Genomic DNA, 141,789 nt, shown 5'->3' with positions numbered 1-141,789 from the left:
TGGATACGTATAGTACCAGCTTTTGTTCACATCAAATCTGCTGACTGATCTTGGGAAGATTTTTTTTCTTTTTTTCCGAGTGCTTTCAGGACTTCCCTTCTTCTTTTACTGTTTGGAAACTGATGATCCAGTTCATGTGACATGATCAGAATCTTCAGACCTTGTCATGAGGAGATTTTACAACCACCGCCAGGAATGAGCCTCAGCTGAATATTAAAGTAGTCAAGCCTGCAGCAAGTCAAAGTCCCCATGAAATCATATTTTTAAATGCCTTAACCTGTATGTTGCCTATATATCAGCATGTGACTCAACAAAGACAAAAAAAAAATAAAAAATGTTGAATGGTTTCTGTTGTTTTGTCACTTCCCTGTTTCCAAGAAAGCATTTTAAAAATGTTGATGGCTCATCCTGCACTAGGGGGGTGGGCAATAATTTTTCATCGCCGTCTTAAATTTTCATGTCCCTCTCTCCTCTTTTTGGTTCAAACATGTATGAGTCTGGAGCTGACCGTTCACAGCAGATCAGGGTTTTCGTTTGCAGACTCAAACCGCACCTTGCTAGCAAACTTATAGGGGCATGGCCTTCATCTTGAGAAGTCTCATGGTATAACTCCCATTCAGTCAGTCACGACACAAGCGTTCTCCGATTCACAGGCATTTATTTCCGAGGAAAATGTCGTAAGAACTCATTGGCCTTCTTAACTAAACGAAGTTAAGGAAAATTATTCTTTCATACCGTTCTCGTTAATGATCGCCGATCTATCTCAAGCATGGTGAAGGCAAGGTACATCTATCTCAAGCATGGTGAAGGCAAGGTACATCAAAAAAAAAAAAACAACCTGCCACAACTAAAACTGGAGAACATTGGTTCCGCTATGTAGACAATACACAGTTCTTTTTTTAAACAGAAATTATTTGTGTTTTTAAACTTAGAATAATTAATAATTAATCTAAATGAACTTAAATAGTATAACTGACTCTGATGACAGCTACACATGGATTGACAATTTAGCTTCTCTGACACAGTTGTGCTAATGTTCTCAGTGTGACATACAGCTAAGTTTTCTGTTGGAACTATTGCATTTAGAGTGATATTTGATATTTATTCAGATGAAAAGATTGACACCTGTCGGAAATACAAAAAATGTAGTTGTTAGCCAGTTAGCTTAGGCTTAACCTAGCATCAAGTTGGTCATCCACCACAGATTTCCATCATTTGTCTTTGATATTTTGATGGATAAAATAATAAAAATGTCATGTAATGTCATGTTATTTAATGAGATTACTGTGAAGCTTTTCTTCTTCTCTTTTTGAGCCTTTTCTTGGGCTAAGCTAACCGACTAACAACTTAGTTTCATATGTATGGTTTTTCATATTATGTAGACCCAAAGGCTGTGCCCACGTCTCAACAAGAAAACCAATAAAACTGTTTCACTATTTCATGTAGTTATTTCAAAGTATTACAGAAATTTAACTTTCTACCATGAGCTTACTGCTAAGCTAAGCTAGCTAGCGGCTGCTACTCCATATTTACTGTAAAGAAATGAGAGTGGTGTCAACCTTTCTGCCTCACTCTTAGCGAGACAGTAAATAACTGAGAATAGCATTCTCCAAAAGGTCAAACTCGTATTTTAAATACAACATTTCATTCGTTTATTTATGAAAACCTCCGTATGTCACAGTGGAAAGATGAGCACAACTGTGGCAAAGCTACAATGACTAAATATACAACTGCCTCTTATTTCCCCCTAGAAACCAAAACCTGTACATAATCTGCTTTCTTTGGGGCTGCTGAAAATTATCTGTCAACAAACACCGGGAGACAAAGTTAATGGAGGATGACACTGACAGATAACGAGAGAAAAACAATCAGGGGAAAGACATCGCCCAAAGAGTTCTCACATAATTCTGCGTACATTTGTATATGTGTCATTGTCTGTCTGAGCTCCTTGTCTGCTAACAAGACCAAAAGAAAGAGCTCCGAGTCCCCACGAGCACTGCTGAAACAAGACATGAAATAGTGCAGGAGGGGCATTTTGCTTCATTGATTGGAGAAGTAATGATACATGATTATGTTCAGACAGGGAGCTGGCTGTTAGCTGGTGCTTGAGGGCACGGGCACTGCTGGGCTTTTCACAAACTGCTGTCAGCATGTTCTGTGCACCGCTGATTGATTATGAATCGGTGTTGGTTTCGGGGAGCTTGTCGTGTTTGTCTCGCTGAAACTGCTCCGGAATCGACTCAGCTCATGAAGCTGTCACTGGCAGCTGCAGCTCCAGGTTACCGCGCAGAGCTCCATCAAACGCCACTCGCACTTCCTCTGACTCACAAACTTCCCAAGCTAATGAGTGGAAAGCTGTCAGTTATTTTGTTCGACTTTCAAAATGGAGGATTTCAGCTCAAGTTTTTAGGATTCCAGGTAATCTAAAGTGCAAATGCTTGTGAATTAATGAGTGCTCGCACAGGGAGTGAAGCAATACACGTGAAAACTAATTAAGAACAATTTCATTTTAGTGAGCACAGACATTTTTTCAGCAGCAAGTCTTTTTCTCCTCCAGAATTATTCACAGGAGGCGTTATTGATGATTCGCCACATTCGGCAATTTTCCCACCATTCTCCTCCTCCATTATTCATCCACCTCTACTTTTTAATCTCCTGTGAGCTGACTCAGAACTCCACTTCCATTTGCAGACTGTTCCTCCTCTATGCTCATGTCTGTAGCATTGATTAAATGGACCCCAGTGGGCTGGGGATTACATTGGGGTCTATTTGAAATGGCATTTCTACAATGTTTTTCCATTACTGAGCATACTATTGGAATTTAGATAAACTGGGTCTGGGTAGACTTTGTTGATTCCTGAGTTTATTTGCCTGGGTCACATGGGGTCCATTTGCTGCAATTTAACAATTACCGGCTTTGGCGTGTTTGCTAATTTTCTGTGTTCACATCCCACACCAGCCTAGAGCGCAGCCAACCGGGCTCCCACAGGATGGCAGACGAGAGGACGAGGGAATAGTGGAGGCAGAAAATGAATACAGACAATTGTTTTTCATCAGATGAGATGGAGCCGGGACACGATCAAACAGGACTGACACAAATAAGGTATCAGAGCATGGAGACTGACAGACAGCTCTGTCGCGAAAACATATTTAGGGTTTTAACTATGAGCTGGTTGATAATGAGAGCTCACGCCCCATTATGGCTTTACGCTGAAAAACTGCTTTCATTCTCTACAGCCACAGCAGGTCAGAGCTAAGGTCCCTGTGTGAGCTTCTGGTCATTAAATATGTGTCAGTTCACTGTGTTTACTCACTAAATGCAAATGTGTTAACGCAAACTCTACCATCGGGCAATTAACTTTCTGGTCATGCTGCATTTCTGAGTCTCATGCATACAGATTTGGAGAAGTGTGACATCCAGAGCTTTTTCTACATCTATTATTAACACCCACTAACGTTCTGTAGCTGGAAAACCTGGGGGCTTTTGGCCTCTTCCTCGTACATAATTTTCCTTGACAAGTGTCCAGGTAAGCGGTGCCTGTGCCGCTATCCAGCAGCCTCTCCGCTACCCCCCCACCCACAAGTGGAGTAATTGGTGTCAGACAGTTTTGCTTCTTACGCTTCCCATTTGGAGTAAAAACTGTCTGATGCTCCGTGTGTGTGTGTGTGTGTGTGCATGTCCCAGTCTGGTTTGGCAGTCGTTCCAGCTGAAGGTCCTCGCTTTAACAGAGCATCTCCTCACCCTGCACGGGCAGCAAAATGATTTTAGTCAGCAGCATCCTCCTCTTCAGGTTCTACTCAGGCACAAAACTTATCAGACAGGCTGAGCAGATTGCTGCTTTCTGCAGCAGGTTCCCCCCAAGGCTACATTCAACCAGTAAAAGAAGTCCTGTGCTCTTTTCTAAGAGAACACTGTACACCTGATGAACAGGTCAATCACCAAAATCCCTGAACATATTTTGTATTTCAGTTTCTTTAAGCCCATAGTTTTTGTATTTATCCTTGACAGCACTTATTCTCTGAATAGAATTGAATAAAGCCAGCAATGTTACGGTGTTAAAAAACAAGTAAAGTTCTTGAAAGACGCAGTGGAAGAGGTTGCCAGTAGCACTCAGCCTACTTGAATATACTTCATAGAGACTTTCATGTTTTATTTGCTGTTCTGCTTCACTCCACCTCAAATAACCACAGTACAAAACTTGCTAACAGCAGATAAACGCAGAGCCTACAGCTGGTGACCATGGTGGAGGATTTACCACCTGAGAAGCCTGATATTTCCTTCAAGCGTCAGCATAGACTAAAAACAGAGGTAAAAGCAAACACTATGGCATTCACATAAGATTTCAAACCATGATGGCGTTGTTCTGGTTATTCAAATATGACCAGATTATTAGCTTAGTAACATGTTAACGCGGTGACTGGTCAAAGTTAAGAAGATTCTAAAGCCACACTAATCCATTTTTTTTTTACTTTAAAACAAGAAGATATATACAACTATAAAACAATGTTGATTTTATGTGAAAGTAATCTGTGATAGTTCAGAACCTGCAGAACTGTCAACAACTCTGCAGCTCTACTCAGCTTTTTAGCCTCTTTTAGCTACTAGATTCGATTTTCTGGCACATTGACTGTAGTTCAGTCTCCTCCTGAAGAAACAGTGAGCTGTTTAAATCTGCGCCTCGCGTGGTGGTCAGACGCAGTTAGCAACTAGCTTAGCAAGAGGCTGGTACTTTCCTCGGGAGTTGGTGGAGACCAGAACAAAGCTATGAGAAGACTGAATAATAGACTTGCATTAATTAATGGCTCTACGTATGGCTCCAACGGTTATGCTATGTTCACTTTGTAATTGTTGCTTGTATAAATAGCAGCCGTTTGCTAACAAGTCAGCTAAAAGTACTTTACAAGGTGATAATGGTTGCTCCGTTGAACCAAACAGTAAAACATCCTGCTACTGCTGCTGTAAATACAGCCATTTAGAGCCTGTTGGTTAGTTTAATGTTTTACTGTGTAACACTTTAAAATGCTGAAATACTGTACATGAAATAAAAGCTTAGAACTGAAAGACTCAAATAGAGTACCCATAAACGGTTCTTCAGTCTGTATACTTTCCAACATTGGTCACTTTGTTATGTGATCTAATGCCAGATGTAGTTCTTGTGGCCCGTGTGGCTGATTTAGGGAAACCTTTAAATGAGACTATAAAAAACAAACCAAACGTCTTTTTTTTTTTCTGTTGTTCTCTCAGTTCCCTTTCATAAACACAGACTAGACAGAATAGCCCATTCTGCTTTCCATAAACTTGTATTAGTTTGGGGTTTTCCGCCACATAATATGGCTTCTTAGTTCCTCCACCAACGGTAGGAGCTGTGCATCAAAAAGACATTCATTTCCTCCAGGGACCCACAGAGTGTGACCTCATGAGCCTCAGCTTGGAGAAGAAAAGCCGAGGAGCCAACCTGCAGGTCGAAGGCTCTGTGAAACCTTTTCATAATGAGGTCAGGGTGATGCCGTGTGCCCTGCGTGAGTGTATGAGTCAAACCAAATGCCCCTGGACAGGTTTAGTTCATGTTTGAGCGACATAGCCGAGACCCCTGGGGACTGCAGGCCGCTGCAACCCGCATGGGGCACAAATGACTCTACAGCCAAAATTAAAGGAGGCGATGCTAATGACGAGCACTTGTGTCCGTCTGCTCCCTCCAAGCACCTCCGCTCCTCCTCATCCCTGCGACGGGTGGCGACACAGAGCGAGGAGAGGGGAAAGCCTTAGCGTTAATTAAATTTGGGTTGGGTAATTTGAGGACTAGGGCACGAGGATGCAGAAAATATTAGCCCATGATGCAACCTGCTGTATGCTTCACTAGGTATTTTCCTTGAGTCTCCAGGGGACGATCATTCACTTATGGAGCGTGAGCGCAACCCAGTGTCAGAAAAGGGAAGTGCAATGAGCAAACGGCTTAAATTTATTCTGAGCAGGTTTTCAGAATGAGAGCCGTTCATGCTGTGGACATGACCGATGGATGACAGGCAGCTAAGAGTTTGGATTCTATATCCACTTTAGTTTTTAGATGTGTTGTTATTACACACTGTTGTTCTGAAGTGCAATGCTCACAGCAGACTTAAACAAAAAGGGACCATACAGCAGCAAAATGTTACCATAACTTAATTTGTTTGAAAGATTTAGTTGGTTGTCACCTTTCAAGTTTGCAGTTTCATTTTGTTTTCATCCACCAACATCAGGATATAATTTATCAGCGACTTATTTGCATACAAATATCATTTATCATTCCAAACAGACCTGAAGTTGCCACGCTCAGCGCCAGCTGGGAAAGCTCCAGTCCCCTGACGCGCTACAGTTTAGGCAAATATAAATATGTTGTGTGGCTGAATAAACAATCCCCACCCAGACTTGAACAACGCCACCACCATCTCTCACTGTGGGTTTGATGCACTGCAGTATCATCTGTTTATCTCTTCACATATGCTTCCTGTTACTGCCATAAATCCCACTCCAGGATTAATCAGTAAATATGACCTTTATCCAAACATCCAGTGTGAAATGTTGCAGTGTCTTAGTCCACTTCAAGTGTTTACCCTCGCTCCTCTCTCTGAGAAGTGGCTTACAGACACACACTCGTCCCGTGAGACTCCACCAGGCGGCTTGACTTTTGATCGTGCATTCTTTATTTACCCTTATCTGCTCTAAAGTTGCCTTTCTATATCTCTCAGAGAACAAAGCGTGATGTATTGATCTTCTGATGATATGGCCACTTCAAGTCTGCCTGATCGTGCTTTTGATACAAATCATCCAGTTTCCACCGAGCACGGCCCCTTTAGAAACCTAGCTATGCACGGTTTGATGCCGAGCAATCTCCCCTTTGCTTAGAATAACAGTCTCACTTCTCACACTTCCACTTAGTTGTGGCGACATGTCCCCCACGTTTGTTTAAATATTTAGTCGGGTAGCTGTTTAAATGGAAGGATACAGCCAAAGCAAGGCGTTTTTGGAAAATAAAGTTAACATAATCAGTTTTAAATGGCTAAAAAAATATGCTCCACTTTGACTGCAGGTCTAGAATTAGTGCATCTTCTTTATTCCGCATTTCTTCCTCGATGTTAAAACAGATTATTTAGAGGTTCCCCCTGGATAAATAAAGTAGCTATCTATCTTAAATGAAAACATAACAGATTTTTAATGTGCTCTCTTATGTTGCGTATGAGAAGAAGCTATTTGCATCCTAGCAAGACTTCTGTGAAATTTGTCCGTGCTTAAAAAACCTGCAGTTCACACAATACAAAGCAAATAAGGTTGTTGTTTGACTAATGTTCATTACTGCGACAATAAAACACTAAAGCCTGTTTGTTCACTGTGTGTCAGCCTCAAAACCACCGCAGGGTCCAAATTAGACCGACACCATTCTATGTGGACTCGGGCCCAGCGTTGGTCTCTCACTGGAGGCAAAAAAAAAAAGGACTCACATGGGATGGGGTTGACAATCACATCCATCTAACAATGAAAAGACCAGATGGGAGCTAAAATGTGGGATTTTGTGTCTCTTTCATGAAGTCAAGCACTGGCTCAAAATAAAGCTTCCAGCGCTGTGTCCCACGAGAAATGGGCTCGTAAACAAAGCTGTCGTGTTATTGTTGCGCCTGTGCTCGGAGGCTACTGAACCCAGTGTTGGAAGGAGAATTAATTAATGTAAAAGCAGGACTTTCGTAAAACACGATGGTGCATATAAGCCACCAGTTAACTCCTTATATTGTCAATGTGAGACGGCTACCTTGCACGTCCCTGATGCTTCACATGCATGTCCACTTCTTCTCTGCTTATATACCTACTTACCGGGACTTCTTGGCAGTGTGTTTATGTGCAATGCTGTCTGGGTGTACAGTAGTTTGTCACGCTGCTTAACACTTTTGGGACCTTGCTTTTAAACAGACGGGAGCCGCAGAACCACACCATCTAGATAAACCATTCATCCCTGGCAGAACTTTCTGAAGAATTGCCCCATGAATCTTCTGAGTGTTTGAAGTGAGACAAGTTCACTGGAACCCTCGCTATGAGCTTCCCTGTAAACCGCGGTGGAACCTAAAAAAAGCCCACTCCCAAGTTTGGAAAAGCGGTAGCACGACGGAGTGTCACTGCTGCCGCTTTCCATAAAGCCAGTGTAGCAACCTCTGCAAAAGGAACGGATAAACATAATTATGGATTACACGTTTTTGTTTGAGCCGTCGAAGCAGACGGATGTGTGAGCTGCCCCAGCAGTGTGCCACCCTGAGTAATTTATCTCCAGCACACATCCTGAGCTTAGGTTCAGGTTAGGTTTCTTCTGTTTGTTTTTTTTTCCTTCCAGTAATGATGACGCAGCCTCTACTGGAATCTTTCTCCTCAGTGGTGCATATGTAAATGTGTTCAACTACAGCACTGTTGTGTAGTTTGATAATGGAGGTTCTACTAGCATCATGCAGATGTATGTAATTTAAAATCTAATGTGCATGTTGTTATAGTCAAGATGAGATTTTTTTTGGTTTTAAAATGTTTATCAAAGCACAAGGGTATACCAGAAGACACTGATCCTTCATGAAAAGGGTGAAGTATAGAGGTCTGTAAAATTACCACTACTGACGGACTCATAATATAATATATTATAAAAGGTTTTGGCTTAACGCCTGGAGGATTTCATCGATTGCTGTTACTATTTTTGCTTGGAGGCACATTTGTACTCTTACTTTCTGTAAGTCAAGAGAACAAGTATTACATCACCGCCTTGCTGACGCTTTTCCGAGATGTGGTTTTTCGGTTTTTGGGTAACACATGCTGAAAATGATTAAAAGACTTGAACTGACTGTTTCTGAACAAGCCCTGCGCCGACTTTACACGGGAAGTTCACATTCACATGACAGGGCGAGTTAGTCAGTGCAGTGAAAACAGCTGGATGACGTCTACTGTAGCTCTGGAGGAGCTTTCCGGAGTCTGAGAAAAAAACAAAAAAACTCTCATATTGTCACAGTGATGTCATTTGGCTTGAGCTTAACATTTTAATAGAAAGTCTGCTTCCTGTGTTAGATGTACTTTATTTATGTATTTTATCAAATAGACTAATAATTAATTAAATATGCCATCATTGTGCATTATGGGAAGTGTAGTATGTCAATGTCAGTTTATTTATATAGCACATTTATTAACCACTATGTTTGATCAGAGCGCTGTGCAAACAGAGTAGTCAAAGCATACCAAAAGAACTTCAAAACGTAAACACACAGGAAAAGACTACTAACTTAAAGCACACGCAGATCTCAAACTGAATAAATGAAGAATGAAAGTGAGTTTTGGGCCAGCCTAATTTGCAAAGGCAAACTGCTCCAAGGTTTGGGGGCCGCTGCAGCTGCAAAAGCACAGTCTTCCTCGTGCTTCAACCTTGTTGGAGGGTCAATCAGAAGCAAGAGGTCAGCAGGGAGCTGTCAACAGGCTACCATTCAATGATTTGTTTGCAATCACTAAAATCCTGAAATACTTCCTAACACATAGCGGGAGACAGTGAAGTGAGGCCGGTACAGAGTAAACGTGCTCTAGTAAGCCTCACCAACTTTAAATCTGAGGGGTTTTTTTCTAATAAAAAAACCAACAAAAAAAACGAATCTCTTATTAATCCAGCAGCTTTGAATCTGCTGTAATGACTCCCAGAAGGCAGATAGGTGTAATGTCAAGACCCACGCACTATTCATCCAGCTCCTTAGTAACATCTTAACAATCTGATCAGGACACATATTTTTGAATGTCCTTCTTTTCAGAAAGCTCACTTCAAAGAGAGAGACAGAAATGGACAGGATGTACCACGTTTTTTCCCCATTAGCCATGGACTGATGTCATCCTCTGTGCTCAGACCAATTACATGTTCCTCTTTCTGTATTCAAGAACTGATCCCAGTAGTTACTGCGTCCTTGATATCTTTCACACCTCAGCTCTCAGGTACCCTGCGTACTTTTTGTGTGTGCTTTTATCTTTGATTAGCCCTGTGTTGTACGAAGAACAACGCTGGCTAATTAGTGTTGACATAATCAGTTAATGAGCCCTCCCGCTGTCTGAGATCCAAGACGTTTCAGACCGTTCCTGATTCGCGCCCCAAAGATACGTAAGTCCCTTATTTTGTCTTGTGTTTGATTTGTACTATTATCTATCTAAAAGTTCCATCCAGTTGTCTTCTTCAGGGCGAAATGTTAAGTGTTTAGCTTTTATTAGGGACATCTGTGGTTGGTGTCCACCTAAAACTAATAGTTTTCTTGTTAGTATTGTTGTTTGTTACCTCTTGTGATGACACATTGTATCTTAATGTCTGCTTCAGCCCCTTGTAACTTAAAGGGCACAATATGAATATAGTGTCATTATTATTGATATAATTATTGTCTGATGACCATCAATCCAAACCAACCTAGAATATATTGTTTAAAACAAAGAAAGACAACGTTTCCTCAGAATGTAAAAGCAAGACCAGAGATGTTCAGTTCTACATTCATGCTAAATCAATGTGAAACAGCCTTGGGGGAAAAAATGTAAAAAAAAAAAACTGTAAAAATCAAAAAGCCCTTTCACTGTGTGGATAATTCTCCACGGCTCGCCCAGCAGCTGCACCTCAGAGGAGCCACTACTCTCAGTGTGAGACAGGACACACTCCAGCAGCCTCTCCAACTGTGTCTCCATCCGCGGACGCTGTGATGGAGGCGGGCTGCTGGGACTGGACCGGCTCGCAGGGGGGACGTAAAAGGCAGAGAGCATCTCCGCTGTCCTTTTTTAATAGACTGAACCGTTGAACAGCACACACGTATGCATGCTTGTGCTTGCAAATGCATGCTGAAGATGCAATTAGTAACACACTGAGAGAGTGCTTTTAAATGTCAGACTTGTTTAAAGGTAGCTGCATTTGCCGCTATAGGTTTTGTCTAATCATCCATCAGTGTATAAATAAAGACCTTAGACTGAAAGTTGTCAGTTGCTAAATAAAGATGCTATTATTATTAATATCCCTTCTTTAAAAGAGAATGTGACTTGTTAAAAGTTTCCACTGTAGAGGTTTTAAAGCATACATGGATATGCTTTACTGGGTTCACTGGTTTCAATGTGAAAGGATGCAATTAAGCTATCGCTGTGAAATTGCACACATTTATTCATTCCTTTGTGGCTGAACATTAACAAGAACAGCTCACACTGTTATTTCTAGAGTGAGTTCACAGTTTTACGACTGCACATACAGTTAAATTTGCAACTCCACTTACGTGGGAGTACGTTTCTAATACACTATGAACATGAACTGGCCCCATGAGCTGTGTACAATAAAAAGAAGTCATCATGACAAAAACTAAACTCCTCGAGTTCATTCTCATATGATGCTGCAGACAAATTCGGCGGAGGCATGGAGGAAACGCCACACTGTGTGCTGCCGTCAGACGCTGTGGGATCCTGCACGACCCTGTCACCTCACATATGACAGTTTGCTTTGAGACTTCACAGAGTAGTGGGTTGCTGTGTGGGACCCTTCATGGCGCTGCCGCACAGCACAGGCACCCAAACAAGCATAGAATCAAGAAGCTGTTTTGTTCCACCTTGTTTGCCGTGCTTCAGCCACATGTTTGTTTCTCAGCACAGCAGTGGAAGGTGCTCGACAGAATTTAAAATGAGCAGGAAATCCTTCTCCAAAATGTTTGTGTGTGTGTGTGTTTTGGTTTTCTTTCCTGGACAGCAAAAACAACCCTGCATGTCTGTGATGTAGATGAGAATCCGTGGCTGGACTGGAGAGTGAGCGGGCTGAGGAGAAAACAAAAATGTCAGTGTATCTCTCTAAGTGCCCTGCTTCAACAGAAACAAATCCCCTGTAAACGACACTAAAAATTTAAAAAGCAAGCGAGAGACCAAAGATACGACTGATAGCAAATTAGTAATTAATAAAAGGATGACAATTCCCAAAGACTCTTTTCTGACTACTGTCTATCATCATTTAACTCGTGTTTCCGTTTTGAGGATGTCCTTCAGCCATTGAGACGTGCTCATTTGGCTCAATGGGACATTGGTTATACCTGCACATACGGTCAGGTTCAGATATGATTGGACAGAGACCCATTTTCCGTTCATGTAGGTCCACAGTAGCAGTGTCCAAATGCAACTGCCCCACTTGGAAACAACTCCAGATCTTTTACCCATTTAACTGATTTCCAGTAATAATAATTTCTACACTTTTCTTCCAATGTAAATGTGAAGAACCTCAAATTAAAGTAAAGAGTCAGCATTTTAAGTACATATTTATTATATATAGTGCAGCTTATAAGTATTTGCGTCCCTTAGAATTTTCTCCATTTGAGTCCAAACATCTCTGGATTTTCACACGTCTTAGACAGTAGTGACAGCCCAGTTAAACAAATGAAACAGAAATCTCATACTTTTGTATTTGTCTATTTAAGAAGATTAATCATTTATACATACGTATCTGTGCAAAAGTAAGTGAACCATTGTTTTCAGTATCTGCTGCGACCCCCTTGTGCAGCAATAACAGCAACTAAACGTTTCCATTAACTGCTGATCAGTCGTCTACGGCGGAACCTCTGTACAGAACCATTTAAGTTCAGAGATGCTGGTACATTTCCTCATGTTAGGATGGCCTGATAACGGTTGGAATGAAAACAGGATGCTTGAGTCTCAGATGAGGTGCAGACCAACCAAGTGTTTATTTCACCCTGATAATTCATCACAAACAGCCTTACAAGACATAACAAAAAGAAAATCATGCCCTTTTGTGGCCTGAGGTCTGGGTCACAGCCCTGCCAAGCACTCACACCCTGTCTGTGTGCACGGGCTCCCTTTTATAGGCTGCTACCAATTACCCCTCGAGCCCTACCACTGAACAGGTGAGCTCCCTCCCCAGATCCACCATACAATATTCGGTTAAATAATATAAATAAACAAATACATATACTCTAAATACCTCTACTCTTATCAACTTCATAAAACCCTTACCTAGCTAACATTCAGTGATAGCAATCCTTTATGGTCTTCAAACATTTGCTATCCCACCTCTCCAATTATCACAATGGTCTCTCCTGGGACCTTTAAGAAGGTGTTCAGACCTCCGGTGGCCTCTTTTAGGCTGAACACCTAAGGAGACAGCAAAGGTAAGAAACATTATTCAACACCACATTTCCAAACATACAGATTGTTCCACTAAAACACAACCCTTACAACCAATGTGTTTCTCTTCCCAGGACAGGCCCTCATCAGTAGCAGCTGAGAGGCCCCATCAAGAGAAACACACAATAAAATACATTCAGTATTTCAGCTTTGTGTCTGGGAGTAATTTATTTCATCTTATCTTATCGAATTGAAGTGAGTGCTGTTATGGTAATCGGTTCCAGTGATGAAGAGGACACCTCGTATGAACTGAACTTCGGGACTTTGGCTTGGCCATTCCAAAACATTTTAATTTTTAACAATATTTTTTGCTGCGATGGACTGGCGACCTGTCTAGGGTGTACCCCTGCCTCTCGCCCGATGACAGCTGGGATAGGCTCCAGCAGACCCCCGTGACCCTTAACAGGACTAAACGGGTATAGAAGATGAATGAATGAACAATATTTTTTGTTGAATGACTTGTGTGCTTGGGCTTGTCATCTTGCTTCAAGGCCTCAATTTATCTTAAGATTCAGCTCCTGGACAGATTTTTTTTTTTTTTTTTTTTTTCAGAATTTGACACAGATATGTAACATTGGCTCATTTTCCTGAATATACTAATACAAAAGTATATCTCTGTTTCATTTGTTTGACTGGGTTGCCTTTGTCTACTGTCTAAAATCCGCAGATGTTTTGAGTCATTTTTATGCAGAAATGTGGAAAATAAAATGTAGAGAGGCGCATAAAACATTTAAGTGGTACTATAACTTTAATTTAACCATAGTTTGTGAAGAGCTAAAAGAACAGAAGTTAAGCCAGTGGGCAAACAAAGTATATGGACCTAATTGTAATTCAGTCACTTCAATCAGGAGAGACTTCCTTCTGAGTGAACTGTGAACATTTTGTTTAACAATGTGCCCAATAAAATGTCAGTCTTTGGCAGTCAGTCCTCGGTGCGACGTCATCGCAATTGCAGGGGAGACGTTAAGGCTGTTATTAGCTCTGGATGGAATGAGGAGAGGACCCTGATGAGCTCAACCTGGACTGGGGATGTGAAAGCTGGAGGAGGATCGCACCAGTTTCAGGCTGGAATGGCTGCTGACAGCAGCGGAGAAGAATCTATTTAAAGGCTGACAACAATGATTGGCGTGTTGACATTGTGGCAAACTGTGACTGGCTAGGCTGGAAACTCCCATAGGGACCTGATTAAAGGAGCGGAGAGACAGAAAGACAGAGTTGTGGATGAGGATAAATAGAATCGCTCTGACTGAATTTACACCTGTTAGTCTGGTGTTTGTAAAAGTCATACAGCGCATGCAATACACTAATAAGCAGTGTTCTTATTAGTGTATTTTTGAAAAATTCAGACAAAATCGGTTTCACCACTCATTATTTACTCATTTGCTGGCTTGACCATGAGTCAAGACAACGACACCTGTGAGGTTCTGAATCGGGCTGCACATGTGTGACGTTTGCACAGTAACAAGAGTAATGTTCCCTCTCCTGACTGCATCATTTTAATGACCCGGGTCCTGAAGAGGTAAACCTAATGAGACGGAGAAAAAAGATTTGGGATGAGTCAAGAGAATAATTTAGTGTTGCAGAACTATTCTTAGCCATGTTAGCAGCGTGGCTCTGACACTGGCTGTGTTGCCTGGTTTGGTCCATTCATTCATTATTCATTCATTACTTGTTACCCCTTATCTCCTATAGCCTATCCCGGGTGTCACTGGGAACCCTAACCCAAGCAGGGTACACCCTGGACAGGTCACCAGTCCATCACAGGGCTAACACAGAGATACAAACAACCATTCTCATTCACGTGCACTCAAACACCCAGTTTAACATCACCAGTTATAACCTAAAATAGATGACAGGCACATGGGGAAGAAGTTCCAGAGAACTTCAAGTGAAAAAGGTTTACAGTGAGGTCTGTGGATTATCCAAAGCAACACAATTACTGGAAAGACAAATACACACACAATTATCTGCATGGACAGACACAAATATGATTTTAAATATGGGTGATGCGTCTCTTTAGTGCAAGAGATCCTGTTGTGACTATTGGTTTAGAGCATATATTTCTATCTTTTAAAGGCACCTGGTGTTGTACGCTCTCTGAAACATTTTTGGGGAAAACTGCAATAATCACACGCTCCAATGAACAAATAAACTCTCACTGTGAGCCCAAATAAAAAAAAAGAAAAAGTGTAGTGACCCAGCGGGATGTTAAGGGATTCTGGTCAGAGTCAAAGCTTTTTGTCTCACTCAGTTTGACACGGTAGGCTAATTAATGCTTGACTAAATGGACCCAGCAATGAGAACATGTCACTTCCCTGCCTGGGGAAGTATTGGAGCCCCTGCATTGGGGTTAAAAGCGGTGATTAAATTAGACACTGTTGCAGAGGGAGGCACAGCTATTGGGAAGCGGTGGGGGCACAAGAGCGCTTGTAGCTGACCCAAACTGAGAATTCTCTACCCTGCGACAGAAGCTCCGGCGATGATTAATTACTCACAGAGTTCCCTGTTCCTGACCTTGCTTGTCTGTGAATGAATTGTGTAGGATGTTTTTCAGTGGCCTCATGTATCAGCTGAACAAACTAAATATTTAATCTCTTCCCTGTATATGTGAAGAAGTATTCCAAGTGTTGTTCCTAGTAATAAGGCTTTGACTTGGCGGTAGAGCGAGTACTCTTAAGGACTTATATATTCAACTTGTACTGCTGTATGTTAATTGCATCAAAAGAAAGCGGCGAATAATATGAGCCTCTGTTCACACATCGAGTTCACACATGTTTTTATGCTGATTTCAGTTCTGTGGTGGCGAGCAACTGCAAATATGATGAAATAAGATGTAACGAGACTGCACTGATCGGGGAGTGCAACATAGATTGGGTCGTATTTAATTATGTTACAGCACTACAAGTTAAATAACAGAGTAGTTATTTACTACTAATAGTAGCACCTCTCATTTCCACCGGTTTGTTGCAATGCATCGCAAAATAATCCCGACTGCTCATCTAACGTCATTTTTCTTTGTCCCATTCTCACTTGCTTGAGGTTCACCATTGTGCTTGCATGTTACTAAAATATATAGTGCTCAATAACTCAATTCCTTTCAGAATTTCAGAACTTGAGTCTGGTAACACCCCATTTGGGTTTCATCATGGGGCGTGTTTTAACCAATGTGGAGTAAAAAAAAAAAAAAAAGTCGCCACCTGGATTTAACTAAGCAAATAGGTACAAGCCTCCTATTGGATGATTACAGCATGGTTGATTATCTTTCAGCTGGCGACAAGTTATTTAACCCCAACTGATGCAATGAGTAGCTTCTCATTTCTTAAACAACCATGTCGAAAGACACATCCTGTGGTTGTGGAAAAGATGTTAGTCTGTTTGAGAAGGGTCAAATTATTGGCATGCATCAAGCAGAGAAAACATCTAAGGAGATTGTAGAAACTACTAAAATTGGGTTAAGAACTGTCCAACGCATTATTAAAAACTGGAAGGATAGTGGGGAACCATCGTCTTCGAGGATGAAATGTGTTAGAAAAAAATCCTGATCAATAGGGAAGCCTCAGCCTCCTGCAGCTGGGGGCTTTTCGCAGCAGGCTGAGGCTTCCCTCATCCCCCAAAGCGCAGACCTCTTTATCGGCGATCATTTAAATGTTTGGTGAAATCAAAGCAAAGAAAAACAACAGTAGAAGTCAGGGCTATGTTTAGTAGTGAAAATAAGAGCATTTCAACACGTACAATGTGAAGGTAACTCAAGGGATTGGGACTGAACAGCTGTGTAGCCTTAAGAAAACCACTAAGCAGGCTAACCGGAAAAAAAGGCTTCAGTTTGCTATGGAGCATAAAAATTGGACTCTGGAGCAATGGAAGAAGGTCATGTGGTCTGATGAGTCCAGATTTACCCTGTTCCAGAGTGATAGGGGCATCAGGGTAAGAAGAGAGGCAGACGAAGTGATGTACCCATCATGCCTAGTGCCTACTGTACAAACCTGTGGGGGCAGTGCTATGATCTGGGGTTGCTGCAGTTGCTCAGGTCTAGGTTCAGCAACATTATGTGCCCAAAGAATGAGGTCGTCTGACTACCTGAATATACTGAAAGACCAGGTTATTCCATCAATGGATTTTTTCTTCCATGATGGCACGGGCATATTCCAAGATGGCAATGCCAGGATTCATGGGGCTCAAATTGTGAAAGAGTGGTTCAGGAAACATGAGACATCATTTTCACACATGGATGTTTTTGTTTTTTTTGGCCAGGCAGTGTATCTCTGCATGCAGTTTGATAGTCCTTTAACCAATCAGAGCAGCAATTATGCATCATGTTTCTCCACAAATGCTTCAATCGCTATTAACTGTTGAATCTTTGGTTATTTTGCAGTCAATATTTTTTAAAACAGACACGATAGCAGATCCTGTTTCTCCAAAGGCAGACATTTTGTTGTAGGCAAAATCAGCTCAACGCCGCTCAGATTATGTGTAGGACTACGTTGCTGTTGCTGCTGTGTGAGACTGCTTCAAGTCTGCTCAAATGATGTGATTGTCAAGGAGATCTTCGCTAAGCAAAGTAAATCCCAAATGGAGCAACTCTAGCCCGAAGTACGCCCACTAGGATTTTGTGGACAGGGAAACTTAGGGCTGCCTCCCAACAAACATATGGCACACAAACAAAAGCCAGAACCATTAACCAGTAACAAGACTGAAGGTTTACAGCAATGTTCACTACACTGTGAGATTAACCATAGTTTCTAGTTAAGTAGTAACAGTAGCATAGCAATTCATTTCTACTGCTAACATGCTGGTGCTAGAATGTTTTCTAAAGCCAAACTACAGCTGAGGGGAGCATCGTCAACATTGCAGGTTTTGGTTGCACATAATTATTGACATTTTAACCTGACGGAATGGAATCATTAGCAAAGCTATTTTAATTAAGGGCGGCACAGTGACGAGGTGGTTAGCACTGATGCCTCACAGCGAGAAGGTCACCGGTTCGAATCCATGGGCCGGCTGGGCCTTTCTGTGTGGAGTTTGCATGTTCTCCATCCAAAAGACATGCTCATTAGGTTAATTGGTGATTCTAAATTGGCCGTAGGTGTGAGTGAGAGTGTGAATGGTTGTCTGTCTCTCTGTTAGCCCTGCGATGGACTGGCGACCTGTCCAGGGTGTACCCCCGCCTCTCGCCCGATGACAGCTGGGATAGGCTCCAGCAGACCCCCGCGACCCTAAACAGGACTAAGCGGGTATAGAAGATGAATGAATGAATGAATTTTAATTAATCCCAAGAGGGACATTTTAGTTTACTTACTAAAGGGATTTGACATTTTCCTAATTATCACACCCATGCTAAAGAGTCAGGGGATCAGCAGAATCATTCCGATTCATCTTCTGGACACCATGAATGTCTGAAAAGAATCTATTGCAATGCATTCTCTATTTGACATTAAACATAGATATATATTTTTAAATGTCCGTTGGCTGGTTGAGCTAAAGAAAGAGGCAAAAGCACACAGAAGAGGGTGTCATAAGAATTCATCATCTGGGGACCAAGAATGTCCTTGAATTAAGTTTTAAACAAAAATACAAAGCAAAGGAGAATGTAGTGCATGCCAAAACAAAACAAGCTGTGGTCCAAACTTTATGTTCATATTTAATTCATACTTTACATGTAAGTTGTTTTATTGCATCAACGGCTAAACACAGCCAAATGTGTGGCCAGATATCTACACCGACATACAAGTGTGTGTTTTATATACAGCATACATACACCGCTTTACACATTCCAGCCACAGGTTATGGGGTCAAAGCAATCTCAACCTTCATTTTCTCGCCGGAGCGATACGTGGTTGTTCAAAGGTAAAAGTAATAGAATGGAGGATGACAAAGTACAGAGTGTGTGGGTTAAGATAATGAAAATCATGTGTGTGTACGTGCGAGTGTGTTTGGGTGCGCCTGTGTGTGTGTGTTTGTGTGTGAGTGTGAGAGAGAGTGAGAGAGAAAAAGAAAAAGGCGAAAATAAGCAGAATTGTGAGAGAGAGATGAAAAACAGCTAATGGTGGAGGTTGCGAACAAGATGCTGGGGTGGTGAGGAATGGAGAGAGAGAGAGAGAGAGAGAGAGAGAGAGAGAGAGAGAGAGAAGTGGGATGAACAGCAGCCGCCAAATACGGGAAGTCGTTCGGCTGTGACGCCCTAGAACACAAAGCAGTCAGGATAAAGTGTCAGAAAAAAAGTCCGGGATGCGGGGAAATATGATGATTTCACATTTAATAATTCCAGTCTGTTTCATCTCGTAAATAAGAGGTAGGTTTTTTTTTCATCTTTTGCTTCATGACATGAAGTTATCTTAGTGGCTTTGCTGCATGTTGAATGGATATACAAATCCACCGTAGGAATCCAAACAACAGGGCTCTCTGAAGTCTGGGCTCTGCTCAACGTACATTCCTAACAGGACAACACTATGACAGCACTGTTATTCGTAGACTATTTGCATGCAAAACTTGTTTAAGCTGATTAGAAAGCGTATTTAGTTACACGTCCACAGTTAAGAGGACATAACAAATGAAGCTGAACATTGTCATTTATTTATTTATTAATTAAACTGATTGGTCTGTTTTTTGTCAGCTTGTTTTATGTGCACTGGTTAGTTAGATATTAAGACGGCATGTATTGTAGGTACACAAATTAGGGTTTTTGATTTTAAAAACATAGTACAGCTATGCAATCATTCAACTGCAACCAAATTTTCACTAATAAGACTGCAATAGAGTTAGAAGCAAATGAACCTCTTAATTCCAGTCCGGCAAACTGGAAATAATAATACAGTTTATTGACCGATTGCTTTTCAAGGTAGTTAAAGCTCGCTCTGGCTCTAAATTTTCCTTATCAAAGCAACCATTTTGCAGAGAGGGTAAAAAGGTGGCAGCAAAATCTATCTGTACTTTTTGTAGCTTAAAGAGGTATACCACTAACACTTGAATGTTTGCAAAGTGGAGACACAGTTAAAATTGCTGCAACAAAAAGCAGGATGTCTCTATAGTTTTAGTCTATATGTCTGCTGCGCCTTAATGCCCTAACCCTAACCCTCCGTGCCTGACAAGTGCATATGCGCCATTTCCAATCATTCAATATTTTACTCAGGCTTATTGTTGAAAATTCCAACTCTGTTTCACAGCCCATGTCAAAAGATGGCATCTCTATGGTGTCATCAGGGTTACTTCTTCCATCTTTCAAAAGACTGAATGGTGCACTTTCTGACAAGTATACTGAACGTGACAAATCGGAGGAATTACCCTTTAAAATTCACCCTTTTCTCTCTCTCTTTTAGGTTTAATATTAGCCTAATATAACAATCCAGGATGTCGGTGCTGAACTGCTCTCTTGCGGCTCTTTTCACCACTAGTGCCTCAGGTTTCAGTGACGTCGGCTGCACCGAGGGTGCTGTGTTGTGTGGGATGAATCTCTCTTGGGTGTTGGCAAATGCTACTGATCAAGATCTGGATGACATATGCCTGAGTGAGAGGGAGTACCTGGTCAGGTACCTGGGGCCTCCGAGGTCCCCCGTGTTTGTTCCCGTCTGCATCACCTACATCATCATCTTCTTGGTGGGCGTTCTGGGCAACTCCCTGACCTGTGCCGTCATCCTCCGCTACCGGGTGATGCAGACGCCCACCAACTACTACCTGCTGAGCCTGGCCGTGTCCGACCTGCTGGTGCTGCTGCTGGGCATGCCGTTAGAGCTCTACGAGATGTGGCAGAACTACCCCTTCCTGCTCGGGAAGGGGGGCTGCTTCTTCAAAACCTTTCTGTTTGAGACCGTCTGCTTTGCCTCCATCCTCAACGTCACGGCACTCAGCGTGGAGCGCTACGTGGCGGTGGTGCATCCCCTCAAGGTCAAACACATGGCCACGCGCGCTCACGTCAAGAGGGTCATCTTCCTGCTGTGGGGGCTGTCCATGCTGTGTGCTGTGCCAAACACCAGTCTGCATGGGATTTATGTGCTGCCTCCAAGATTTGGCCGACAGTTTCCACAATCTGCTATCTGCTGTACGTATAGAGTTTAGATTTTATTCTTGCTGCTTTCTACAGTCTCCAGCCATGTTAATACCTCATTCAGGGATTTTCCTTCTCAAGATAGTTACACCGTAAAGATAGTTACGCCATTTTTTGCAGGTATTTGGTCAAAAACTAAAGTACAAATTGACATACTGACTTGATAATCGAGCTAGAGCTAGATTTATATTTCGAGGGAGACATCTGTAACAATGACCGTTCTTGTTGGTGAGATGTTTCACTCAAGTCATGGGAAAATCATAAGAAAATGCTGTTGTATCATGAATGTCAGTACCAAACAATCACCTGAGATGTTTTCGTAGACAGTTTTGTCCTGCTGGGGTTGTTAGTCAAGGGGTCACCAAAGTCTTTGGGGTTTGTCATCTGGGAGAGTTATGTCAGGGGTCAAAATGTTTTGCAAAATGCTCACAAAGGTGCCAAAGACAAAGTCAGTACGAGTCACTGTGACAAGCGGTGGATTCTCCTTTAACCCTACACTTCCATTGCTTGCCAAGCTTAAGGTGTGGCAAAAAAAGCAGTGGAGAGTTTTTTCAATGGTATATGAAGCTGCTTCACACACGGCACACTTGAGAATGAGAGCTTAGTGACAACTCTTATCTCCATCCTCAGATATGGTCATGCCCAAGTGGATGTACAACCTCATCATCCTGATCTCCACGCTGGCGTTCTTCCTTCTCCCCATGCTGATCATTAGCATTCTCTACCTGCTCATTGGCTTGAGGCTGCACAGGGAGAGGGTGATTACTATGGTGGATCCCAATCACAGTTTTGGACCTGAAAGTGTTTCAAGATTCCACCAGCAGAAGATGAGCAAACGCAACCTGCAAGTCACCAAAATGCTGTGTACGTATTATCTTTTTTAAGTTGCAGAAACTTTAAATTGCCTGTGTGTGTATGTGTGTGTGTGTGTGTACGCGTGTTGTTCATGTTGTGGGGACATAAGGCTGCTTACACAGAGACAGTGGGGACCTTTTGGGGACTAACAATGTTAGAGTGCAAATAATGTGGTGGATGCCTTCAGTTAAGGTTAATGTAAGGGAAATAAATGTAATGTCCTTTGAAGGGCTGGAAACATGACTGCATGTGTGTGTGCGTCCTTTGTTCTCGTATGCCTTTGTTACTTCCAGTCTACTTACTATTTTTTTATCTCTGATGCCCATCTGTCCGCTCTGTCTTGTCATCTGTTACGGGTAATCGAACTGCAGCAGACGCTTGTCTAACATGGCTCCGTCCTCCTAGTTGACTATGTCTCCTGTCTTTTACACCATCTGGTTCAGGTGTGCTGGTGGTTGTGTTTGGCCTTTGCTGGGCTCCCTTCCACGTCGACCGCCTAGTGTGGAGCTACATCGACATCTCGTCTGACCTGCACCTCGAGGTCTTCGAGCGCGTCCACATCGTCTCTGGAGTGTGCTTCTACCTGAGCTCCGCCATCAACCCCATCCTCTACAACCTCATGTCCACCAGGTTCAGAGAAATGTTCAGCCACGTCACGTGCTACTCTAAAGGCTGGGCAGCGCGCTCCAGCTTACAGATGACCCAGCGCAGCACTCTGAGCGAGAACTTCAGTGGAAATGGACTTAGATCCCATTCTAGAGCCCCATCCACATCTTAAAAGACTAAATATATGTTGACTTTTCCTTTACCACCCATCTATATGTATATAAGCAGCCCAGAAACAGCAGATGAGAAGGCCATAACTTCAGAGGGAAGGATTTTACTCTAAGAGGTAATGGGCAATGTCAGACAATGACGATCAGACTTTACAAAGGATCAGCCAAACCACGTGACCAGAGGCGACGTGACGGGCTTTGACAGACACGCTTGAGTAAACTAGCAAGCATATTTGCTTGCTACGCACACTCCAACTATATCTGAAAGTGCTCCAGACTCCAGAAAACAACAATAACTCAAATTACATTTTGACTAAGGACCAATCTGGACAACGTACTGAGTGAAGAAAAAAAAGAAAAAAAAAGATAAAGAAAAAGCGAGTGAGGTCAGGGTTTGAATGAACAATGAAATTATCATATAAATGATTTGACAGCATTTTCATGCATATGAAATGTAACTCATCAACTGTCTTGAATGTAAATCATGTCTAATTGTGAAGTAGGTGAATGTACTATAAACTGTATTTACTATATAATGAGAAAAACTGTAATTTCCAGTTACTCAACACTGAATGTGTACACTTGTAAAGCAAAGAATGAAAGGCTCCTGTTTAAAGGCATGAACATTTATCTGGAAATTAATCTGGAAAAAACAGAAAGTCGAGAAAGTGAAGCAGGGAAATGTGCAAAGATTATTACCATGATGCAGGATTAGTCGCATGCCTTGTCAGTGTTTAAGGGAGCAGTAGCGAAGATCTTTTATTTAAAATATCAGTTTAGTCACCATCTATCAGCAAATGGGGTAAGAAAACGCTGATTCAACAAATGATATGTGAAATCACAATCCACGCACAGTTAGTTACGCTCCATTTGTCCGGCAGTTATCCTTCTGCTCCAGATGGGAGGCAGAGCTAATGTTTAACTGACTGATGACCTCTAACTGGTGACACTTGCGGTGTTTACATGGACTCTCGTATTCGGATAATAATCGTAATGATAGCCAATCAGATCAAAAATGCCTCATGGAACCATCTCAGTCAGAACAGACAGGCTCTACCGGAAGAAATTTACATTTTGATAGAGGGGAGTGGTGCAAACGGACAATCCATTCAACAGGAAGCTACTCGCACCTAATAACCATGTGAACGCTGGACTCAGTCTTTTATCTCTGAGTGGAATCAATACATTCTTTCTAAATGTGTTTGGTCCAAGTGAGGTGATATGACAAGTTTCCCTCATGGTCTGCCTTGCTCGGCTTCTTCCATTAAATGAATTCACTGTTGTCAGTAATGTTGGGGCAGATTCAACGCTGTGAAGAACCACTTTGCTTGTGCCAAAAAAGTTCTGATCGATTGACATATCATATCATTTTACTTAGAATCCATGTAAACACTTGGAATTTGTGATCAGAATGAGTTTAGTTGTGTTGAAGACATATCAGTGTAAAAGCAGGTGCTGCTTGGATGTTTAAAAACACACCTGTATCGCCACAGGTGTCGCCAAAGAGTACAAGACTTATGCTGGAGCATAATCAGTTCCCAACGGAGAGACTACAGACCAAAGGGTCCGCCACAAAAAAAATAATAATAAAAAAATGGTCGGCGGGGAAGTTTCAAGGCTAACTTTAAATTACATTCTGAAAATACATGAGGCTTGATGATATTATATTCCAACTCCCATGTTCCCACACATACTTGTATATGTATTATGTATTTACTAATAAATCTTGTTTAGACCTTGGTTTAAATGATCACATGCATGTATTGCTTTCCAGAGATGGGTGGCGTTGTCTTTTCATGTATGGAATTTCATATTTTTAAACTGTGTGTATAAAGGATGTGTGAATACATTCCATCATTTTTAATGATGCAGAGGGTCCAATGCGGTATGCTTTACTGCTTGATGAAAACATGTAATTGCACTTGAAATATTCCTCATGGTTACATGACCTGCTTTTGAACATAAGTGCTGCCGGTAAAATGAGGTAGCAACGTAGCACGCCTATTGTGCTTATTATTGGTATAACACAGAAATACATTACCATAATGAGCCCTTTGTCTTGTTTCATGTTCAGATTCCTCCAGAGCAACTAGCTCATGGACAACAAATGTGTTCTGTGCAAACATCACGGTCAAAGTGCTGTTACAAGTAACGAGGCGTGTCAACAGCCACGGGAACCTTTCTGCTGGGATGTCTTACGTCAACTTCGGGTGGCACAGAGTGCAGAGGAAAAACTTATTATCTCCACATGGTGATCATGATGATGAGGGGTAGAAGCTGAGGGGAAAGATGATATCAGCGAGACAATAATACGGAACGAGGCGATGAAGCAGGATGGAACAAGAAAGGACATAAATGAGCCAGCTGCTGAATGCTGACAAATGACTTTTTAATGATACAGGGTTATTGTGTGTCACACCGGCTCTAAGGAAGAGCAATCTACCCACAACCCCCGCCACTGTAACAGAACACACTGCTATGGTGCAAACAGACCCATTTATAAAGCTGCACATACGTATCGCTTAAAGGCATTCACGGAAAATCACAAGTGGTACTCAGTGTCAGTCCGATTTAATTTAATTATGTGAGCAGAATGACAGCACTTTGAAATTAAAGGAGAAATCAGCCCAGATGAGAGGCATTGTGTGTTTCTTAGGAATATGGAAATGTCAACACGATGAAAGTGAAGGAAATTGGAAGTAATGTTTATGTGAAGTTCGAGTGAAGCTCAGTAGCAGCTGTTGGAGGAAAGAATCTCCACCTTTTGGGTCTCACATACAGTAAATGGATTTTATAAAACTCAGCCATCGTGGAAATTTAAGCAATTTACACGCATCATCCCGACATGTTTTGACTCACGACATAATGAAAAAGTGGAGAACGGCATTTTTTTAATGCTGAAACTCGAGTGGTGTTTAGTGCATGGGTAAACTTACAGACTACTTCTATTAACGCAACAGAGATTCAAGACATGGAAACTATAAGTTACAGCACTCATACAATACTCTCATGACAGCAAAGTGATAATTGGAGACGAGTACTTGTACAAGAGATAATGCAAAAGCACAAAAGCGTATCAAGAAGAGTAAGCAGGAAGAGATGTGATTTCCTGCCAAAAGGATGATGTGAAGTGTTTAATAATGAGATGGGTTAGGTTGAGGTTTCACTGAAGCTCGGAAGTCCTTCTTATATTTTTAGCTGCTGAAAAGAAAAGTAGAGGTCAGAGCATATGACTGGCGCAGAGGTCACTGTGATTTAAATTCAGTTCAAGCAGCAACAAAGCAGCCCATGAAAGGAGGCCTGATCTCTCAACTCCCAAATGCCAGCAGTGGAGTGAAGAACAGCTGAATGTAGAAATTTGATTCCATGCATGACCACACGGTGCACTGTCCAACTTCACTCTTGCGTATGTCCGAAAGATACCAACAACTATACAGAATTTTTGCTACAACAGTCATAGGTCTGAAGTTATGCCTCACTAGAAACACCACCGTGACATTTGTTGTACTGAGTGGAAAGTCATGACATCAGTTAAATTTGGATACACACAACCTCAGGCACAATAAATCGTATGTTATTGTAAATACTTCAGGGAAGCCCTTAAAGGGGAATTACCGTTGTTTTTACAACCTGGACCTTATTTCTGGCATAAAATACAATCGTTTACTCACCCATATAACTTTGGTGTCATTCGGAGTCATTCGGGCGATATTTAGATCCGCGTATATCCATGCAGTGGGAGTGACTGGGGCACCGAAATGCAGCCTCTAAATAACGCATTATATGCTGCGAAACTCGTTCATTTCACCAATATTTTGTTATGATACACTAGTGCTATTCCCCGTTGAGTCCGGAGTTACCTGTTATCTATTCGCGGACGTGCAGCGGTTTGTTGTTCTTTGGCCAGCTGTTCCTCTCTCTGCCTCCGTATCCTCCTTTCAGCGAGCTCCTCATCCGTATACTCTGGCTCAAAACGGTAAGGACGTCCATCATAAACAAAGTCGTTGTCCACAACCTCAGAATCGGAAGAATATTCAGCCATGTTTCAAAAAACTAGCAGTAGGATATTACAGTTAAACAAGCCGCGCTGCGCTCAGAGATGATATCATCCAGGTCAGAGGTTAGTAGGTCAATCTACAGAAATGTTTTTCAGTTTCGCGGCAGATAATGCGTTACTTAGAGGCTGCATTTCGGTGCCCCAGTCACTCCCACTATATGGATATACGCGGATCTAAATATCGTCCAAACGACTCCAAATGACACCAAAGTTATATGGGTGAGTAAACGATCGTATTTTATGCCAGAAATAAGGTCCAGGTTGTAAAAAAAATGGTAATACCCATTTAAGGTTTTTTACCATCAGGTCAAAGGTTAGCAAATTAACACGTTAAAATAAAAATGGTGAACATAGTAAACGTCGCAGCTAAACACATCAATTTAGCTTAGGTCAAGTTGACCATGTTCATCAGAAGAGTCCATATGTTATGACATGTTTGATGTGGCGGATAAAATGGATAGGAATTTAGATTTAAGGAGTTGCTCTTTTTTTGTTACCCACTAATTAGCTTGCTAAAATGTTAGCCTAGTTGTCTTCTAGATACCAACAGTTGCTCAGCAGCGAAGCCCTCACAAGTTATGGTTGATGTTACCATTTGAACATCAAGTATTTTGTGCACAACTTCCATTTGAAGGCAGCAATTGTGAGCATGCTGCCATGCTATTGTTGCCATTTAGGTAGCTAAATGGCAACACTCTCACTCAACATTGCTGCATAATCTTTGTTGGGTTGAACAGTTGCTTTAAATGGATTCAATTGTTGTGTGTTTGATGAAAGTGACGCTCACCTTTGGGGTTTTGTTCAGCTCGAACATTTTAGTGTCTTTTAGGTCATTGTTTCGGTTTCACACCATATTTGGTTCATGCACTCCTCTCTTGTTTATTTTATTTGTGATTCTCAGCAAATACACCTGATAAACCCAGCACCAAACAGCATCAAGCTATCCAAACAAAATGGTTCAGATAATGGCAAAGCTCTACTGTTACCTTGAGCAAGGTAAGTGGGTGTTGCGAATGAACGACTGGATAGAATGTTATTGTGGGAAAAAATGAACGAATGAATGTGAGTAAACAGAGTCCAGGGCAAATGTCAACGAATGAACATCTTTTCAAAGAAACCCTGCCAGTGAATATAAATGTAAGAAACATGATTTGAAGGTATTTCCTCTCCAACCCTCCGGCAAAGGGTCTGTGCTAATCAGTAGGAAGATTCAAGGTTGTGCCCCAACTCTTAGATGCAACAAGCTCACAGAAAAGCTTGCAGAAAAATGTACATACAACACTACAGCAACTCTCAGTGTAAGCAATAAAGTCATTTGGAGATTGTAAATAGTGGCAGATTACAGAGAAATGACGCGCTGATTGAACTCTGCCACCACCTCAGTTTTCACTTTCTCATTGTTATCCAGGGGAGATTTGTTCTGTATTTGCAAGCTATTTCACAAAAAGCAGGCAAATGCAAAGACACAAGAATACTGCTATAACTGCAATCTCCCTTGGTGACGCTCTTGTTCTAGAATGATTCATGCACCTTTAAAGTCAAGAGGGAGAATGTCCCCGGGACGACAGCTAGACGTCAAAGTCAAGCATCTATTCTTCATTTGTTTTTTCCAATCTGTAAGCAAGGCTGTAGCGACAGAGCGCATTAACCTCATATGGGCTGATATACTTTAACAGCTATTAGACTAATTAGAGATCACATGATCTTTTTTTTTTTTTTTAAAGAAAGGTTACACAACCAGTGACTGTAATGACATTTGGTCTGCGATTCTGCCTTTTTCCTTCCAGCGTCATCATTATCATCCTCATCTTAGCATGCTGGCAACTTTTTAAAGGCGAACACAGGAAAGACTATACCTGCTAACCAACAGAATAAAGGTAACACTAATCTAAAAGCTCAAAGTCAGCATTGATGTAGGCTTGTTAAAACGCTATTTGTGATCATGCTAAAGCTCAGGGAGTGCACAAGTCATGTGGTATGGAAAATAAATCAAGAAAATCTATTTTATTGTTATAGTCATCTGCATATATTTCCATTTAATTATAAACCACTAGATCTGCTAAATGACTTAGCCCTTACTCTCAGTATGACGCATGCACAGTCCTGTTCTCTTTCTACCAAACAGTGTTTCAAGATTTACCTTTCACTCGTAACAGCTCGCATAAGCAAATAGTCAGAACTCTGTTAAGCCTTATAAACCAGTAAATTACAGTGGAATATACCACACTGTAAACTTCTTTCTCCCTATAACAATGAAATAATTAGCACCCGAAAGCAGAATCAGAGGAGATGTGTCCCTTTCCCCTAAAATGAACTGAGAAGAGCCTGTAGCATGAACGCGGTTTCATATTATCATTTGTGAACTGCTGTTAAGCGTACCTATAGGGATTGTTTTTATCTACTGTTGAGAGTGCAGTTAATTAGGTGGGATAGAAGTGGGTTTTGTTTCTGTTTAATTACATCCGCGCTCAGTAAAGGCACATTTGGAATCGTAATGAAACGCAGCCCCTGCAGATGTGAGCACATAATACTGTACACGCTTTTCTTTCTTGTTTATTTTGGATTAAGGAGCCAACGAGTTTCTTTAGTATGAATTAATTTCTGTCATCTCTTCTTTGACAGTTTATCCTGAGTGTATTTAAATAAGAGAACAGCATCTCTGTGCTGACTTGACTAGATTATGTTGTTGAAACCCTTGTCGAAGCTTTACTTAAAACTGTGGCTGTAGAAATTCGATTTAAATATAATCAGCCTTTGCTCATCATGGGGTGGGGTGGGGGGGCACTTTTAATTAAGCAAAGAACACTTCATTTCGTCAAATGATTGTTCGCCGCACTTCAGACCTTAGAGATAAGGTACAGTGGGTCAACTGTAAATAAATGAAACAGAAAGTGAACAGAAAATGGTATCTAACCGTTTAATGGATTGGTATTATTTGAACCATAAACAACAAATGTCATTTATGAGGTAATGTCATATAAACAATAGCAGTAAAACATTAAGTAATAGAAAAAATAAGTAAAAAAGCAACAGGAAACATCATGTAAAACGTTAACAGCTCAATGCAAAGTACTACAAGAGCTTACAGCTGTGAGAGGCATGAATATGAACATTAAATTAAGGCTGTCAATAGATTTTTAATCTCACTGAAATTCTTCGATTAACGCATCGCTGACATAAAATAACTGCACTTCTTAAAATCGTTTTTTTTTTTTTTTGCAATTTATCCAGTTGCTTAATGCAGTGGTAACTGTTCAAAAGCCCAGTCTCCTCTTCTTCTTCTTGTTTTGGCATTACAGGCCACGTTAGTGCTTGAATGTGTTCATTTTGACAGCCCTAGTTTAAATATTCAGTTCAAAGTAACATTAAAACCAGTAACTGCACTGTAAATGTTTCGCACAAAACAAGAGTAGAATAATTCACATCTAGAAAGAGTGTAAAAACGATCCCTGAGGCAACATTGCAGGTGCAGACTATCAAGGATTTCATATACAGTACGCGTTTCAAAGGTTTTTGGGACAGTACTTTTTCTCAAACTGTGCAACGTTGAACTTTCGAAGGCACCCTTTGTAGTTCATGTAGCGGATTTTCCCGAAGATGGGTCTCTCTCTCCAGCCTTGGTCATGGATGCCACAAATAGACCACATACAGCCTATACAAGATGGAAGCAGAGTGGCGAGTGCATGAGTATGCGAGAAGACTAAATCAGTTGAAAAATAAGTAGAATCTGATCTACGTGCTTACCGACGAAGCCGTTCGGGTCCTGACCATCCAGCTCGTAGCGATCGTTAAGGTACAGAGCAACGGACAGCGCCTCCTCTGGTGAAGAAGTCCACTCCAGAATTTTTTTAGCCCAGTACATCCTCAAGAAACCATGCATCTTCCCCTCAACAACCATCTGGTACTAACGAAGAGATGTAATAAACAGCAGTAAGAAACTACACTGCGCATGGACTGAATACATACGGTTAAATCACACGTTTAGAATGAGAGGCACACTGAGGGTTTTAGACTAAAGCTTATACCTGAGCTGCGTTCCACAGCTTGTCCTGTGTCTTAGCTTTCTCCAGCTGCTCACGTGTGTATAGATGAGGCCTCTCGTCTTTAGCATGATCTTTCAAGGTCTTCTGAGCCCACTCATACGAACCTAAGAACAGCACAACAACATTTTAAATTTAAGGTGAATCACATCTACTTTTTCTGTTCACTCAAATTAATTACGACTAATTGTTTGAGCTTGTGAGCTGGTGACTCATCTGGACAGTGTCAGCAATGGGACAGCGTGAACAAGGTGCACTTTTAATGAGATCTGCACTGACCTTCAATGCTGTCGTATTTCTTGTTGTAGAAGCAGAAGTTGTCAGTCAGCTCCCTGCGCACCACCAGCTCCTCGATGAAGGCGGTGGTGGAGTGACCCGCGCTCTTCCCACTGTGCTGAACCTGCAGAGCCACACGCTGGGCTGAGATGTGGCCTGATCAGAGGAAGAAGAAGACACGGGCAATTAGGAGACACGGCAATTAAAACATTTTCCCCAGTTCAGTTGGTATGAGCATCTTTTAAGGCTCAACTATTCTGTGATCTCGTGTCTCGGTCGTTCGCTCAAACTCAGATTTGGTGATATCTGGGCAGCTGTGGAAGCGGTGGAGGCAAGGCATTAAAAATGAGAACACAGCCACACACATGTTCTTCTGGATGTCACCCTGACATTTTCATACAAGTCAGAGTGGGTTAATGGCGGAGGCAGCAGCGCGAGCATTTGGGATATCTCGGTAATTAAAACTAGACAACGTAAGGGATTGTATAATTTATTTATTTGCTTCAAAGGGAGGAAAAACCTCTGCTCTGGTTTAGACTTCTGCGTTAAGTTGATGCAGAGGCAACAACGCACACAACACAGACCCCTACGCAGACCCTAGCGCCGTAACTGACGTACACCTCCCCATATGTGTAACCATGCACTGCGGCAACGGAGGGCGCAAGAGCTGTGATTGGTCAGCTTGGTAGCAGCGTGTTTCCGGATCAATGAAGATGGAACACATCAGGGAAAGGTTAACTGAGGAGGTACGGAGATGCAAACGTTCGTATGACTCGTCTTTGGCAACATTTCGGCGAAAGTTTCATTTGCCATTGTTGAAAGTGAAGCAGGAAGTAGAAACAAAAATGAAACCAACTGGCAAAAAAGACACAGCGCTCACTGGCTTTTGGCTGGTGTTTTTACATAGCGAGCCAAACTGACGAGCGCTCAAGATAAATGGCTCGCAATGGTGCAGGCTACGTGCAGAGGTTACAGCGCCCGTGTCCCGCAGAGGTACAAACTCCGCTTAAGAATCCTGGTGTTCATTAAAAATGTGTGCACAGTATTTTGCACAGAATATATTTTTGTTTAGAACTAGCCTAAAATTAATAATTCATATGTCAAGTACAACCTGTAACATATGATCGTTGCTGCACAATATGGTATTGTCATATAAATAAATGCATATACATAAATAGACATTGCGTTATTTTAATTGGAAAGTAAACCAAACGTTATCTCTCATGTATATAGAGCAGGGGCATTAATACAGATTCTTGTGGCTTTATCGGCTTTATCATTTGGGGACTTAAGTTAGAGGATTTAAATCGATCTTGCAACTACAATTTGCTTTTATCATTTTCCTCTACAAGCAGCAGAAGGACTTGTGTTTCAAGGATTTTAGACACATGAGAAAGCTCAGATCCAGTTCATGATGATACTTATTTAGGTGGCTGCTGTGGGAGGTAATGGGTGATAAAAGAACTTTTAATACTAATGCACCAGGTTTTGACAGTTTTGTATTGCATGTTTTTTAAAATTGTGCTTTTCATGACATTACTGACCGAAACGGATCCACGGGGAAAGCTGGCTGAGGGCGGCAGCATTTGGGTCATTGCGCTTTGTGTCAAACAGCTTCAGGCGTTCATCAATGAAGGACTCCAGCATGTCCAACCCTGCTTTGGTGCCTGGCTTAGCCCACTCCGGCTCTCCCACTGTCCTGTCAACGTTCAGGGAGGCTAGGGTTTCATCCCAGTCGATTGGCTGTGAGGTGAAGGAGGGAGACAAGAGAAAGACTCAGCAGAGGTCACAGCTGACAGTGGTGATATGAGATATGCGCCGTGGTGATAAGAGAGACCTGTCAGCTTCAAAAGCAGCTAAGAAAGAAAGTTCTGAACCTTTCACCCAGCTTCCAATATCATGAGGCTCAAACCAGTGAATGGCATATAAATGACTGCAGCAAAAGCACACACCCCTACAGCTTTAATAACCGCCGCGAGGACGTGAGTTTTCAACTTTTGGACACTTATAAAAGTTTGCTGTTCCTATTCAGTCATCAATAAATAATGTGCAGTGAAGAGGAGACTGCTGAAGGTTAAAAGGTAAGCATTTGCTTGGAGCAGCCTGACTCTCAAACTCCCACCAATGGGCTCACTAAGAGACTACTTTCAGATGAATTGATGCTTTTTAGAAATCAAATCCAAAGCAATGAATATTTCCAGGTGAAGATCGAACATAACTGCGTCGTCTTAGAGTCCAAGTTCCACCATTACGGCAGCACTTACTTTGGTGGTTCTTGTAGCAGTGACCGGATGCTTCTCTACTGAAGGAAATCCAGTGAGGAAGTCTGGCAAAAGCTTGGTAATTTTTCCTCTAATCGTCCTGGCAGCGTACTCAAGCTTAGGTGATGCTACCCAGCAAGGAACCACATTATGGGCATCAACCTGTAAAAGGAAAAATAGGTGTTTCATATTAACATGATGAAGAAGTAAGGAATGGAGGAATAGGCTGAAGATGAGAAGAGCTGCTTAGGTTTTCAATGCTAAAACATCCAACAGACAAAAACAACAATACAGACAATCCTACTAGCAACCATCCTAATAAATGACATCACTGATGCGAAGCCTCTTTTACCTGTATGATGGAAATGTCCTTGGGAAGTCTCTTTTTGACGTCCTCCAGCCACTGTAGGGGCTCTCTGAGTGGGGAGAAGTCCGTCACCACTGCCCCCAGGCTGCGGTCAGACACAAAGCCGGGGAGAACGTCCCCTGGTGCACCATGCAGCAAGTGGAACTGGATGTTTAGGTTTTTACATTCCTGTTTGGAAAGAACAGAGGACAAAGTTAAGACTTACACACTAAGGTGTGGGTTCATCCTCTTTAATCACAGTGCAGTGAAGAGGATTTGATAATAACGGTGGTATAGTGGGAATGCGTCTTCAAATAACTCCAGTCTGTTGTTCTTCCCATGTGATTATAATTAATTTAGTGTTTAGCACATTACACAATGGTCACAAAACACTAATCAGAATGGCCCAGAATCCTGCATTTCCAAAGTGCATGTTTTATTTAAGAATATTTATAGTACATTTTACGTTCAATAGCATCAGTCTGGCGTAAACTGACTCAATTCTTATCAGAATATATGTCAACTCAACTCAACTCAACTCAACTTTATTTATAAAGCACTTTAAAAACAACCACAGCTGAAACAAAGTGCTGTATATTGGTGAGGCAAACTATTAAAAAACAATAAAATAGTAAAAACACTAAGACACTAAAAACAATAAAACACCAAAAACGGAGTGTCTGGTAACACTCCATTTGGATTTGGGTGTTTCCACAAATACAGAGAAAACTATACTTCTACATGCAACTGAATAGTCCTACAACCAATTAGAGCCACACAAATTTGTGACATTAAGCGATATAAGCATTCTCAACAGTTCCTCAGTTGCTGCTGACTGTGCTTAAAAGTTATTTTGCTGTCAATGTCTTTTACAACAGACGGTATCATTCATTCATTCATCTTCTATACCCGCTTATTCCTGTCAAGGGTCGCGGGGTCTGCTGGAGCCTATCCCAGCTGTCATCGGGCAAGAGGCGGGGTACACCCTGGACAGGTCTCCAGTCTATCGCAGGGCTAGCACAGGTAGAACATGCAGACACAGAAAGCCCATGGATTCGAACCCGGGACCTTCTCGCTGTGAGGCATCAGTGCTAACCACCTCGTGCCGCCCAACAGACGGTATAGCGAACTCTAAACCAGTTGCAACTCCAGCGGCAGCCACCTTGTTGTTAACAAATTGAACTCCAGGGGTTTCAGACCAACTTTCCACCACAAAAAAAAAAAAAAAAAAAAAACTAGTTGGCCTGCCTTTCAAGCTAAAATAATAGAAGAATAATAGTCTCACATTTGTTCACTTTGATTCTACATTAAAGGACCAATGTGTCGGATTAAGTAGCGTCAAGTGGTGAGGTTGCAAATTGCAAACAACAGAATACCTTTAACAGTCCAATGTGTATAACCTGTCGATGACTACAAGATTTTTTTTTTTTTTACAGATTTTACCCACGATTACCAGCTGGGCAAAGCCTGCATCAGTCAGGGACAGTCGGCATGGGTAGTTACACAAAAATCTGTTAGTGTGTGAGGGGGTGAAGACACGAATCTGCAAGTGTGTGAGGGGACCAGACTCGGCCCGACCTCAGTTGCAGTCAGTCATACACATTCTGAATCTAGACGCGATCGGGTAGTGTGAACTGCAAACACATGTTGCCAACAGCCAAGGGAAGAAAGAGGGTGGGACACAGGAAAATACGACGGGAAATAGCAGGAATGTAGCGGGAGCAAGAGCTGACAAAGCAAACCTGGACCACAGAAATGGAGGAGAGATTAATAGAGTGCATATAGCATGAGTGCCTATATAATGTTGGTTGCAGTTCATACCACAGCTGTCGCCCTTGCAAGAATTTGCACAAGTGTTTGATGCATTCACTGGGTTTTTGTTGGTTTGACAAATCATGTAGTCTGTGATCCCTCATCAGGTGCAGTCGTTAAGTGTGTGATCCCCAGTCTGCTGAAGCCAGTCTGTTAGTGTGTACTCCTAGTCTTATCAAAATCTGTAAAGACTGTGAAAGTTGTGTAGTTTCCGTTTCTCTCTAGACTCAGTGTTTGGATTGACTGTTCTGGTCTACTGCAGAAACATGCCGATACAACACAGCATGCTCTCTGTCTACATATCAAAAGTTTACTGTAACCTAACAAAAACACAAGAATTCATACTTATGGGTGATTGTACAACGATAAAAACTTAACAAACTTGGATGCCCCTAAATTCAGTTTTTATTGAACGACTGTGGTCAGAGCATTTTTATAATCATTTACTTCTTACCTTTGCAACCTCTTCCAGGCCCTTCAGCATAAAGTTGTAGTGCCTCAGAGTGGACAGTTCCGATTTCGGCACCACCAGGCAGACACAGATGTGCAGAGGGAGGTCCTCCTTCACGGCAAGCCGCTGGGCATGGATCAGAGCCCAGTTATCTAATACACAAAAGAAAATCACACACAAGAAACATATAAGAAAATGCAAGCCAGCAATGACCTCTCTTACTGCTACAGCGTGGGTTGGGTTTGGTGTTTACCTTGTACTCTGTGGTCTCTCAACATCCAGTACAGGACACCCTCTGAGCCCTGCTTTATCTTTTCAGCGTCAGATATAAAACGCAGGCGCTTTTTGTTGAATTTAATTTCCTTCTTTTCTGACCTCTGCTGCTGAACAAGGCTCTGCAGCCAACCTCCGGCTCTCTCCTTCTTCCCCTCCAGCTTCTGCTGCTTGGCCCTGGGCTCTGGAGCAGCAGCAGCAGATGTGGCCTTGCGCTTTTTGTCCGACATGGTTGTTTCACTGATGAATAAGTCGGTCGAGAGGAAGGGTGCAGGGCTGGGCCTCTGAGTACGGTGAATAACAAGCTTCAAGAATCGCCTTGACGCAGATGCAAAGGATGAGCTGCAGGAAACCACAAAGATACTTTTTAAAATAGTTGCAAAGACGGAAAAAATGCAAATAGAAGACAAAAAATATCAGGAATAAAAATGAAACAAAAGCCAATTGAAACAAGATAAGGTACTACGGCGACACCAGGGAAGCGCTTCATTCAAATTAACGTAACTACAAATACGTACCTCCTCCAAATACTCGGCAACATAAAGGGTATAAACTTCAAGTAAAGCTGCCTCGGCGCAACTCGAGAGCAAAACGTGAAGCTGACCAAAGCCTCGGCAGATAAACTACCAGTTAGAAACACATAACTATCTAATTTCCCTTTACACAACCAGTTGGTTACATGACCACGTTGGTGTTTGGGTTTTGTAACACTGTGTTTTCGTTGCCTTGAACTCCGTTTCCCATAATGCAAATCTGCTGTCCTCAATGGGCATGCGCGACGCAGTTTACGTTTGGAGGGGGAGGGTCCTGTCTGTTGTAGCGTAGCCCAAAAAGGCACGAACGGCTAGCACGGCGGCTAACTGTGTTTTCCTTTCTACTGCAGCTCATTTAGAGGATTAAATTATGAACAAGGGGGGCTTCGCGACAGGTCGGGGGAAACGGCCAGCGGTTCCCGATAAAGTCGACATGTCCTTGGGTAAGGTCCTCAAAAGGCTATGACCAACGTTACTAAAATAGACTGCTAGCTAATGTTAGCTACCAACTGGTGGGAGGGCGTCAGGGGGCAGTTGAGATAGAGTAATTGTTATGGTTGGAACATGTAGGCGTCCTTGTTGACCATTGCTCGTCTTATAACTTTAACAGATGACATTATTCGGTTGAACAAAAGAGAGCAACAGTATAAAAGGAGACAGGCCAACGTGAACCGCCGACCAGTCAAGAAAAAAGGCCGTTTTAACCAAGGGAAAGGAGCTCCACCGAGGACTGCAGGACCAGCCCAGAGAGGTCTGTGCGAACGGTTGCTCGATTTTTTTTGTTTGTTTGATTGGTAGCCAGACATTTGCTCATCCAAAACAACTCAGTACGTTCAATTCTCTCACCAGGAGGTGGCGCACCCCGAGGAGGAGCGCCTTCCTTGAGAAACAGACGGGTCCCTCCGGTGCAGGGTAGAAGACGGGGTCAGGGGGTCATCACAGGCCTGGCAGCCAGGAGGCCAGCTGTCCTGCTCAAAAGAACCGGCACACTCAACAGAGCAGCAGTTAATCAGGTAACAGGACGCAGTGCACTGAAACACCGACAGGCGCTTATGCTTGAGCAGCTCATACTAAGCACTAATGTTGCCTTGAGACCCAGGTATTTAAGAACAGGACTCAGTGTGAGGCCATAATGTTAGGTCATGTATTAATGAATACCATTTGTTCATTCATGCATTAATCCATTAGCCATACCTTCTTTATGCTGCAGAGGGTCACGGGGGTCTGGAGCAGTGGCATGGGAGAAGTGTTGTCGTACACCAGACAGTTTGCTCATAATGTTTAAATCTTTGGTGTCTATCTTTATATTGAGACTGTTATGGTGTAAGGCACAGGTGTCAAACATACGGCCCAGGAGGCCAAAAGCGGCCCGCCAGAGGGTCTACTCTGGCCCGCAGCATGAATTTGCGAAGTGCAAAAACTACATAGAAGCTGTCCCTCATTTGTCCACTGTTTTAGAAAGAGAAGTGGACACAACACAACACTGAGACCCAGACCCATGTTCTTCTTTGCACTAAAACAAATGGACAAAGTCTGGAGTTGTCGTTACTTACAGGTTATTATTCTGTTGTGTTACTGGTCCGGCCCGCTTAAGATCAAACTAGGCTGTATGTGGCCCCCGAGCTAAAATGAGTTTGACACCCCTGGTGTAAGGTGTCTCTCAAAACACGCTGAGAATTCAGACAAAGAACATACAGGTTTTGTGAAGCTGTTAGAATGTACTTTGAGCAATGCTGAAAAATGTCACAACAGACATGATGGAGTACCCCATCAACACATTAGTCTTTCAACAGACACATTTTTGAGTTGGAATGGTTAGATTAAAAAAGTGGTTGGGGTGTGTTGGACGCTAAGACAGAATCCTAAATAAAATGTTCAAAGCGGCTGTGTCAACTCTTAGCTATACCGTCTAAGTTGGCAAACATCTATTGTCTTCTGCTGCAATGAAAAACACAAAACATTATTGTTCAGTTACATTGAATCTTGGAGAACAGAGAGACAGACAGACCAGGGATAAAATATTGTTGATTGTTGATTGGTGGTGTTCACCCGTGTGATGTTGGCATTGCATTTAAGCCGCATCAACTTCTGCATCTGTCTTACACCTGCTGACAGACCACACAAAGCTCAGATACTTTTCTAAAACTTCTGCATTAGTATTATTACCACGGTAACCACAGCCACTCTTGCTCGCCAAGACTGCGAGCGAGCGAGCTGTAAAAACCTGGATGACCTTCATCACACCCAAAGGTAGAGATTTCTCCTCGTCCTGTTGCCTGGCAACAGACATCAGCAGCCGCTGTCTGGTATCCGGGACGTTGGTTGCCTCTCCTGCTGTCTGCTCCAGACGATCTGAAAAACCTCTGTTTCCCCCCGATCCAAGAATCCCCTGTGTGCTTTTGATGTTCAGGCTGGATGTACGTAACAAGAATCTTAGCAGCTGTGGTTTCAACCTGGACCTCCCTTGTCCACCATAGCTTCGTTCTTTGCTTTTTGGTCTTGGTCCTTCTCTTTATACCACTGTCAAAGCTGCAGTTTCCATGCTGATGTGCACTGGTCAAAGCTATCTTTATATGCAAATTATTTCCATAGTGTACATAATAATTCAGGCTTGAGCACTTGCATAGTGAAATTCAGTAAACACATGCTGGTGTATTATTAACTGACCTTGCCTTTTCACAGGAAGACTATTTTCTCCATGTGCCTTAAAGTTTTTACTATCAAGCTGTGGCACTTGATCTTATTCTCTTAGCGTAGTATACATCTCCATTTTTCTTCCATTAGATATCAGATATCTTCTGTTGCTGTTTAGAATCCCTTTGGGCAAATCTACCGTATATTTATCATCACATTTACCTCTCTCTCCAGAAGCCAAGGCAGAAAACAAGGCCGTTCATTCAGCACACAGAAGCCCAGTATAGGAAGCCAGAGGCACAGCGGTGGCAGTACAGACAGCCCGAACCACAGAGGGGCCAGAATGCAACACCAGCCAGGAGACCTTTTCAGCTGCGTCGACGGTGAGACCCACACCTAATGAGGACTAGTTTGCAGTCCTGTAGTGCACTCAGTACATGGAGAATCATTGGAGTAGTGCTGTTTTTTTCCTAAGACTCACTTTGAAAGATTTCAGACAGGTGTAGAGGAGGCTAATGGCCACTTTGATAGACCTGTTTACACAGCTGTATTTCAGTGCGTTTGTTTGTTTGTGTTGTGTTCATGCAGGCCGCTGCCACCTGTCCAGCACATGCAGAGGGAAGCACGCCAGGCCACATTTCTTTTTCGCAGGGGACTCAAGGTACTTAAGTTTAATCCACGGCATTGAGAGCGGTTAAATGTGGTGCGTTTGTAGATTAAATCAAGCATGTAGCTGAGCCTGTTTTATCTGGCCGCTTTAAGACTTTATGTCAGTGCTCCACTGTTTATTCGACATGTTCTTTGCAGGTACAGGCCCAGGTGCAGAAGCCAAATGCCCCCGCTCCTCCAGTCAACGCACATCAGTGAGTATTCTCACAGTCTATTTTTGGTCTAGTTGTTGAACTGCCTAATTGCCTGTGAATGTGTGAGGAAGAGGAACTCGCACTGAGGATGTGAATCATGCTAAGAGGAAAGGTGACCATTGTTTGCCATTTTAGGCCGCTGGTGTTTGTGTAACATGCCAATAAACACCTTTTCAGTTTGTCCACCAGGTGGCACACATCGACAGCCAACAGTAGAATCTTGACCGTTTCAATTGACAACCCTGCAGCCAGGACTCAGCCTGAGTAAGCACTCAATAAAAAAAAAAACCTGCAGAACCCCTTACAGTGTAGGGATCATTCTGAAATAGTACAGCACATTACATACTTTCTCTTTCATGACTCATCCATAGGCCTCCCACTGCATGGACTCTGCATCCTCCGCCTGCTAGCCCTGCTCCTGTCAAGGTGGAAACGGTGGAGAAGAAGATACCAAAAGGAGTGCCGCTGCAGTTTGACATTAACAGTGTTGGGAGGCCGGTGAGAAATTTCTGCACGGATTAACTCATGTCTTCTCAGTCATCCAGTGTCATAGTGGCTCCTTCAGTCTTAAATGACTGCTGGGGAGTTTTATTGTAAGGAACATCCTAATGAAAATAAAGCAGTCTCTTATGAGAACAGCATCATCCACATTTTAGAAGGCAGATGGTTTGAAAGAGGAGTAAAGGAAGCTATCTATGTGAGGTGGACTGAGACACATCATCAGCCAACAACACAGTTTTAACAACGGTCCACAAGTTGTTTCATCCCTGTTCACACCTTAAGACTGGAGTTTCTGACCATTAACGGGTCCTTAGAGTGAAGTAACCCAACACCGCCCAGGTTAATCTGAACATTATCCTCTAACTGAAGGTGACTACTGGATCTTGAACAGACCTGTCATGTCAGTTTGAGGTGCACCACCCACATATGTTCCAAATAAAAACTTAAAACTCCACCGCCAGTCATTTAGAACTGAAGGAGCCACTTGGATGAAATGTCTTAAAGAAAACTCAACGAGTGCCTTTGTTTGACGTGTTTTTCTTTCCGCAGCAAACATCCATGACCTTAAACGAGCGATTCCGCATCCTAAAAGATCAGCGCGCCGCCACAGCGAAAAACACTAAAGGCAGCAGATTTGTTACTGTGGGTTAGCCTGCAAGGAGAGAGAGAGAGAGAGACGGACGGGTAACACTAGGAGGCTCCTGTCCTGCTCAGACCCACACAGTGAACCCCACCTTTCTGATGGATGGGACAGTGCTGACCCGCTGACTGACTTTTGCATAACGAGAGGAGAGGGAAGGCGAGAAGGGGACAAATGAGCACGACATGCTCAAGTGTGAGAACTTGCAAGAGCTGATGGAAAATAAATTCCCACTCATTGTCCGTATCATTGTACTCAGCTGTTTGTACCGTGGATGTTCTACACTGGGAAAGACGTTTGGACTTGGAACTGAACTGACACTACATGAAGACTGCCCGGAGGCATTTCTTTTCAGAGAGGGTCGCTGTGTATTTGCTAGAGTGGCACGTTTTGACCAGTGTTTTGTAACTTTTCCTTTAAATAAAAGAGTTTCTCTTCCAACATTTGTGTTTAGCTTCAGATGAGCTTGTAGCACACGACCTTGTAGTCAAACGGTGCCATCTGTGAAATATGATCCAGACACTTACATGTTAGTTTACAGTATTCTGTCATGTGCTTCACGCTTCCTAGAAAGCTGTCTTGCATGTTGTTTGCACCTGTAGCGTTTCCTCATTCAGTGCTTTGATAACAGCAACTTGATCTTCCAGACGTTGCGGTTTATTTCAGGAACTTTTCCAGTCAACAGTGAAACGTTTAAAGTTTCCTCAGAGCTAGCAAATAATACTGTATTTGTATTAATAAACCCATTTCTGAGACTTCCTAACAAAAGCAACAGACATATTTTTGGAATCTGAATATTGCTTTTATTTAAATACATTAAAATTTGCAATGTAACAAAACTATTGGCATATGAAATTCAAACACCATTTAAATGAACAAAACATGGCTCACTTCATTTTTCTGCGACTAGTGTCAGTAACACTAGGTTATTTTTCTCTGTGGACTTGCTGCTCCGCATCACCCCCCTCCCTCCCCACCCACCCCTGACCCTCGTCATTCATTTACACTGTTCACAGACTATCTTACAATAAGAGTGCTGAATAAAAATGAGGTAAGAAAGTGGTTTGAAGATTACAGATCATGCAGAAACATGCCGAACAGCAACAAAATATTTTGTGAAGGAGGAAGTAACAAAACAAAAAAAAAAAAAATTACATGTGTGCATTTCAAAATAATCAATTTACACAGCTTTGCATCTTTGGTTACAAAGGTATGTTGAATGATTTCACAGCTTTTCCTCCCCCGGGCCCCTTCAGGAAAAACAATGGAGAAAACAAAGTAAGGAGGAGGGGGGGTGTGGCAACACTAATTCACTTTTTAGATAAATCAACTGCCTCCTGTTGACTCCTATTTAGATTTGATGCCAACAGGTGAAGAGTCGCCCCTCGAGGCTCTTAATACTTTATACTATACAAAAATGTACATTCAGAATGGATCTTAACTCGAGCTATGGATTGACAATTGCAGCCTAAAATCTGAGTTAGTGTTAAACGTCTGTCAGAATTGTTTGATTTTTTTTTGCCTACATTTTTACCAGAAACAAAGCATCGCCTGGGAAGCCAATCTGTGGAAACACTGTAAAGAGGATTCAATGGGCTACTGTTAAACAGGTTTTGTGAAATTGTTCATTTATGAAAATAGCAGCCCCGTAATAAATAAAACACTTAACAGTAGAACTCAAAAAGGGGTTGATGCATGGGTTGGACTTGATGTAAAAAGTAACTGCAGCGGTCTGGCGCTCCGACTCTCTCCCACTTCTTACTTTACGACATGAAACAGCAAGGCTAAAAATACCCCCTTTAACCCCGATCACGTATTTCATTTTTATAAAAATAATCGCTTTCTTTTGACAATCACTCCCGGGTTGTTCCTTTATCCACGAGGCGGACCCCTCGCTTTCCGCACCCACGGTCTGAGCGGGATTCAGGTCAGGTCGCGGGTTGGTGTGGGCTCAGGCCTGGACCGAGAAAAGACCTCCTCTCCACGACCTCGGCGCCAACAGTCAACTAAACTGGTAACATAGCCAAGATGAGAAAAAAAACAAAACACACCTCGCACCCCGACCGTCCCTGATGCTCAGTCTGCACACACACACTTTGTCTCTCTCTCTCTCTCTCTCTCTCTCTCGATGATTGCATTAACACTGGAAAGGCCCACAGTACAGATGCATACACACTTACATTCCAACACCAATTCACAGTCTCGCTTGCTAACTCACCCGGTCACACGCACACACACACAAGCACTGTACTTTGTGGTCAAAGCTGGTGGCTAAGAAGTTTTTTTTTCTTTTTAATTTCACAATGACTAATTGTAATAAGTTGTAGAGAAGATGCTCTTCTTTTTTTCTTATTTTTTTTTTTTCCTGCCCCGTGTGTAGCAGGGCAGATGCGCTTCAAGCGGAGGTGACGTTGGGTTGCAGTTGTTGTTGCTGCTGCTGCTGCTGCTGCTGCTGCTGTTGGCCAGGATCGAGTTGGGGCTGAGTCTGGAGCTGCTGGGGTTTGGGGTGGTGCTGGAGCTGGGGGTGTGACTGCGGCTGAGGCGGAATTTGAAGCGGCGGCTGGGCCTGCTGCAGAGGCTGGCTGAGTCCTTGCAGGGGAGGCGTGGCGCCGGAGCTGGTGGCCGACTGGGAGGACAGCTGAGACAGCTGCTCGCTGTTGGCCAGAGATTTCAGCACGGCGTTCTCCCTCTCCAACACAGAGTTCCTCTCAAACAGCTCCTTGATCTGCTCCTTCAAGACCTCCACCTCTTCACGCACTGCATACATCAGATGGCTTTTCACCAGGTCCTGGAGGAGAGGAGTGCGGGACATGAAATATATTGCTGGTTCTACAGCATATATGAGAGATAGCACAGCTCCACAGAGGCTGATTTATCATGCTCTAACATGCAGACCAGGACACAAGAGAAAGGCTCAAGGCTAAAGCTGTTCATGTGTTCATTCTAGCTGTGTGATCAGTGACTGTTTATGCTTAAAGGCAAAGACAAGCTGAATAAAAGGACTCTTTCATGTTTGAAGAACATGAAAAGAAGTGAAGACAGATGCAGGTACTAATTCCACAAAAAACAAATGTCAATCCAAATGAAGTCACTTTTGCAACGTAATTCAGTGATGTATGTGTGTAAAGGTTGAGGCTAAACCGTGCACAGGAAAGCTTGTGATCGGCGGTTTACTCACCATTGCCTGTTCAATTTTATTATCAATGGCAACAACATTGGTTCCAGAGGCACTGCAAAACAAAACAAAGGACAGATATTGTCTGGATTGATCGCACAAGTTTCAGCATTTAAACAGCCACATTTACGATTTCATCCTTTTTTCCCCCACAACAGATGGTATAATCTGAAAATACTAGGAGGAAAAACACATGAAAGAACTAAAAAAATATATATAATCTGGGGAAAACAAGAACAAAACCAACAGGCAATCAGTCACCACAGGAATCTAGGACATATCATACAAAATGACCTGTCAGCACTCTTGGTCATACCATGCACAATACAACCAATCCAATCTAGGTCAGGTCGTATATTAAGGAAAAAAAGAGAGAATCCTGGCTGCAGAAACACAACGGGTCCAAATTGGAGAAAATACTCGTTTCATTTATTTTCTGTATGTCTCAAAATCCCATCAGGTGGTAATAAAGATCTTGGATTATCACCCACATTGACCTTCCATGAATGTACAGCTGTGATTAACCCCCGCCGATCTTTGGTCTGACCCCCGTTAATCCATCACCACCAACCGGTCGGCTCTTCGCGGCCACTCTGATCTCAGCATGCGGAGTTACCTGCAGCATGTGCGGTAGGAGCGCGGCGGGCTGAGCCGGGGCGGGTTCCCGGAGCAGTGCGGGGGTCTGTAAGAGAACGTGCACGGCATGGCTGCGGAGGCTGCTGCTGGAGCTACGCCGGCGGCGGACAGAAGGCCACCGGAACGCACCGGAGGCGGTTTAGTGGAGTAAGAGTGACCGTATTTAGAATAATGAAACATGAACCGACGGGTGGAGTTGACAGGAGGTGGAGATACGTCAGAGGAATTATTTCTGGCTTTGACCGCTTCATAGTGTCTGCTAGCTGTAACTGTGCCTGCAGGCAGAGAGGGCCACACTTCAACTCTAATAAAGGAAAACGACTTTAGAAATAAAATATCAATCGATCTCTTCAAGTTACAATTTGTTACTTAGTCTTTTCACTAAGTTAGTTTCTCACAAGTAACTATAGTGACAAATAGTTTTGCTTTAAGTAAGACCTGCAGTTCATCAGCCAGCTGCTTGAAACATACTCCTCTGGGATTTCTGAATTGTTTGTGTTTAGCTGGTGTTGCTAACCCATCTGAGTTTGATGAATGAAAGACTAATGAGAATGTCATTACTTATTCAGCTATTTGCTTGGCAGACATAACGGTCAGGAAGAAAATGTTTAAAGAAAAAAAACCCCATCTAATATTTGCCGTGATATTTCAGTCTGGTCCACTGTGGTGGACATATTTACAGTAGATTTATCAACTCAGATTCTCAGTTAGGAGACTATTAATTGCTTTCTCCACCAGAGGGCCAAACTTATTTCCCCTCACTGTAAAATGTCTCATCTGGTCAACCTTTAATCAGCAGATTTAAGAAATCTTTATGAAAAGCAAAATAAAATCAGCTCTTTTTTTTTTTTGACAGACTTAAAGATACCGTGTGGTAGCAAGCCGCCCTCGAGACTCTCCTAATGACAAGATTTTCTGTTCATGCATACCATCCAGTTGCGTTTGAGGCCGTCAGAAGAGCTCTGTCGATTGTTATCAGAAATGCTCCCCATACCTCTGCTGCTACGAAGCACCGTCACTCAAATCCCTTGTCCTCCACTCCCGCCTTTGATATTTGTCAGATATGACGATGGCTAACACGAGCCACATACCAGGACATTACACAATGAACAAGGTACATTTGTTGAACAAAACACACATGGCGTCACTCAGGATACACAGGCGGACATCAAAAGATATAGTTTTTTTCCCACAGAATTACCATAGATGCAGCACCTAAAGTGAGTGTCTTTGAGGAGAGCCTTCAGCCAAATGTATGTAAATGGTATTTAGGCCGTAAATCAAAAAAAGTAGCTTGATCTTCAGTAGTGTGGTAGGTACAACGTTTGACTCAGAGAAGCAAGTCATAGCCAAGGTTAGACTCAATAAATAATAATTAAAAATAGAAATAGAAATAGAAATTTAAATTTGTTTCTTATTCTTGTAGAGGTTAATAGCGACAACAGATAGAGATGTAGCGTATTTTATATAACGAAAACAAATTGGTAACCTACTAACATACGCTCACACTAGCCACCTTACTAGGTACACCTGTTCAACTGCTCGCAAACATCTAATCAGCCAATCACAAGGCAGCAACTCAGTGCATATAGACATGTAGACACGGTCAAGACGACCTGCGTTCAAACTGAGCATCAGAATGGAGAAGAAAGGTGATTTAAGCGGCTTCTGAGTATTTCATCCATGAATAGAGTTTACAGAGAACGGTCTGAAAAAAAAAAAAGAGGTGTTCTCTGGGTGAAAATGCCTTGTTGATGTCAGAGGTCAGAAGAGAACAGCGAGAGAACTGGTTGGAGTTGATACAGTCAACAGAAACTCAAATAACCATTTGTTATAACCGAGGTATGCAGAGGAGCATCTCTGAATGCACAACATGTTGCTAAACTGCCTCAGTGACTACTGGATGGCAATCGTTGGTCTCAAAGTGACTGTTCTCGCAACTTAGCGTTATGTTACCACTTGAACGGAAAGTATTTTGTCCACATGACTTCCCACGTCCCGTTTGAAGGCAGAATAATTGTCTAACTGGGGCCTGGTAGCTAAACAATGTTACGCTGTGTTGACACATAACGACTGTTTCTGATGAAAAGCAGTCATGAAGAAAAACCTCTATTCCAAATCCGTTTAACATGTTTATGCTGCCGATGTTTAAGATTATCTATCTCTCTATATACATTTTTTTTTTCATTCAATCCAAATTATTCGGTTAAATTATTAGATTTTGACTTCTATTATTCTTATTAGACTTTTAAAGCGTGCCCCAGCTTTCTTTCCCAAACACAGTAGGGATAATGGTAGTAAACAACATGAAGTGGAACGCAGACAGAATCTAAGCCCTCTGAAAAGAATGAACATGTCAGCAGTCACTACTCACTCATTAGTGTCTGTTTCTTTCCCTCAGAGACCACATTATATGACCCCCCATGAGTGGTTACATAACAAAATGTTGTAATAAAAATCTTGAACCACAACTTCACCCAGTACTAAATGTGTGTTTAATTTAGATGAGGCGTCAAACACAGGCCCTCCTATAGTTTTCCACCCTAACAGAAGTTTTCAATAGGCCTGTGCCTAGAGGAATCTCTCAAGTCTATAAAATACCCCGAATGGGCTCTCTGGGTTACGCCCTTATTGCTTCACCAGTGGCTTCAGACAGCCCAGAAAACAAAAACACTCTATTATTAACAGGATCGCACTCTGTAGCACTACATGTGCCTAACATTACATGCACATAGTGTCCAATAAATACTGACCTGTTCTGAACCGTTGTAGCTGAATACTTTCCTACTTACAGATTCACACAAACCTGCTTTTGAGTAATAGTAACATAGATGGCTGTTTCTTCTGAGACACAACCAAAAGCAAGTTGTTAGTTTTCACCAAATACCTAGAGTGACATCGATGAGACACATGGGAAAAGACTGTACAATAACGGAGACAGTGTTTCTGGATGCTTGCCACCAAGGACAGACTCTCCCTGGCTTGTGCTACAAAATGGACCAAATCTGAAGTTTTGTGGCTAAAGTCCAGACCTCATGTGAGAGCTCACACTGGTGCCTCACAGCTGCAGGACATTAGGTGGAGTGAAGCATATTATGCTCAACTCAGCCAAGGTCATTAGTTTGGTCTATAAATATTAAATATTAAATAAATACATTACTATTTCTCGGAATGAAATAGTACGGCTTGTCTTGTCTGACCAAAACTCAGAAAATATTAACTTGACTGCTTTATAAAACTGGGGAAATAAGCAAATCTATCACATTTAAAGCAGCCTAATCAAGAGCATAACCTAAAGTAAAAAGAAATAAATCAAAATGGCTGGAGAGTTCTCTGCTTGTCGAGTTCTACTAATGGCCTCAGCTCTATTGTTATGTAAGCTTGAAAGTGATACTGTGCTGTAGTTCCTTGTCCGAATAACTCTGAATGAGCTCGCTGTCATTAAAGGGATAGTTCAGAGACTTTGAAGTGGGGTTGTGTGAGGTACCATAGTGCTGACCACCATCTACTGGCCTCCATGCCAGTACTCCTGTTTGCTTCAGAGCTGGCATGGAGGCCATGTAATGAAGTGTTGTGAACGGAGTTGGCAGCAAAACATTTTTTCCACCTTAAAAGTGTCAGTTTAACTTAGAATATTATCACTAGGGATGTCCCGGTCGGTATCGGGAAATCGGTATCAGCCCGATCCAGGCATTTTTTTTAATGATCGGATCAGTATTTTTATTATCTGATTCTGTTGTAGTTAATTTAGGACTGCAATAAAACAAAGTCTTTGTCTCTTCGTCCTATTCTGTTTTAACAGCAGCTGGCTAAAGGCAGGGCTGCCAAAAAGCAAACGAAGAGGGCGACGGACTTCTTTGTAGCAGAGGAAGACTCAAAATCACCTGACTAAACCACACAAAGTAATCTACTGTGGAAAATGAAGTCAGTCAGTTACACTGTGCAATGTGGATGTTTTGCGAGGTAGTAGTAAGAGATCGTCACTCAATATTACCAAGAAAAAATAAAAAGAATACGCCGAACACAACATTCAGGCACAGGCGACACAGAAGCAACAACAAACACTGAAGGCTGTATTAAAGTTTTCTAGAGACAGCCTCAAGGCGAAAATTATTACAGAGAGGGTTTACGAAGTTTCTGGTGTTGGATGACCAGCCCATTTGTGGAGTAGAGGACACAGGTTTTTAACGTCTGTTGGGAGTTTCTGGAGCCAAGGATAGCTACCCTCTCCTCGCTACATTAACTAATAAGGATAATAAGAAGAGCGTTTTTGAATCTGCAGGGGACGACATTTTCTTTATTTAAGATCGGATCGGGATTTGGATTGGCCAATATTGAATATTAAAAGATCGGATCCAAATCTATCAAAATTTTGATAGCGATATCCCTAATTATCAAACATTATTGTTAAACAACAATAATTACGTTATTAAATAATGTCCATGAAGGGTTAATAAAGTTTTCCGATCCTGATTCCGATATCCCCACAACATCATGCCGTCATATTACTTATTTCCAAAGCCGCCAGACTCCAAAGAAAAAAAAAACGAAAAAAAAAAAAAACACAAATTCCCCTTGCAGATCTACAGCTGTGTGACTTTGGTGGTGTTTTGACAAATTAATTCCCAGTAATAAACTAACAGACTGTGGCAGCAGTAGAGCAGCAGCTCCCATGTTCTGTATGGGGCTTGCTATTGCTAGTGATTTCCTAAATTCAATTCCATTCACTATCAATCCCTTTAAAGAAATTTCAGTTTCGAAAGTTATGAAAGAGTTTCAAAAAACTACTGGCTCCAGAAATTTGTGGTATTATTATCACAATATTTTGTCTCTAGTCTCACATCTTGCATATGGCTTTGATTTGTGCAGCTCCTCTCTGACGTCTTACTTTTAAAAATCCAATCAGCTTTCAGGCCTGACGGTGCTGTCAGTGCTGTAGCTTCTGTAATGTTTTGGATCTCCCTCACAGGTGGCCTCGCACAATTTGTTGTGTAAAACCATTCTTGCGAGAACGCGGTCAGACTTTTTTAACAAGAGGATGCAGGAATGGGAGTCGGGTGTCTTTGAAAAGAGCATGAAGTGATAAAACATCTTCTGTCCAGGCTGAAAACGTATGTGTGACGGCAAGGTAAAGCGATGGAAGTATTTAAAATATATGCACTTGGGCTGATATAAATGTTTTCAGGTGGGCCTTGTTTCACGGTGAAAATACATTTCGCTGCTGACCACATTCATTCCTTTTCTGTACTAACGTCTGTTGCTCAAAACTGGGGGCGTGCCGACCACCATCAGCTGTAGGTAATACACTGAACATGGATAAGCACCTCATACAACCCCACTTCATAGAAACCAAACTATTCCTTTAAAGCAGGGGGGCATGAAGCATTTTCTCTTGAGGTTTTCTTCCAGCTGGTTTTCAGTGAGGTGGAGACTACCGAAACCAAACCAGGGAATAAAGAGGAGGAGGGGAAAATTCAAAACAGCCATGAGTACTGTCGTTGGGAAATGTGAAAGGCCAGCAACGGATCTGTAACTATAGAGACTGGAAAACATTAATAATACAATCACAGATTTTTTTTTTATATCAGTGCCAGATAGATTTTCACAGTGACTTGAGCCAAGACTCGGATGATGAAGTGTAGTTCTTCTTCCTGGAGTCAAATTGGGTAAGACAAATATGTTAAGTCACGTTGGTTTGGGCAGCTACACTTGACCTTAGTTGCAAATGTGCTAGTTGCAGTGAAGCAAGGCAGAAAAACAATGCAGTCAAAGCCATATTAGGACACCATCTGGTAATCCAAGCAGAACTTCCAAGAACAACTGGCACCGTGGGGGGATTTTGGAAACCACAATATGAGTAAGTAGTGTCGTGTTTTGGAGCTCCAGATAGAGCAACACTATTGACACATATGATCTTGTTTAAGCCTCTAGATCTCATGTCTAAGCCGAGAACGGGTTTGAGCTCCTGACGTCAAAACTAATCATGTTAAATGCACAGTAAAGCCTCCTGAGTTTTTACAGCATTACAAAGCAAACACTAGTAAATACTGATGTACGTAAGGCCAAACATCGGAGGCCTAAAGGCGGGGCTGAGATGAAATACAATGCTAATGAGGACTTGAACTTACTCTGCCACTGATTATGCAACCAGCACTTCTGTAAACTACACCCTCTACACTAACAGGACTGAAGTTTATAAGCTACAGGTAGAGTTCAGTCTGTTTCCCATACAGCATTGGCTGTCAAACAGGAATGTCAATAAAAAGTCCATTATGGACAGAAAAGATGACACACAAATGGATTGTAGGCAAGCGGAGAAGCCGTAACTCATCTGTGCATCAGCTAGTTGTCATTTCTTGCCTCCGGCGGAACTGCTGGCATATTTAGGAGCGGTTGGTTTTCTTCAGCTACAAAGCTGCCCACTGCCTCCTCAAGACATGATAGGACAAGTTCAAGAGCTTAGCAGGCGAGGCCTGATCATACGCCCAAGGACAACAGGTGCACAAATCAATCTTACCTAGTCTCTTGTAATGCATTTGAAAGCCCAAATCCCAACGATACACTATTATTTCTACTTTGAGCATATATATATATTTAATAAAATGAACACCAGGCGAAGGCAGAGTGTGTCTTTTTCACACTCAGATGTTTACATATTTACTTTCATTTTATCCGAGACCTGACCACTTTCCCCTGTCACACTACAGCAGACAGCTGTGCATGAAGGAAGGCACCAGCCGTCAGCTAGCAGAGAATAGAATGAGGAAGTGCTTAAATGACAACCAAGCGAGCATCAAACCTCTCTGTTTGCATGACCGGGTCGCACTTAGGAAGCTGCAGTATATTTATTAACCAACACAGCGTAATTGGGTTTTACTTTTAAAGTTTGTAATGTGAGCGAAAATGACATAACCAAATCCACAGTAATAAAACTGGTGAGGGAGCAGCGAGAACCAAATGTGCTTAATAGTAGGCAAAAGAGGGTTCAAAGTTTTCTGCTGCTCAAATACATGTAGTTGTATCACAGCAGCTCGTCACTGTAGGGAAAGCACAGGTGTATTAATGATGGTTGCGTTCCACTTACGATAGGTAATACTTTTGTTCATCCTGGTTCACTGCCAACAGGGAACTAGGAAACTTAATTTATTTGACCTGAGCCATCATTAATTTCCCGTCTTTCCTACTGCGACAAGTCAAATTCTCTGCTGTGAAAATGATGTGCAAGAAACGTGTTTACAGTAAAAAGTCTTCATTTAGAATACATCTTTGGATTCTGGAAGTTCAAAGGCATGAGTCTGCCTATCAGCACCTCTAAACTGGTGTTTCTTTAATCTGGTTGGTCCAAAAAAAGGGATTGTATTTTGGAGCACTGCAGTAACTTCCTGGCCAACGATTGCCTGGCAACTGAACCAAAATATATATTTATGAAGTTAAATTTAAATGTAGTGTCGAAAGGAAGAACTAAATTTGCTGAGACAAAAAGAACAACATAGAAGAGACAGAGGGTAATGACACACTACAAAAAAAAGGCCTTCTGCCAGGAACAGGTGCCAAGTGAGCCATGAGACTTTGATAACAGTCCTCTTAAATGAATCTGACATACTTATTTTTTACGTTCAGACTTTTGGTCTGGTTTAAAAAATACATATTAGATTAAAGTAATCCCAGTGTCAGAAAACTCAGAGATGTATCCACGAGAAACAAACGAACATGATGTTAAATGCACGTTTTCTTCACATACTTTAAGGCTGGAGTGAACCATCTGAATCTAATGGAGAACATCCTTTTCGTATGATAAAAAAGTTATGTAAAAAATGATATGAAGGATATTTAGTCTGTTTTCTTAATGGGGTGCACTGTCCATTTTAGCACATTTCACTTTCACCACCTCCTCCATGACTTCATCCGCTTGCCTCCGACATGACCCCAGACAAGTCTGAATAAAATAGACTGATTACAGGTCACTACTGAAGGCCATCGCCAAGATCTGCCAAACACACAATCTCAAACAGATAGTCAGTTATCTTTGCTTCCATGGAAACAAGAGCAGCCTAACAGTGTAACCACAACACCATCAATTAAAAAAAAAAAAAAAAAGAAAGAAAAAAGCATGAGACTCATGACACCACTGTTTGTCTCATCTTACAGTGTTGTTGTCTCCTTCATCCATGCTACACTCGTCTCACTTTGGACAATGCTACCACAACGTTGATTTATTTATTTGCATCTAAACCTAAGAAGTTGAAGCAGCAAATGGGCTGAAATGAGTGTGTGCGTGTATGCGTGCGCGTGTGTAGTTCCTCAGTGACTGGTGATGGTGTGTCAGCTGTATATTTCTCTAAAAAACAGTTTCATTTCCTGTCACTCAGATATGGTTTCGTGTGCTTCTCTTTTCATTTTTGTAAATGGCATCGTTAAACATGTTCAGCCATTTTGAAGGCATTCCCCCATAATCCACACGCCACAACGCCGTCAGTTAGTGCCTGAGCAATTTCAGGATCAGTTTGAAAATGCAACTGTGTACAAAAGTCATTTGGCAGGAACAGAGACAGAGCGGAGAGAGTGCATTAGAAACCCAGCTCTACTCAGGCTGTGTTCAAATCCTGTTAAAGACAGCATGCACACACGCTTCCTCGGATCCGCTTTAAAGCTGAAAGTAGCAAGTTTAGAGTATGAGTAGTATTATTTTCATAGCTTTGGCCATTTCCTGCAAACCTGCTTTCTACTTAAAAGCGCAGATCTCACTTGAACAGAGTCCTGTTGTAAACCGTTTTAGCACAAAGGGAAATACACGTGAATGTGACTTTGATCCTGTCATTTCACGCTCTTCATATTTCCCTTAATAATCTATACTGGACAACTGCGTCTCCATAAACACGTGAATTGATTAGCAGCTGTTTTCAGTATTTGCTCACTGGTGTATCTGAAGAATACTGGAGCTGATATTAATTGCTTTCGATTAAGCAAACAGCCCTGATGCCATTTCCTTCAGATGTGTGTATTTAGACACACAGAGGGGGTTATGTTACAGCTGACAACGTTGACTACTTGTGGACATGCTTTAGATTGTGAACACTTCCTACCATGTTTGGCCTATCTATACTTCATTTTTTGCTATTCATCAGCTGACATATAAACCCACAGCGATGTTTCTGCAGTCATCTAACACTGGTCAATACACTGCCCAGAGTGATTCATCAGTCTTACTCTGACTTTATCTTTGGATTTTGGACTGTTGACCTGACAAGACACTTGAAAAGTTCACCTTGTGCTCTAAAAACAAACATTTCAATAATTTCATTAGTTCGGGAAGTTTGATCAGATTAACTGATTAAATAATGTTAATTAGAAGCAGCCCGAACTGGGTTAAACTTTATTATCCGATGAACTGCCCGACCACTCGCTTGGACTCCATTCGATTGTTTGTCTCTGCAACTCAAGATCTCACCTATTAGGCTGGTACAGAAGATGGCGGCCAAACCTATGGAAGTAACACCCAGGCAGTAAACAAAATGGAATTCTTAAGTGACACAGATAACACATAACGTCACAGAAAGAATCTGCGTCAAAGCACCAGCAGGAAAATAACAGCGAGAGAGATGAGGCTGTTGACAAGTCTATTGGCCAATCTTGCGCTTGCTGCCAGGCTTTGTTTCCAAACTCAATCCATGCACGTGGAGAAAGCAAAGCTCTCTTTTACTAAACACTGCACACGCATTGTTACACTCTTGCAGGCCTGTCCAGTCCAATCCAGTATGGTACTGTACCTATCACAGTGGGCCTTTGAGTCTCTTAATCTGCTGCCAGACTGGAAGGCCTGGTAGAAAGCCTTGGAAGGGTTCCTGTGTCAACCACATTTGGGGAAGAGAGAAAGAGACAGTGAGGAGCAGAAACAGTGAAAATAGACTTTTGCTTCCAAGAAATGCTTTTTTTTTTCTCCTTTTTTTTTTTTTTACGCAACTCCATCCGTGCTGCTTTACCTGAATGTTGGAGGTATGTGGCTGGAGAAAAAGGGTCGTGTCTTTCAGTAAATCAGGATGTGCAAACAGAGTAAAGCAAATGGGCTGGGGAGAGGGAGTCTTGATGTGAACACAGGAATGTATGTTCAAACGTGGGGGCCACTTCATAAACTTTAAGGGCCTCCCTCAGGCCATTTACCTATAGTATGTTTCTGACCACTCCAGCATACAGTGAGCTGTCTTCTTTAAAAAACAGGTACAATCTCTGGTTTTCAGCTAAACATTTGTAAACATTCTCAGATGTTAAACTTCAAACCAAATCTAAACCAAACCAAATCAAATCAGACAAATTATTAAAACCCCTCAAGGAGGATCTTTTGCATTTGTTGAAAAATGACTGGTTCCTTGTCAGGCTTGAAGCAGAAAACTGCATAATTTCGGGTCAAACGCTGTCACACTGTGTAATTTGACTGTATTTACTATAATTCTGTCAAACTGCTGCAAGTACACCGTGTTCCATGCCAGGGGATGCATGTCGGGAAGGGGGAAAGGAAACCCCCACGTTGACCCCTACACACACTCGGCACACGCACACGCATTTCATCTGCTCCCAGTTCGTGCTTTTCAAAACCAACTGCTTCTCTCCCATATTAACAAGAATGTAAATGCACACCGACGTGAGCATATGCGCACAGGCGCACACAGAGGAGAGAGCCAGCAGAGTTATACACACACACACACACACACACACACACACACACACACACACACACACACACAGCACAAAGGAATGAGGAGTTGATTTACAGCATGTGTGTGAATATTAAAGCAGCCAAGGCTATTTTCCTAGAAATCTCTGGCACAAACTCCCTTTGTCACATTACCTCATGACTAAACACTTTCACAAACCCCCTCCTATGCCTCTGCTTAATATTAGCTTGTGGGCATCAGTGCAAAAAAAAAAAGACCTCCACACGTGTGGCAGGCGCACGCCTCCACAGGAAACCTCTTCATTTCACAGTTAAAACTCCTTTTTGTGCTATGGGCTGAAACCAACAAGGTCTGATGACTTAGACTCCTCTTCATGAATGAGGTAAGAAACAGAAGAGTCATCATTCGCTGTTTTCAAGTAGCACACACTCGGCTCTCAATGGCTCTCTTTGTAAGTCTAAAATGCAACATGTCAATATCCAGTCATGAAAGGCCCTCTTTGTGAACCAACCAGTCGATGTGTACTGCAATGGTTAAAGTGAGGTCTCCTCCACACCCCCTCAAGTGCAGAGAGTGGGTAGAACACGTCTTAACAGATACGTACACACAAGAAAAACCCCTTTTCTTTTCCTAAACCTCTCTCAAAGCGCATAAGCTAACCTGTCAGAAACCTATGGTGGCACAAGCTCAGGGCTTTGCCCTAGAGCAAATGCATGACCTGACAGCAGACAAAAATAACCATTTGGTGCATTTTTGCTGGTTGATGTCACACATGTAGCCGGAGCATGACACATGTTTTTTTTCCTTCTTCTTCTTTTCTGCAAAACAACCGTTACTAGTTCATTTTCACGGTATTGAACCTCTTAAGAACCCTGTTAACTCAGATGAGCATGTGAAGAACCCACAACAGATGTAAATGATGAGCAACAAGTGGTGTGGGGGGTATGGGGAGTATGGGGGGGGGGGGGGCTGTGAATTTCTGTATGTGTTGGAAAGGAAGTGCAAGTAGAAGTGCAAGAGGTGAATAAAGAAAAGAGCAAAGCGTGTTTGGTAAGCATACAAAACACACAATAGATTTGTTTTACTTCCGTGTAATGGTGGCATGCTTTACTTGAGGTCCTGAAAAAGTTTTTATTATAACTTGACTACAAATAGGGGTTTACGTGAACTACAGAGCCACCATGTGCAAACCCCAACTACCCTGATTGTTAGAGATGAGCTGTTATGTTTCCAGTGACTTAAAGTGATCGCTTTAGTGTGTTCAGCTAAGGGATTACTGCCAAAGTAGTAGACAGACAGGTAGAGTAACTGTTAGGTGGGGTGGGGGGTGCAGAGGGAATGGGGAGAGGCTAAAAGAGGGTGCTGAAAGATCTCACTGTTACTGCTCATGAGGCTTCAGGTTCTCTGCAACTTCCATATATTTGCCACAGAGCAGAAGTAGGTCAAAACTATTTAGAGTTCAGCGGCCTCGAGGGAGTTTCTTTCAGCGGGTTTAGAGTTGTAGTCGAGGGAGATGGGGTGCAAGAAGGACCCAGAGCAACGGCATGATTACAGCATGGCCACCAGAGGAGACTGGGAGTGCCAAGATAGTGCCAGCGAACCAACAAACTTAATCCCTGTGACCACCACATGAGCCTAGTTTAGTTTTAGTCAAGCTCTCCAGGGCTGAAGAGTGAAGCCAATGCCTAAGTGCCAAAAACTGCAGTTCCTCGAATGGCCTCTTGAAGCTGCCTCTCAAATCAAGTCAATCCCGTAGACCTCCATGTACCAGACTTTTTTATTTTTTTATTTTCTACAGCTAATTTGTGACAACTGTTTGCTGAAGTCTGACATAACTCGCCTGTTTGAATTACATCAAGGCTTACTCTAATGTTGGGCATGTCCACTTGGAGTGATCAGAGGTTGCCAACAGATTTGGCTAGCTTTGTGCCTAAATGTCCCTGGAGTTAGGTGGAGTCAGGCACTATCAAAACGGCAACGGCCTGTTACCCTAACACTGAGCTTTGCAGACGGTTTGTTCATCTTTATATACAGTCAATCATCCCAGGCCTTAAACATCCCAAGATACTTCAAAGAACTAGCGGGGTAGACACTTGCCAGTAAAAGCCATTACAGTTTTTTGTTTTTTTTGAAAGAAAAAGAGATCATGTGTTCTACATTTAAGAGTGCAATGATCAGTATTTTTGTCATGTAACCCATGTGCTTTTCGGCTCTGCACACTCCATTTGTAAGGGAAAAGACACAATAACTTTAACTAGTTTCGTGATTGTCGAGTTGTCTCGACACGAGCCAAGCGATTACTTAGCCTGTTCTTTTTTTGACAACGCCTTTAGAGATGCAAGGGAAATTAACTGAACTTTTACTTCCACTGTCCAGTTCCTGGTATTAAATTAAGCCCCACTAGTCTCTGAATGTCCAGAAACCTGCATTTTTAAGTGGATTATATATAGTATGTAGTGGAAATAACTGACAGCAGCAGAGACAGGATTTACCCGCTATTACTAAACCAGGCACTAATTGATCACACAGGGAATTTGGTCAAAACACACATACAATTGTGGCGTAATAACCTGTGTGTCACTACCGAGTTAAAAGAAGATGATAGAATCATTATCCAGAAACTTTACGACAACTACTAGCTTCCGGACAGCTGGTAAGAAGGCAGAAGTACAAAATAACTCAAAAGTGAGTGTTGTTAATGCTTCAAGACACTTAAGTTCCACTTTCCAAAAACAAGATAACACGCATATTCTGAGCTAAGTTTATCTACAGCACAGTACAGCACATCCTCCGTTTAACAGGCCATTAAAACCTTGGAGTGTCTTGGTGACGTTCCTCTGCCAGTCAGAACAATGGAGGGCCTCCATACCTGGGGTGGAGCTGATGACTGACGCCTACAGAAGCCTGACGACAAACAGACTAGCAGTGTCACACTAGAGCAAAACATCTTTCTCCTTTAAAAAACTGCTCTTAAGCTGACAGGAGGCAGTTGTTCACTGCCTGAACATATTAACTGTGTACACACATACCATACACTGTGAAATGATTAAAGGGTTCAAGGCAGAAGCAGATGTTATTAAATTAATCCTCAATGCAGTAAAGTATCTCCACTGTTCCTTTGCAGCTCCTTCACGTGGAGCTTGGAACTGTACAGCTCAACACGTGTAACAGTAGAAATGCTGGCAGCCAGATTAAAAACCTTTGAGGCTTGAGAAGTCAAGCAAAAAGTTGTGTCTACCTCAGCAAGGCACTCTGGATAAAATGTGCCCACCAAATGTCATATGATACGACCAGAGAGCCCCAGTGCGGAAGCGGGGAGTGAGCTAAGGAATATTAAATGAATAGAAGGTGGAGAGCTGTGTGAGGGACTCTGGCTGAAAACAGGATACAGCAGTAAACCAGAGGTCACAGAGGGGAGGGAAAGACCCTGTGTCACTCTGTCACGCACACAGCCACACTTCCACCATCACTAAAAAATGAGTACACTGTTAATGTGTATGGTGAATTTTTTCCAAAAGGTATTGCCACACAATGCGGCTTTCCACAGCGAGCCCCCCCCCACCCCCAACATGGATGCCTGTGCACACAAACACATGTGTAGACTGAGTCAGCCCGTCCCCTTGAAGACACGCCCCCTCATCCACCCACACAAGCACAGTATCTCAATTCACAGTGGCAGCAGCTATATCGCAGACATAGGCTCCCCTCCGCTCGCTTACCTCCTAAGGAGTCTGATCTTACATAAGCTGGCATTATGTGCGGACAATAAACCAAACCTCCCCGGCATGACTTCAATTACATACATGCGATACATTAATGCAAAGGATCACGCAAAAGAGAGGCAACCCATCTGTGACCACAACAAAGACAATCCACCAATGTTATTTTACGCCCTCGGTTGCTAAAGCCATCTGGAAACATTAAGCTGAACCATATTCTACGTATGAGAGCAGCATCATCACCCTCTAGTCTGTATCTTCCATTGTTTTACTTTAATTACATGCAGGGAAAACTACAGGGTGAAGGAAGCTATGGGCAAACATAAAAGCCAAGAGAGTCTTTCGAGGTTGTGCAAGCTGTGTAAATTAGTCTACAGCCCTCTTAGATATGCAGTGAATACTATGTAATATATGTTCTGTGTTGTCTTAAGTACTGAAGTACACTTAAGGACAGTATGTATTTTTGTACAAGCAAGAGGTAATAAAAATATATATATATTTTTTTTTAAACTGGGGGAGGGAGGAATGGGGTTTCAAACATAGCTAAAATGCCTGTTCAAGAGAGGCATAGCAAGTTTCACTCTGCAGCTTCCTCTACCTCTTCTGAGCATACCACAGTTGCTGCAGCAAAGGAATGTCATTCAGCACTTCATCTGTACATGAACAACTGTCATGCCTTGTCTGTCAGTCAATCAGTGGGGTAGTTGGTACAAAGCACCAGACCGCACGGATGCTGCACCAGAAAAATAAAAAGTAGGTAGTGCTTTGAATGACAGGGTAGTGTGGATGCTTACTATGGGTCGTGGTGCTCCTTTAACAACGTCCAAAGGCCTTAAACTGAACATACAGTAATTTTGCCAAAAAGGTGGTTTAGACTTCTGCGATAAGTTGATGTAGAAGCTATAACGACGTAGAGCGCAAGAGCTGTGATTGGTCCGCTTGGTTGTTGCATGTTTCTGCTTTACTATTTCCAGCTGCTCCTCCATCTCCGCAATTTTCAGATTGATTGTTGTGGATCAATAAAGATGGAACACAATCGAGGAGAGGTTAACAGAGGAGGTTTGGAGATACAAACATTTGTACGACTCTTTGGTGAAATTTCAGCACTGTTTTCAGTCCCCCTTATTGAAAGTGATGCAGGAAGTGGGAAGTGAAGCAGGAAGTAGAAACAAAAATTAATTCGAATGGCAAAAAAAAGACACAGCAACAACTAGCGTTTGGGTGGTGTCGTTACAGAGCGAGCCAGACTGACAAGCGGACCGCTATAAATGGCTTGCACCAGCGCAGGCTGTGTGCGTTAAGTTACGGCATCTAGGCCCTGCAGTGCTCTAAGGGGCCGTCCACACGGAGACGCTTTTTGGTCTAAACGCAGATGTTTTGCATCGTTTTGGCCGATCGTCCACACGAGTCCTGTAAACGCATAGCCCTAAAACGCACTTTTCTGAAACCTGGTCCCAGGGTGGAAAAATTCGCAAACGCAGCTCTTGCGTTTTCGTGTGGACGGCGGAAACGGCGAAAACGATGATGTCATCGCCACACCCCTCGAGCAGCCTTCCACCTCCCGCGAGACGTCTCATAACAACATCAACAACAATGGCGGACTACATGCTCGTGTTCCTGCTGGAGAAGATATTGAGGCTATTATGGTTACCAGGGCAAAATATCATTTCTCCTTGAGTTTGGTTTCTTCTGAAGCCGATTTGTAAACAGCACTCAAGCTTTATGCGCATGCTCCGCCTCTTGCTCTCCGTTTTTGGTGAATTTCTGAAACTGAAACAACGCCACCTATAGGCCTGGAATATGAAGTAGCGTTTTCAGTCATGTTGAAACGGATCCGTGTGGACGCAGATATTCTTGAAACGATGCCAGGGAAAACGGAGGGGGAAAAGATCGTTTTGGTACGTGTGGACGAGGCCTAAAAGCGCCTCAAGCTTGCATTGCAAAAGAAAAGGGCCGTGACATGACAACAAGCACAGTCCGTCGACACACCCCACTGTCGGGTCTCTTATCAGACGAATAGGGGCACAGTGGAAACACTACTGCTCAATGTCTGATAATGCTTGGCTGTCGTAAGAGACCCCTGCTCTTATCAGCCTGGGAGCTGGGTCTTCTCACAAGCAAAAGCTAGGTGTTCCAAAGACACACTGCCTCAAGTGTCAAAACTAAATGGTGTTTGCAAGAGAAGCTGGCGGCATAAATAACAGGTATAAAATAAGTATACATCCAAAGTGACTAGCGTGTTGTGTTAATTGTTTAATCACATGCAAGGGGCAGGTGCATGCTGATGTTTATTATAATGTATTTCGCTCATTGATTTGACCCACGTCTTAACACCGGCAACGGTTTTCAATGCATCAAGTAAAGGCCTGATTAAAACCGTTTTTAGTGCCACAACTCAGTCATATCTGAACGCAAAGGTTGGGACATATAACAGTAATAATAAGAGGAAACTGCTAATAAAAAACTGTTTAGCAAATTTTAAATGCAACAGGTTTCCTTAAATGCAAACAAAGTGTCTGCAAAGTTGTCAAGTTGTAGCCTTCAAAGTGAATCCACAGCAACATTGTACTATGATATCCAGCCACCAAAGCAGGAAGTTAAGTACAGTTATAAAATTTCACCCAACCAGAAGTCGGGCAAAGAATAATAACAGGTAGCAATAAATTCCATCAACATAGTTGGTGCACCTCTCTTCAGTTTGTGAGGAAATAGCCCTTGGTCCTAAAATCACAGGCACCTAACAGAAGGTGTGTGTGTGTGTGTGTGTGTACAGAAAGTGGCACAGAAATAGACTTGTGATCAGAACTTTTTAAACTTCCCCGAAGTGCGCATGACACTGGAACGCTTCAAAATATAGTTTAAGAGGCTGTCCACCCACATGTGAAAAAAAAAAAAAAAAAAAAAAAGTAGTGCCAGCGTTCTGCAGTCTGCATATCCTGTCAAGTCTTTACTCCGGTACGGCTACATGACTGTAAATGGAAACCGCTGAGATTTCAGGCACTGTATCATTTCCGCTCATGTGTGCCATTTACTACAACTGAGAACTAAGAGATAGCTTACTTTTGGAAGGTAGGCATGCTGTATGTGGTATTAGCTGCTGTTTGCAGATGAAATAAAGCAATCTGCTACCATGTTACCTCTTGTGATATCATACATACAGCCTTTGTAATCATCAAGCAACACTATAAGAGAATACTGTAGAAATTTTAACGGTTAATTGCACTAACATCCACTGTAGGCACTTAAATAAAACAGTATCTGATGAAGCTGTGAGTGCAAACCATAATATCATGAACGCAGTGACGCAAAATCTAACACTCTTCACTGTGTTTGTATTAGAAAATATTTTCCAGTGGATGAACTAGCCTATTAAAAGGTCAGGCATGCAGCAGCATTTACAGGGTTGCCGTGAGTAGTTTGAGGCTAACAGACCATCGTGCTAACTCTAAGCACAGCAGCAACAAGCAAGGCCAAGGCCATTACTTCACAAGCTGTCCTACAGGGTGATAGTAAAAGGCTGACATTAGACCTGCAACAAAATACTTCCACACACACAGCGCAAATACACAACCGCACACACAAGGAATCAAAGTAGTACAAAGTCATCTGTATGTTTAACAAGTTGTTGCTTGTGCGGGGGAGGTTATGGGTGCCTCAAGTAAGCCACACTCACGTCTTTAAGCCTAATAAGAGACAACAAACATTATATGTCCGTTCTGTACACCACCACTCTCTTCCTTCACTGTAGGGGAAAACTTGGTCCATCTGACAAGCCAAACGTCCTTTGGCATATAGCTTTTCACAGAAAATGGTTATATATGTCTGCTTTTACACTAAATTGTGGGAGTTCAGTTCAAAATGTGTGCATTATAAGTTGATGATGCTGTAAAGCTCAACAGTTATAATAATTAAATTGGCCCTGGGGACAAATAAAGTTTTCTGAATCTGAATTATCGAGCACTTGAAGATATAAAATCTTGTTACCTGTCCTCCTCCCCGTCGACAGGTATGTGGATTCCAAATAGGCTGTTGACAGTCGGAGTGGTGAGCTGCAGGCTCTCAGGCATGAAGGGCTTCCCCGGTTCCTTCCCAGAGACAACAGGAGACTGTGCGTTGATGTGTCCCTCTGACTTCCTTCCACCCTCCGTCTGTCCAAAACCAATCACTGGGAGACCGTGCACCCCAAAAGCCAGTGGAGACTTCATGAGGGGTATCTGTACTGGAGGCAAACTAGAGGTTGTCACATTTGGCATGGCTGCACTGGAGGCACTGGGCACTGCAGTGGGCACAGTGGTGGGCACACTGGAGCTCACTGCGATGGCAGGCACATTTTGTACACCAGAGGATGTGAGGTGGCCATGGGGTTGTCCAGCTGCCCCATACTGACTCACAGTCGGCTGCTGTAGAGCGCCGCCAACCAGTATGGAGCCTATGGCACCTCCCATCCCAGCAGTCTGCTGCTGCAAGACGTTTGGAACAGGTTGTCCAGCAGGTATAGCCCCCACTCCTGCCCCGGCAACATCTACAATGTGACTTGGCACAGAAGCCCCTCCAGAGGCTGGAGGCATGACCGTGGTGGGTCCTTGACCCACAGGCTGCGGCATTGCCGAGTGGGTGGACACTGCGACCGGCTGGCCAGTGACAAGCCCCGGTGGCATGGAAGTAGACTGTTGCTGCTGATAGTACTCAGTCTGGTTCTGCATCAGTCCAGATGACTGGCTGGTCAGGTGGTGGCCCACAGGAACCTGCTGCTGCTGCTGGGGAGGGTAAGCAATGGGCTGGCCAGTGGGAGGCATGATGGGAGACTTCTGTGTGTGGACACCAGACTGAGGCAGGCCATTTTGCCCAACAGGCAGCACGGTCTGCGTAGCAGGAGGATGCAGGCCTCCCGCCACTGACTGAGCTGGGACAACTGTAGGCTTGATGCTTGAGAAAGTACTGTGTGTTGTAGACCCACTAACACCCTGTGAGCGGGCGCTGTAGTTTTGATGGTGGATTTGTTGCTGCTGCTGTGATAGTGTCTCCACTGAATGCATGCGAGTTGAAGAGATAGACGTGTCTGCCATGGAGCCCAAGCCCTGACCTGAGTGTGTTGCCGGGGCAACAGCAGATCCTCCCGTAAGCCCCAAACCACTGTCTCTGTCTGCAGCAGGGTCCAGCGTTACACTGGCGTGTCTTATGCTATCTACAGTCCTGCTGACAACCGAGCCCTCTGAGTCTTTCTCATAAAACTCTGTACACGTCCACCTGCCTCTTCGAAAGGGTTCTCCAGTACCATGATCAAGTTTAATGACCCTGAACCGTGAAGTGCAGCTCACCGTGGAGGTGGCAGGGGGGGCAGCTGAACTGGTCACTGCAGGCTGGGATGTGTTCAATGACACACTGGCTGGCCCAGCACTGGCTGCGGGAGTAGGCTGTTGCTGCTGCATTGCCCCAGGCTGGGCGATCAGGGGTAAACCAGTTGAAAGGCCAATCCCCAGTGGCTGCTGGACACCTTGATTTGAGCCGGGCACTCCCACTTTGCGAAACTCCCCAACGGGATTACTTGACAGCTGACTGGCTTGAGGTACGTTTGGTGGCGCCACAACACCGGCAGCCTCTGGCTCTCCAACATTATTCAGGGCCTCTTCGGATGAACTTCTGTCACCCGCAGGCTCGTACTCAGGCCGTGACATGTCGTATATTTCCGACGACACGTCTTCAGTCCGTGACTCGTCCGGGTCGTCCAGACTCTCCGTGTCGTCGGCGGCACCTATAGCCGCCACCTGGGCCTGAGTCACACTTGTGATCTGAAAGCAGCTCTTTTTCTTGGCCGGCATTTTCGACATATTGACAGCCTGATTCCCAAATCCCGTATGGCTATGTTTATCCTCTGTCAGAAAGGGACGAGCTGTTTGCAGCTTTAACGAAGCTTAGATCATATTAAACAGCATTTATTTTCTTAGCCTACCTAACTGTAATGTAGATGAATCTGCGCCATCCTCTTCCTCTGTCGGTCTCCTGTTGCGTTTCATGAGCTCATAACGCAACGCCACACTTCGTGTCGTCTTGTCCGGCAATTCGGTTTTTGACACCGATATGATCAGCCTGTACGGTGATTGACCCAGAGCTCTCGGTCGGTCCGGACCGGCCTGCTAATGTCCCGGTGGCCCGGTAGTCGAGCGGCCGTTGTCGCAGAGTGTGTTGCCCAGCTGCAGGAGCTACTTTAGGCTGAGGAGGGCCCGCAGCCCTCCACTCACCGAGCTAGCTAACAATTCAAGCCAACTGTCTGCTGCACACTCCCCCTACGTCGGAACAAGTATGTGAGACATCTTTCCGAAAGCCGTCCTGTGTAGCTTCTCCCTTCAGCGGCCCACAGTCATTCGTCGGCGACACTTTCTTCCAAGCTCACTGCGGTCGAGAGAAAGAGACGCTCTCTAATTTCACGCTGAAAAACAAATGATAATCTAAACAGCGCCTACAGTTGCCTCCCTCACTCAGTCACTCTTGACAAGATGGCTATGTTGTGAGCAACCGCGCTGCATCGTGGGTAGGTAGAGCGCGCAAGGATGTTTACGTACGAAGCGTTTGAGAATCGCACGTAGTGCTGCCTTCAGGGCACCGTCGGAAAAATTACACTTCATGCTTTCGCGAACATGTTAACGTTTTCCAAGGCCTTTGACACCTCCGCCATTACACATATCTTTTCTGCTAATAGAGCCCCTTATAGTCTTTACTCAAATCGATCATGTATTCTCCTTATTGCTGAAAGTGCAAAGATTGATTAAACTACTGTTATGACCAGGGCCAAAACATTGCTGGTGGCGCTGACACACAAAGTTGATAAACTGTGTGGACAGTCTCCCATGTGAGTACTGAGCAATTTCATTTCATGTGTGGTCATATGACATTCAGTTACAAACGCACTCCACAGAAGGTAAATTAAATAGCTACTGGTAGATTAAAATAGCACAAACCAGATGATAGTCATAGTCACTGCAATGGTAATAAAATGTGTAATTACTGTGCATGTGCTGCCTGTGTAAATAATACATGTTGTGCCACCATTCTCTCACAGCAGCTAATCGAATTTTACTATAAAGCATATCATTCACAGTCAAAACTGTGCTGAAGATTATTTGAAGGAACCTGCTCAATCTTTTTCTCATCCTTCTATGGCTATTTCTTATGCCGCAGTGCATCTTATCACTTCTCGATGAACATTAACATCTTCTCAGTGTCTCACCCCCTGCATTTGTTCAACGGGTCACTGGGATGTAACTACTGGATAATTTATTCCCACAGCCTGTTTTTGTAGGGGGGTTTTAAGCATGCTGTTTACATACTGGACTGTGTGACTCACAAAACCCACAAGCCTGCAAAGAAAGTGGATTTATTCTTATCAGTGTATTTTTGTAGAGACTCAAGATTGCTGATACAAAGCTATTAATGATAATGCCGCGTAGGGTTGACCTTCAACACAATGACACTTTATACAGACAATATAGTTATTTCCTTTATGATCTTAGTTAGTTCTTTCTAATCTGGGCTGTTATATTCACCATCAGAGTACTGTAAAGTGTGCAGTAACATCAGTGATGTTGGTGAAGCTGAATATAAGTGCTTCAGAGTGCTCTGAGGGAAAATGGTTAAAGACTGATTCAAAGGGCCTATGCACCAAAGGACTGTCTTTGTACTGCATCTCATTTAAAAGAGAAATGTGAACTCTCTGGGTGTTCTGTTAAGTCATCAAGTCCAAAGAGAAAAATATTTGGCCTACTTACCAATAATTGAACAAAAAACTAGGATGTATGAGTAAATCAACACAAAATGCTTAATTTGTCCTCATTTGTTAGATGGTTGCAGTTTCAGATTTCTTCTTTAAATTTTATTTTAAATAATATCTGTAAAAAGTATCAAAGATCTAAATAACTGTTTAAAGACATGTTTTTCCACAGTTGTGTCCCAGAGGAGTAATGTCAACTTCTGAGCATTCAAGAGTTACAAACCATAGACAACACTGCCCCTGGTGGCCATGGAGTGAATATTTCACTTTTCCTGTGTTTTTTTTGGATGAACCCTGAACTCTTCACTTTCCAGTATGGTTTATAGACTATCCCTTAATGCAAATGTTGTTCGTTAATTATCTGTCTGTTATGGCACACGTGAATTTAAATAGCATACTAGTCTGTCTGAGAATGGTGGTCATTGTTCTCCAAAATACACGTGAAGAAAGAGAAAGTTAATCCAAGAAATTTGAAAATTGCATTCTGAATATGCACATCAGCTAGTGTAAGTCCACCGTGTCTATCTTATTTTCATGGTCATGGTATATATAAAAACTAAGGTAAAACAAAGGCAGCTGGACTTAGTGTGAGTTTTTCTTTTTTTCTTTTTTTCTTTTTTTTTTTCAGGTTGAACTGAAGAACTTCTCATAGTTACAGCTGAGTATTGGGTTGTTAACAGACCCTAGTCATGTGAGTTTCAGGTGGGCACCACCCTCATAGATCCCTAATGCCAACCAGTAGTTTATAACTGGACTATGAGTGGTAAAACATCTTCAAGAAAGCTCCAACAAGCCCAGTTCCCTTTGTTTTAGCTTTATTTTTTAGATATATTCGTAATTCATATATCACACAAATAAAACAATGAATGTAGTTTTTTATATATTTGCATTGGAGTTTTTTTCATTAATGTTTTCATACAGGGAAAGCTTGGGCCCTTAAACAAGGTACATTACAGGATTTATTCAAAGAAAAAAACACTTTCTCCACCGAGTAGGCCTTAATGTATTTATTAAGGGATTATTTCTTATGTATTGTAATTATTTTTGACATATGTTTGGACATATGTAAAGACCCATCCAGTACAGTCTTGCTTCTGGTATTATTGAGCCAGTAATAGTTTTAACTTTTGGGGGAAGAAAATCATCTGGTAAATGCTAAAGTGCGTCTGCAGTCATGTTTTGGTTCGACTTGCATGAACATTCCTGACTTCATTTAAGACATAAACCAATAAGAGAGCCAATAGATTTATAAATAGAAAAGAGCAGCATAACGGTTCACACCTATTTTGTTCAAGGCGTAGGACTTCACTGACTTTAAACACAATGACAGATCTACACTAATGAGAGAATCTCTGGGGCTCGGATTATAATAAAATAGTTTTTTATTACTTAATCTGACCTGAATTAAAGATGATGCAACCATCTCTCCATTTCAGTAACGTAAGGATTCCTGCATCCATGCATGTGGCTGGATTACTGCACATCTGGTTAACGTTTGAACCTCGGTTTTGACAAAATAAAGATGGGCTGAGCGTTTGCTCTTTAAGCGGGCCATTACATATCTCCAGCCCTCCAGTGTGTCACAAAATGAATGTGGAAAGAGATCAACAAACATTTGTTCTGTTATGCCGACACCGATTTCTTCCTCATTATTTATGGCCCAATACAGCAAAATCCTATTTATTTGAAATATCACACTTGTTCTCCCGTGACTTGATTAAAAATCAACATCTTAAAAGTCTTGTTAGTATTTGTCATAACTAGGGACTGCTAAACACAATGAATGAAAACAAACACAAATCAATGTGATTACAACAAATAAAGACATTTTATTAATTTCCATGAATGTTGTATGGATATGCGGAAAGAGATATGTATTCCTTTGCCATTTATATACACAATATTAATGCTGTTATCTATGTATGTTTGTGTCAATTAGACCTTACATAAAACAATATTTTAAACTGATAAGACTCTGTAAGGACACTGGTCTATGAATGAGGAACTCCCAACCACATTCCTACACGTTTTATCTCGTCGTTTTATGAACATAATTTTGTAAGCTATCAGACGCATGCAGCCACAGGGGATATTGTTTTTAAATACACTAAGTGCTATAGACGTACAGCGTCTGGTCTGGCTGCCATCTTAGTTCTACAGCATAAAAGCATGAAGTGAATGAAAAAATATTAATATTCTAACAGTGAATCTCCGTCCTCCTTTAAATGTGGCCGGGCATTCCCTCGGACGTGACTCTTGGCTGAGCTGTTAAGTCCCTCTTTATTCCGCCGCCTCCTGCCATAAAAGCGCCTGGGAGCTCATTGTGCGGAGTGATCTGATACGGACTACACCCAGCCGCTGCCTTCCTCTCTGTCCTGGCTTTCTTTGCTGCCCCAGCCTTCGCGTTGGTCAACGTCGAAGTGTGGGTTAGATTGGAGACTCTGAATTCCAGGCTTTCTTTCGCCGCGGCTGTCTCTTGTTTGCCAACCTCGCCTCCACAGTTGTAGGGGTTTTCTTCTACTTCTTTTTTTTTTTTTTACATAGCATCAATTTCTTGAATATGTCTTGGCAAAGCTACGTGGAAAACCTGATGGCCGATGGCAGCTGTCAGGATAGCGCCATTGTTGGGTATACGGACGCCAAATATGTTTGGGCAGCACATGCCGGCGGTACATTCAACAATATCACGGTAAGGAGTCAAAATGAGGCGAATTGGGTGAGCGTATGTTTCAGTTTGACACTGGCGTTGCCTTTCTCCCACACAGACACTCGCCAGACCGAATAGCGCAAAAAACCGTTACCTCGCAGGATCTAAATGACTAGCAAGCTAACGGTATCAAGCTAGCTTAGCGGGCTAGCTAGCTAGCTAGCTCATCGGTGGCCTGTGTCGGCTATTTCCTGCTAAGGGAACGTTGCGAGATTAGACCTCGTGTGGATCAGATAAGGCTTCACTTAACGTGGCTTGCGCGTATCGTAAAATAATTATGTGCCGATAATAAGGGCATATCAAAATGTCAAGTCACTGCTAAAACAATAAGACCTATACTCATTGAAAACCAGCGATAAGACGGGGTCTGACTTAAGTGAGCGTGCATGCTTTTGTGTGCACGCCTGCTTTGATTAGCTAACGTTAAGCTGCTGCTTTACCGGCTACCTGTGGTTTAAAAAGGCCAGCTCTGGCTGGCGTTTGCTCAACACACGATAAGGTCGCCTTATTCTAAACCCAAGCAGCCTATATTCTTATATTTACATTTTTATGAAAATATCAGATTTTATTTTTAATTCAACGAAGGGGATGGCACGGGAGCTAGCCCGACGCTTAGACGTCACTTTACTTCCGCTACTCAATGCAGGCAAAGGTTGCAAGCTTTTATTATTGCCTGGGCTCGGGATGGGGCGTGTTAGCTTCCAGAAATGGTGGTACTGATTTCCATAGGCTTGCAGGTTTTCGTCTTATGCCGCCTCTCTTTATGCCAGCGCGGAATTGTTATTGTCACAGTTCTGCATTATAAAATCCGGATGCTGTTATGGCATATATTAGGGTTGGATGGGGATTTCAATTAATTATCATTTTCTTAATTTAATAATCTGTAATTTACTAAGGTTCCATTTTCACTTACCAGTTCATTAGGTTCTTTCATTAGGGGTCGTTGATCTCTTCAGGTGTAGCTCGAAATTTATAAAAAGTACATATTTTATCAAGAGAAACTGGTGCTACTGGACCATGAATATGTGAATTTCACAATAAAAGCAAATAAATTCCCTAAATTTCAAGGCACACTGCTTTAATATTCCAAATTGAAGAGTTAATTATAGTATTTGCATAATGTTTGAAATATGTGGAGTCGTGCTAGTCAATAGGTGTTACAACTGGAGGATCTGACTAACACCCCACCCCCCCACCCCACAATTCTGTTGCATTGTGTTTCTTTCAGTCTCAGGAAATAGACATCCTTATCGGTAAGGACAGAGAGACCTTTTACACCAGCGGTCTCACCCTGGGCTCAAAGAAGTGTTCAGTCCTGAGAGACAGCCTCCATGATGACGGGGACTGGACAATGGACATCAGGACAAAGAGCCAAGGAGGAGAACCTACATACAATATCTCTGTGGGAAGAGCTGGAAAAGGTAAACATGTAGTCACGTTAGATGTTTAGACTGTTATTGTTAAGATGCTGCTTGCATAGGTTAATATACCATATTGTCTTGTGTCATGAAAACACGTGGGGACCAACTTCACATTAACTTTGTGACGTATTGAGAGCATTTCCTTTCCTGGTAGTTTTGATCAGTTTAACTAATCATAACAAATGCTGTGCGTGTGATCCACGCATGAACAAGAGCCTAATAAGAAGGACAGTCATTTAAGGATGTTGCCACTGGGGTTTTGACTAACAAATGCATACATTTTCAATTCATTTCTGTGATCTATAAAAGAAACTGATGAAAGGGAGCTGTCTTTATGAATAGCTATTCTATTTACTAATAGAGACAGTCCACACATTTGAGAAGCTGGAACATACATATTTGGCAGTAAACGATTAGAATTCAATGGATTTGCAGAGATTCTCATATATATGAATCTCTGCAAATCCATCATCCATGACAAATTTAATCTTTGTATCAACTAATGTTTTTTTAGTCTTTAGAAAAAACACTTGTTTCCTTATCTTGTATGTGGAAATTTGATAATCTTAAGACCTCTGCCAGAGTTCATAGGTCCAAAGTCAAGTTAATATATATTTACTTTACAGTCTCATAAACCTCATGTAAGCCAAGGGTTGCCTGTGCCTGTCTGTTTGCCTTTGTGGTCCTCTGTGTCTGATATTTTCTCACAAGTTGTTTCTCACAAGTTGTGCATTTGTTGACGTATGAAACGTTTAGACTGTAACTAATTGGCTGCAGTGAAGCACTGTCCAAATCTGTTGCTGACAAAAAAATACTTTAAAATAAGTTCTCACCTAAAATGAAAACGTGAGGGGAAAAAAATGTGAGAAAAACGGATTGCAATGAAAAACAACCTCTGTTTCCCTTCAGCTTTTCCAACACCATTCTGTTCTGAGAAATTTCCACCTGTCACTCTCCTGTACTTTGTGTTGTACTTTGCATGACTATTCAAAAGAGCACAAATGAAGTATTGCACTTATTTACATCATAACAACAGGTGCCCTGAGATACAACAATCCATACCCAGCTACATAAGCGATACGGTTCACTTTGTTTAGTCTGTCTTGTGCTGTCAGCGAATGAGCCTATCTAGCAAAATGAGCCAGTCGCTGCCGTAAGCTGGCTTATTAGTGCTACATGTGCTGTTAAAAGCAGATGTGAGCAGAAGCTCTCTTGACTAATTGATTGCATGGATCACTGATATATATAGTCCTGCAGTTTCTCACTTTTTCGCTCATAGACTGTTCCCTGTATTGGCCTTCTGATTGTTCTGCTGGCCACCAACCAGAGAGCTCCTACAATTTGTCAAGTCCCACCTTCCTATGTTACTGTTGCTAGGTTAGACAAATGACAGTCATGCACGTGTTCATTCACAGACATACATAAGTTGAGACTTTACAAAGGCTAGGAGCCCTCTGGTTGGTGATCACCAGACCAATCAGAAGTCCAACAAAGGGCTTGAACTTTCAGACACTGCATTTGGTATTCTTGAGTCCAAAAATCAGTGTGAAAGTAAATGCACAGTTTAAGAGAAACTATGTTGGCAAAGCCATGTGTGGTGCACAGCTGAACTCCCTACACATTTCTTACTTGGAATGCCTTTCCTTTACCTTTTACTTTTCTTAACTGTCCCTTTTCTATCTCCTTCTCTTTCAGTTTTGGTTCTTGTAATGGGCAAAGAAGGGGTCCATGGAGGCGGATTGAATAAGAAGGCTTACTCAATGGCAAAATACTTGAGGGATTCAGGGTTTTAATGTTTTCAAGCTCATTTAGATAAAATTGAGGGACAAAAAGAAGAGAAAAGAAATGTTGCTGTTAAGATTTCCCCAGCAAGCAGTCAAATGTCTTGGAAACTTTTAATAGCAATGAAGAGTGGTAAGATACTGTGTCACCTATGTTCCCCCCTTCATCCTGTAGGGGGGAGACTCTTCAATTTTGTTCATTTCTCTTTTTTTCCTTGTGTGCTCCAGTATTGGTTTTAGTCATGGGAAAGGAGGCGATCCATGGTGGAAATCTTAACAAGAAAGCACATGCAATGGCCGAGTACCTGAGGAAGTCTGGATATTAAGCAACCTCTCCATCCATTCGTCAACTTAGCAGCTCACTCCCACTCACTGAATTATTTTGACACTACTTCCACGATTAGGTAGCATACAATGTTACTTCTACCCAGTCTACTTTTATACACAGCCTTTTGTTTCCTCAACTGCCCCCCACCCACTTTGTTTTTTTTAAGTTCTTCCCTACTTTAACATTGTACATCTCATGTTTTTGGCACTACAGTAAGGGCATGTTCGTCGAAATGTTAATTAATCAAAGAGTGTGCAAAAAAAAAAAGAAAAAAAAAAGATTGCAAAGTGTAATAAAAGTGTTAAACAAATTTGGACTCGCCGTTTATAACATTCACTCCACGACTGGCTAGTATTCTAAGAGGAAGTTCATATGTAATGGTGGTAACAGTTTGCATAGTTTATGCTTTTTTGAGCATTACTAAAAGATGCTGGGTTATTTGTTTTCTTTTTAATTAGCATGTGGTCATTTAAAAGTTGCATGCATACCCTCTTTAGCACTCCGATCCCAGCCCTATTTCCCCTCTGTCCTAGCATAATGTTCCAGCCAAAACCATCTTCTCATCTGCCTCCACGTTCAAGTCTTCATTAACGAAATGACAAACTTCCTCTGACAAAGTCCTGTATGTGTGTACCGATTCGGCGCCCCCAAGCACAGCTCCATTTACCCTCCATCACATGCTTTCGCTGTTGTACCTGAATGTGGTCTTAAAAGTTAATGATGTGGTGTCGGGCTGTCGTGTGAGTATAAGGTCAGCATTACTGAGATTGTTATCATACTTCACTACATCTTGGCGTCTCGGCGGACCTTCCATCTCCGAGACATTTGTCAGTCATCTCCTGCTATTTGTAAATTTTGCTGTAGAATCACTACACACACTTGTACGGTTATCCCCTTTGGACCAACTGTCAATACAAGAGGATTATCAGAATTACTTCAGCTTATTCTGATGGATGATTGTTGGCATCACCTGTTGACTGTAAATCTTTAAGACAACTTCAGATGACTAAAACAATGTAACTGCTTCTTTAGACTTCAACACTACTTAAACCTTTCATCACTAATTGATTTGTTGCTAACTTCCTGTTCATTAACCAATGAAATGGCAATGTCATTTTACTACAGTATGAATGCATTTTGACTGTAAACCGAGACTGTTGTCCTCCAACACCTCGGCATTATTTGCCTTGTGCTTTAGTCATCAAAGGTGTATTCACAAATTGTCATAGTATGGTACTTTAGGAGTATATTTAAAAGAAAATGCTGTGTACACTAAACATATTGAAAATGGTGTTGGTTGGAATAAGAACATTTGTAAGTTGTCTTGTGAAAATTTTCTGAGAATAACTGTATCCTGTGCCATAAAATCAATATCTGATCTGTTGCTACTACAAGGTGGATTTTTAACTGCTGCCCCAACAAGAAGTAACTTTTAATGGCACTTTCCTAAGGGATATGTTGACATCGGCGGTCTCCAGTCTTTGTGGAATTTGTACAGAATTAAACCAACGAAAAATAAGTTTGCAATTTTTTTTTTTTTTTGTCTTTCTTTGTTGAGTTGAATAATCCTTCTGCCACCAAATCTATCTAAAATGCCATGAATTGATGCGACATCTTGTTTACAGATGGATCAAATAAAAGTTATTCCAACCAGAGGTTCAGCCAATATGTCATGTGTTGCCTTGTGTGTACAGATTTGTGTGTAAAATGATTTAGATGTTAGCACATATTTAGGGTTTGATCTAAGTCTACTAATGATAGGAACAATACACACTCAAAAATGAATGCCATGCATGTTTCACACTCTGGCATAAAAGCACAACTCAGACTTTTCATTCTTGGACTAAGATATTCTATTTTCTGACTGGAGAATGTGATAAAGTATCAGGATGTGCTGACATTTTCTCTGGGTTCTGTCACAACCCCACACAAAAGTGTTTATGTGCAGCCAGAAAGCTAAGGAAAGTCAACCAGTTTTCAAATAAGCCAAAGGCTCTCATTGATGGGAAAAATGGATGAGAGAACCTTTACCACTGAGCTCAGAATGACTGAAACATCAACCGTGACAATATAAAATGTAATCTTCTAAATATAGATGATATTTCTGGCTTTCAAGTTAACTCTTGATTTGACCGAAGGAATAAACTGGAGGAATAAACCTCCGGTAGTCCTGCGAAAAGAAAACCCATACAATTTTTTCCTACCCAGTTTTCCCCCATTATCAGCCCAATGTGGCTCTAAGATCATTATTCAGAATGTCATATATGTTTTGGACATGTGTGTTCCAACTATTTCACTTTCAGTGTTTAGTCAGTGATATATTTAAAGCACAAAATACATGCTTCTTATGGCTGCACAATGGAAATATCTTGGATGCCATTTGCATAATTTGGGCACATTTTGCCTTTTAACCTAGTTCACACCAATCTTCACGTTTTGAATGTGTAAAAAAGGGATGATTAAGCTTGTAAGAGTTGACTATCAAATAGGCCCCAAACACTGAAGCCCAGCTGTTAAGTGCATGATTAGCAGCACCTGTTAAGTTCAGGTGTTAGATTGGTCAGAGTTGATTTAGGGTTCTCAGTTTTGAAACTACCCGCTGAGAGGAGTGTTCAGCTTTTGTGGCTTGCTGCTAAGGCTGTTTGCCTGTGTGCAGTGCTTTTTCTTTGTTCCAATGGCGTGTAGAGAGAACATCAACGGTACCATTTTAGTGTGTTTAGGACTTTTTGTGTTTGCTGCTTCACTTTGCCATTGCACGAGCATGACGAGACTTAACGTGCCGGATAAGCCAAGGGACAGCTTGAGGCTTGGGCAAAGTCAAGCGAAAGGAAGTCATCACCGCCATGGAAGACTCTTAATTGGACAATACGCGCTGCCAAATGTTCAACTCAATGGAACCAAGGCCACAAAGAATATCCTGCATGTTGACACAGATTACCAAGCAGACATGGGTATGTGAAGTTAAAACTGAAACTTGAAAAATTAAGACAAATAAAAAATCTGGTTGGCACATATGTTTACAATTGTATCTATGAGCACAATTGTTAGAACTTTTGAATAATTACTGTGTACCAACTACTGTGAACTTGTATAAAACTTTATTTTTAAAAGGTTGGATTGAAACCAAGCAACCCAGTGGACAGGGTGCTATGTCAAAGCCAAACAATGCAGCAGTAGAACGACTCCTTAAAATGGAACCAAACATTGAATGTACGGGAGATTCCATGAACCTTCAGGTTGAAGATGCTGCTTCTACCCCTGGCTCTCTGCTCTTTGTGGACAGGGGTAAGTTGTCACTTGAAGTAAGCCTCCATCTACTGCTCATTTATACACAAGAGTAGTTTCATGTAAATATGTTATTTGTCTTCCGATTATTCCTCAGGAAGTCGTCTGTCTCCCATACCTCTGTCCAAGTTACCTTCAAGCTGTGGTTACAGCATCAGGTCAACACGAAAAGATCTGGTCTTAGTCGCACCATATGATGGCTGCTTTGTCAGTCTTGAGGTGGGACATCTTGTTCTAAAAACATTGCACTTCTGACACATGTACACATTTGTCACGTTTTTCTTCTTGGCTTCAGGAGGATTGTTACGTTCTACCATTGCGTTGGTGTGGGATACCAGTGAGGATGTCCTGTCCTTTGAAGGGACAGTCGTCTCCTAACCCTCCGATGGTAACCTGCCATGCTGAGGGCATGGTTGTGAAAATTGAATCGACCATCTCTGCCTCTAATATTAAAGTGAATTGTAAGTTTTTACCCTTTTCTTTTTTCATGCCCTGGTTTATGTTAAAGGTAATATTTATAAGCATAACATGTCCAGTACACTGCACCATTCATTGGTCTTTGTCAGACATCTTGAGAACAACCACTAATGGCTGTTTTCATTTAGTTTTGTTGGCCATCATGTGGATGTTTACTTGCCACTTTATCCCAACATTTTCTAACTCTCGCACAAAGCACAAGCCTGTCTATTTCACTTGTTTTGTTTTGTTTCCATCCCTTAATATTGGCCTAAACCTTGGTGTCCTGTATCACTGGTGCAATGATTAGAAGTATAAGGGGAAACCTTTTGGAGAATGAATACTGTATTCCATGTGCGGCAGTGGGCTCTAGTTTGAGCTGTTCATGGTTGTACAGTATTGGCTTTTAATTACATAATGGCTTGTTTTGCATCATTTTTAGAGGGAAAAGGATTACTTAATGGGTGAGAACCCACAGCTTAATTTTGCTTTGTGACCAGATGTTAATTTACCTGTTTAGGAAGTGTCCTTAGCAGTAATGGATTTTAATTTACAGTGAATGGCAACTGGGAACCACTAATGAAGGCCTCACACAGATGTGGGTTCACCATAATTGAACAGTCTGAAAGTGTGGTTATCTCAGTTGGCTATGGTCCCTGCCTGGAGGAAAAGGTATAGTGTAAACTCAATTGTTTTTATTTCACATATTAAAAAAATGTATAATTCATTTGATCTTTGTGTAAAGGATGGATTGTACACATTTGAACTGGCTGGAGACGGAGAAACAAAGATTTCGTGTCCATCACTGCAACCAGTTCATCCTGAATTTATACAAAACCCGTCAAATGTTGGTCAAGGAGAGAATGGGGTGCCAAAACCTGGAGCTACATGGGGACAAGTATACCAGCCATTCCACCCTGATCATTTCTACCGTCAACCAAAACCTGAAATTCCACGAGCTACAAAACCCACTTCTGCTCCTCGGTCACCACAGCCTGAAGTCCTTCAGGGCCAGGTAGACCAGCCATTCTATTCCTACCCCTTCTACCGCCAGCCAACACCTGAAATTCCAACAGCTACGCACTTCACTGCTGATCCTCGGCCACAAAAGCCTGGAGCTCCTTGGGGCCAGGTACAACAACCGTTCTACCCCTTCTACACCCAACCAAATCCTGAAATTCCACAAGTTACAAAACCCACTGTGGCCTCTCAGCCTCTAAAGCCTGGACTCCCCTACCCTTTCTATCCCCAACCACAGCCTGAAGTTCCATCAGGTACAAAACCCATTGCTATTCCTCAACCGCAAAAGCCTGAAGTCCATCAGGGCCAGGTACAGCAACCATTCTACCCCCACTCCTTCTACCTTCAACCACAGCCTGAAGTTCTGCCGGCTACAAAGCCCACCAGTACTCCTCAACTACCAGAAAGTGACATGCCTCAAGGACATTTACAACAACCATTTTGCTTTTACCCTTATTATCCCCAACAACAGCCTGAAATTCCACCAACTACAAAACCCATTGCTACTCCTCAACCACAAAATCTTGGAGATCCTCAGGGCCAAGTACAACAACTGTTCTGCATCTACCCCTCCTACCCCCAACCAAAGCCAGATACAAAACCCACTGCTGCTCCATGGCTGCCTCAGCCTGAAGTCCTTCAGGGCCAGGTAGACCAGCCATTCTATTCCTACCCCTTCCACCGCCAGCCAACACCTGAAATTCCAACAGCTACGCACTTCGCTGCTGATCCTCAGCCACAAAAGCCTGGAGCTCCTTGGGGCCAGGTACAACAACCGTTCTACCCCTTCTACACCCAACCAAATCCTGAAATTCCACAAGTTACAAAACCCACTGTGGCCTCTCAGCCTCTAAAGCCTGGACTCCCCTACCCTTTCTATCCCCAACCACAGCCTGAAGTTCCATCAGGTACAAAACCCATTGCTATTCCTCAACCGCAAAAGCCTGAAGTCCATCAGGGCCAGGTACAGGAACCATTCTACCACCACTCCTTCTACCTTCAACCACAGCCTGAAGTTCTGCCGGCTACAAAGCCCACCAGTACTCCTCAACTACCAGAAAGTGACATGCCTCAAGGACATTTACAACAACCATTTTGCTTTTACCCTTATTATCCCCAACAACAGCCTGAAATTCCACCAACTACAAAACCCATTGCTACTCCTCAACCACAAAATCTTGAAGATCCTCAGGGCCAAGTACAACAACCGTTCTGCATCTACCCCTCCTACCCCCAACCAAAGCCAGATACAAAACCCACTGCTGCTCCATGGCTGCCTCAGCCTGAAGTCCTTCAGGGCCAGGTAGACCAGCCATTCTATTCCTACCCCTTCCACCGCCAGCCAACACCTGAAATTCCAACAGCTACGCACTTCGCTGCTGATCCTCTGCCACAAAAGCCTGGAGCTCCTTGGGGCCAGGTACAACAACCGTTCTACCCCTTCTACACCCAACCAAATCCTGAAATTCCACAAGTTACAAAACCCACTGTGGCCTCTCAGCCTCTAAAGCCTGGACTCCCCTACCCTTTCTATCCCCAACCACAGCCTGAAGTTCCATCAGGTACAAAACCCATTGCTATTCCTCAACCGCAAAAGCCTGAAGTCCATCAGGGCCAGGTACAGGAACCATTCTACCCCCACTCCTTCTACCTTCAACCACAGCCTGAAGTTCTGCCGGCTACAAAGCCCACCAGTACTCCTCAACTACCAGAAAGTGACATGCCTCAAGGACATTTACAACAACCATTTTGCTTTTACCCTTATTATCCCCAACAACAGCCTGAAATTCCACCAACTACAAAACCCATTGCTACTCCTCAACCACAAAATCTTGGAGATCCTCAGGGCCAAGTACAACAACCGTTCTGCATCTACCCCTCCTACCCCCAACCAAAGCCAGATACAAAACCCACTGCTGCTCCATGGCTGCCTCAGCCTGAAGTCCTTCAGGGCCAGGTAGACCAGCCATTCTATTCCTACCCCTTCCACCGCCAGCCAACACCTGAAATTCCAACAGCTACGCACTTCGCTGCTGATCCTCGGCCACAAAAGCCGGGAGTCCCCCAAGGTCAGGAACAACAACCATCCTACCCCTATAATTTACACCCTCAACCACAGCCTGAAATTCCACCAGCTACCAAACCCTCTGCTGCTCATCAACCCCTAAAGCCTGAAGTGCCTCAGGGCCACATACAGCCACCCTTCAATCCCTACCCTTTCTACCCCCGACCAAAGCCTGTACTCCCACAGGGCCAAGTACAACCATTTTACCACCAACCAACTGCAAAACCTACTGCTGCTCCTCTGCCCCCAATACCCCCAGTGCCTGAGGCCCCTCATGGGCAGGTACACCAGCTATTTTACCCATCTAAGATACCAGGTGCTGAAACAACTGAAGATGACTCTCCCATGGACAAGCCTCCTACTATTAAACCTCCACAGAGTGAGATTCATCACCCTTTTCATCAACCTTTAAACCAATTTTACTTCCCACAGCAACCCCAGCAACATGTGCCATCTATGTATTGCCCCCAGGTTTGCCCATCTGGATTTTCTAATTGCTGTATACAAATGGCTTTTCATCAACATGTCCATCATATTATTCCTTTTGGCAGTAAAGATGCACATCAGTTTTATCCAGGGCTGCCATTTAGCCAGCCACCAGATGGCAACCTTGCTGCACTACCTGGTAGTAATCCCAGTGAGACTGCACATCCTCAACCACCAGTATACCATTTTCCATATTATTCACATTGGCCATATCCACCTCAAAACAAGGAAAATGTGCTGCAAAGCCACTCCCCAGTTCTCAACAATAGGCCCCCTGGACCTCCAGCTCCAGGATATGAACCCATGAGTCGAGAAACGCATTATGAGTTATACAACCTTCACTCCACAACACAGGGAAATGATTGGCAATCAGCTGGAAACATGAATGAGCAAAATGTACCTGATATCCTTTCCAGTGAAAGCATATCAGATTTTCTGGTTCCTTACTCCATGCTTCATGATGCTCCTGTGCCTACTGACAACTACTCTGAGCCACAGCCATTTGTGAGTGGTTCAAAGAATTCCCAACATGAAAAGACTCTGAACTCGCATTCTGAACCTACGGGTTATGTGCTGCTACATCATGGCCCACCAGGCAGGGAGCCCAACACTGTCGGTGATTCCCAAATGTCTTTCGGAGACCTGGCTCATAATTCAAAATCTGTAGCTCAAAATCCTGCAAGGCTGCACAGTAATAAATCCCAGAAACGTGTGAAGCTGTTACAGGAAAAATCTCAAAGTAGTGAACTAAAGTCCCATAATTTACCTGGTCATGTCGACGACATACAAAGGCTTGATGTTGAATCAGATGTGCCATGGCTTTCTCCAGCTTTACATGGACCTCATTCTGAGTCGCATGAGTCTTTTAGTGCAGCACATTTGAAACCTAAATTCCCAGAGTCATTCAAAGACCTCTGGAAATCCCTGAAACCTCTAGGCTATAGCCAAAGGCATCAACCCCCTGTTCCTGGAAAGGTGTTTCAACGGGTGAGCTCTGCATCTGACCACCAAGCAAATGGTATGTTAATGTTCTTTTAAAAAATTATTAACCTGGTATTTTGTATTAACATGCATGTCTCTTGCAGGATCTAAGCAGCCCCCCCAAATAGAACCTGGACCTAGAAATTAGAAGTCGACATGAGTTGCCTTCAGTCTGAATAAATAATTGAAATGGACTAAACAAGCTTTTGCATTTTTTTTTCTTTTAAAATGAATCACACTGCACCCGGTATTTGCTATTGTGTCCAGTTTTTAGACTCAAAAGGTACATTGCCTTTTTGAACTTATTTGTCTTTTGGCAATTTTGCCTTGCCGTGAACTGCTGCTTCCTGAACATTGACCCACGTATGTAAATATGCTGACTAGAATTAGTGTATGGCCTTGGTGTGTGTGCCACATGAAAATCTCCGTTGCTCAGATTTTCTAAGAAAATTCTGTTTAGTGTACGAGCTCTTATTTATATAAGGGGTGGAATATTTTAAAGGCACGGTCAATTTGAGTTGCGACCTAAATGTTCGATTTCATGTTTATCTACTACATTAAACTGGTTTCAAAGCCTGTCAGCTTTTCCCACACTGCCTGACACGTTTATATTGGAAAAAATCAGTTGGTAAACCTTTAAATAGGCATGTTTGAAATGATTGAACAGAGAGACATTTGCGGTGAAATAACAAGCAACCCTTTTTGTTTACTGTATAAGAAATGTCTGAGTACATAAGAATGTCATTGGCATATAGTCAATATAGCGAGCAAACAATACGGCACTTTTGCAGTCACCTTTAAAGATGCATACATGACGAATGCATTATGATAAAAATGTCATGTTAAGTCTGTTTCCATTAAATCTGTAAAAGGCTTTTCATTGGCTGCTGTTTTTTTTACTGTATTGTACTGTTTTAACATGTTTTTAAAGGAAGCATGATTAGAAAGCAAAAACCAGATTTGACTAGAGAGAGGGAGAGATTTATTCAACGAGATTACATGAAAATCATCCATTTCAATAGATATTTTACAATGCTTATGTGATTTGACATTTTCAAACATGTGTTTGACTACCTAGCACAACATGCTTGTGTATCAAAGTTTCTTTAGTACCAGTGTAGTCAAAGTAACTATTATAGAGTCTGTGAAACCCAATCACTTCAGTCAAAGAATCTGATCTTTCCTGGGCACACTGGCACAGGAGGAACTGCGTCAAGTACAGGGGCATCAACCACTGCCGAAGGAGGTGCAACGGGCACATCTCTCTTCATCACAACAATCGGGATCTCGGCACTGTTTGAGACATCTGCATCTAGAGCGGTGTCTGCGCCAGGTGCGGGATCGGCAGCAGGCGCAGGATCGGCAGTTGAAGAAGGATCGGCAGCAGGCGCAGCAGCATCCACTACTGCTGGCACGACAGGTACAACTTCAGATGACTCCGCTGATTCTGCAGACAGAAGGCCGCTTGAGTGAGGGTCATGGAGGCTGGTGAGTTTGTGGTGTCTCAGACCGTGCTTGTGCGACAGGCTGCCTGTGTGTCCTTGAAACACTGGTGGCACCGCAGGGCCTGCAGCCGCAGTGCTGTTGGCATCTAAAAGAGGCATCTGAAAAATTGTATGCAAAAAAGAAATGTCAGGAATCATGTTTTCCATAGAAATGTAATCTGACTTATTCTATGAATATCTGATGTAGGTTAAATGCAGCATTTTACCAGAGTGGAAAACATCCTGCAGTCCACTGTGTGGTGAGAGGTAAAACCTTGGGCAATACAAATACCACGTGCCTGGCAGAGAAAAAACATGTTTCTGTCCTCAGTTTTATTTTCTGCAATTGGAGCTTTGGTCAAGAGATTTAAAATGTGCTGCTCTTGCTTTTTGCACTTACAGCCATGGTGTCATTCAGGGCTACACAGATGTCATCAATGCAGGTAGCCTCAATTACAATATACTCTGCCAAATAGGTTGGCCCACCACCCACAATCTGAAACGAGGCATTGAGAAGTACTGATGAATTCAAAGCATCACATCGTCACGGCTAATAAAACAGTAACCGACCATGCTTCAGCTCACCTGTGCGGTCATTCTCCCAACCTCCAGAAGAGTGTATGTTGTGTTCACAGTCATGTTGTTGAAGGTAACCAGAGAGGCGCGTACTAAGTCCAGCCCATCTGTGTCATTTAGGGGAAGAAGGACAGGGCATCCAGCGCAGAAGTCCTCTGTTGATACTATGTGTCATTCAAGAAAAGACATATTCAGGTTTTTGTGTGTTTTGACGCTTGTGTACGTTCTGGACGCACTGTATGTGTGTGTGTATACATGCGTGGTTGAGGGTGTGATCTTACCATCTGTTTTACACTTGAATGCTGTGACAGTGAGAACACCACCAACCTTCTTCAGCACCACATCACAGTCCCCTTCGATGGACTAAATGAAGACAAAGAATCAGTCAGTCAAGCAGCACAAGATTCAGTCTAGAAGCTTTAAAACGAAGTGATTTTGTATTCTTCTTTGAACTGCAATGCATTTGGTTGAATTACCATAAGTGTACATCTTATATATTGCAATGTGGTCTCACCGTGAATGCTTTGGGCCTGACTGTGCAGTTAGCAACGGGTGTGGGGTCCAGCACGTGACAGTCCGTCTCCAGCAGGTCAACTTCCAAGAGATACGTGTCGTCTCCATCAGGCTGAAGAGGAACCAATGTGCATTGATTATTTATTTATCGATGTATCTCTTATTATTGCATCAGACAATTGTTTCCAGTACAGGTACAGAAGTCCCTAAAATACTACAATGACTAGATGAACATGTATGTGTAGCTTCTAGCCACAAAATGCACATGTTGAATCCCTTCAGACTAGAATGCTTAGCAGATTCAGACGGAGTGTTATGTCTTGATTTGAGAAAGAAAGAAAGAAAGAAAGAAAGAATGATTTTGAGCTTAGTCTTTTTGTTTTTACTATACTGGAATGTCTTAATGCAATGATGAGTGTTCATAATAAAGTTAACATGAATGTATATGCTCCTCTTGTCCTGTGCTCTAGAGTATTATGTAATATAACGCATACTTTTATCCCACCTAAAAAGCATGTGCTCCAGCTGGCTTACCTTGGTGAGGATCTTGATGTCTTCGATCCTGTTCAGTGCGTACTTGTAGCCGTGAGTGTGCTGGGCGTTGAGGTAATCCTGAGCCGCCAGAGCAGCCTCCTCGGCCTCGAGGGAGTCGCATGGAGGCCGTAGCTCAATGACCTGAGCCAATGCCCCCACCAGTAGTCCCAGAACTACGCCGATGCTGAGGAGATTCATTTCTCTCTGTGAGATGCAAAAGTTAATCGAGCAGTCAGTCAGATAATGGTTTGCAGGAGAGGCTGAGCGTGTGCAGTCTGTGGTGTATATATGCTGTACTTTAAACGTGAATACAGAGCCAAGTTAAACACCGTGATCATCCCGCCTGACTCTTGCGTCACGTGTGGGTCGTACTCTGTTTTAGGACTGCGGCCAAAACAAACTGAGCTTGACAAAGTCTAGTTGCGGGTTGACCTGTAGTCCGTTCATTCAGGCTTTTATGCGTGACTTCTGCGAGTAAATCTGCGCTCTTAATTTGATAGCTGTCTCCTAAAAATTGAGATGACTGCTTCTTAAATTAAATAGCACACAAAGAGCGTGTAAACAGCCCGATGTTCAAACACTCATCATGTATAAACAGCTGTTGCCCTCCGAGGAGGTCAGAGTTGGCCACAGAGCTGCCAGCGGGGGACTCGGAGACTTGCTCAATGACACTTCATGAAAGAGGATGTTTGCCGGCTGGGGTGGTGTGAGGGCGGGGGTGGGGGGTTGTAGCTGAGGGACAGGGACGCTGTTTGTATCCCAACAACATATTTGCTCAATTGAACCGCCCGTACAATACGCGAGTGTCATTCCAGGTAAGGAGCAGGCGATCCTGACAGAGATACTGAGGCCATTTTCTCCAATAAGCAGTAAAGTCCTGTTTTGTCTTTCAGTTGAATTAGTTTTTGCTCAAACCTGCCAAGCCTCCACAAAACAGTGACATATTAGAACACTTAGAGAGCAAGTTCAACAGTGATTTCAGTGACAGGAAAGTTATTAACACTCTGTGCGGTTCTCTACATAATAAATAATCATGAGATAATAGCAATGGAATAAGATCTTGACTCTTTTCAACACTGAATCAGAGCTATACTATGTATTTTATTCATGATTATGTTGTAAGACTATTAACTAGTCTGAGTGCTCTACGGTCAGAGTTAACACTACTGTGGAGGTGACATTTCTTGTGATCTTATCAGAAACAAAATGAGTGTTGTCATTGTTGTCAGATCTGAAACTGTAAATAATTTTCGCCCAACCGAGAAAAGTATTGCTTTTTTTTATGCTACTCTTAATTTTCCGTAAAATCCATATACGTATTAAGGAGAGAAAAATCTGATTGGTTGGCACAAGTGCGACACATCCCACGGAGTTCATGGGGTTCTGGTTCTGATACACAATTAATGATCTACAGAGCCATGACACAGTAAAGACTAGATTATGTTGCGGGACTGCAGCCAAATCCAAGCTAAAAAAGGTTAAATGTAATACGAGGTCGAGACATCGAGAATGATTTCTGCTGCCCCGTTAAACTTATACCAGTGAGAGAGCCTAGCAAAAGTAGTCATGGATAATGTTTGGGAGTGATGAGCAGGGAGAGAGGAAGAAAGAATGATATGTGTGTGATGTTCAGTTTAGGAAGACATTCTGACCTAGCATTGCATATCTGGACGTCATAAAGGAGATCTAAAAAAGAAACGGAAACATTATCTCCATAGATGTGGCCCAGGATTCCAAAAGCTAGAAATCAGGCTTGCACATCCCAAACAACTGAAACTGCAGAAAACAAGTTAGGGGCCTGATCAGACCTTGGTTCTGTTGTGTTGAACTGAAGAGGCCAGAGGCATGTGGAGTGTTTTTTTTTTTTTTTTGGGGGGGGGGGGTCCTTTTGGGTGATGGGATATAGAAGGGAATAAGGCTGCAGACATGGCAACTAAACGAGCACTGAAGAGAGAAACAATATCTGAAAGTAGATGTGTCATTAAGGAAAAAGCGATAGCTGTAAGGCAGAAACAGTGTAACAATGAAAAGTCAACTGATAAAAGCAGACTATTACTATCAATGCAGCCACCATGACCAGACGAAGACTAGGACACTGTAGATTGGGATCTAAGAAAGACACAGCTGTGTTTACGTCCTCTGTGGACAGTTGAAAGCGTTTCAGATAGTTATGCCATAGTTTTTGTGTATACTGTGTATTGTTTTTTTTTTTAGCCAGAGACTGTGAGAGCAGTCCTTGACTCCCTTACACCTGTGAGCGAAGGCAACACGAGCTGCAAACTCATCCTGACCAGCGGGGGGCAGCAGAGTGCCGCCATCCGTCTGCTCCGTGCTCAGTGCGCCACTCCTCAAGAGATAAGATGAAGAAGAAGAATTAGAAGAGTGACGCATTTCAGACGCGACTCTCTCAGTTTGCACAGTATCCTGCAGGCTCGGAGGGTCAAACATCGTGTTTTATATAAAAGAGCAGAGTAACTGTGCAGAAGGCAGACATGGGACACTTTCATCACGCATGAGCCGAATTCGCTCCGTGGTCTCAGTGAGACAGCCGAGGCAGTAACGGTAAGGCTCTGTGTGTGTGTGTGTGCGCATGTGTATCCAGCTGCTCACCATTTGTTGTGTCAGTAAACCTAGCATGTTAGCTGGTGTAGCCAGGGTCCTAATACATGGACACACGTGATGAGAGGAAACCAAGCCAACGTGTGTTGCCTGGCGCCCATGCTTATGTTTTTGGCACTGAAAACTGAAAATAATGCTCATGTTTATTTCATGTTCTGTGAGCTTTTGGATTGTACTAGATCATTTCTGAGGTAGTTGTGAGTTATTCACTTGCCACCTCATCAGGTACATGCTAATAAAGCAGTCCAGCACTAAATCCTCCTTCTTGACTGCTTTAAAGTTCAATTTATGTTGAAACGCCATCGGGAAGGTAGTGATCATTTTCTAATCATGTATAGGTGTTTTCTGTCACATGTTTACAATTAACTACCCTAACACATGTTCTGTTAGTCTGCTTATTAGGTGGTTCTGGTCTCTGTTGTTGTGTAGTGAGTTTTTGTGAGTGCATTGTCTTGTTTTGTACTGTCGGCATGTCCACACTGTTTCAAACTTGATGAAGTTTGAAGTGCTGTTGAACTGGATTGAATTAAACACCAAAGTGTTGCTGTTATCTAGCCTAGTCCACTCAATGTTTAACAGTCCTACAAACCACAGCCTCCTAAATGAAAACACAGTTGAATCAACTGTTCTCTTTGTTCTGCTGGGAAACTTTTGGACCTGGCATTCATGTGGATGTTACTCAGACATGTACCACCCACCTAGACCAGACCAGGCACCCCCCACCCCATATCAATGACACTCCTTGATGGCAGCAGCCATCCCCAACAGGATGCAGCCTGACACAGACACACAGAAACAGTTTAGGAACAACTAAAAAACACGAAGAACATCACAAGGTGTTGACCTGGCCTCCAAATTCACTGGAACCCAAACTGATGAAGTATCTGTGGGATGATCCACAGAGGCCCCTCCCCTCAACCCATAGGACCCAAAGGACCCCACTAACAACATTCTGTTGCCAGACACCACAGGACACCCTCAGAAGGCCCATGTCCATTCTCTGATGAGTCACAACTGTTCTGGAGGCACAAGGGAGACCTACACAATATTAGGAAGGTGGTCATAATGTTATGCCTGATCGGTGTACAATAAAGTCAGTTTATGCATATGAAAAAAACTGTACTTTCAGTAAAACAGTCTGAGTTATCCAACTTAACTTATTGTATTGTATTGTATTGCAGCTGATGGTCAGACTGTGCAGTGAAAGCCACGGGAGAACAAGGCCCAGACAAAGATTGCCGTGATAATTCTGCCAAATCATCGGTGATCCTCGAGACACACCGGCGTCCAACATCAGTATTCAGCTTTTCACTCAAAGGCTACACTGGCACCGCTGGTATCAGCTGACCTGAAGCATCAATGGAAAGCTAAATCGGAGACCATGGCATGGGAAGGGAGTATCGCCCCCTTGCAAAAAAGAAAAAAAGAAAATCCAGATTCAACACTGTTGCATTTGAGCTGAGTGACTCGCTGGCAGCAGACAGAAGGATTAATAGAGCTTCATGCTCTCATGTGAGTCTCAACCGCTTTATTCAGTCTCTGCCTGATGCATCGAATAACGAGCCACCAGAGCAAAGCAAAATATTTAAAGAAGGGGAAGGGATTCATGTCTTCGATCAACGGAGTGTCTCACCTGTGTAGGCGAGCTAAGAGACGCCTGTATTGTAAATTACAGCTCTGGATGTGGAGGAAGCGGAGGGTGAAGTGCCGTTTTTGGATAGCGAGAGCTAAAAAACGGGTTTGCGGGATCAACACCAGCTTCCGCCCCTGTCCCGTTTTAAAGACACAATCGCAGGAAAGTCGAGGTAAAAATCCACAGAATCACACGCTAAACATGGAACATACAGAAGTAAAGACTTCACCTCGTCTTTGTGGTACTGGACGTTCAGAGGACGTCTTCAGACGGCAGAACGGCCGGCCGAAGCTGAGTGAATCTGACGGCCTCCCAGGAACGCGCGCTGGTTCCAGCTGCTTGCAGAAGCATGGTACGGACACAAACGTTGCTGCAGGCGGCTTCAGCCAAACCACTGCAACAGTGCCAGTGCCGTCACTGCTTAGTGAAATCCCTTTAAAACTCTATCACACTGACAAACCCCTGCAGAGTACACACAGTAATGCTCATGGGGGTGTTAGACAGTTTACAGTTCCAAGGACAATGCTGGCAAAAAGGCTTGAGGTTGACGGCCCGTCAGGACAACACACGACTGTTACTGCAAGTAAGGACCAGACTACAAACGCAGATACAGATGAGAGAGCCAAATGTAAAAACACAATGTCCTCTCAGACTTGTATCAGCATTAAAGCTCTGACTAAAGCCATCCACGGTATGTACCTGTACATCTTTCTCTTCTCTTTTTACTTTTCTGTCTTAGCTATTTCTAATGACAAAGTTTCCATGTTTTTCTTAGAATTTCTGGACGACTTCCTCAGAATATACGGAAGTTTCATCCCGCTACACAAGAGCGACGTGGTCCGACATCTGAACAGGAAGTTTAACGCCGATTTCACTGACAGGTAAATCTTGAGCTGACTCCAAGCCAGTACGTATTCAGACAGGTAATGATTTAATTTCCAGGCAAAACAATATTTTCCTCTCCTCGCAGGAAAAATGTAATCTTCTCAGAGGTCGCCAGATACTGCACAGCCATCAGTCAGAAGCCTGTTCCCTCTTTCCGCGTGGTCTACAAGAAACACACACTGACACTGGAGGATTTGTTGACACTGGCGGATCAGAACTGGCTCAACGACCAGGTTATCAGTTAACTCGCCAACGATGAGTTTTTTGAGTGGAAAGTTTTGTGCAATTTAAAAAAAAAAAAAAAAAAAAAAAAAAAAAAAACTGAAACAAAACCTGATATGTTTTTTGTTTCTGTTGAAGATCATGAACATGTATGGAGAACTGATTGTGGAAGCCTCGCACCACAAGGTAAACTGGATGCAAGATCAGTTTTTGCTAATACAGATAACAATTTACCTACTTGTGTCTTCAAACTATCCCCAATCAAAACACTATTTTCATGTTTTAATAAATGCATATATTCCAGTTCTTGCTGGGAATCAGATGAGAATGTTGACTCATCTTATACGTGCATCACTGTATTTGAGGCTACTGCCAGCGAATAAGGAGTTTCCGCAGAACAAAAGCGGCTGTTCTATAACTTTTAGATGTGGTTGGATTACTCCTCCCCTAATCCCCCAGCGATTTCCAGCCAATCACGTGCAACAGCCGTTTACTGCCCTCTATGAGGAATGCCCATTCATGTGTTTTGCTCCCTGCAGCTTGCAGAGGTCATCCCAGCGTAACATGGATAAACTAGAGGATAGCTCTGCCTGGCCAAAGAACACGGTGTAGCACGTGTAAAGCTCACCAACATGCTGTAGCTCCTTCTCTGAAATCAAAAGTGTGCAAACAAGGAGTTGTGTTTAGTCTTTTGCGGGCTTATATTGAAGAGCAACACAGTAGTCCAATTCAGAATCTTTTGCCTGGCTGTCACCAAACTAAATATCAGGACCATTGTCTTTACAATTTAGACGGACAAATCAGGAGAAAATTAACTTTGTTTGCAAAAATATACTCTAGAGAAGATCGAATGCATTTAAATATACCGGTCTCTTTATAAATCTTAGCTTCATGAAGGTTATGGAACTCGGCGTTAGTTAGAAGGATGTGGTTTGTATTGAGTTGTGTTGTATTGACACCTGTTTCTATTATTTTGACAACCCCATTTTAGTCAGTGGACTAGGCTTAATAAAGGAAACACCACAAAGTACTTCCTCCAGAACGATCCTCATCTGATTCAACATATCATGACATCAACCAATAATGATAACAGTCATGAAGCTAAGATTTAGTGCAGGACTATGATAATAGAATCCATCTGTTTTCTCTAGTGTACCTAATGAACTGATGAGCGAGTGTATATATACTTGCAAATATAATCTAGAGTCAGATAAATCTCAGATACCTTACATACCTCTGCCAACGGCATTGTATGACAACCCTGTCTGCTTTTATCCTTTCACATGACAGTCAAAACACTTCCAACGGCGGCCACTTAAAAACAGGAAGTGTCCATTTCATACTTCTGGTGCAGCTTGTCAAACATTAGAGCACATTTGGTGAAATGTTGCTCTATTTCCCGGTGAGATCAGCAGTGACCTCCTGGAGTCCTTTACGTGTGTCTTTTCCTTTTCGGTTAATTAACTGCAGCACTTGCTTATAATCTAGGCTGCCCGAACTCATCTGAATATCTGTGTGAAGGTAATTGTTTTTTTTAACTTTAATCTTCTTCGTCTCACTTTCCAGGTCCATTTTCTCAACAGCTTCTTCCACCGGCAGCTCATGACTAAAGGATATGATGGCGTGAAGCGGTGGACAAAGCAGGTTCGGTCTAAGATGGAAGCGATATGATAACTGATGATAGTACATGTGTGAATTTTTCAGTCCACCTATTCATCATATTATTATGAAGAGCGATCATAGTGAGCGGCTTTTACTCCATCCCTCCCCCACAGGTGGATTTGTTTTCTAAGAGTCTCCTCTTGGTGCCCATCCACCTGGAGGTCCACTGGTGTCTGGTGACGGCCGACATTGCCAGGAAGAAAATCTGCCTGTACGACTCTCAAGGCATTGCGCTCCACAAGGTTGCAAGGGTAATTACATATTTCCCATGTGTCTTGTTACTCTGACTAGGTACTCTACCTAACCATTTCAGCTGCTTTACCAGAAATCTGTTCTGGACCAGAAAACCTTGTCAAACTCTTGTGTTTCTTGATGCTTTACTTATAACAGAACATCCTGAAATACTTGATGGCGGAAGCAAAAGAGAAGCGGCAAGCGGCATTTGAAAACGGTTGGACAGTGTCATTTGATGAGGTACGTGTTGGTCACATGCATAAGGGCCACAGGCAGGCTTGAAGGAGAGATTACTGTCTTTAGAGTCGGGTTTTATGATGCCTAAAAAAGGCAACTGGACTAGTTGAGTTTTCTTAAGTGTTTCATCCAAGAAGCCTCCTCCGTTCTAAACATTTAGGTTTCTATTAAGAACATCTGTGGGTTGTGTCCACCTAAAACTCACTTGACTAAGGTCTGTTAACAACCAGTCAGGCACCTAACCATCAAACTACTCTCCTGGAGCCTTGTAGAGCTGTCCACTGGTCGGCCCAGATACCAATCAGGACATCCCTAATTTGTACTATTTAACCCATCCACTTGGACTAGTGGACAGCTCTACAGGGCTGCTGCCATCAAGGAGTGTCATTGCTATGGGGTAGGGGTGTCTGGTCTGGTCTAGGTGGGTGGTACATGTCTAAGTAACATCCACATGAATGCCAGGTCCAAAAGTTTCCCAGCAGAACATTGAGTTGACACAAGATGGTCAGTGTTATTTACTTCTTCCGTCAGTGGTTTTAATGTTGTGGCTGATCGGTGTATATCGACTCCAGCTCCCAGTCAAAATGCGATAGTCCACAGTAGTTCATTGCTTGGCATCAATGACAGTAGTCCTGTCCGCTTATCTAAGCTGAGGGCACGCCAACCACCGTCCACTGCAGCGCCTCATGCGACCCCTCTTCAAAGAAACCAACACTTGCAATTCTCACCTGCACAGTGACTGACTTCATATCTTGTCTCCTCCTGCCTGTTCTTCTCAGAAAATCCCGCAGCAGACCAATGAGAATGACTGTGGAGTTTTTGTCTTGGAGGTACATCATGCTTTTCCCGCACAACTTTACACGTTATTACTTCAGATATGTTTCAGCTGTTCACTCACCACACCATATCTCCTTTTGACAGTATTCTCGACGCCTCGCCCTGACGAGACCGCTCCATTTTTCCCAAAAGGACATACCAAAGATTCGAAAGAGGATCTACAAAGAGCTGTGTGATTGTAAGCTCCACGAACAGGACTGACCGAACAGACGTTTACAGTCGTATGTATATAGCGGTGGTGATATGTGCTGCTTCTGATTATGGTATGAAATCAGCGGCGTCATAGTCATTAGTAGCCTTACAGCACTGTGTGTAGCGCAGTGCTCGTGTCTGACACCTGGTGGAGAGCATCAGTCTTAAATCAAGTGCACTGTTCCGACTTAACACTTAACTGTATTTATATGGTCGATATTTAATCAGGCATGTTATTTAAGAAGCTATATTTATGTTCGAACTTGGAAGTTTACACGTGTGAAGTGCACCAGCACAGCCTTACTGAACGTGTCGCGGCCTGTGTGTTTGTTTGTGTGTTCTGGTGTTACGTTTTTACATGGAGTCTCATTCTCAGTGTTTGCACCCTAGTTTACCCGTTAGCACCAGATGACTGAATCCGAGTGAGTTTTGTTCTGTGTTTGTGCGTTCCATAAAATAAATATGGATGTAAAGTTTTAAATAAAAGCTGCCGTTTTTCCAAATAGTTCAAGTTTATTTTCCTCATTCTTAAATATCAAGTACTGTATGCACTGCATGCAAAACAATGAATATGTAACACCCTAGCTATAGACAAGAATTTCATTAATGCCCAGTAGATTAGACCGGTTATTAAACTGCACCAGATAAAAATGGGACATTTAAGGCACATAAAGAGCTCTAATGTGAGGTTTGTACTGGAATAAACATTGTGCCAATATGTTGCAGCTGTTACCAAATACACAACAGACACATTTCTACTGCTGACATTGTTGGTAGGCTATATTAAATGAAGTACAGTTTCACATATAATGTATATAAATGCAGCTGTTCTGTCTCTTTTGGTCTTTCCCCAATGCTCTTTGTGGGGCTGAGATAAGAATTTTAGAAAACAGTCCTGTTTCAGAGTGCAGCCTGGGACAAGTTTGGAACAAAGCTTCTTGGTTGCCGACAGCCTCTTATTTAGGCTGACAACACTTGTTTTATCAGCCTAAATAAGAGTAGGCCACAAAAGAGAAGAGCGTCCCTTCACCTCTGAGACTGTGTAGGTAGATTTGCTCATATTGTCTATGTATCTTCCCACAGGAAGAGACGAAAACGAAGACAATCAAATTCAAATGGCTAAAAGACGGTGGTTTAGGGTACTAAACTGTGCACTAAAGCACCCCAGTGTGCCCCTGTTTTCCAGGTTTGGTCCAGTCTGATCATAGTAGATAAAAGGTGGTCTAATCGGTGACGTTAAATCCCCACTCAATTTCCGGCTCGTCGTCGAGGCGTATCACGAGGTAGGACACCAGCTGGAAGAGGTTCTGCCACAGGCCCAGGAAGAGGTACAAGTAAAAGTCGCTGACGTCCATTTGGCAGTGTACCCCCGAGTAGTTCATGTCGCACACGCACTCAAAACTGTTCACGTAATTGACACAGAAGCCTCCGTTCATGCACGGGTCTGAGGCACATTCATCCACGTCCTTCTCACACCTGGAAGGAAAATTAAAAACAAAAACTGCTGTGGCTGATTTTGTTGGCAACTTGGAGGCAGCAGCAATAGTTGGTAGCGTACTCCCAGTGCTTTATATAGATTAAATATCATCATGCATGTCCTACCATTGTCCCGTGAAACCAGGCAGGCAGTAACAGCTGTCTGCTTCAGAGCAGTTTCCTCCATTAAAGCAGCTGTAGTTCCATCTTGTACCCGTGCATACTGATACAGGTAACTGAGGAAGTCTAGACAGACAAAACAAAATACAATGGTTTATTAATGATATACTCTGTGTGTTAATTTTCGGTATTTTGTGTGAAGACACTTACGGACTGATGTCAATGTACCATGGGATTTCAGGGATCTTCTCTCTGTAAGAAACAAGTTTGTAAATCAGTACTGCTTGTTCATTAATATGTGCATTTGTGTACAATCTCCGGTGCCATAAAGTTCAACTCACTCGCAGTATTGGCCTGTCAGATTCCGAGGGCAGAGGCAGGCGTAGCTCTGGAAGCCTTTGAGGCAGGTGGCGCCGTGACTGCATCTGCTGTTTTCACACATATTGACTTCTGCCTCACAGTGCTCACCGCTGAACCCCAGAGAGCACACACACTTAAACCCCCCAGGTAGGTTGGTGCAGTTTCCGTAGACGCAGGGGCTTGAGGTGCAGCTGTCTGTTGAGTCTTGACACAGAGGACCTGTCCACTCAGAGGGACATGTGCACTGATGCAGGTCAAACAGGTCCTCGCACGTGCCCTCGTTCTGGCAAGGGTTGGGCGCACACACGCTGGCTCCCCAGCAGCCGTGCTGTGGAGCAGCGTTGTTGTTTATCCTCACAAACTGCTCTTCCTGAGGTCTGGGGAGGTTCAACTCTGTATCCAGGTGGAAGGGGAGAAGAAGACCCCCAATCTCCACAGCTCCCAGACAGCCAGACAGGTTCGCTCCAGCATCCAGGCTAAGGCCCCCGAGGAAGATGTCTGCTCCCTCCCTAAGGAACTGCAGGTCACCCACACCTGCTTTGGACATGCTGATCTCCTCCTTGCCTCCATCCACAGCCATGATCCACCTGGAGGCCGATGTCTGGTTCTCAAGGCTGAGCTCCGCAAAGTGCCACTCTCCGTCACTGATCAGATCCTGGCTTTGAATGGTAACCTTGGAGAAATCCTTGCCAACCTGATGCTCTAGGAGTAAATAAGAGTTCAGGAGGGAGACGGTGAGGAAGTCTGAGTCCTTCTGTGCATGGAGTATGATGCCGGCTGACTGTCTTGTGCGGAAGCTGAGGGTGACACTGGCGAGTTGGCGCTTGATCTTGCCATTGCTGCGGTAGTGCAGAATGCTTTTTTCAGGACGAAATGTCACATTGGACAAACCTGAAGAGGAGGAAAAGAAGAGACTTTTAAGACATACTGAACTTACTCACACTGTCACAGTGTCTTACAGTACACCTCACATCACTGTAGGAAGATGACAACATTTTCAAGGGCCGTTAAGTTACAAAAGTCTAACTCAGGGGTTCCCAAACTTTTCCATGCCAAGGCCCCCAAACAGCATTAGCTTCTGGCATCTTTTATAATGTATTTTCTTACTTTTATTCACTATTCAATAACTATTACATTTGTTTAGCATAAGTGCTGCCTCATATTTTCTGATTTTAGTTGGCCAGGAGTTCTTAGGTTGTTTTTTTTTGCAGCAGTGTCCTCCACGACAGGGCTGTTGGTCTGTTCCTTCGGTCTCTTTCTTGTCAAAAACCTGGACATTTTGTGCTACCTACATGCTAGCTACATGCTAGCTACATGCTAGCTACATGCTACATGCTAGCCTGAGGAGCAAAGCAGCTTGATAAATGGTGCCACCGCCAGGTCTACACAGATGATGAGGTCATGAACGATGTTTTGACTGGCAGGGAATCAGAAAGATGAGCATGGCAAATAACATTTAGATATGATATATTATTAATAATTATGTTTTATGATAATGATTTAAAAAATAATTAGATTATATTTTATAATAATGATTAAAAATAATTATTTTATATTTCTTTCATTTTTCAAATTTTTTTTCTTATCTTCCCTCCAATTGTCTGAGGCCCCCCTAGCGCCCCCTGGCGGCCCACCAGGGGGCCGCGGCCCCCACTTTGAAAACCACTGGTCTAACTGACTAACTGAAAAAATGCAGCATCAAAATTTGATGCAAACTAGGTTTTGGTCCCTTATGTTTTGGTGCAACCAATTCAAATTGAAGTATGTGACATCAACTTTTTCCAAAAAACATGTCTTCATTTAAATAAACCGTCAGTCCAAGTCCAAAGCCTGTTAAGGAAATGGATTTGCAGGGTTTTTAAACAGTTAATATTGGTTTTGTCTGCTACAACAGACAAAACAGACAGTAGTTACTCCTGACCAGCGGCTTCCCTTCTTTTCTCTCTGCGAACATGTGACATCTCCAGGAAGACCGGTCCTCTCAAACTACCTCAGACATGTGGCAGTAGACCTAATCTGACATGGGATTACCAGGTCTTAGAGGAATCCTTTGTAGGATTCCTGCCTCGACTCTGTTCCCTCCTGTAATCAGCCACACTGTAATTAATCAGTGCCTTCGCCAGTGAGAGTCCTGAGGGGACTGTGCAGACAGTCCCTTCAGCGGAGACAAACCAAGATCAGAAATATGTTTTAATGATTTTTTACAGCTATATTATAAATGTTTTATCATTGGAGACGTTCAATAAAATAAATCTTGGCTGTACACGCACTATACAGTATACAGTGCTACTTAAAACATTTTGCACCCTCCACAATATTCTCTGTTTCTGCATAGGTTCCTTGTCCTTGTTCATTCATTATTTACTGATCGTCCATTTGTAAGACTGTACATCAACAGGTCCTACTTACACTCAAAGCCCTGAGAGAGAGGCTGACAAACCGCCGCAGCAGGGCAGGGGGACAGCGCGCACCATTTCACTTCTTCACAGCGCTGCCCTGCAGTGTTTGGGGGGCAGTTGCAGATGAAATCATCCCACATGGAGTAACACACTCCCGCATTGAGACATGGGTTGACCTAATAGAGAAGACAGTATAATTAAATGGTTCCTGTGAGTGACAGTGTCATTAGCCTTGTACGAGGGCGTGATTCTCGTCAGTGTAACCACAATGACAGCATTGCTACAACTCACTGCACAGGCGTTGTCGCTGCTGCATCCTTCTGCAACACTGACACGTTGCTCTAGCTTGTACGACTCCACTGGAGTTGCTATTGGATAGAATTGCAGTCGTTTGCTGTTGATCCTCAGATCCTGTACACATCCTTTGAAGTAGCCACCAAACGAACCGGTGGCCCTCGAGTCTGGTAGCCCCCCAACAAAAACCAAGTCCCCAGGATGGGCCTGGACGTGCCTGATGTGCAATGAGCCCTGGCTTTGGGCTGACTGGAGCAGGATAGCTGCCATTCCTTCAATCTTCACAGTCACCAGGTGGAAATGGCCGTCACTGACCGCGCTTCGACCAACAAGGGTCTCAAAGTTATTAACCTGTACTTTGACCCTGCCCTGGTCCAGCCACAGGCGGAGGTACTGGCTGGTGCTATTGGCCAAGATGAGGAGCAGGCCGCTGGACTGTCTGGTGCGGATGAACATGGATACGGTCACAGCATCACCTGGGACGTCGTCTAATGAGAACACAGCGTAACTCTCCAGGTCTTTGTTTCCAAACCGTGCAGTGATATACTCTGTAGAAGCACAGGGAGGGGAGAGGAAACATTGAGCTGAAGCAAGAAAGAAAGAAATGCGCAACACCGAAGGAAATACATTATAGCTATACAAGATCAGCAACACTTTCAAGTCATGTGAAGCTCCTGATTGTTAACTAAGCTTGGAGGATGGAAACAGGAGAAACAACAAGTCTAGTTCTGTCTTATTTCTTGGCTGGGAGCAGAAACGTCTAGGTATAGTGATGAGCAGTTGTTAACTGAATGAAGAAGGTGTTGAGGTTGCCAAACAAAGAAAATGCTTAAGCATGGCGTGAGTCCTTAAGAGTCCCTGATTTGGCAAAGTGAATGCATTACAGATCAATTACCGAAACCCACGTTCTCTTAATCCTTGGCGCAGGTGTTACTGAAAATCTTCTGATTGCATGTCTGCATGCTGCATGGTGCTATTTCCAAGGACTCCCTAAGCTCCTTGGAAGTCTGCTGACTAACTTTAACCTGCAGGGTGGCTCTCCTAACAGCTATCCACTGACACCTCTGAGGCTGAACTTGACACGACTTGCATCTATTTTAATAGCATGTCCTCTAGTAATCTGCCTACAAGAAGACGTCAAGGTGTATACGCTGAAGTCAAGTTAAGTTGGCTGCAACGCCAACCAAGTTGAGTTTGGAAAAATAATTTCTCATGAGTTTAGTATTCCGTTAAAGGTGGCGATGCCTCATCAGTCAAGTCTTATTAAGAGCTCTTATTACTGAGACTGTACTACCAATACAATGACTCCATAGTTACGCCTCATTTTGATAGCACCCTCTAGCAGCAAAGGATTAAGTGAGGTGACTAAAGGCTCAGTCACATCAAACGAACACAAGAGAAGGCAAAATGCAAAACGAGAAGAAGTTTAATAGTCAATCAGTGTGCTCCACCGTTGATTCAACATGCTCACTCAGCCGAAAACCTGCTAACATGGGTTTAACTAGTGCCAAATCTGTAAAAGCTAGGTCCATGGAGGCTCACCAACGAAACACTATTGACAGTTGGCATGGTGTGTTACAATCTGCATTAAGGAGGAGGTCGGGGTGGATGGATATGTTTACAAAACATTGGTATTCCCCAATATAGACCAAACTGTTTCATAACCTAAACCGCATATTTCTTTCTGCAACAACAAAAATAAAGGTCTCCTTTTTAAAACCCGATCCTCATCCTTCCCCATACAAACAGAGCCACATTTCCTGCCCCAGGTAGGGATGCTAACTCAGACATAAGCATGTGGTAGGTGGGTTTTCCTGAGAACTGAATTATTTTATTTTAAATAAACGTAATCTAATTTAAATATGAAATGGCGACTGATGCGTTAGCGTGCGTTTGTTTCTCACCCTCAGCGCAGTCGTTTCCCTCATAAGGCCTGTGGCATTCACACGTGTACCTCCTCCAGCCCTGGCTCACACAGCGCCCTCGGTTCTGACATGGGCTCTCGTCGCACTTGTCTTTGTCGCTGCACCCCACAGTGATGTTTGCCTGGGCGCCTGAATCGGCTGGCCCTATGACAGGCAACACCAGGTGTGAGTCCACAAGCACATCTCTGAAGCAGCCCAGAAAAGCGGGCGGGTAGACTGCTTCATCCTCTGCTCGGCCCCAGTTCCCCCCAACCGCTCCAATGAAGAGGCTTTGACGAACTGTTTCTGGCTCGGGGAGAACAGAGGCATGCTCAAGCAGCTGGACGTCAGTGCTGGAGTCTCTCGTGCAGCTTCCTTCAATGCATAGCAGCCTGATGAGACTAACCACACCGCCCAGCGATGCTTCCACCATGTGCCACTTGTTGTTGGACATATACTCTGGGAGCTCTTGAACCACCGTGCTGGAGCCTTGGCCTCTCAAGCTGAGGAGGCAGAGATGCCCATCTATCAGTTCAAGGCTGAGCAGCAGGTCATCCACCCTACGCTGCAGGAGGGTACCATTCACTCTATCTGTTCTAAAGCTGAATGTCACGTTAAGAGGAGCTTCTGGATCCAGAAGCTGTGTCTCTATGTACATGTAGCCCTGCGACTCAAATGAGAAAACAGTGGGAGCCTGGCATTTAGGGCCTGTGAAGCCTGCAGGGCACATGCATGTGTAAGTGTGATGATCATTTTCAAGTAAGGGAGAACATATTCCTCCATTCTCACACTGGTTGTCGTCACAGCCTGAAAGTGCAATGGTGCAGTTCTCCCCTCCGTACAGGCGCCCATTTTGGCTCTGAGGGGAGCAAAGGCACCTGAATCCTCCATTGTGGCTCTCACATACACCACCATTTTGGCATGGCTGCTGTTCACATCCATTTATGTCCTCAGCGAATAAAGTGCCTGCAGAGACAATTACAATTCATTGTGATGTTTTCTATTCTCAAAAAATAGGGATGAGAAGTAAACGAGACATTTTAACAAACCAATACAGTTTATGTAGACAAGGCAACTGTACAAACTTATCATGTGTATCATACTGATCACTTGTTGATTATCTCATACATATTCTCAAATAAGACAGTGATCAGATGAGATGACAAGTGAAAAACAAAAACACACTAATAGCTACGCTACTAATACAGCCATGTCCAGAATCTAATGCTTACCTGCATAAAGCGACCACAGCATCCACGCATGCACGCTGAATCTCAACATTGTCCTTCACAAAACCTCCCAAGCATTAAATATTTGGCGATATCTTCATTTTAGGTCAAAGACAGGTGGTGAATACTTGTGTGTGCAGGTCCATCTTTACCTCTACTCTCACTGCTGCATGTCCTGTTTGTATTCAGTGTAAAGCTTGGATCGCTGCATACCAGATAGAAGGGATTAAGCTAATGGACTTACAATGTCTTACACATTAAACGTGTTGGGGAAGGGAGGAGTGCATCCAACAGGCTAATTTGAGCAAACATGTTCCCCAGACAGACCTCTGATGTTCTCTTATGTAAGTGATGTGGGAGTTTTGGCATGTTTGACTGAGCAGAGGCACAGGGTGACATTTGGTTTCCTGTAGAGGAAAACATTGCTACAGTTCAACAACATGCAATGAAACATACACATGTGTATGTGTAGCCAGCTCAGGTCACAGATCGCGTCCTGATTCGGCTACAGCTGGCTGGATACCAGTGTTTGACTGAAATAAGCCGAGACCCATGGTTCTAATCTGGGAAGCATCTCTTTCATTATAGCGTCACTGATGTAATCACAAGTCATTTAGCCCTAAGAACAGCCCTGTTCACCTCTAACACTAAGGACATTGTTTGTCTAGTTATATGTGTAAAGCAATGTCTGTTAAGAGCAACTGTACTTCCAGGTATTTAAAAATATTCAGGCTCAAGATAAAATGGGCCCTTCTAAATCTTACTTAACTGGAAGTAAATATCAACAAAATGTACTTAAAGTTTTAAGCCAAAATATACTATGTAGCCAAAATGTCCGTTGTCAGGGGTTCGTTATTATAATTTTACCACTAAATAATTATCATTAGCTCTGCGTTCACATATAAACCACATTTTAATGTAAGATTTACAAACCTGTAACATTTTTCAAACCCGTAACATTTTTATAAGCTATTTCATATGGTCTGTAGGTTCCTATCATTTTCATTTTAAATACATTTAAAATTACACGTAGCGTGTAAATTTAGCTGTCAGATAACCACTAAAACGCTAGTGCTATTAGGTTTTAGACTACATTACCCATGATGCCGTCATGTTACGAACTCTCCCCTTATCGTCTGCAAGACCTCACCCCCTTTAAGGTTGTGTTTTACTTTTAATGGTCTACATATAAATTACCTTACAATGGTATAATTCATTTTATATTTACATTGCTATTCAATAAATATTTAAGTGCGTTAATTCCGCTAAACAACGCCGTCAAAAGACAAAAGCTGAAACAGCCAATAGGCGAACGGCTTGTTTCGGAGTCCGACATTTCTGGTGGGGCGTTGCAGATATTCAGGAAATTATTATTTTTCCGTTTATTTCTCAAATTTCTCATGTCGCCTGCGGTCCACGGTGCTTCGTAAACGCCGTTCGCATGTCGTAGGTAAGATATACTCAGTGCTTCTCCATTAACATGTGAGTTTCTCAGGTTACATTAAAGGTCGTTTGTCAACACTCTCCTCGGAGGGGGCCCAGCCGTCAGCCTGGGAACATTATGTTAGGGGTCCTTGAGGTGGGGAGCGAATATACAAATGTCTTGATGCATTATGGCACTCCGATAACTTAATTACATGTTTCCTTATAGCCTTAATTGATTTTTGCGTGCAGATTTTATAGCACGTTTCTGTTGTGTAAGCGGGACTGTAGACGGTAGCAGCGCCTCGTTATTGTGCAGCTTTTTATACAGTTTTCCCATTTGTGATAACTTTTTTTACCATAATGTCCCCTTAATGTCACATTTGTGTTGACGATGACATCTCTGTCAAAGGGTAAAATGCCCTGAGACACCCACTCTTGAATACTATTTTTTTTATATTTTATCATGAAAACGAAGTACTGTCTGATTAAATGTGCGCATATTTACATAATTTAACATAATTAACTTTCAGAATGCGAAATGCTGGAAAACTTTTAGATCTGGCATACGTGTGGATGTTACTTAGACATGTACCACCCACCTAGACCAGACCAGGCACCCCCACCCCATACCAATGACACTTCTTGATGGCAGCAGCCATCCCCAGCAGGATGCAGCCTGACACAGACACACACACAAAACGCTTTAGGAACAACTTAAAAAAACAAAACAAAAAAACAACAAAATGACATGTAAAACAGCACAAATTTACTAGATCCCAAACTGATCAAGTATCTGTTGGATGATCCACAGAGGCCCCTCCCCTCAACCCATAGGACCCAAAGGCCCCCACTAACAACATTCTCTTCCCAGACACCACAGGACACCCTCAGAAGACCCATGTCCAATTTCTGACGGCTCACAACTGTTTTGGAGGCACAAGGGAGATCTACACAATATTAGGAAGGTGGCCATAATGTTATGGCTGATTGTTGGATGAAGGTTTTAACAGAGGGAACTTAGGATTTCTATTTTCTTCATTTCATAACTCAGAAAATAATGTGAACAACCACCCCAAAGCTCCCTTTTGCAATATTATTTGGAATAAAATGTTAAATAAACCAGGCTATTAGATGATGTAATAAACCCCTTTATAAAAACATGGTTTATGCAAGTGCAGCTGAAGTGAAGATGTCTGCCCCAAAGTGTGAAAACAGTCCTTAAAGTTATGTATTGTGAAGTTAATATATTTGAAGTCAAACATTTATATGAGAAAGTATTAAAACTATTAGATATCACTTTGAAATGTCCTGATGTTGATTGCTTATATTAAGAACTAATTATGATTACATGAGGTTTTATGTAATTTTATACAAAATTATAAATTTCCATAAATGTCTAACAGACAAAGTGCAGTAACATGAACAGCTCAATATGGATTTTGAATGTTTTCTTTCCACTAGACTGTCAAGACATGCTACTGAAACAAAATCACAAAATTGTCCAGTGCAGGAAAAAACTCCTCTTCTTAAATATTACAATCCTGTCATATCCGGATTAAAACTCACTAGAATAGTAAGCACCTATAAATTCTCTGCCTCATTATTGTTTCTAATCATTTCTTCTGCTTTTCAGGAGAGTCGGGTTACCCATCAGGCACACCAATGAAAAAAAAGCCCACTGCTATGCTGCGTCCTAAACGTGGCAGGCAGGTCAGTTCCAGCTATGACTGTGCTACAGACCCGTCGCTGGTCTCCAGCGCCCCGAACTCTGAATCAGCCTCACTGCTCAGACACCTGACTATGTCGCAGCACAGTCACAACCTCCTCAAGTTCTTGAATGAAGACCGGACCCGGCAGAAGTTCTGCGATGTGTCAGTGTCCGTGGGTGGGAAGGTCTACAGTGCCCACAAGGTGGTGCTGGCCCATGGGAGCAGCTACTTCCACGCGGAGCTGTCCAAGAACCCTGCTGCAACAACACACGTGACTCTGGACCATGTGGAGGATTCTGTCTTCCAGCACCTGCTTGGATTCTTGTACACCGCCGAGTGCATCGTTGCAGAGACGGACCTCCCGGCTCTTACTGAAGCGGCCCGGTTCCTGGACATGATGGATATATTAAAGCTGTTATGTGGCGAAGGGGGTGTCCACCCTGTCAGTGATATCCAAGCCCAGGCTGAGACAAGAGGGTCTCCTGAGGTGGACATGACCTCCAGTGACTCGCCAGGAGCTGACACAGACATCCAGAGCCCCCCTGAAGTGAAGTGCACCCTGTTCACACGCAGGTTTAGCACTGAAAACTTGGCTGAGACTCACGCTGACGTACAGGAAGCCTCAATTGAGGAAGGGAAGACAACAGTTCAGAGGAGTACCGCCACACGGAGATCAGCTCGGAGGAGGAGAACGCCCACTAAGTATAAGAGAGATGATGTGGAGTACTCTGTCACCAGCTGCGAGGACAAACAATCAGAGAGAGTGGAAGGAGCAGGAGACACGGTTGTGGAAAAAAACACACCCAAACTGGATGCGAAGGAGAAATATAAACCAGCTCAGGGGGATGATGCAGTGGATGGGGACGAGCAGGAGGACGAGGGAGGAGACGTGGAAGAGGACGTCGTTGCTCAGAAGAAAGCTGCTGAGGTTTTTAGAGCAGACAGCAGTGCAGGTCAGCAGGGTTCAGACGTGGAGAAGGCAGAGCACCGGGCTGGTCGGGAGGGGGAGGTACAGCAGGCAGCAGGAAGCTCTCACCAGAGTCCAGTGTATCCTGAGGGTCTGGCTCCGGTCATAATCCAGACGTCCAACAAGAGGACCCTCAAATGTCCCAAATGTGACAAGACCTTTGACCGTGCAGGTGGGAACCACGGAGTAAGACCTAGATTATCAGTGTTGTCATTAATGTTAATTCAGTGTTAGTAGCAGAGGCTGTTGTAGAGGAATAGTTGTATTATTAAAATGTATCGTATATGGACAGGGGTAGGACTGGAACAAATAATTATTTTCACTTTTATTATACACACAGAACAAGACAAGTATTCTTAAAGGTGTCTATATGACAAAATGAAAGTGCAAAGCTGGCTACGGGTCGAGTGCTCATGGGTCAGAATGTCCGTATGTGTTGTGTTATCCAATCATAAGATAATCTCTAATCATGCAAACGTCTCAGATGTGTTCCGGACACAACATATTCCTTTTTACACCCTTTTCTGCTTGTTTCAGGGAAATATGAGAGCCATACCCGAGTGCACACAGGAGAGAAACCATTCCAGTGTGACATCTGTCTTCAGCGCTACTCGACCAAGTCCAACCTGACCGTCCACAAGAAGAAGCACGCCAGCAATGCTCCCTTCCAGAAGAAGGAGCACAAATGTCCCTTCTGCAACAAACTCCATGCCAGCAAGAAAACCCTGGCCAAGCACGTCAAGAGGTGAGACAGAGTCACTGCCCGTTCATTTTACTTTCTGTTACGTTAACATTTGGCTCACGGCGTGAAACCTGCCAGGCTACACAATGATATGACATAGCCGGGGTGAAATCCTGCATCATCTGGACTGAATCCGGCATAGACTCATAATTTTACTTGTAAATGGGTTTCAGTTTGATGCCTTGGTTAGCTGACTAAGCAGACACATGACCTTATATATGATGTAATGTCATATCTGATAAAATATGTTATTGGCAGAATTAAGGCCTTAAAACAATATCTTGTTCATGTGAAAGTCTTTTGAGTTTTAGGGAATACTGCGCCTTATAAAGATGGATCTCATGAGCACCCCAAGTGAAAGCAAAATATCTCAGAAAATGGTGCAGCCATCTTGCCTTGGTGACATCCTTTGCAGCCAGAGTCCGCAAAGTAGCGACCAGGAGCGGGACACCGGAGCTCACTTCACTTCACTTCACTTCACTTCGCTTCGCTTCACTTCACTTCACTTCACTTCACTTCACTTCACCTCAGTCACTGCTGCTCCAAGTCCAGTCACTTAAATAGCTGTTGAGACATTTCACACACACAAAAAAAAGGTCAGCCTTATGGTGGTGCGAGAGGAAAAGACTGACTTAACATGCACCCATGATGCCGCTGTGGCTAAAAATCCTGTTAAATTCCTATTAAACCTTAAAGGGGAATTACCGTTTTTTACAATCTGGACCTTATTTCTGGCATAAAATACGATTGCTTACTCACCCATGTAACTTTGGCGTCATTTGGAGTCGTTCGGACAATATTTAGATATCCATATAGTGGGAGTGACTGGGGCACCGAAACACAGCCTCTAAATAACGCATTATCTGCCGTGAAACTCATTCATTTCGCCAATATTTTGTTATGATACGCTAGTGCTATTCCCTATTGAGTCCAGAGTTACCTGTTATCTACCCGATCACTCCCACTATATGGATATACGCGGGGCTCCACTGGATCTAAATATCGTCCGAATGACTCCAGATGATGCCAAAGTTATATGAGTGAGTAAACCATCGTATTTTATGCCAGAAATAAGGTCCAGGTTGTAAAAAACGATAATTCCCCTTTAAAGTGGCCTCATCTTGTTTTAGTGTAGTTTGAAATTTTAGTGTTTTAGTGTTCTTTAATGGATCTCTGCGCAGACATTATCAGTGGTTGTCAGACTGGTGGGTGCATAGAGCCTCTACACGTGTGTAGAGTGATACTAAGTTGAATTAATATATTTATGTAGGGGAAAATGACCAAAAAAAGGTTTTCTGATGGTTTCGCTTTGACTTTTATTTCACTAAAATTCAAATGTGACCAACCCTCTGTTCGGTTGAAATGCGTCCAGTTATGAAATCCAAAGGATGTCTTATCAGACTCATATTCTAAGTTAAATCTGTCTATGCCAGGCTGTGTGACTGTGACTGTGACTGTGGGGAAAAAAACAATCTGTTAAAACCTGCATCAAGTGTTCATTTGTGGAACAACAGAACTACTTCCACGTCGGTTTTATCTTTCTTGATACTGAAGGTTGCCCCTTTCCTGGATCCTTTCTTATTAGCTCCTTCCCTGGTCATTGTTAATCATTAAGAAACATGTGTTGTCACTGTCCTGCCAGGTTTCATCCAGACCACATCCAAGAGTTTCTGACAAAGAAGAAGAGGAAGAGTGAAGGCTGGAAATGTGCTGTAAGGACTACTTTCAGTTGAACAATATTGATCACATTCAGTATATTAAGTTATACTAGTATTTTGTGACTAACTAGTTATGATGCAGCGTACAGCTTTTAAAGTTCAGTCACATGAATGTACAGAGACTTTTCAGTTCATGTGATGTATACTGATTTAAGTCATTAACGTATTGTCACGCTGTGTGTAAAAGACGTTATTTCGATCTGAACTGTGTGTGACCTTTGAACTCTGAACCAGGTTTGTTTGAAGACCTTCACCCGCAGGCCTCATCTACAGGAGCACATGATTCTGCACACCCAAGACCGGCCTTTTAAATGCTCCTTCTGTGACGAATACTTCAAGTCCAGGTTTGCAAGGCTGAAGCACCAAGAAAAGTACCACTTAGGTGAGAAATGTACCACGACAGCATTTGCTTATGGAAAAGCTTTTTAACTTTAAATTGAATATTAAAATAGAGAAAATTGAGAAGAATAAATATGCTTTACAGCTTTCCTATCTACAGGCCTAAATACTAAATAGAAAGCGTCACTGCTGTTACATTAGCTGCTAATGCATTTACATTAGTATAAAAACGGAATTGAGTTTTTATCCCATCTCATTCTCAGGTCCTTTTCCCTGTGAGATCTGTGGCCGTCAGTTTAATGACACGGGCAACAGAAGACGACACATTGAATGCACACATGGAGGCAAAAGAAAATGGACCTGCTTTGTTTGTGGGAAATCAGTAAGAGAAAGGTAGGCCTCTCTCTCTATCCAGTCAGGTTCTGTCTGGAAGAGCTCCTGTTATGTATTATTTAAAACCTTATTTTGACGTTCTGAGATGCAAAAACAACGTCTGACTGTGCGTTCCCTTCACAGGACGACCTTGAGGGAGCACTTGAGGATCCACAGCGGAGAGAAGCCTCACCTCTGTAGCATCTGTGGTCAAAGTTTCCGCCATGGCAGCTCCTACAGGTAGGCCTAGTGAGATTTGGAGAGGACGTCCAGTGCTGGTGTACATTTCAAGCTAAGATTGATTAGCTGTGGTAGGGTCGTCCATAATGAGCAAACCGTTCCTTGGGCAGGCTCCACCTCAGAGTCCACCATGACGACAAGCGCTACGAGTGTGACGAATGTGGGAAGACCTTCATACGCCACGACCACCTGACCAAACATCAGAAAATACACTCTGGTAAGCAGGAGCGCGATAACAGCAAGATTCTATTGTGGTGACCTCTTCATTCAGTATCAGTTTTGACTTATGCCACGTTTATTACAGGTGAGAAAGCACACCAATGTGAAGAATGTGGCAAGTGCTTCAGACGCCACGATCATCTGACCGTCCACTACAAAACTGTTCATTTGGGAGAGAAAGTTAGGCAGAAGTATGTTACACAAATTGTTCTATTCATTTACTCTTTCCCACATCAACCAGGCAACATTATTATTTACCATGTTTATTTTTTCTACAAGGTATAAAACAGCTGTTCATCAGTGTGAGGTGTGCAAGAAAGAATTCAAAGGAAAGTCCAGTCTAGAAATGCACTTCAGGACTCACTCAGGTAATGAAAAAAAAGAAACGTACATACATATATCTGCTTGAAGACATCTAAGAGAACAGAAAGGTTGCAAACAATTTGGTAAGCTCAACCGCTGCTTTGTTACTGCAGTTGGTACAGATACCTACCGGTAACAGATTTACCTCACGAAGTTCGTACCATTTTTTTGAAACACTTGGTCCTGAAAAACACCCAAATTAAACAAAAGCCGCTACTCACTGACAGCTGCGGATTTTTCTCGGCTGAACTGACGACTGAGTTCTTTCCGATCAGCTGCGGCCGGAGTAAGCTGATGTTCAAATAGTTTGAAATCTACATAATGAGTAATTCATAAGAGAGTGTTGTTTGTTGTTTTGCAGAGTAGAGCATGTACATGAGACAGGGATTTGATAATAAGTTTCACAAAATAACCTGACATTAAAAAAATGTCTCACTGGATAAATCATTTACTTATTTATTGCTTTATTCAATTCCTTCCACTATTTTCTTGTTTTAGCACCACCGCATTGCTCCTATTAGAGGCCCCAACACACTTTGGCCTGTGGAGATTTATTGATGAAAAAGCTAGATACATTTTTCTTAAAAGCAAGGGTGCAATTGAAATGACTATCTGAACATCTTTTTCATATTTTGTGTCACAGGTGAGAAACCACACAAATGCCCAGAGTGCAATCAGACCTTTCGGATCAAGAAGACCTTGGCAAAGCACATGGTGATTCACTCGGACGCACGTCCTTTTAACTGTCCCCACTGCAGCGCCACCTTTAAAAGAAAGGACAAGCTCAAGTATCACGTCGACCACGTGCACAGCACCCGGTTTACTGAGCAGCCCCTCAGCACACTCAGCGAGGACAAAATCGTCTCCAGCACCCCCCCTCCTTCAAACGTCTGCGTACCCGTCACTTTAGTACAAGCGCAGATGGCAGGAGAATCGCAGGGTGACTTGAACGCTCACAGGGCCTCGTCTCTGACCTCCCACACTCACAGCGCCGTTAGCATGCAGGCTCAAAGACAGCAGCAGAACTCTGGCTACCAGGCCCCTACTGACCTGGCCTTCTTTGAGAAGTACACCCTCACCCCTCAGCCTGCCAACATCGTCCACCCTTTGAGGCCGGATCAGATGCTAGACCCCCGAGAGCAGTCCTACCTGGGCACGCTGCTGGGACTGGATTCAGCTTCTTCTGTGCAAAACATCTCCAGCTCTGATCACACTCACTGACGCCGCTCAGCCAAAAGCTGGGCCCAACTAACTTAACACAGACATTTAATAGGAACAGCAGAAGCACTATATCCACACTTCAAGATGGAGAGTAATTACTGTTCTCCATGTAAAATCAATAAAAACAAAAAAGAAGGACTTCATTAATTTTGCCACCCCATCTACATGTATTTGTCATTCGATCTGTGTGATGTTTTGAAGAAAAAGAAATAAAGGTGGAGTCAGTCCTGAGAAAAAAACGTTGATATTGGAACAAAGTACAAAGACCCAGCAAATAATACGAGAAACGCAGGTAGTAGGTTAGTAAACTGACAGTAAATCTCACCAACTCTCTGATAGTGTCTATCATTTTATATCTTTGTTTTTCATTATCACTGACACATTTTTTATTTTTTAATTAATTGGCAAAACATTAATTGATGATAATTTTGATAAACTGATATTTTTTTCAATAAACCAGTGATCATTTCAATTCCAATAAATAATTACATTTAACCAAATAAATGTAAAGGATATCCAGGAGTATAGATAATAAGAATTATCACTACAGGAAGGTGAGGCCTTTAAAGCTATAATGTGTGACTTTCACATATAAATGAACTTTACATTTGAGCCCTTACCGAATGAGTTCCAGCACTACCAGATGTTCAGTAATCTCTCTGTATGATCAATAATAGCAACTATACCTAAATGTACAAGGATTTAATCATTTTGTGTCATTTAATGATTGTAATCAGTCTAGACTATAGATGCTTTATGATGCATCACCGCTACCTTGAACTTGACAAGTTCTTTCTCCTTGTTGCTTAATGAACAGAATACAACTCCTTCTGTTGTAGTTTAACAGCATAGCCTTTTATTGAACACCTATGTTTTTATATTTTGAGTGAATCCCCAAAGACTAAACCCTTCTTCACTTCATATTACTGTGTCATCTTTTTTTATCATTATTATTTATTTTAACTGTGGCTGGATTTGTATGAGGTCTCAAAAACTTTGTCTCAATAAATGTGTGTGTCTTTTGAAAGGATACATTCATTTCTTTTTGTCCCCTCAGCTTTGTCTCCTATATGATCAGTTTGCTCATAATACAGTCATTTTAAGCCTCTGGTAATGTGGCCAGATCATGTGGTTGAAAGACCAATTGTTCAGAAGAAGGATTAAGAGAGCATGTGTGTGTCAACAGTTTTTGTGTAATTACACCACACTGTCAGAAGGTGGAGACAAACGTTTCACACAGTAGCTTTAAAAAGCACTGTCATTTATGTGTAAACCTGTTTTTGGAAGTTCACAAACTCTGGGTTCAGCAGAATATTATGTATCTAATTGGCAATAATTAGGTCATAGTCAGGCTGTTTTTTTTGTTTGTTTGTTTTGCTAATGTCTCTTGAAGTTTGGGTGAAGAAAACAACTATAGAACTGTATTTTATTCAAAAAGTGTTTGTTACTAATTTGAATATTTCTGTTAAAAAAATAAGAGCCCCATCAATATGAAAAATGGAAAGCAACACAATCCACTCTGCTCCACTCTGCCCTGTGGGTGTTATTTGAGACTAGAGAAGCTCTTTCTGCTGATACAAAGCATCACGTAGCTGTAGATAACCAACTCAACCTCAGCTAGTGGAGAAAACACGCTGCCAAAGTTAATGTTTCAAGGTCAGTAAAATATAAACCATTCTTCTTTTGTCTCAATAAATAATATAATATCAAATCCAAAAATAACTGACGGTTCATATTTCTTCTTTTATGGTCCTTTTGAGCCTATTGAGTCACGCTCACACTAGCCTGATGGTCCTTTGCTTCCACCTAATGGGCCGACTGTGGTACTACAGATAATAAACGTAGCACAGCCATTTTGTACAGAAAGTTAGCTTTGTCCTGACATCAAACTTGGTGAGTTGTTTCATTATGGATTCTACAGTGTCCACAATGCTAGAATTTATTGTTGCTAGATTTCCTTTCAAGAGGTAAAACACTATTTTCCACACATTGGACCTCCTCCCTAGCACATTAGGTCTTAAGAGGTTAAATTATACAAAATGTGATTAAATAGCATTTTGTTAACTAAACTTTAAGGCAGATGAGAAGGAAAGCAAAAGAAAACAAAAAAATGCTCATGATGCATCATGGAGTAGTTCAACAGGTGGATTTTAATTCTCCACACACACAGTTTGCTCCCACGTTGCGTAGGTATTCACAGATCACAGTGAAAAGCAAACAAGGGATGTGGAAGTGCAATCGTAACATGGTTGTGTCCTAAAACCGTCCACGCTAGCTTTTGTTTTCAGTCGGTGAGCCACTCCAAAGGCAGTCGTCTCTTCTCCTCAACACAAACCCTGATGATAAGACAGGGCAGTGAACAATAATGGACTACAGTAAAATATAGTATAATATAACAAAGTAAAAAAAAAAAAAAAATGAATATAAAGAAGTGATGCTTTATTTGTATCACTTCCAATTGAAACCAGGAGGAACACTCACCAAATTTAGCTGGGCCCGGTTACAACCTGCACACATTCAAACAGACCATCAGTGGAGCACTATTAAAATCACTGCACATACTACTGAAGCTTATAGTGCATGGGGTTGTGCGTACATGTGGAAATGTTGTATTAAATCAGTCAGTGGGTGTGTTTACATTGTCTTCAGTAACCCAGTTATGTGTGATTGTGTTTTTGAAGTAGCCTGTTTTTATATTTGCACGTTAATATTGTATAACACTTTCAAAACTTACAAACTGCTGTAAATTAACATTGAAATATCAACAGTACAAGCCTGTTCTACTCGTTGTTCAAGTGGTGATTATTCATCCTTGTCTAAATCTAAATATATGTACTACATACATACTAAATGTTACTTGTGTTTAGCAATGTACAGTAAAATCTTGCAAATATATCTCAGAGATATCTCTTGTCAAAACACCAAAATGCAGACCTATTCAAGGTCCTGGTAATCAGACCATAATATCTTATGATCCTACTCTTTCTCTTAATGGTAAATGAAACTGTAATGAGATCAAGGTGATACTCACATCTGGTTGACTCCACTCTTCCATTTTCGCAGCTGAACACGGAAAAGTTTTCCAACGTCCATTCGTCTTTACAAGCCAATGTCATTGACTCACCATCCTTTATTAATTTAATACCATCAGGTTTTATACGAGGATACTGACTGGTGTCCACAGAACAGAAGGCATCTGCATAAAATAAACAGATATTAACACTTTTCATTGACATGACATGACAGTTGAGTAGTGTATTTGCTCTCAGTCTCTCTCTCAGTCGACCCAGTCGTGGAAGGAGTTCCTGTAAGATAAAAGCAGATGTCTTACACAATATCTAAACACTGTCCGCAGAATAGGGGGGTGCTCTCTGGCCTGTTGGATTAAAAGCGGTATAAATTTGCAGTCCATAATGAATTTATTTTTGCCGTCTTTTTTTCCCCTGATTCACTATAAAACCAACCCAGAGGGCTGCTTCGTCGAGGTAGTGTGTTCCCCATGTCGAGGCTACAGTCTCAACGTGATGATCAAATGTTCTAATTCATATTTAATATAGAGCAACTAATGATTTCTTCCCTCAGGGGTTATCCCACTGCCAGTGTGTCACCCACCTGCTCCTCCCTCTGTGGACCCACCTTTTCACATGAAACATTTAGAATTGAGCATCTCTTTTGTTTGATTTAGGAGCATATAAATATATATCAGTGTGATCTACTGTTAATATAAACATACCGGAGAGCATACAGACAATTCATAAAAAGTAAATTTGTCTTTTGTCCACTTACTGCACGGTCTGCCTTCAGTCCAGTTTCCATACATGCAATAGATTTTCTTCTCTTCTGTCCCTTCTGTTTTAAATCCATCTTCACATTCATACAACAGTTCTGAATTTGTAGCAAACACCTCCTGGGATTTCATATTAATGATGACTGCATGAGGCATTTTAGGAGGCTCACTGCATGACTCCATACTTCCTGTAAATAAGAAAATAAATCATGAAGAGGAACAAGAACAGTTGATCTAACTGGGACAACACCTCCACCAGACTTACTCTGACAGACCGGTAGAGAGGACCATGATCCATTCTCACATACAGCTGTGGTGTGTCTGTCTTTGTGCTCGTATCCTCCGAGACATTTGATGAATTTTTTACTTCCGTCCTCATACCAGCCTTTTGGATTTACATCGAATACTGTGTTGGGAATAGTTGGTGGAAGGCAGGATGTTTCATCTGAGGGAGAAAAGAGAGAACACCACAGACTGAGAACATTATCATACTTTTAATGACACCCCTTTTTCAGCCTCATTTTGCAGGAGCATGCAGTCACAAGGACTGCATAGATCAGCAAAGTGTATGGACGATTTGACTGTAACAAAAACCATCACTGTGTGTACCAACCAGATAGCATGGCGTCTTCAGCTCAGGAGGCAGAGCAGACAACCAGGCCCTCTTAGTCTAGCATGTTAGCATTTTGACAGCACATGATAAGAAGTTGTACATTAAAGTCCATCCAGCAGTTCAGTGTAGACCAAAGTGACACACTAACATTACCATCCTCAGAGCCACAAGAAGGATCAAAGAGGGACTACAGCTCACCTATACATTGTGGATCATGAGACCATTGGCCATTCTGACATGTGCTCACTGCCCACCAGCCCGACACAACTAGTTTATGTCCATCTCTGCAGGTGTAGCTCAGCTTCGTCCCATCAGAGTAAGTCTCCTGCTTTGGAGCAAAGAACCCACCATCCAGTGTGGGAGCACTACATGAGGTACTTTGAGCTGAAACACAACAGCAAGCAAGGTTACTTTGTAGTAGCTGCCTTAGTTTTTAACTGTTAAAAGGTTTTATGTGAAATCATTGGATGTTTTTACCATGCAGCACTCCAGGAACCCAAACCAGGAGAAGTCCAAGAAATCTGACGCACATTTTATCAACTAAATCATCCAGCGACACAGCAGAGCTGAGAGTCTAGTCCAGATTATTGTTGATGACCTTCACCTAACGCTGGGGATTTGTGCAGTAAACAGCCAGACCAGACCACCCAGAGTCAACAAAAAGATTGGACACATGTTTATGTGGGAAGAAAAAAAAAAGGGGGGGGGGGGGGGGGGGGGGGAATACACACAACTGCCATTCAAATGTAGAAAGCCTCTTTCTTCAGTGGGATGTAAAATACACACTTACACTTAATTCTCTACCAGCTTGTCTCTCCTCTTGATGTCTTCAACACTCAGTACAACAAAACTAATTATTCTTATCACGAGGAAGGACACTTTGGGACAACCCAGATTCAGATCTTCAATCACACATCATTTTAATGATGTTTCTCACAAATATGATTTTGCTTCACATCACAGATCTGTTCTGTGTTCACTTCAATAATTTCATTTATTTAAAGTCACATTGTACACGGAGTAGAACAAGGATATTCATCGTTAGCTTCAAAACACTCGAACCGCAAAAATCTATTTGATTATTTAGAGTCCAGATTTCAAAATGATTTCCTTGACTGGTGTGATCAGAGGTCAGCTGTGTGTTTGTCCTGTTCTAATGATTTATCCAGCCAGGCAGGGGCGAACTGAGTTGCTCCTGAGATCACCAGACACATTCAGATCTGTAGACGAATCCGGCGAGCGTTTTGTGTAGGCTGCCATCTTGTGGCGACGCCATTACTGAGCTGTTACTGGTATGTAAACAATCCTCCGCGATAACGCACCCTCAATGACAGCTACAGCCAGGCAGTATGACTTGTTGGTAGTGATGGCCAGTCGAGGCTTTGTTGAAGCCTCGACACGTGGTTCAAAAAAAGGTTCATTACTCGAAGCTTCAATGACACAGTGCTCTATTAGGACATCTAGTGGACAATAAAATGTAGTGCAATGGAGACGTGTCATACTGTTTCATGCTTGTATGGTACTTGATTTGCCATGCACATTCCTATTCGACTACATTACATGGATATGTGGTTTAAAGTTTATTATAATAAAATTATATATATATAACAATAAAATAAATAATAAAGAACAAATGGGAATCGAACCTTTGTTTTGCTAACGAAAGACCAGTGCTTTCACAGTGTACCACGAACCTCATCAGTGAAGCACCATTGTCAGTGGACCATTTTGATTACGTCACTACTACACTCTATGAACCTTTGCTAACTTACACTAATGTTTATGTTTCAGCGCTTACGTCAGCTATTTTCATTTGCTCTTGGTATCATGGTTTAGTAGTGTTAGAGAATATTTGTACTGAATGCAACACTGTCAAATCAAATCTCTCTTGACTCAGTCATTATTTGCTTCGAAGACTCATCTCTCCCGAAGAACCGAGACAACCAAACCAGTGACAGGGTTTCTGAAAGAAGCAGTGAAATGGTTCATACGTCACAAAACACGTGATTTGTCCGAACCAAAACTATACACGCACTTATGACTATATGTCTATAAAAAAAAAAAAAAAAAAAATGAAAAAATGGGATTCGAACCCTTGCTTCGTTAACGAAAGGGCGGTGATTTCACAGTGTACCACTAACCCTATTAGTGCTGCTCTGTTGTCGTTGGACCATTTTGATTACGTCACTACTACACTCTATGAACCTTCGCTAATTTGCACTAATGTTTATGTTTCAGCGCTTACATCAACTATTTTCTTTTGCTCTTGGTGTCATGGGTTTAGTAGTGTTAGAGAATAGTTGTACTGAATGCAACAGTGTCAAACCAAATCTTTCTTGACTCATTATTTGTTCATCTCATCTCTCCCGAAGAGCCGAGACAACCAAACCAGTGTCAGGGTTTCTGAATGAAGCAGTGAAATGGTTCATACGTCACAAAACACGTGATTTGTCCCAACCAAAACTATACACATACTTCTGACTATATATCTGTATCTTATCTGTATCTCTCTCTCTCTGTCTTATCTATATATAACGCTATTTATGACTATCTATGTAACTATGTCTATCTATCAATCTAGTGTTATCATGTAATTCATCTATTTCTCTCGGAATCTTACGATCTATCTCCACAATATACGCAACTAACTCCAACTACAGCAACGAACCAACCTACTCTGCAAAGAAACATTCAAATGAGCATCACTAAATAGGGATAGGGTATCCGAGATATCCCGAAACACACTCGATCCCACCAGGTGATTCACATGACAAACCAAAGCCCTCAGTGATTCGTTTGCCGCTGAAGCATTCGAAGCACTTGAACTGCTTCGAACGTCACTCAAGTGCTTCAAACGTCACTAGTCACGTGACCGAACCACGCCTCGGCACAGTCAGAGCCTAGTATATACAGTCAATGGTCAGAGCACAGTGGTTCGATACAATTGCTTCATGAGCTACGGCGCATGTGTCGGAGCCTCGGGTGTCAGACGGCCATCACAACTTGTTGGGTTGATGATGTTAGACAGTGGCCTCTAGTCACAGATGAAGGTACAAACCATCTTACAGATTATTTATGAAAATAGCTTAAAGTAGAGAATGGGGAAATAAAGACATAATTGGAGCTAGGATGATATTATATCTACTTAACTACTGTAGCTGCTAGCTAGCTAACGTTAGCGATAACTATGCTAGCTAGGCTAGCCAACGAGGAAACTATAAAAAGATCTGTCCATTTGGCAACAATAAATAAATGAATGGATATCAAATAAACGAATTCATGTTTTTCATTTGTGACCATTGTTTATCTCATTTTCACATTTCAAAAGGAAAGTGTAAGGTACAGCTAACTGCTAGTGTTGTTGGTTCTCAGAGTGAGAGTCACAGTCAAGCAAATCAAACGTTAACAACAGACATAACAGTAATGTTACTACTGCCCCTTCTGTTGTTTTAAAGGTATTCAAGAGTATTTTCTCCTTCGCCTGGCATCCGATGATCAACAACATGCCAACCACAGGTCACTGATAGAACACATAGTTCTAAAAGGACCTGTCCGATTTTCACAGACCATTAACAACACTCATACTGTACAAATAACTCTGCAGAGGAAGGATGGGAAAGTTGTATTGAATTGTGCTATTGAAACAATTTACAACGGAACATGTTTTCCCACTCGACATTATAAAACTAATAGGAGGCACTGGCGCAACGCTACCCAGCAACAGCTCAGTTATGGCGCCCGCTTACTTCCGGTAGTTTCGCCGGATTCGTCTATAGATACTCCCACAGCTAGCACATATGCAGATTTGAATAAAACACCTGAGAATATATGTGATAAGGTTTCTAACTGATACAAGGCCAGTAATGAGCCTTCTTATTCATACATGTCTCTACTGATAATGAAACTGTAGGTGTTGTCATAAAAGAATCGTTTAAGCAAACTAAAGGATTAATGTTTCCTCATAAAACGTTCACTGTCGAGTCCTGCATGTACAACTCCCAAGATTATAAACCTCTGCTTGGACAACCAAAGTCGTCTTAAGTTTGAATTCATTTGTCATTTTCTGTTTGAAAAGTTGAGTGATTCCAAGTATTAAAGCTGCACACGGTGGAATAATATATGACACAAGAAATTTAAATAATGTTGTTTTCTTTGTTAACTTGATCCCTCATGAAAAGATAACAACATGTATGGAAAAGCTTTTTTTGTTTTATTCTCCTCTATGTTTTCATGTCTGGATTTAATCAAATAATTGACTGGACGGGTGACACATGGACCATCAGGGTGAGCTGTGTTACATTTAGTGAACACATACCTGTAGAGAAGAACGGCTGATAATGTGTTGATTTATCTTGTTATCTTAAGAGAATGAAGTAATTAACTTGTGATCTCGAGATCATGTAATTAAAGAAAATAATAATTATAAGAACAGTCTTTCTTGACTTTCACTGACTTTTGAATGAACAGACTGAATTTAATCTATTCTGAAACAAAGGAAGTTGGACTTGTTGTTCCTGAAGACGTTTCACCACTCATCCAAGTACGGCAGCTTCTAAATGACTGATAGAGAATTGAGGGTTTATCAGGAACATTTATGAGTGGTGCCCATCTGAGAATCACATGACTACGGTCTGTTACGACCAGATACAGATTTTTGATTTAGGACCAGCAGAACAAGCTGTAAACTGAACACTGACACCTTCTCATTCATTCATATGGTCACAGTAATTACTGACCTCCATGTAAAATCAATAAAAATTAATTTTGCCATCCCATAGGAAGTCCACATGCATTTGTCACCAATATAAATTGATCTGTGTAATGTATTGAAGAAAAAGAAATAAAGGTGGAGTCAGTCCTGAGAAGAAAACGTTGATACTGGAACAAAGTTGTTTTTTCCCAGCTTCAGGCCCACCTCCAACTGCACGCCATTGCTGAGAAATTTCAGTCAGGTTTTAGGTCCAGACACAGCACCGAGTCTGCACTGTTGAGGGTCCACAATGACATTCTTGTGGCTATGGACAAAAAAAGCTCAGTGGTCCTGGTGTTACTGGACCTGACTGCTGCATTTGACACAGTGGATCATGCTATTCTCATCTCCCGGCTTCAACACACTGTCGGCCTCCAGGGGGCGGTGCTAAATTGGTTCTCATCATATCTCACAAACAGGACTTTCTCAGTAATGCTAAATGACTTGTCATCGTCATCTACCCCTCTGTCAACTGGAGTGCCCCAAGGTTCCATTCTGGGGCCTATTCTCTTTGCACTGTACATGCTGCCACTTGGACAACTCATCACCAGTCACAACATCCAGTTCCATTTCTACGCCGACGACCTCCAGATCTACCTTCCAGTGATCCTGAGTGACCGTTCTGCACTGGAACCTCTTCATAACTGTCTTCAGGATATCAAAGATTGGCTCGCCCGGAACTTCCTTCATTTAAATGAAGGGAAAACTGAGTACATTCTTTTCAGCCCCGACTCAACACAACATTCACCCTGTTTCGATCCTGTAACACCCCAATTCGCTCCCTCGGTCAGAAACCTGGGCGTTATACTTGACAATGGACTAAAATATGACAAACAGATTAATGCAGTGGTAAAGGCGAGTTTTTTCCATCTAAGACTCCTTGCAAAGGTCAAACCATTCCTGTCCCGACCTGACCTTGAAAAGGCTATTCACGCCTTCATCAGCTCGCGGATCGACTACTGCAATGCCCTTTACGCTGGGCTTAACCATTCTCTCCTCCAAAAGCTCCAACTTGTACAGAATGCAGCAGCACGCGTTCTCTCAGGCACCTCCAAACACTTACACATCACACCAGTCCTCTGTTCCCTTCACTGGCTCCCGGTGCGGTACAGGGTGGACTTCAAAGTCCTTTTAATTGTGTTTAAAGCCATTCATGGCTTGGCCCCAGCCTACCTTACTGAACTGGTAACCCTCTACAACCCAGTAAGGAATTTGCGCTCCGCAGATCACACCACCTTGATCATCCCTAGGTCCAACTACAAGGCTTTAGGGGGGCGGTCTTTTGCCGTCCTAGGCCCCAAACTGTGGAACGCTCTCCCAGCTCACATTCAATCCGCCAACAAGCTCACAACTTTTAGGTCAGAGTTAAAAACGCATTTATTCAGGCTGGCATTTCACACATAGCCACTAACTGGGACTGTTGCCCCCTTTATGTTATAGTCGCGTTCTAATTCTGTTTTAATAGTATTGCTTTTATTCTTGTTTTTACGCTTGAATGCACTTTGTGCACCTTTTTGCGCTGCAGCTGTGTCTTAATTATGTTTTAGTAATATTGCTTTTGCTCTTGTTTTTACCCTGGAAAGCACCTTGTGCACCATTGGGTGCTGGAAGGTGCTATACAAATAAATATTGATTGATTGATTGATTGAAAGTACAAAGACCCAGCAAATAATACGAGAAACGCAGGTAGTAGGTTAGTAAACTGTCAGTAAATCTCACCAACTCTCTGATAGTGTCTATCATTTTATATCTGAGTTTTTCATTGTCACTGACACAGTTTTTATGTTTTAATGAATTAGCAAAACATTAATTGATGATAATTTTGATAAACTGATCTTTTTTTCAATAAACCTGTGATCATTTCAATTCCAATAAATAATTACATTTAACCAAATAAATGTAAAGGATATCCAGGAGTATAGATAATAAGAATTATCACTACAGGAAGGTGAGGCCTTTAAAGCTATAATGTGTGACTTTCACATATAAATGAACATTAAATTTGAGCCCTTACCGAATGAGTTCCAGCACTACCAGATGTTCAGTAATCTCTCTGTATGATCAATAATAGCAACTATAAATGTACAATGTCTTCTTCTTCTGTAACCGCTTATTCCTGTTAAGGGTCGCGGGGTCTGCTGGAGTATCCCAGCTGTCATCGGGCGAGAGGCGGGGTACACCCTGGACAGGTAGCCAGTCTAGCAGGGCTTAAATGTACAATGGTTTAATCATTTTGTGTCATTTAATGATTGTAATCAGTCTAGACTATAGATGCTTTATGATGCATCACCGCTACCTTGAACTTGACAAGTTCTTTCTCCTTGTTGCTTAATGAACAGAATACAACTCCTTCTGTTGTAGTTTAACAGCATAGCCTTTTATTGAACAGCTATGTTTTTATGTTTTGAGTGAATCCCCAAAGACTAAACCCTTCTTTTATCTTTATTTATTTTAAACTGTGGCTGGATTTGTATGAGGTCTCAAAAACTGTTTGTCTCAATAAATGTGTGTGTCTTTTGAAAGGATACATTCATTTCTTTTTGTCCCCTCAGCTTTGTCTCCTATATGATCAGTTTGCTCATAATACAGTCATTTTAAGCCTCTGGCAGACTACTGTAACATTTCAAGCGTAATGTGGCCAGATCACGTGGTTGAAAGACCAATTGTTCAGAAGAAGGATTACTGTCTAAAAACAAAAACTGAACATGTGTGTGTCAACAGTTGTTGTGTAATTACACCACACTGTCAGAAGGTGGAGACAAACGTTTCACACAGTAGCTTTAAAAAGCACTGTCATTTATGTATAAACCTGTTTTTGGAAGTTCACAAACTCTGGGTTCAGCAGAATATTATGTAACTAATAAGTAGGTCATAGTCAGGCTGTTTTTTTTTTTTTGTTTGTTTGTTTGTTTTGTTTTGTTTTGCTAATGTCTCTTAAAGATTGGGTGAAAAAAACAACTATAGAACTGTATTTTATTCAAAAGGTGTTTGTTACTAATTTCAATATTTCTGTTAAAAAATAAGAGCCCCATCAATATGAACAATGGAAAGCAAGACAATCCACTCTGCTCCACTCTGCCCTGTGGGTGTTATTTGAGACTAGAGAAGCTCTTTCTGCTGATACAAAGCATCACGTAGCTGGAGATAACCAACTCAGCCTCAGCTAGTGGAGAAAACAGACTGCCAAACTTCATATTTCACGGTCAGTAAAATATAAAAAATGTCTTCTTATGTCTCAATAAATAATATAATATCAAATCCAAAAATAACTGACAGTTCATATTTCTTCTTTTATGGTCCTTTTGAGCCTATTGAGTCACGCTCACTAGCCTGGTGGTCCTTTGCTCCCATCTAGTGGGCTGATGGTGGTACTACAGATAATAAACGCAACACAGCCATTTTGTACAGAAAGTTGGCTTTGTCCTGACATCAAACATGCCTTGGTGAGTTGTTTCACTGGGGAGTTACATGTGGCAATATGGAGAAAGTGTCAGTGTCATTATGGATTCTACAGTGTGCACAATGCTAGAATTTGTTGTTGCCAGATTTCCTTTCAAGAGGTAAAACACTATTTTCCACACATTGGATTCTTGGGTTATCCAAATGCCAAATGGAGAATCTGCCTAGTACTGTTTTTTATTAAAATCTTTAGAATATGTTTGCTTTATGGTATTTATTTAGATTCTTGGTGCAGTTGTAGTCTAAATGTAGGCTAAATAAGCTCAGTGGCATCTCTGTGCAGAATATCATTGCTATCAAGGTGTGAGTTTTCCTTTAGTTTTTCTCAGATTAATCAGTCATTGTAACAGCCACTATGCTACAATGACTGGGAATCCACTGAAGTCTTGCCTTTCCACAGAGTCACACTTAAGCACCTGTTTTGTTGCTATTCCTGATTTGTTTTTCGCCGTTTTAGGTGAGCTTCTCCTCCCTAGCACCTTAGGTCTTAAGAGGTGAAAATTATACAAAATGTGATGAAATTGCATTTTGTTAACTAAACTTTAAGGGAAATGTTGGTGAGAAGGAAAGCATAAAGAAACAACAAAAAAAATACTCATGACGCATCATGGAGTAGTTCAACAGGTGGATTTTAATTCTCCACACACACAGTTTTGCTTGGTATTCATTTCAAGGAAGTGCAATCATAACATGGTTGTGTCCTAAAACCTTCCACGCTAGCTTTTGTTTTCAGTCAGTGAGCAAATCCAAAAGCAGTCGTCTCTTCTCCTCAACATGTACCCTGATGACAAGACAGAGCAGTGAACAATAATGGACTACAGTAAAATATAGTATAATATAACAAAGAAAAATAAAAACAATGAATATAAAGAAGTGATGCTTTATCTGTATCACTTCCAATTGAAACCAGGAGGAACACTCACCAAATTTAGCTGGGCCCGGTTACAACCTGCACACATTCAAACAGACCATCAGTGGAGCACTATTAAAATCACTGCACATACTGCTGAAGCTTATAGTGCATGGGGTTGTGCGTACATGTGGAAATGTTGTATTGAATCAGTCAGTGGGTGTGTTTACATTGTCTTCAGTAACCCAGTTATGTGTGATTGTGTTTTTGAAGTAGCCTGTTTTTATATTTGCACGTTAATATCGTATAACACTTTCAAAACTTACAAACTGCTGTAAATTAACATTGAAATATCAACAGTACAAGCCTGTTCTACTTGTTGTTCAAGTGGTGATTATTCATCCTTGTGTAAATCTCAATATGTGTACTACATGCATACTAAATGTTACTTGTGTTTAGCAATGTACAGTAAAATCTTACAAATATATCTCAGAGATATCTCTTGTCAAAACATCAAAATGCAGACCTATTCAAGGTCCTGGTAATCAGACCATAGTATCTTATGATCCTACTCTTTCTCTTAATGGTAAATGAAACTGTAATGAGCTCAAGGTGATACTCACATCTGGTTGACTCCACTCTTCCATTTTCACAGCTGAACACAGAAAAGGATTCAAACGTCCATTTGTCTACACAAGCCAATCTCATTGACTCACCATCCTTTATTAATTTAATTCCATCAGGTTTTAAATCACGATAGTGACTGGTGTCCACAGAACAGGAGGCATCTGCATAAAATAAACAGATATTAACACTTTTCATTGACATGACATGACAGTGGAGTAGTGTATTTGCTTTCACCTATGCAGGAGGGTACTTTTGACCACGTGCCATCTCTGTAACACGCCACTGTCTTTGGACCCACTAATTTGTAGAAATAATTACAGGTGTATCTCAAATATAATCTCCCAGTTTCTGTAATGACGGCATTTTCAACGACGGGATGTCTTCCACATTTGTCAACTGAAATTGTAAAGAAAAAAACATTTTGATCAGGATCGAATAACTCAGAAAGGATTGTAAGAGCAGAAGGAGAACTGAAATAACATATTCACTTGACACAAAAGAAGTTCCAGTCTCTCTCTCAGTCGACCCAGTCGTGGAAGAAGTTCCTGTAAGATAAAAGCAGATGTCTAACACAATATCTAAACATTGTCCACAGAATAGGGGGGCGCTCTCTGGCCTGTAGGATTAAAAGGAGTTTATGGTTGTCATTGCTAAAATGTGCCAAAAGTTAGCCATCTGGAGACCCCTTTCTTAGTTTTTTCTCAGGGCTTCTTCTTCTTGATTCTTCCTGTTCTGACAGTGCACCCCTGATTCACTCATATATAAAACCAACCCAGAGGGCTGCTTCGTAGAGGTAGTGTGTCCCCCATGTCGAGGCTACAGTCTCAACGTGATGATCAAATGTTCTGCTTAATATTTAATATAGAGCAACTAACAATTTCTTCCCTCAGGGGTTATCCCACTGCCAGTGTGTCACCCACCTGCTCCTCCCTCTGTGGACCCACCTTTTCACATGAAACATTTAGAACTGAGCATCTCTTTTGTTTGATTTAGGAGCATATAAATATATATCAGTTTGATCTACTGTTAATATAAACATACTGGAGAGCATACAGACAATTCATAAAAAGTAAATTTGTCTTTTGTCCACTTACTGCACGGTCTGCCTTCAGTCCAGTTTCCATATATGCAATAGATTTTCTTCTCTTCTGTCCCTTCTGTGGTAAATCCATCTTCACATTCATACAACAGTTCTGAATTTGTAGCAAACACCTCCTGGGATTTCATATCAATGATGACTGCATGAGGCATTTTAGGAGGCTCACTGCATGAGTCCATACTTCCTGTAAATAAGAAAATAAATCATGAAGAGGAGCAAGAACAGTTGATCTAACTGGGACAACACCTCCACCAGACTTACTCTGACAGACCGGTAGAGAGGACCATGATCCATTCTCACATTTAGCTGTGGCATGTCTGTCTTTGTGCTCGTATCCTCCAAGACATTTGATGAATTTTTTACTTCCGTCCTCATACCAGCCTTTTGGATTTACATCGAATACTGCGTTGGGAATAGTTGGTGGAAGGCAGGATGTTTCATCTGAGGGAACAAAGAGAGAACACCACAGACTGGGAACATTATCATACTTTTAATGACACCCCTTTTTCAGCCTCATTTTCAGGGAGGCAGCCACCTACAGCAATCAGACTGACCTGCAGGAGCACGCAGACACAAGGACTGCATAGATCAGCAAGTGTATGGACGATTTGACTGTAACAAAAACCATCACTGTGCGTACCAACCAGATAGCATGGCGTCTTCAGCTCAGGAGGCAGAGCAGACAACCAGGCCCTCTTAGTCTAGCATGTTAGCATTTTGACAGCACATGATATGAAGTTGTACATTAAAGTCCATCCAACAGTTCAGTGTGGACCAAAGTGACACACTAACATTACCATCCTCAGAGCCACAAGAAGGAACAAAGAGGGACTACAGCTTACCTATACATTGTGGATCATGAGACCATTGGCCATTCTGACATGTGCTCACTGCCCACCAGCCCGACACAACTGGTTTACGTCCATCTCTGCAGGTGTAGCTCAGCTTCGTCCCATCAGAGTAAGTCTCCTGCTTTGGAGCAAAGAACCCACCATCCAGTGTGGGAGCACTACATGAGGTACTTTGAGCTGAAACACAACAGCAAGCAAGGTTACTTTGTAGTAGCTGCCTTAGTTTTTAACTGTTTAAAAGGTTTTATGTGAAATCATTGGATGTTTTTACCATGCAGCACTCCAGGAAGCCAAACCAGGAGAAGTCCAAGAAATCTGACGCACATTTTATCAACTAAATCATCCAACGACACAGCAGAGCCGAGAGTCTAGTCCAGATTATTGTTGAAGACCTTCACCTAACGCTGGGGTTTTGTGCAGTAAACAGCCAGACCAGACCACCCAGAGTCAACAAAAAGATTGGACACATGTTTATGTGGGAAGAAGAAAAGAGGGTGTGTGGGAGTGGATACACACAACTGCCATTCAAATGTAGAAAGCCTCTTTCTTCAATGGGATGTAAAATACACACTTACACTTAATTCTCTACCAGCTTGTCTCTCCTCTTGATGTCTTCAACACTCAGTACAACAAAACTAATTATTCTTATCACGAGGAAGGACACTTTGGGACAGTCCACATTCAGATCTTCAATCACACATCGTTTTAATGATGTTTCTCACAAATATGATTTTGCTTCACATCACAGGTCTGTTCTGTGTTCACTTCAATAATTTCATTTATTTAAAGTCACATTGTACACAGAGTAGAACCAGGATATTCATCGTTAGCTTCAAAATACTCGAACCGCAAAAATCTATTTGATTATTTAGAGTCCAGATTTCAAAATGATTTCCTTGACTGGTGTGATCAGAGGTCAGCTGTGTGTTTGTCCTGTTTTAATGATTTATCCAGCCAGGCAGGGACTAACTGAGTTGCTCCTGAGATCACCAGACACGTTCAGATCTATAGATACTCTCACAGCTAGCACATATGCAGATTTGAATAAAACACCTGAGAATATATGTGATAAGGTTTCTAACTGATACAAGGCCAGTAATGAGCCTTCTTATTCATACATGTCTCTACTGAGAATGAAACTGTAGATGTTGTCATAAAAGAATCGTTTAAGGAAACTAAAGGGTTAATGCTTCCTCATAAAACGTTCAGTGTCTAGTCCTGCATGTACAACTCCCAAGATTATAAACCTCTGCTTGGACAACCAAAGTCGTCTTAAGTTTGAATTCATTTGTCATTTTCTATTTGAAAAGTTGAGTGATTCCAGGCATTAAAGCTGCACACGGCGGAATAATATATGACACAAGAAATTTAAATAATGTTGTTTTCTTTGTTTACTTGATTCCTCATGAAAAGATAACAACATGTATGGAAAAGCTTCTTTTGTTTTATTCTCCTCTATGTTTTCATGTCTGGATTTAATCAAATAATTGACTGGACGGGTGACACATGGACCATCAGGGTGAGCTGTGTTACATTTAGTGAACACATACCTGTAGAGAAGAATGAATGATAATGTGCTGATTTATCTTGTTATCTTAAGAGAATGAAGTAATTAACTTGTGATCTCGAGATCATGGAATTAAAGAAAATAATAATTGCAAGAACAGTCTTCCTTGACTTTCACTGACTTTTGAATGAACAGATTGAATTTAATCTATTCTGAAACAAAGGAAGTTGGACTTGTTGTTCCTGAAGACGTTTCACCACTCATCCAAGTACGGTAGCTTCTAAATGAGAGAAAGGGAGATGAGGTTTCATTAGGAACCAGTAGTGGTGCCCATCTGAGAATTACATGACTACGGTCTGTTACGACCAGATACAGATTTTTGATTTAGGACCAGCAGAACAAGCTGTAAACTGAACACTGACACCTTCTCATTCATTCATATGGTCACAGTAATTACTAACCTCCATGTAAAATCAATAAAAATTAATTTTGCCATCCCATAGGAAGTCCACATGCATTTGTCACCAATATAAATTGATCTGTGTGATGTTTTGAAGAAAAAGAAATAAAGGTGGAGTCAGTCCTGAGAAGAAAATGTTGATACTGGAACAAAGTACAAAGACCCAGCAAATAATACGAGAAACGCAGGTAGTAGGTTTGTAAACTGTCAGTAAATCTCACCAACTCTCTGATAGTGTCTATCATTTTATATCTGTGTTTTTCATTGTCACTGACACAGTTTTTATGTTTTAATGAATTAGCAAAACATTAATTGATGATAATTTTGATAAACTGATCTTTTTTTCAATAAACCAGTGATCATTTCAATTCCAATAAATAATTACATTTAACCAAATAAATGTAAAGGATATCCAGGAGTATAGATAATAAGAATTATCACTACAGGAAGGTGAGGCCTTTAAAGCTATAATGTGTGACTCACATATAAATGAACATTAAATTTGAGCCCTTACCGAATGAGTTCCAGCACTACCAGATGTTCAGTAATCTCTCTGTATGATCAATAATAGCAACTATAAATGTACAATGTCTTCTTCTTCTGTAACCGCTTATTCCTGTTAAGGGTCGCGGGGTCTGCTGGAGTATCCCAGCTGTCATCGGGCGAGAGGCGGGGTACACCCTGGACAGGTAGCCAGTCTAGCAGGGCTTAAATGTACAATGATTTAATAATTTTGTGTCATTTAATGATTGTAATCAGTCTAGACTATAGATGCTTTATGATGCATCACCGCTACCTTGAACTTGACAAGTTCTTTCTCCTTGTTGCTTAATGAACAGAATACAACTCCTTCTGTTGTAGTTTAACAGCATAGCCTTTTATTGAACAGCTATGTTTTTATGTTTTGAGTGAATCCCCAAAGACTAAACCCTTCTTCACTTCATATTACTGTGTCATCTTTTTTAATCATTATTATTTATTTTAACTGTGGCTGGATTTGTATGAGGTCTCAAAAACTGTTTGTCTCAATAAATGTGTGTGTCTTTTGAAAGGATACATTCATTTCTTTTTGTCCCCTCAGCTTTGTCTCCTATATGATCAGTTTGCTCATAATACAGTCATTTTGAGCCTCTGGCAGACTACTGTAACATTTCAAGCGTAATGTGGCCAGATCACGTGGTTGAAAGACCAGTTGTTCAGAAGAAGGATTACTGTCTAAAAACAAAAATTGAACATGTGTGTCAACAGTTTTTGTGTAATTACACCACACTGTCAGAAGGTGGAGAGAAACGTTTCACACAGTAGCTTTAAAAAGCACTGTCATTTATGTGTAAACCTGTTTTTGGAAGTTCACAAACTCTGGGTTCAGCAGAATATTATGTAACTAATAAGTAGGTCATAGTCAGGCTGTTTTTTTGTTTGTTTGTTTGTTTGTTTGTTTTGCTAATGTCTCTTAAAGATTGGGTGAAGAAAACAACTATAGAACTGTATTTTATTCAAAAGGTGTTTGTTACTAATTTGAATATTTCTGTTAAAAAATAAGAGCCCCATCAATATGAACAATGGAAAGCAAGACAATCCACTCTGCTCCACTCTGCCCTGTGGGTGTTATTTGAGACTAGAGAAGCTCTTTCTGCTGATACAAAGCATCACGTAGCTGGAGATAACCAACTCAGCCTCAGCTAGTGGAGAAAACAGACTGCCAAACTTCATATTTCACGGACAGTAAATTATAAAAATTTCTTCTTATGTCTCAATAAATAATATAATATCAAATCCAAAAATAACTGACAATTCATATTTCTTCTTTTATGGTCCTTTTGAGCCTATTGAGTCACGCTCACTAGCCTGATGGTCCTTTGCTTCCATCTAGTGGGCTGACGGTGGTACTACAGATAATAAACGCAACAGCCATTTTGTACAGAAAGTTAGCTTTGTCCTGACATCAAACATGCCTTGGTGAGTTGTTTCACTGGGGAGTTACATGTGTGCGTGATGGCAATATGGAGAAAGTGTCAGTGTCATTATGGATTCTACAGTGTGCACAATGCTAGAATTTGTTGTTGCCAGATTTCCTTTCAAGAGGTAAAACACTATTTTCCACACATTGGATTCTTGGGTTATCCAAATGCCAAATGGAGAATCTGCCTAGTACTGTTTTTTATTAAAATCTTTAGAATATGTTTGCTTTATGGTATTTATTTAGATTCTTGGTGCAGTTGTAGTCTAAATGTAGGCTAAATAAGCTCAGTGGCATCTCTGTGCAGAATATAATTGCTATCAAGGTCAGTTTTTCTCAGATTAATCAGTCATTGTAACAGCCACTATGCTGCAATGACTGGGAATCCACTGAAGTCTTGCCTTTCCACAGAGTCACACTTAAGCACCTGTTTTGTTGCTATTCCTGATTTGTTTTTCGCCTTTTTAGCTTCTCCTCCCCAGCACCTTAGGTCTTAAGAGGTGAAAATTATACAAAATGTGATGAAATTGCATTTTGTTAACTAAACTTTAAGGGAGATGTTGGTGAGAAGGAAAGCATAAAGAAACAACAAAAAAAATACTCGTGACGCATCATGGAGTAGTTCAACAGGTGGATTTTAATTCTCCACACACACAGTTTTGCTTGGTATTCATTTCAAGGAAGTGCAATCATAACATGGTTGTGTCCTAAAACCTTCCACGCTAGCTTTTGTTTTCAGTCGGTGAGCAAATCCAAAGGCAGTCGTCTCTTCTCCTCAACATATACCCTGATGATAAGACAGAGCAGTGAACAATAATGGACTACAGTAAAATATAGTATAATATAACAAAGAAAAATAAAAACAATGAATATAAAGAAGTGATGCTTTATTTGTATCACTTCCAATTGAAACCAGGAGGAACACTCACGGTATTTAGCTGGAACCAGTTACAACCTGCACACATTCAAACAGACCATCAGTGGAGCACTATTAAAATCACTGCACATACTGCTGAAGCTTATAGTGCATGGGGTTGTGCTTACATGTGGAAATGTTGTATTAAATCAGTCAGTGGGTGTGTTTACATGGTCTTGAGTAACCCAGTTATGTGTGATTGTGTTTTTGAAGTAGCCTGTTTTTATATTTGCACGTTAATATCGTATAACACTTTCAAAACTTACAAACTGCTGTAAATTAACATTGAAATATCAACAGTACAAGCCTGTTCTACTTGTTGTTCAAGTGGTGATTATTCATCCTTGTCTAAATCTAAATATATGTACTACATGCATACTAAATGTTACTTGTGTTTAGCAATGTACAGTAAAATCTTGCAAATATATCTCAGAGATATCTCTTGTGAAAACATCAAAATGCAGACCTATTCAAGGTCCTGGTAATCAGACCATAGTATCTTATGATCCTACTCTTTCTATTAATGGTAAATGAAACTGTAATGAGCTCACGGTGATACTCACATCTGGTTGACTCCACTCTTCCATTTTCGCAGCTGAACTCGGAAAAGTTTTCAAACTTCCATTTGTCTACACAAGCCAATCTCATTGACTCACCATCCTTTATTAATTTAATTCCATCAGGTTTTAAATCACGATACTGACTGGTGTCCACAGAACAGGAGGCATCTGCATAAAATAAACAGATATTAACACTTTTCATTGACATGACATGACAGTTGAGTAGTGTATTTGCTTTCACCTATGCAGGAGGGTACTTTTGACCACGTGCCGTCTCTGTAACACACCACTGTCTTTGGACCCGCTAATTTGTAGAAATCATTACAGGTGTATCTCAAATATAAGCTCCCAGTTTCTGTAATGACGGCATTTTCAACGACGGGATGTCTTCCACATTTGTCAACTGAAATTGTAAAGAAAAAAACATTTTGATCAGGATCGAATAACTCAGAAAGGATTATAAGAGCAGAAGGAGAACTGAAATAACATATTCACTTGACACAAAAGAAGTTCCAGTCTCTCTGTCAGTCGACCCAGTCGTGGAAGGAGTTCCTGTAAGATAAAAGCAGATGTCACACAATATCTAAACATTGTCCGCAGAATAGGGGGGCGCTCTCTGGCCTGTTGGATTAAAAGGGGTTTATGGTCGTCTTTGCTAAAATGTGCCAAATGTTAGCCATCTGGAGACCCCTTTCTTAGTTTTTTCACAGGGCTTCTTCTTCTTGATTCTTCCTGTTCTGACAGTGCACCCCTGATTCACTCATATATAAAACCAACCCAGAGGGCTGCTTCGTAGAGATAGTGTGTCCCCCATGTCGAGGCTACAGTCTCAACGTGATGATCAAATGTTCTAATTCATATTTAATATACACTGTAAACCCGAACAGTACCACCAACTCAAAAGTTGTTAGTAGTTGTATAGAGCAACTAACAATTTCTTCCCTCAGGGGTTATCCCACGGCCAGTGTGTCACCCACCTGTTCCTCCCTCTGTGGACCCACCTTGTCCAGGACCTGGGGCCTCATGTACGAACGTTGCGTAAGTACAAAAACGTTACGTAAGTACTCGCTCACGTAAAAGTTCAGATGTATCAAGAGTGAAAGGTCCGTAACTTACGTACATTCCTACGGCAACTATTTGGCTGGCGTAAGTAGGATTCTACAGATGTCGATCCTTTGGCGACACTTAGAGGTGATGCCGGGAAACTGTCATCAATGTGAAAACTATTAATCCGACCGATCGGGACTGTGCCGGTCGACCCTGAGCAGATCTATGTAAGCCGCGTGGGACGGAGGTATCCGCATGTCAGCCAGGTATATCAAATACCCACAATGCATCTGAACAGGTCAACATTAAAGAGCAATTTGCAGCGAGAGACGGTTTTCTGACTGTAATCAGAGCTATCAACTGCACACACATTGATATAAAAGCGCCATCGCATGAATTTGTAAATGTCAACAGGAAGATCATACGTGATGTGCAAATGCAAGTAAACATTGTGGCAGCGTGCCAGAGAACACATTTTACGCATCTCCACTCCAGTGAGTAGCGTCTCCAGTTCTCTTTCTGTGAAGTTCTTCTTCTTTCCCGTCTTACTCATTCTTATGTTTTCGTTTTCTGATCGCGCAGTGAGGGGAATCTCAGGTGCAGGGTCAATTTAAATATGATTTCCATATTTAAAATGGGCGTGGACAGAGAGTTGCATATTTAAAAGGGGCGTGGACCGTGATTTGCATATTTAAAAGGGGCGTGGACAGGGAGGGGTCCGGTACGCTCGATCGGGATGTACAAAGGAAATGTGCTTATAAATGCTTGTAGATCTGAGCTTACGTCACGATTTAAGTGGAAATCTACGCAACTGTTAGTACATGAGGCCCCTGGTGTGGATTTTCTGACTGAGACAGAAACAAACGTGAAACATTTAGAATTGAGCATGTCTTTTGTTTGATTCATGAGCAGCAGAACAAGCTGTAAACTCAACACTGACATATGATAATATGTTACAAAGTTCACATGGTTGACTTGTTACCAGACCCATGCCTCTTTACTCATGTAACACTTTCTGACCACCTGATCAAGTCAGTTTTCCTTCTCATTTACTGCCAGGATCATATAAATATATATCAAGTGTGATCTATTGTTAATATAAACATACTTAAGAGCTTATGGACAATTCATAAAAAGTAAATTTATCTGTTGTCCACTTACTGCACGGTCTGCCTTCAGTCCAGTTTCCATACACGCAATAGAGTTTCTTCTCTTCTGTCCCTTCTGTTGTAAATCCATCTTCACATTCATACAACAGTTCTGAATCTGCAGCAAACACCTCCTGGTGTCTCATATTAATGATGACTGCATGAGGCATTTTAGGAGGCTCACTGCATGAGTCCATACTTCCTGTAAATAAGAAAATAAATCATGAAGAGGAACAAGAACAGTTGATCTAACTGGGACAACACCTCCACCAGACTTACTCTGACAGACCGGTAGAGAGGACCATGATCCATTCTCACATACAGCTGTGGCGTGTCTGTCTTTGTGCTCGTATCCTTTGTCACATTTTATCCTTATTTTACTTCCCTCCTCATACCAGCCCTTTGGGTGTACGTCAAAATGTGCGTTGGGAATAGTTGGTGGAAGGCAGGATGTTTCATCTGAGGAAGAGAAGAGAGAACACCAGAGACTGGCAACATTATCATACTTTTAATGACACCCCTTTTTCAGCCTCATTTTCAGGGAGGCAGCCACCTACAGCGATCAGACTCCAACGTGCTAACGTACTACTATTACTAGCTACATGACATGAAGTGTATTACCAACCACTGGTTATTAATACAACCCGAATTCCAGAAAAGTTGGGACGTTCTTTAAATTTGAACAAAATGAAAACTAAAAGACTTTCAAATCACATGAGCCAATGTTTTATTCACAACAGAACATAAATAACATAACAAATGTTTGAACTGAGAAATATTACAATTTCATGCACAAAATGAGCTCATTTCAAATTGGTGTTTGCTACAGGTCTCAAAATAGTTGGGACAGGGGCGTGTTTATCAATTTTTTCAATGGTGTAGCATCTCCTCTTCTTTTAAAAACAGTTTGAAGACGTCTAGGCATTGAAGTTATGAGTTTCTGGAGTTTTGGTGTTGGAATTCGGTCCCATTCTTGCCTGATATAAGTTTCTAGCTGCTGAAGAGTTCGTGGTCGTCTTTGACGTATTTTTCGTTTAATGAAGCGCCAAATGTTCTCTATAGGCGACAGATCTGGACTGCAGGCAGGCCAATTCGGCACTCAGACTCTTTTCTGACGAAGCCATGCCGTTGTAATAGCTGCAGTATGTGGTTTTGCATTATCCTGCTGAAATACACAAGGCCTTCCCTGAAATAGACGTCGTCGGGAGGGGAGCATATGTTGATCTAAAACTTTTATATACCTTTCAGCATTCATAGTTCCTTCCAAAACATGCAAGCTGCCCACACCATATGCATTTATGCACCCCCATACCATCAAAGATGCTGGCTTTTGAACTGAACGCTGATAACATGCTGGAAGGTTTCCCTCCTCTTTAGCCCGGAGGACGCGGCGTCCGTGATTACCAACAAGAATGTCAAATTTCGACTCTTCTGACCAGAGAACACTTTCCCACTTTGAAACAGTCCATTTCAAATTAGTCTTGGCCCACAGGACACGGCGTCGCTTCTGGACAATGTTCAAATATGGCTTCCTTTTTGCATGATAGAGTTTTAGTCGGCATCTGAAGATGGCACGGCGGATTGTGTTAACTGACAGTGGTTTCTGGAAGTATTCCTGGGCCCATTTAGTAATGTCAGTGACACAATCATGCCGATGAGTGATGCAGTGTCGTCTGAGGGCCCGAAGATCATGGGCATCCAATAAAGGTCTTCGGCCTAGTCCCTTACGCACAAAGACATCTCCGGTTTCTCTGAATTTTCCGATGATGTTATGCACTGTAGATGATGAGAGTTGCAAGGCCTTTGCTATTTGACGTTGAGGAACTTTGTTTTTGAAGTATTCCACGATCTTTTTACGCACGCTTTCACAGATTGGAGAGCCTCTGCCCATGTTTTCGCCTGAGAGACTCTGCCTCTTTAACACATCCCTTTTATAGCAAATCATGTTACGGACCTGATATCAGTTAACTTAATTACTTGCGCTTGATGGTCTCTCAGCTGAATCTTTTTAAACCTTCTTGCTTTTTCAGCCATTTGTTGTCCCTGTGCCAACTTTTTTGAGACCTGTAGCAGGCATCAAAAATGAAATGAGCTCATTTAGTGGATGAAGGTGTACAATTTCCCAGTCTGAACATTTGTTACGTTATCTATGTTCTGTTGTGAATAAAATATTGGCTCATGTGATTTGAAAATCTTTTAGTTTTCATTTTGTTCAAATTTAAAGAACGTCCCAACTTTTCTGGAATTCGGGTTGTAGTTAACAGTTCAAGTTGGTTCTGGATTTAAGTTTTGGAGTAAATAATGTGATATACATTTCTTTTAAAGCGAAACATTTTACAAATTGTTTCGTGTTTGCTGGAAGTATTTGGACGTTATCAAACATCGGACAGTTACTTGCTCATAAGAATATAATTAAGCTGTTATTATTCTAGTGTTACACAGAAAGAGATGGATGACATTAGTATACTGCAGAATAGATAAGATCGTACTTAAAAAAACAGCAGATCAAAAGTTCAATTCAAACAAACCAGAAGAGATATCACATAAGACTTACTTATACATTGTGGATCATGAGACCATTTGGCATGTTTACATGTGCTGGTTGCCCACCAACCCTCCACGGCTGGTTTAAGTCCATTATCACAGGCATACATGAGCTTCGATTCATGAGGATACGTTTCTTGTTCAGGGACAAAATATCCACTGTTCAGGCTGGGAGCACGACAAGGCTCCGCTGCACTTTGTGCTGAAATGACAATGACAAGTACACATTAGGAATACATTTAACCAGTAACGATGCCCTTCTACGTGACAAAGTGTGATTTCCCTACCATGAAGCGTTCCAGGAAACCACACCAGCAGAACAAATCCAAGACACCTCAGACACATTTTGTCAGGAATTAAATCAGCGCATCAAAGCTAGGAGTTAAGAGAGCTGTTCACATCGGCACAAGTTAATGATTGTTGGCTGTTTCCCGAAGACCTAAGTAGTGAAGAAACAGTAAACATGCTGGATGAGTGTCATCATGTTGCTGCCCAGAAGCAAACACACAATTTACTGATAAGCATCATGTGTTTTAGTCCCATCAGTCACATTTTACAATTGCTTGCTTTAATGAGGTTCCTTAGAAGCTTAAACGTAAAGCTCACGGAGAAATATTAAGCACAGCTGCAGCTTTATTTACTGAAGCATTTTTCTCACTTTGGTGCACAGAGAACTCTACACCATTTAGGTTAATACTATTAAAGGAAGCACTGCTGTCAGCATAATCTATAAGATTTATGTTTGCAGTCCAGAAATCAGACTCATTTCCCGGACTACTCTGATCAGAGGTCAGCATTGTGAAAAAGCAAACCAAAGTCAGGTGACAGGTCAGATACTGACTAAAGATTGCATTATAAAACCAAAACAAACACCAGGACAGTTCAGTGTTTGCTCTTAGTCCTCCGATGTTTGCCTTGTGTTCATCTATCAGTTTTGCAAATCTTACTATCGGCTGGATCCTTGTGTGCTTTTCTTTCAAGCAGTCTGTCTGTAAACAACTGAATACCACTGAGCTGTCTCAGTTTTAGGGCCCTTGTGTTGTGCATTTTGGGTCACAGCCACGTCACTATGGATACCTGAACAGCACAGAGCCACCGGTCGCGTTATTGGTAACACCTATGCAAACGAACAGTGCCTCTTAAAGTCAAAATGTCAGGAGTGAAACATGCCTGTGTCACGTCCCTTCGCACCTCCGCTGGACTTGCAGTGGGAGTGCAAGTGTGTTTGGCTGGCACACGGTCTGAATTACCTTCAGTATCCACGCCGGAGAAGGGGTAAAAGACATGGCTGAAAAGGCCGCGAGAAGCCACCATCCTTCAGCTGCAGAGGCTCACCGTGTCTCATCTGTGTCTTTTTGTCTCTTTTGAATGAAGTAAACCCTTTTGTTGTAACTTTGATGCTGGCCTCCACTTTATGAGGCGGCCCTTGAGCTGGGTTGTATCAGCCTGTTATAACTGGGTTATAAATTGAGCTGACACACACTGCCGGCCCAGTATGCAACCACTGAACTATTGCTGCTCTGTGAAAGGATGTGCACAGCTGGTGTATTCATACACTGATCTGTGTGTACACGTGTAGGCATTTTTTTATTACTGTGCACAATGAATACAAATATGTGCGACCTGTAAACAATAAATATGAATATGTACAGGATTCAGTGTAAATTGTGCAGTGGTTGTGGGAAGGACAGCTGAAGAGATAACAGTGCAAATTAAGAGTACATCTGCAAGGGAATTATACAGTTTGTTCTGACATGCAGGGAGCACTCCTAGAATTGAATAGAATAGAATCGAATAGAATAGACTTTAGTGCTATTTTCAAAGGTTCCCTGAGTCAGCTTTTATATATATATATAAAAAAAACATTTTGAGTAGCAGAGGACGATGACTCAGTTATTTATTTATTTTATTCATTTTTACTTCTTTAGTATTTGTCTCAATTCCTACTACTGGTCTTTATTTATATGTCTATATATATGTTATATGCCTGTGAGTTAACGTAGCTTTATCAGATCAAAGTTCATTTGTCCAGTTCCTTGGTTTACTAAAGACATTTCCATCAGTCCGTTACTGCTGATTAGGCATTGTTAGCATGCTAGCAAAAGTTCAGTCATAATCCATTCATTATAACTGATCATTGTCCGTCTGTCTGTCGCATTCTCATGATATCTCAGGAGTGCCTTGAGGGAATTTCTTACATACAGTGAAGGATGTGTAACTCATGCATCGTACATCTGAACACAGTGATTGGCTATGAGGTAAAATACGTGTTGCATCGTTGGATGACTGAGACAGTGATGCTCCTCTCAAGCTTTGTTTCAGTTAAATCTAAAAAGCACTGATGAGCCCTGTGACAGACTGGTGGCTGTATGGGATGTACCATGTGAAACAGTATAACAGACACATGGATGGATTGCTTTCTGATACAATCTGCACAGAAAAACTCTGACACCGACAATTCTAGTGTTTCCAGCTGAAGACTTTATTCAGATCAGCTCCATGGGTTTATAAGCTGTTTTAATTTTGCAGCTTTGAACACACACAGTTTGCTCCCACGTTGTGTAGGCAGACACAGATTCAAACGCTGTGTTTGTTTTTTAAGCCGGTGAGCAAATCCAGAGGCATCAGTCTCTTCTCTTCAACATGTACCCTGATGTCAAGACACGAAGTGTTATCAACGATCATCGACCATAGTTAAATTTAAACACGAAGTAAGAATAAAATGAATATAAAGCAATGATGCTCCATCTGTATGTTTTCCAAGTGAAACCAGGAGGAACACTCACCGTTTGTAGCTGAAACCGGTTACAACCTGCACACATTCAAACAGAAGCAGTCATTTATTTGACATAAGGATTTCAGGTTTGTTTGAGTTTCAATGGGTCGCTAAATGTAGTAAGTTTTATTATTGTATTTTTAATTTGACATCAACTGTGCTGACATCCACGCACTCTAATGTGTTAATGGAACAACTGGATGTGCCCTCCTACTGGTTACAAAGTGATCGCCACCAGTTTTACACATCAACATCTGCTTACAGGCCTTTGGGAGTATCACTACTGCATATCTGGAAATGCCCTGGATTCCCTATGTATGACTCCAGTAACAATTTTTCCCTGTCCTTCTGCCTCCCAGTTTCAACCATAAACATAGACGTATAAAGATGGACGGCAGAACTGCTCCTCAAAAGTGAAGCCAAAGCAAATAGAGCTCCCCTTGTGACTGGCTGCAGTATAGGTCATAAGCTCCACCCCCTCCGTGTTAGTGGATGGGACCTGGGTCAGAATAAAACACTAAAATACACTTTAAATGTTATTTTTTTCAAGGATGGTTTCTGTCATTTTATGTAGTTAATATAATGTTCATGTGTGTTCAAGTGTTTTTGAAAAAGTTTTTGTTTTAGTTATTTGACACTATAGAAACAGGATGTGACATCATGTTTGCCACAGACCATGTTTGCCACGGAGTAAATTAAAAGTAAGTACAGTGTACAGTCCAACATTTCTTTGTAACTGGAGGAGGTAGAGCAGAGCATGTTATTAAAGGGGAATTACCGTTTTTTACAACCTGGACCTTATTTCTGGCATAAGATGCGATCGTTTACTCACCCATATGGCTTTGGTGTCAATTGGAGTCATCCGGATGATATTTAGATCCGCGTATATGCATATAGTGGGAGTGACTGGGGCACCAAAATGCAGCCTGCTATTATCAGTCTACCTCTTATTAACCGTTTATTAACTGCTTTCTGTATTTCTCACCTCAAGCCTCCCCCTGGCCTTCGGCAGCCTAAGCCCTATCACAGGGCTTCTTTTCTTTCTCTCTGGCCCTGGTTTGGCAACATTCATTTTCTGCTCAAATGGCTTCCTTCATTCTTATTCATCTGTTTAGATGGTTAGTTTACTTCTCTGACCTAGTTCAGTTTAGTATGTCCTGTCCCCAACTACTACCTTCATCTAAGACACTCGCTTTTCTTTTTACTTTCCACTAATCTCCCATATTCGAACCGCAGTTTCATATTTACAGTCCACACAGGCATATCAGAAAGATCAATATTCTCATTGGACTTTTTGCAGGAAAGTAAAAAAAAAAACAAAACAAAAAAAACAATTTCCTGAGGGTTCCGTTTTTATGCTGCATATATTATGTTAAAGAGCTGAAAGGGTATCTCTACAAATATCACTTTCAGCACAAGTTTAAACTTGTTTATCGTTCACAGCTGAGGATGGTAAACCTTTCCGGAATAACTTCTGTGATCCTACTCTTTCTGTTTCTGTTAAAGTAGATTGTAATGAGCTCACGGTGATACTCACATCTGGTTGACTCCACTCTTCCATTTTCGCAGCTGAACTCGGAAAAGTTTTCAAACTTCCATTTGTCTGTACAAGCCAATCTCATTGACTCACCATCCTTTATTAATTTAATTCCATCAGGTTTTATATGACGATACACACTGGTGTCCACAGAACAGAAGGCAACTGCACAAAATAAACAGACATTAACACTTTTCTTTGACAGATTTTTGGAATAAAAGTTGAGTAGTGTATATGCTTTTACCTCTGCAGGAGGGTATGTTTGACCACGTGCCATCTCTGTAACACACCACTGTGTGTGGACCCACTAGTTTGTAAAAATCATTACAGGCGTATCTCAAATATAATCTCTCAGTTTCTGTAATGACGCCGTTATCAACGAGGGGAAATCTTCCACATTTGTCAACTGAAATGGAAAAAAAACATTTTGACCACCATCAAATAACTCAGATAGGATTATAAGAGCAGAAGGAGAACTGAATTAACATATTCACTTGACGCAAAAGGAGTTGAAGTCTCTCTCTCAGTCGACCCAGTGATGGAAGGTA

General features: G+C 42.1%; 10 protein-coding genes across 17 annotated transcripts; 6 read left to right on the top strand and 4 right to left on the bottom strand.

Annotated features, from left to right (window-relative positions):
• Nucleotides 1-20,518: 20,518 nt before the first annotated feature.
• LOC311489871 (neuromedin-U receptor 1-like) lies at nucleotides 20,519-22,845 on the top strand (the record flags this gene model as incomplete). The annotated part of the gene is made up of 3 exons (XM_084547182.1): nucleotides 20,519-21,206; nucleotides 21,843-22,076; nucleotides 22,511-22,845. 3 exons carry the CDS (start codon nucleotides 20,519-20,521, stop codon nucleotides 22,843-22,845), a joined length of 1,257 nt encoding a protein of 418 aa, XP_084403308.1.
• A 6,958-nt stretch (nucleotides 22,846-29,803) lies between these two features.
• Nucleotides 29,804-37,039, bottom strand: cpdp (CPD photolyase). The gene is made up of 10 exons (XM_084546865.1): nucleotides 36,878-37,039; nucleotides 36,340-36,701; nucleotides 36,090-36,238; nucleotides 33,830-34,012; nucleotides 33,481-33,639; nucleotides 32,761-32,959; nucleotides 31,220-31,372; nucleotides 30,926-31,047; nucleotides 30,645-30,804; nucleotides 29,804-30,552 (listed from the first exon to the last, which is right to left on the bottom strand). Exons 1-10 carry the CDS (start codon nucleotides 36,898-36,900, stop codon nucleotides 30,404-30,406), a joined length of 1,659 nt encoding a protein of 552 aa, XP_084402991.1. The 5' UTR covers nucleotides 36,901-37,039; the 3' UTR covers nucleotides 29,804-30,403.
• On the top strand, nucleotides 36,802-42,466 carry LOC311489679 (UAP56-interacting factor-like). Of its 6 annotated transcripts, XM_084546867.1 has the most exons (10): nucleotides 36,802-36,818; nucleotides 37,243-37,335; nucleotides 37,503-37,643; nucleotides 37,721-37,905; nucleotides 39,761-39,909; nucleotides 40,115-40,187; nucleotides 40,334-40,389; nucleotides 40,567-40,653; nucleotides 40,761-40,887; nucleotides 41,440-42,466. In XM_084546867.1, the coding sequence occupies exons 2-10, from the start codon at nucleotides 37,263-37,265 to the stop codon at nucleotides 41,539-41,541; spliced, it is 993 nt and encodes a 330-aa protein (XP_084402993.1). In that variant the 5' UTR covers nucleotides 36,802-36,818; nucleotides 37,243-37,262; the 3' UTR covers nucleotides 41,542-42,466. The 6 variants fall into 6 exon arrangements, with proteins under 6 accessions (XP_084402993.1, XP_084402997.1, XP_084402996.1 ...); XM_084546871.1 differs by lacking the exon at nucleotides 36,802-36,818 and having other exon boundaries at nucleotides 37,164-37,335; nucleotides 37,742-37,905; nucleotides 40,579-40,653; XM_084546870.1 differs by lacking the exon at nucleotides 36,802-36,818 and having other exon boundaries at nucleotides 37,164-37,335; nucleotides 37,742-37,905.
• A 51-nt stretch (nucleotides 42,467-42,517) lies between these two features.
• Nucleotides 42,518-66,718, bottom strand: LOC311489575 (TSC22 domain family protein 2-like). 2 transcript variants are annotated; one of them, XM_084546712.1, is made up of 4 exons: nucleotides 63,715-66,718; nucleotides 55,109-55,183; nucleotides 44,709-44,760; nucleotides 42,518-44,318 (listed from the first exon to the last, which is right to left on the bottom strand). In XM_084546712.1, exons 1-4 carry the CDS (start codon nucleotides 65,556-65,558, stop codon nucleotides 43,926-43,928), a joined length of 2,364 nt encoding a protein of 787 aa, XP_084402838.1. In that variant the 5' UTR covers nucleotides 65,559-66,718; the 3' UTR covers nucleotides 42,518-43,925. The 2 variants fall into 2 exon arrangements, with proteins under 2 accessions (XP_084402838.1, XP_084402839.1); XM_084546713.1 differs by lacking the exon at nucleotides 55,109-55,183 and having other exon boundaries at nucleotides 63,715-66,712.
• Nucleotides 66,719-69,019: 2,301 nt separating this feature from the next.
• On the top strand, nucleotides 69,020-75,393 carry LOC311489249 (profilin-2-like). 2 transcript variants are annotated; one of them, XM_084546240.1, is made up of 3 exons: nucleotides 69,020-70,184; nucleotides 71,431-71,623; nucleotides 73,319-73,626. In XM_084546240.1, the coding sequence occupies exons 1-3, from the start codon at nucleotides 70,056-70,058 to the stop codon at nucleotides 73,414-73,416; spliced, it is 420 nt and encodes a 139-aa protein (XP_084402366.1). In that variant the 5' UTR covers nucleotides 69,020-70,055; the 3' UTR covers nucleotides 73,417-73,626. The 2 variants fall into 2 exon arrangements, with proteins under 2 accessions (XP_084402366.1, XP_084402365.1); XM_084546239.1 differs by lacking the exon at nucleotides 73,319-73,626 and adding an exon at nucleotides 73,633-75,393 and having other exon boundaries at nucleotides 69,827-70,184.
• Nucleotides 75,394-76,345: 952 nt separating this feature from the next.
• Nucleotides 76,346-82,227, top strand: LOC311489248 (uncharacterized protein). Its single transcript, XM_084546238.1, has 7 exons — nucleotides 76,346-76,683; nucleotides 76,844-77,017; nucleotides 77,115-77,236; nucleotides 77,313-77,478; nucleotides 78,030-78,145; nucleotides 78,219-82,062; nucleotides 82,130-82,227. The coding sequence occupies exons 1-7, from the start codon at nucleotides 76,407-76,409 to the stop codon at nucleotides 82,171-82,173; spliced, it is 4,743 nt and encodes a 1,580-aa protein (XP_084402364.1). The 5' UTR covers nucleotides 76,346-76,406; the 3' UTR covers nucleotides 82,174-82,227.
• Nucleotides 82,228-83,008: 781 nt separating this feature from the next.
• LOC311490007 (alpha-2-HS-glycoprotein-like) lies at nucleotides 83,009-85,740 on the bottom strand. The gene is made up of 7 exons (XM_084547341.1): nucleotides 85,133-85,740; nucleotides 84,600-84,710; nucleotides 84,367-84,448; nucleotides 84,095-84,249; nucleotides 83,910-84,005; nucleotides 83,737-83,808; nucleotides 83,009-83,629 (listed from the first exon to the last, which is right to left on the bottom strand). The coding sequence occupies exons 1-7, from the start codon at nucleotides 85,328-85,330 to the stop codon at nucleotides 83,186-83,188; spliced, it is 1,158 nt and encodes a 385-aa protein (XP_084403467.1). The 5' UTR covers nucleotides 85,331-85,740; the 3' UTR covers nucleotides 83,009-83,185.
• A 1,300-nt stretch (nucleotides 85,741-87,040) lies between these two features.
• LOC311488975 (sentrin-specific protease 5-like) lies at nucleotides 87,041-94,203 on the top strand. The gene is made up of 10 exons (XM_084545851.1): nucleotides 87,041-87,694; nucleotides 88,933-90,075; nucleotides 90,160-90,265; nucleotides 90,355-90,502; nucleotides 90,630-90,677; nucleotides 92,058-92,135; nucleotides 92,267-92,404; nucleotides 92,544-92,627; nucleotides 93,404-93,454; nucleotides 93,546-94,203. Exons 2-10 carry the CDS (start codon nucleotides 89,298-89,300, stop codon nucleotides 93,660-93,662), a joined length of 1,548 nt encoding a protein of 515 aa, XP_084401977.1. The 5' UTR covers nucleotides 87,041-87,694; nucleotides 88,933-89,297; the 3' UTR covers nucleotides 93,663-94,203.
• Nucleotides 94,204-94,834: 631 nt separating this feature from the next.
• On the bottom strand, nucleotides 94,835-101,762 carry LOC311489011 (protein crumbs homolog 1-like). The gene is made up of 8 exons (XM_084545906.1): nucleotides 101,439-101,762; nucleotides 100,207-101,172; nucleotides 98,300-98,850; nucleotides 98,019-98,184; nucleotides 95,591-96,500; nucleotides 95,460-95,501; nucleotides 95,256-95,375; nucleotides 94,835-95,129 (listed from the first exon to the last, which is right to left on the bottom strand). The coding sequence occupies exons 1-8, from the start codon at nucleotides 101,485-101,487 to the stop codon at nucleotides 94,877-94,879; spliced, it is 3,057 nt and encodes a 1,018-aa protein (XP_084402032.1). The 5' UTR covers nucleotides 101,488-101,762; the 3' UTR covers nucleotides 94,835-94,876.
• An 878-nt stretch (nucleotides 101,763-102,640) lies between these two features.
• Nucleotides 102,641-112,430, top strand: zbtb41 (zinc finger and BTB domain containing 41). The gene is made up of 11 exons (XM_084547055.1): nucleotides 102,641-102,885; nucleotides 103,732-105,708; nucleotides 106,074-106,281; nucleotides 107,921-107,990; nucleotides 108,231-108,378; nucleotides 108,599-108,728; nucleotides 108,852-108,947; nucleotides 109,058-109,164; nucleotides 109,252-109,357; nucleotides 109,446-109,534; nucleotides 110,173-112,430. Exons 2-11 carry the CDS (start codon nucleotides 104,523-104,525, stop codon nucleotides 110,748-110,750), a joined length of 2,718 nt encoding a protein of 905 aa, XP_084403181.1. The 5' UTR covers nucleotides 102,641-102,885; nucleotides 103,732-104,522; the 3' UTR covers nucleotides 110,751-112,430.
• The last annotated feature ends 29,359 nt before the right edge of the window (nucleotides 112,431-141,789 follow it).

This window comes from Chelon labrosus, assembly GCF_963514085.1.
Source record: "Chelon labrosus genome assembly, chromosome: 6".
In the NCBI taxonomy this organism is placed as follows: domain Eukaryota; kingdom Metazoa; phylum Chordata; class Actinopteri; order Mugiliformes; family Mugilidae; genus Chelon; species Chelon labrosus.
The sequence above is the reverse complement of the archived record's forward strand: the minus strand, read 5'-3'. Positions and strand labels throughout refer to the sequence as shown.

Bases quoted from the DNA above. Each gene is read 5' to 3' on its own strand.
- cpdp (XM_084546865.1), bottom strand. From the start codon at position 36,900: ATGTTGCCGAGTATTTGGAGGAG. The intron at 34,013-36,089 runs GTAAGAAGTAAA...CTTTCCAAACAG, and splicing joins GCCTGGAAGAGGTTGCAAAG to GAATGTAAAAACCTAAACAT. The intron at 31,373-32,760 runs GTCAGTAATGTC...TCCTCTGATCAG, and splicing joins TTCCCCGTGGATCCGTTTCG to GCCACATCTCAGCCCAGCGT.
- LOC311489679 (XM_084546867.1), top strand. From the start codon at position 37,263: ATGAACAAGGGGGGCTTCGCGACAGGTCGGGGGAAACGGCCAGCGGTT. The intron at 40,654-40,760 runs GTAAGCACTCAA...ACTCATCCATAG, and splicing joins GCAGCCAGGACTCAGCCTGA to GCCTCCCACTGCATGGACTC. The intron at 40,888-41,439 runs GTGAGAAATTTC...TTCTTTCCGCAG, and splicing joins TTAACAGTGTTGGGAGGCCG to CAAACATCCATGACCTTAAA.
- LOC311489575 (XM_084546712.1), bottom strand. From the start codon at position 65,558: ATGTCGAAAATGCCGGCCAAGAAAAAGAGCTGCTTTCAGATCACAAGT. The intron at 44,761-55,108 runs GTACAGTACCAT...TTTGTTTTGCAG, and splicing joins TCAAAGGCCCACTGTGATAG to TGCCTCTGGAACCAATGTTG. The intron at 44,319-44,708 runs GTGAGTAAACCG...CCTCTCCTCCAG, and splicing joins ATAAAATTGAACAGGCAATG to GACCTGGTGAAAAGCCATCT.
- LOC311489249 (XM_084546239.1), top strand. From the start codon at position 70,056: ATGTCTTGGCAAAGCTACGTGGAAAACCTGATGGCCGATGGCAGCTGT. The intron at 70,185-71,430 runs GTAAGGAGTCAA...TGTTTCTTTCAG, and splicing joins GTACATTCAACAATATCACG to TCTCAGGAAATAGACATCCT. The intron at 71,624-73,632 runs GTAAACATGTAG...TGTGTGCTCCAG, and splicing joins TGTGGGAAGAGCTGGAAAAG to TATTGGTTTTAGTCATGGGA.
- LOC311489248 (XM_084546238.1), top strand. From the start codon at position 76,407: ATGGCGTGTAGAGAGAACATCAACGGTACCATTTTAGTGTGTTTAGGA. The intron at 77,018-77,114 runs GTAAGTTGTCAC...ATTATTCCTCAG, and splicing joins TCTGCTCTTTGTGGACAGGG to GAAGTCGTCTGTCTCCCATA. The intron at 82,063-82,129 runs GTATGTTAATGT...TGTCTCTTGCAG, and splicing joins ATCTGACCACCAAGCAAATG to GATCTAAGCAGCCCCCCCAA.
- LOC311490007 (XM_084547341.1), bottom strand. From the start codon at position 85,330: ATGAATCTCCTCAGCATCGGCGTAGTTCTGGGACTACTGGTGGGGGCA. The intron at 83,809-83,909 runs GTAAGTGCAAAA...TTTCTCTGCCAG, and splicing joins CCCTGAATGACACCATGGCT to GCACGTGGTATTTGTATTGC. The intron at 83,630-83,736 runs GTAAAATGCTGC...ACAATTTTTCAG, and splicing joins GCAGGATGTTTTCCACTCTG to ATGCCTCTTTTAGATGCCAA.
- LOC311488975 (XM_084545851.1), top strand. From the start codon at position 89,298: ATGCATCGAATAACGAGCCACCAGAGCAAAGCAAAATATTTAAAGAAG. The intron at 90,503-90,629 runs GTTATCAGTTAA...TTTCTGTTGAAG, and splicing joins AGAACTGGCTCAACGACCAG to ATCATGAACATGTATGGAGA. The intron at 92,628-93,403 runs GTACGTGTTGGT...TGTTCTTCTCAG, and splicing joins GGACAGTGTCATTTGATGAG to AAAATCCCGCAGCAGACCAA.
- LOC311489011 (XM_084545906.1), bottom strand. From the start codon at position 101,487: ATGTTGAGATTCAGCGTGCATGCGTGGATGCTGTGGTCGCTTTATGCA. The intron at 101,173-101,438 runs GTAAGCATTAGA...TTGTCTCTGCAG, and splicing joins GCTGTGGTCGCTTTATGCAG to GCACTTTATTCGCTGAGGAC. The intron at 95,376-95,459 runs GTAAGTGTCTTC...TTGTCTGTCTAG, and splicing joins TGGTACATTGACATCAGTCC to ACTTCCTCAGTTACCTGTAT.
- zbtb41 (XM_084547055.1), top strand. From the start codon at position 104,523: ATGAAAAAAAAGCCCACTGCTATGCTGCGTCCTAAACGTGGCAGGCAG. The intron at 106,282-107,920 runs GTGAGACAGAGT...CTGTCCTGCCAG, and splicing joins CTGGCCAAGCACGTCAAGAG to GTTTCATCCAGACCACATCC. The intron at 109,358-109,445 runs GTATGTTACACA...TTTTTCTACAAG, and splicing joins GGAGAGAAAGTTAGGCAGAA to GTATAAAACAGCTGTTCATC.